General features: G+C 41.4%; 2 protein-coding genes and 1 long non-coding RNA gene across 3 annotated transcripts; 2 read left to right on the top strand and 1 right to left on the bottom strand.

Annotated features, from left to right (window-relative positions):
- Positions 1-1,052: 1,052 nt before the first annotated feature.
- Positions 1,053-7,893, top strand: LOC129698805 (ermin-like). The gene is made up of 2 exons (XM_055638088.1): positions 1,053-3,986; positions 6,635-7,893. The coding sequence occupies exons 1-2, from the start codon at positions 3,230-3,232 to the stop codon at positions 6,988-6,990; spliced, it is 1,113 nt and encodes a 370-aa protein (XP_055494063.1). The 5' UTR covers positions 1,053-3,229; the 3' UTR covers positions 6,991-7,893.
- Positions 7,894-17,442: 9,549 nt separating this feature from the next.
- On the bottom strand, positions 17,443-42,171 carry LOC129698803 (uncharacterized). The gene is made up of 11 exons (XM_055638087.1): positions 41,693-42,171; positions 39,481-41,649; positions 37,522-37,688; positions 35,158-35,277; positions 32,060-32,195; positions 26,048-26,167; positions 25,439-25,556; positions 23,655-23,990; positions 21,840-21,920; positions 21,035-21,193; positions 17,443-20,047 (listed from the first exon to the last, which is right to left on the bottom strand). Exons 1-11 carry the CDS (start codon positions 41,905-41,907, stop codon positions 19,907-19,909), a joined length of 3,762 nt encoding a protein of 1,253 aa, XP_055494062.1. The 5' UTR covers positions 41,908-42,171; the 3' UTR covers positions 17,443-19,906.
- LOC129698804 (uncharacterized) lies at positions 42,164-60,365 on the top strand. The gene is made up of 3 exons (XR_008723729.1): positions 42,164-42,599; positions 55,293-55,393; positions 55,669-60,365. It is a non-coding gene; the product is annotated as an uncharacterized LOC129698804 (long non-coding RNA).
- Positions 60,366-121,896: the final 61,531 nt, after the last annotated feature.

Below are 121,896 nucleotides of genomic sequence, written 5' to 3'. Positions count from 1 at the left end.
TGTGTGCAGGGAGTGGGAAAGTGGGTTAACATAGAACAAGTGAGAACGGGTGATCGATCATCGTCATGGACTCGGTGGGCTGAAAGGCCTGTTTCCATTCTGTAGTTCTAAACAAAACTAAACTGAAACTTAAAAAGTAAAAGAAAAACAATTATTAAAAGGCAGTTTTAGCCGTTCATGAAACTAGATCCTAACTGATCTCTAAGGATAGAGACAAATTGCTGGAGTAACTCAGCGGGACAGGCAGCATCTCTGGACAGAGGAATGGATGATATTTTAGGTCAAAAGCCTTCATCAGGCTGAGCCTAATGATATCTAATTAGATTCCAAACCTTCTTACTTATTGCTGACTACGAGGAAACTTTATCTAAACTTTGGCCCTTATTGCAGTTGCAATCTCATCTCGTGGAAATAACTTACAAACAATTGCACACAGTGCTTTTTATTGTGACAGTTATTTTGTATTACATCTACATGACATGCAGGTTTATTCATCATGCATACCGGCACCTCATTATCGACAATTCAATGATTCAATGATACTTTATTCTCACATGAACCGAGATAGAGAGAAATGTTTAGTTTTGCATACAATCCGGCAAAATCATACAGCAGACCTCGCCTAGGCAGTACACAAAGAGTCGCCACGCTTCCGGCACCGAGAAAGTTACAAAGGTTCACCACAGTTTTATCTTCTGCCTACCGCCGTGCACATGGCAACAGGCGGCCCCTTGTCGGGTCCCCCCCATCGTTCTCGCCCCCCCCCCCCCCCCCCCCCCCCCCCCACCACTGCCGAGTCTCCCCTTCATTCTCAGCAGCCCCTGCCAGGACCCCCTTCATTCTCATTCTCCCCGTAAATAAGTATTAATTGCACCTGTCGTGGTAGCAAGATCGCAAGTAAGTATTCAGCTTGAAATTTTTCAATTGTAAATAGTGAATTGGATCGAACTGAAAGCACAAAACCAGATAGTCTATCGGTCATGGTCCACTGCCTTTTCTGCTCTTCCTTCTCCAGTCCATTGAATTCAACTCTCCTTCCACACGCTCTTCTATTTAAAAGACATTTAATTTAAATGGTATTTGGACAGGTACATGGATAGGAAAGGTTTAGAGGGATAGAATCATAGAGAATCGTAGAGTCATTCAGTGTGGAACCAGGCACTTCGGTCCAACTTGCCCACGCCGGCCAACATGCTCCATCTACACTAGTTCCACCAGCCTGCATTTGGTCCATATCCCTCTAAACCTGTCCTATCCATGTACCTGTCCAAATGTTTCTTAAATGTTGCAATAGTACCTGCCTCAATTACCTCCTCTGGCAGTTCTTCCATACACCGACTCACTCTGTGTAAAAATGTTACCCCAATTTCCCATTAAATCGTTCCCTCCTCACCTTAAACCTACGTCCTCTGGTTCTCTATTCCTCTACTCTGGGTAAATGCACCAGTTTTTTGCCCAATCTATTCCCCTTATGATTTTGTACATCTCTATAAGCCCTGGTCCTTCTGCGCTCCAAGAAAAAAAGCCCTAGCCTGCTCAACTTCTCTCAATAGCTCAGTCCTTTAAGAAAACCCATGCAGTCACAGGGAGAATATACAGACAACACCCACAGTCAGAATCGAACCCACGTCACTGGTACTGTAAAGCAGCAACTCTACCGCTATGCCACCATTCTTTATGTGTAAACCAGCATCTGCAGTTCCTCGTTTCCTAAATTTTTAATGTTCGTGAAAGTTGTTCGTAGCTGATTTGATTTTGACGTTAACTCAGATGAACACTAAAAATTTAAATCTGTAGACATAAGAACAGCAGATGCTAGAATCTGGAGCAAATCACAAAAGTGCTGCAGGCACTCAGAAGGTGAGGCAGTATCTGTGGAGGGAATGGACAGGCGACATTTAAGGTTGGATCCTTTCTTCAGCCTGACCCAAAACATTGCAGAAGATCCACACAAAGTGCTGGAATAACTCAGCGGGTTAGGCAGCATCTTAGTTTAGTTTAGAGATACAGCGCAGAAACTGGCCCCTTGGCCCACCGAGTCTGTACCAACCAGCGATCAATTAACACTATCCTACACACATCAGGGACAATTTACATTTATACCAAGCCAATTAACCTACAAATCTGCACGTCTTTGGAGTGTTGGAGGAAACCGAAGATCTTGGAGCAAACCCACGCGGTCACGGGGAGAACGTACAAACTCCGTACAGACAGAACCCTTAGTCAGGATTGAACCCAGGTCTCTGGTGCTGCAAGCGCTGTAAGGCAGTAATTCAACTGCTGCGCCACCGTGCCTCCAGCTATGGAGAAAAAGGTTGGGTGACGTTTCGGGTCAGGACCCTTCTACAGCGTCACCCATCCTTCTTCTCCAGAGATTCTGCCTGATCCGCTGAGTTACTCCAGCACTTTGTGTCTTTCGTCGGTATACACCAGCATCTGCAGTTCCTTTCCAACCAAAATGGTGCCTGTCCATTCCCTCCACAGATGCTGCCTGACCTTCACATCATGAAGTGAACAGTCCAGCTTTAGACGTCCTCCAGCACTCTTGGGTTTGGCTCGCATTTAAAATTGATTGTATCAAACCTACTTCTACTTTACAGTTCATGTTTATTTATTTGTAGACTAACCCCTAATGCTTCTAAAAAAAAATCACTGGAATTGCATCTCTGTCGTTGTTGCTAACAAGATGACCGGTGTTTCTCTGATGCATGAATGACTGGGAATTTTAATCTCCCGACATAAAACCGTTTTTGCCCGACAACTGAGATACAAGGTGGCTACTCATGAGGAATTAAAGATTTAGAACAATCACTGCATTTTTTCAGGGGTCAAGACACAAAGAGCCATTGTGGTTTCAGTGAAGGCTGGTGTTTACCAATTGGTGCAGCAAGGAATATGAGGCATCAACAGGCATGTGTTCAACTCCTAACACTGCGTATTAATTAAACTGCAAAATGGATCTTTCGCCTCATTGTGCAATCTGATGAATATAATTAAGCATGTGATTGATGATCGGCTGCTGGTTTCCCAGTAAGACGAGAGTTATTCTCTGGGTGGCCTCCCATCTGTCAGTCTCTGATGAGTTCTAACATAACGGACAACATTTAAACAGCTCCTCGTATGTTTGAAACACCTTCCTTTTCTGAATTTGACTGGGATAACAAAGGTGAAGTATATTTTCGAAAGATCTGAAGCCCAGTGGAACAGTTTTATTGGCAGCGAGCAGAGAATGGCTGAAGAAGACTCAAATGTACCTGATTTAGTTGAAACTGATAACACAGTGACCAGTGAAAACCAACCAGATGTGGTCGATGATGTGGAAGGGGCAGGAGGTGCCGTTCAGTCAACAGAAGAAAAAGCCTCATCGGGTGTGGTAAGCGAATGTGTTTTGACTGACAATGTAACACCCAGCAAAGGGTCAAACTCAACTGCAGAAGAATACAGTTCACCTTCAGGTGAGAATGTTACAAGCACCGAGACCATTGCAAGCAATGAGGAAACTACTCCCAACACTGAGGAAGCCACTTCACATCATGAAGTGAACACTCCAGCTTTAGAAGTCATCCCATGTATTGAGGAAGCCAGTTCAGATGTCAAACAGGTTATTACAACTGCTGAAGAAATCACTTATCCCGCTGCTGTGGTTTCTCCAGGTGCTGAAGAAGCCTGTTCGTCTTCGGAGTTAGCCGAGCAATCTGCCGAGATGAATCATTCCACTGCTGATGAGACCACGTCTTCGCCTGCTGAACAGACTGTCACGCCAGTTGCAACTCCGGAGGAAGCACATCAGCCTGCAGTGGAAACGGTCTTAACGACAGAGAATGCTAAATCATTCACAGCAGGAACCTTTACTCCTGAAGTACCATCTATTCAGAGCTCCAGACCAGAATCTGACACAATGCTTTCAAGTCCTTCAACAGAAGAAGAAATAACACCGCAGAATAACACACCAGAAAACTCTGCTGATGATGCAAGGAGTGAAGCAGGTAAAATAGATTAGTTATCTTTTGGTACGGTTTATGGGGTGAAGGCAGGAGAATGGGGTTGAGAGCTAAAGATAAATCAGCCATGCTTGAATGGCGGAGTAGACTTGATGGGCCGAATGGCATAATTCTTGCTCCTATGACTTATACATTTCTGAACTTTTGTTGTGAAGATTGAGTTAAATTTTCATGTCTCTTTCTCACTATATATTTCTGGATGAAAATATTTCCAATAGTAGAATATTAAATGGCATCAGTAATTGTTGTATTAGTGATATTGTAATTGTAATTAGACAATAGGTCAATATTATTACTTGCTATCCAAAACTACAAAAAAATTGCTAGCTAGTGTTTAGAACAAATCCACATGTTCTATGCAACTGAATCTACTTGTCCCAATTGTAGATTAAATAACATGCATTATAGGACACACAGTGATCTGCATCATTTTTGAACAGGGGTATCTTTCATTTATTTTAAAGGGTAAAAATAATATGTGGAGCCAAGAGATTGCTGAAGCTGAAATCCTGAGCAGTGAACAAAGTAGTCATAGATTCATAGAGTGTGGTAACAGGCCATCCGGCCCATCCCAACCAGCATGTCCCATCTATACTAGTCCCACCTGCCTGCGTTTGGCCCATATCCCTCTAAGCTTGCCCTATCCATGTACCTGTTCAAATGTTTCTTAAATGTAACGATACTACCTGCTTCAACTACCTCCAGCTTGCTCGATACATCCACCACCATCTGTGTGAAAAAGTAACCCCTCAGGTTCCAATTAAATCTTTCCCCACTCACCGCAAACCTATGTCCTCTGGTTCTAGATTCCCTTACTTTGGGAAAGAGACTGCGTCTACACAATCTATTCCTCATGGTTTTATGAGGAATAGTTTGCTCATCCTCCTGAGCATTTACTGGAGGATTGTTATGTGGCAACGCTAGACAGGTAACATTGCCAGACCTCCATAAATGTTTTTCTTTGAACACTATGAATACAACAAACAGCAGGAAAGGAATTAATCGTGCTTTGTGTTACAGATTGTGTGCGATTACAACATCTATATGTTGTATTTCGTCAATTATTTTCTTCCATTAATCAGTACAAATAATGGGGCATAGCTTCCCCTTTTATGATCCTGCACAAGGTTAATTTCTATTTAATTTCTATTTACTTGCAAAATCATAAATGAAAAAATATTTTAAAAACATTATTTTCTTTGATCAATTGGCTAATGCTTATATATCTTACAGGCAGAAATGTACTTCAAATTAGATAATTTGATGAGGCGAATAACTACCATTTAGAGTAGCATAACTTTTTCAATAAATCTGGAAATTTTGAAGAAGTATCCTTGTCCCTTTCTGGATCTATTAAATCCAAAGATGTTAAAGCTATTAGATTAGCGATAAAGAATGCTAAAATCTTGTGCCGAACAACAAGAATCCATGAAGCACATAGGATCAGAAGGATGTAATATTTTGGAGCCTTTAGTTTGAAATAAAAGATGAAATAAGTCTGAAGAAACCCAAACCCAAAACGTCACCCCCCACAGATGGTGCCCAACCAACTGAGTTCCTGCAGCACTTTGTGTTTTGCTCAAGATTTCAGCATCTGTAAAGTCAGAGTCATTCTGTGCGAAAACAGGCCCTTCGGCCCAACTTGCCCACACTGACCAACATGTCCCATCTCCACTAGTCGCACCAGCCTGCATTTGGGTCAGATCCCTCTAAACCTATCGTATCTGTAGTCCCTTGTGTCTTCATGAAAATACCGTGTTCAATAACAGGTCTTTCCAAGAATGAGGAAATGGCTGAAGGGCCATTTAAATAGCGACTTCGCTTCACTAAGGGTGTACCAGAAAATAACCTCTTCTTGATAATTAACGTATAATGGGGTTGGGGAGGTGTGGGGCCACGTATCATTTCCTCCAATTATTTAGTTCCCCAGATTTCAACAGAGCTAAATAATGAACTGGACTTAGAGCAGACGGCCTGTATAATGGAGGACACAAAGTGCCAAAGTAAACTCAGGGCTCAGGCAGCATCTCTGGAGAACATGAATGGGTGACATTTCTGGTCGGGACCCTTCTTCAGAATGTCTGAAGAAGGGTCCAGCTTTTTGTGTCTATCTTCTGTCTGAAGAAAAATCCCGACCCGAAACATCATCTATCCATGAGTCTGAAGAAGGGTCTCGACCCAAAACCTCACCCATGCCTTCTCTCCAGAGATGCTGCCTGTCTCGCTGAGTTGCTCCAGCATTTTATGTCTACCTTCGATTTAAACCAGCATCTGCAGTTTTTTCCTACACATCAATCCATGTTCTTCAGGAATGATGCCTGACCTGTTGAGTTACTCTGGCATTTTGTGTCCTTTTTTGTAAACCAGCATCTGCCATTCCTTGGTTCTACAGCTTGTGCAATACCACGTGTTTTGTGCTATTGCCCAGGGTAAACTTCTATCCAATATGTTTGGTATACTTTTACAGCTTAGAACAACTGGGTCATAATATGCCAAGATAATTAAGTGTCATGATTAACAACCATTCAACATTAATGAGGAACTCTTACAATATATTTAAATGAAAATTGCAGACACAAAGAGGGTCATCTAAAAAAACCACACATTAATATTTTAAACATTGGTTCCTACAGTGGAGAATATGATCCTATTACCACCAGAGGAAGATTATAGCGAGAAGGGAGAGCACAGCAATGTAGCGAATCACAATGCCGGTGAGATTGGTGATGTTATGGAGTCTGATGAAGAAGAAATTTACTCAGAAGAATTCCAGCAAGGAAATGACTTGGAGTCGCCTTCATCCAGTCCCATCCAACCAGAGTCACCAACTAATACTGATTGTGTTGAGGAGCAATCAGGATCTTCAAGAAGACCTGACATTGCCAAGCACAGCTACTCCAGGTACAATACTGTCTCTTATCGCAAGATCAAAAAAGGAATCACCAAGCAGCGTATTGATGAATTTGAGTCGATGTTACAAATAACTTAAGCGTGGCAACAAAGCTGCAAGGATAACCACTGTCTCCTGTTATTAAATTGAACTGAATTAATTGACCTAGAAATTGAACAGTGCCTGCAAAGTCTCAGTAATGGGCTGGTGCGCAGTAGGACAACAAACCTTTGTTTGAAGGAACATCATTGTACATTGTGGGGAGTGAATCCTGCTCCTCTGCTGTACTGTTCTCTGCAAGTGTAAGGATGCATCTGTACAGCACAGGTACAGTCCCTACTTCCCACAATGTCCATGTCAAACATGATGCCAAGACCAACTCTTATCTACCTGCACATAATCCACATCCCTCCATTCCCTGCATATCCTGTGCCTATCCAAAAGTCTCTTAATTGCCAATATCGGCCTCTACCACCACCCCTGGCCGTGTGTTCCAGACACTCACCACCCTCTGTAAAAACAAAACTTGTCCCACACATCTCCTTTAAACTTTCCATCCAAGGAAAATGCTTCAGACTGTCTACTGTACATCTGCCTCTCACAATTTTATATATTTCTCTCAGGTCCCCCCTCAGCCTCCAGTGTTCCAAACAAAACAATGAAAGTTTGTCCAACTTCCTCTTGCAGCTAATACACTCTAATCCAGGCAGCATTCTGGTAAACCTCTTTAGCATCCTCTATAGGGAATGGGTGGGGCCGCTCAGTGGTAGAGTTAAGGGCCTGTCCCACGAGCATGCGACTCCATGCGGCAAGCGCGACCTAACGTGGTCGCTTGAGCCGTACGGCCTCGGGAGGCCGGTCCCACTTCGATCGCCGGAGCAGTATGGAGTTGTGCGGAGCTGGTCCCGACATCGCGCGGGGCTCCAAAAAACTGACCGTGTTCAAAAATTCCGCGCGGCAACGGCCTGCCGGCCCGCAACCGCCTCGAAGGCGTACGCACCACCTCGACGCCGTACGTATTCTTGATGCCGTACGTCACGCACGAACTTCCCTTGGACTTCGCTCGAACTTCACGTCACTCACTCGACCTCCGCGCGGACCCCGCTTCCGGTTTGGTCGCGTTTGCCACAAGCAGGTCGCATGCTCGTGGGACAGGCCCTTTACTGCTTTACAGCGCCAGAGATGCGGTTTTGATCCTGACTCCGGTGCTGTCTGTATGGAGTTTGTCCGTTCTCTCTGTGACCGCATGGTTTTTGTCCTGGTTTACTTTAGTTTTGTTTAGAGATACAGCGCGGAAACAGGCCTTTCGGCCCACTGTCCGCGCTGACCAGCAATCCGCGCACATTAACACTATCCTACACTCACCACGGACAATTTATAGCAAGCCGATTAACCTATAAACCTGTGTGTCTTTGGAGTGTGGGAGGAAACCGAAGATCTTCTCCGGTTTTCCCCCACACTCCAGAGGCATACAGGTTTGTAGGTTAATTATCTTTGATAAAATTGTAAATTGTCCCTAGTGTGTAGGTTAGTGCTAGTGTATGGGGTGATCGATGATCAGCACAGACTTGGTGGGCCAAAGGGCCTGTTTCCACGCTGTAAAGTTCTTAAGGACACAACTGTAGAGGGGTGAAAGTTTTGGTAGAGCAAAAAAATTGCACAGGTCCACGAGGGGATTGGTGAGTTGAGCCCCAGTGTTGGTGGGGCTAGGCAGCAGGATGAGGAAAGACACAAACGTTTGATGGGAGATGAGGTATGTTCTGGGCAGTGAACATCATGGGTTGGGACCTGTCAAAACAAAACACAGGCCTCACAGGTAATTGAGTCTTCCAATGTGGAAACCATAAACCTATGTCCTCTGGTTCTCGATTCCTACTCTGGGCAAGAGACTATGCGCATCTAACCAATCTATTTCCCTCACAAATTTGTACACCTCTATAAGATCACCACTCATCCTCCTGTGCTCCAAGGAATAGGGTCCCAGACTGTTCAACCTCTCCCTATAGCTCAGGCCCTCGAGACAAGGCAGCATCCTTGTAAATCTTCTCTGCACCTTTTCCAGTATTGTGATCTTCTGCTTCTGCATAAGTGGACTTCACTATCTGCAGGTCTTTTATGTGTTAACTAGAATCAGTGAAGCAGCATCTGGAGTGCGGTGTTACAGATGCATAAAAGATCTGGAAGGAAAATTGGAAATTACAGCAAATCCTTCTTGAATTTTTACAATAAATTTGATAATGTAAAGCAGAAAAAAACAGGCAATGTACAATTACATTTTAAGGCCATTGTTTTCACTTTTGATTCTATATATTCTAACATGCAATAATTTAATGCAAATATATATATCGCTTATTGAACCTCAAACCAGCAAAGTACATAAAATACATTTATTTTAACAGTAATCCAATGAGAATTGTAACTTGCTTGGTCTACATTTTAACTTTGTTGATTATTATTACTGTGTTAATGTACATCGCAACAATTTCCATCAGGAATTGCTTGATCTATCTTTTAACTTTGTAGATTATTATTACTTTGTTAATATGCACCACAACTCTTTCCATCAGGCAGCTCACAAACAACAAAGCAAAAAACAAAAATGCTTACTCCATCCTATGGACTAAATAAATGATTTATTGAACAAAGTTAAGTAACACAAGGCACCTAAAGGATCAGTATGTTTCTGCAAAAACTTGGTAATGAAATGTAGAACAACTGTGCTTTATACTAGTGGATAATCTGAACTAAACCTTATTCTTTTCATGTGACCATTGTTAATTGGGTCAAATGGATATTATGGTAAATCACTCATGTTTTTGTTCAAGTTTCCTTTATATTTTGAGTAGTATTTATAATCCTGTACTATTTTGTGAACAAGACTATTACAATTAGAAATTCAGTAACTGTTATGAGTGTGACTTAAAACATATATTCATTCTATATTTATACCCAGTTGCTTTACTGCCTTAATTTGGTCCTGTCTCTGCTTATATAATAAATCAGTGCACCCAAGATCTTGAACTATTTTAATTGTTGTCTATTAATTGGTGGTGATTTTCTTTGGAGATATTCTGCATTCATTTGCATCATAAAGTGAAGACCGATTGATAATCTGTGCTGACACCGAAAACACGGTAGGTGTAGGTTTATTTACAGTGAAAAGCTTTGTATTGCATGATATCCAAACAAATCAGATATACCATTTATATCGAATCTGTATCTAAATACAATCAAGTTAAACTCAAGCATGATAAAGCAAAGGGGAAGATTAAACCTTACTTTAGACTTTAGAGATACAGTGTGGAAAGAGGTCCTTTGGCCCAATGAGTCAATGCCAACTAGCAATCACCACATACATGAGCACTATCCTACACACTAGCGACAATTTACAATTTAATGAAGCCAATTAACCTACAAACCTGTACATCTTTGGAGTGTGGGAGGAAACCAAAGCACCCGGAGAAAACTCATGTAGTCACATGGAGAACATACAAACTCCGTACAGACAGGACCCGTAGTCAGGATCGAATCAGGGTGTCTGGCGCTGTATGGCAGCAACTCTACTGCTACGCCACTGTGCCACCCTGCCCCTATCATTTTGGGATTATTTATCACAGCATTGGGCAGAGCTACTCTCAAACCAATCTGTGATGAAAGGTTCAGAGTGCAGAATATAATTCTCAGCATTGTAGTGCATCGGTGCATCATAGACAAAGTCCTATGTCCTCAATGGGGTAGAGGGGAATCGGACCTGTACCCTGGCTTAAGGAAGGACCATTCAGACGCCTATTAACAGAGGGGAAGAAGTTGTTCCTATCTGGTGGTGTACGCTTTCAAACTTCTGTATCTTCTGCCAGGCAGGAGCAGGGATTGGAATGAATGACTGATGTGGGAGATCTTTGATTATGTTGGCTGCTTTTCCGAGGCAGCGTGGAAGTGTAGATGGAGTTGATGATGGGAAGCCTGGTCTGTGTGATGGACTGGGCTACAACTACAACTGTGCAATTTCTCGTGGCCTTGGGCACTGCTGCTCCCAACCCAAGCTGTGATGCAACCCGACAGTATGCTTTCTATGGTGCATCCATGGTTGTTTGTGAGAGTCACTGGAGGTATGCCAAATGCTCTGTCTCCCTCGGGAAGTAGAGTCAACTTTGTTTGTTATTTGTTTGTTACTATATCGAAAATGTGGTTCTTCTCTTTCAAGATCTTGTTCTATCCAATGCCCATATTACATTTCAGTGATACCCAAAAAATACTGGAGTAACTCAGCAGGTTAGGCAGCATCTCTGGAGAAAAGGAGTAGATGATGTTTCACGTCGAGACCATTCTTCAGCTTGAGAATCAGGGGAAAGGGAAACTAGAGGTATGAAAAGATACAGAACAAATCAGAGTAGGCACAGATGACTCAGGAGAGGTGGAGCCCACAGTGGTCGATTGTTGGCTGTGGAAGAGGTTATAAGGTCATCAGGAATAGTAGAATTAGGCCATTCGGCCCATCAAGTCCACCATCATTCAATCATGGCTGATCTATCTCTCCCTCCTAACCCCATCCTCCTGCCTTCTCCACATAACCTCTGACACATGTATTAATCAAGAATCTATCTATCTATCTATCTATCTATCTATCTATCTATCTATCTATCTATCTATCTATCTATCTATCTATCTATCTATCTATCTATCTATCTATCTATCTATCTATCTATCTCTGCCTTAAAAGTATCCACTTACTTGGCCTCCACAGCCTTCTATGGTAAAAAATTCCACAGATTCACCTGTTGTGATAGTCAAGGAAAGAACGTTCACGTCACAGTCCTGTTTCCACCAATCTTCCCATCACCATGCACAAGAAGCGTTAATCAGACACTATTATATGCAGATGCCGAGAGCGTGCTCAGCTCTGGCTGAACAACTTCTAATCTTGTGTGTGGACTCGATAAGAAGAAGACCAACCTCTGACTAAAGAAATTTCTCCGCATCTCCTTTCTAACTGTTTCCATCTTAAATGTTGGAATAGTCCCTGCCTCAACTATTTCCTCTGGTAGCTTGTTCCATACACCCATCACCCTTTGTGTGGAAAAAGTTACCCCTTAAAAAGTTACCTCTTAAAAATACTTCAAACAGAAAACATTGAAATCATATTTCTACAATGCACTAAAACATGATTTTAATACATCAAATTTCAAAAAGTTCCTACCGTGGGAGGGGGGACACCCTCTCCCCACTCCCTCGCCGGTTACCCCCAAGACCAGTGATCGCTCAGCCCCTCCCACTTTCAAAAACGCTCAGTGGCCCCTGGTTCAGACAGAGAGCACTGCCAGATGTGAGCTGGGAACTGAGGCCAGTTGTCCATCATGTCTGGATCCCAATGCTCAACGCTTCGTATTTCAGAGTTGGCTAATGTTATTGATTTGTAATTAGCCTGATTTGTATTAGTTGACAAACCTTAATTTATTAATACGGAATATCCAGGGGGATGGGATAAGTGTAATATTAAAATGACATGCATGGTGTCAGGCTGTCTGTCACAATATACAGCCCTGATAACCCATTATTTCCTTCAGTTAAATATTGGGAATGTAGCACTATAGTCATTTGCCACTCAACTATTATGTTTGTTTACCTCACTGACTATTTCTAACCCCCCCCCCCCACCAAATTCCTTTGACAGGTTGAATAGAAATGTCCCCAATCTCGTTGTTTTATTAATTGAACACATAGATGAACATCCTCAAGGAGTGTAATCAGATGGAAACTGATTCAAATGCAATGTTTAAGAGCTTGTTCAAAGAAGGGGCATATTTTAAAGGAGTGACAGATATACTTGCAGGGGAATGTGTGAGGAGGTTATTATTTGTCTTTAGTTTTAGCTTGAACCAGGACATCTGAAGATTCAAAGTTTAGTATAGTAATTGTGCTGATACTGACTCCAACGAACCACGCATTGAATATCATCCGTTCCGGAGGTTTTATTTTTCTGATGCCATTTAAACTTCACTTGGAATTCAATTACTTCAGTGTAAAAGTAATTGGGAATGGGGAGCATTGGAACAAAAAATTGCCCTCTACATATTAACTGTAATATAATGATGTATGCAGGTTGGTAGGTGTAATCAAAACAAAGATATTTTTTATCATTGTTGTGTTATGAACACCACATAAAATATTATGTACTCTCAACATCACATTGAAAATAATAATATTGATTAAATATATAGTTATTGGACTTTGCATTTCAGAAAATAAGTCTCAGCTGAGAGGAAGAGCAAAATACTGAAAATATTGAGGGTGAAAATGACTTCAGGACAGTTTGTTAGGAAAATGAAGGAAATGATAATAGAATACTTATATAGCTGAGTGAGTATCATTTTATGGATAAGAAATTGTGTTCAACCAATTGATGACTTCTTTGACAAAGTAAATAACATGTTAGATAACAAGGAAGCCAATGGATGTAGCAAATTTTGTTATACAAAATTTGGTCCGTGAAGTACTCCATAAAAGATTACCGCATTAGATGAGCACCTGTGGACTTGAACGTAATAGGTTAAGTCCAGGGGGTCAGATATGGGGCTTTATGTGTGGGCCAGATATATTGTCAGTGCAGAAGGGCTAGGAGCAAGGCCAAGCGTGCATCCAGAGTCAAGGTCTGGAATAGTACTAGGTGTGCAGTCAAAGCTGGGACAATGGGAGTGTTCAGCACTGGGAACCTAAGCAGGAAGCAGCTATGATCAGGGTAGAATAGGGGGCCAGGTGTAAGACTGGATTCAGGGTCAGGAATGAGAGAAGGTATGCAATTTGAGTCAGGGTCAGGAGTAGTACCTGGTGTGCAGTGAGACCCAGGTTGGTCAACATGGGCCAAGTGTTTGATTTTAATCTGATTTCCACACATGAATATACTAAGATCATTCATGTGCTGCACCTGTTGATCAGAGCCTGGCTCTACTGTGGATTGTAATTAGGAATGATATTTAGCCTAACCTTATTCATTGCAAATCCAATTTCAAGCATTAATATTGCATTCAAGTGTAAGTTAAAAGACTCGCTACAGTATGCCCAGATTGCCCAATTTCAAGCTGAAAAATGCAAAAGCCCCGTACCAATGGACACCACCTTCCCACATCCTCCCCCCATCTCGGTCGCTACTCTCCCTCGTGCTTGGTCTCTCTCAATTTCTCACTCCCAACTCTCACCCAATGTTGGCAGCCCTGCCTCTTGTAAATTGGCCCTAGTGTGTAGAGAGTGGATGAAACAATGGGATAACATAGAAGTAATGTGAACGGATGATCGATGGTCGGCATTGTCTCAGTGGGCCGAAGAGCCTGTTTCCATGCTGTTCCTCTAAAATCTATTGTGCTGGTGAACTGTTGCAGTCCTCATGAAGAGGTATTTCCAGTGTTTTTGCAAAGTGATCTTCATGGAAGTAGATCTGATCAAAGTGTAGCAGTGGGCTTCCAAGTCAGGGTGGTGTATGTGATTCAGTGAGAATATTGCCAGGGCTCATGGCCCTGAGCCATAATGAAAGGTTGGGTGGTCTACGGATTTATTTCTTGGATTGCAGAAGGATGAGATGATCTTAGAGGTGTACAAGATCACGAGGGGAATAGATAGGGTAAATTCACAGTATTTTACCCTGAGTAGAGGAATCAAGAACCTGAGGTCATAGGATTAATGAGAGGGCGGCGGGGGGGGGGGGGTTCTGAGAGGCAGCTTTTAAAACGCAGAGGGTGGTGGGTGCATGGAACGAGCTGCAAGAGGAGGTAGTAGAGGCAGGTACTATCACAACATTTGGACAGGTACATGGATAGGATAGATATAGAGGGATATGGGCCAAATGCAGGCAGGTGGATCTGTTTCCACGCTGTATGACTATGAGAATTCTGTAGGTGGTAGAGCTGTAAAGATAGTTCTTGGGATTCTGACTATGGATGAGACTAGCAAGATGAATTAGAGCAAACAAAAAAGGTTATTGCCTGCATTTTGTAGAGAAATCCACATTTAATTTCCAGAATTTCCCTGCTAGTTGTCCGCATGTTTGGGATTCCTCTGCATTAGCATGGATTTCGTTACAGTTCTTCATAACTATTTGACACTGATCTATGGGATACAAAGTTGTGCTCATATCTGTCACCATATTTGCTTGAGCAATTTATGCCAAATTAGATCTTTCACAGAAACACTGCCTCTGTTCTGCACAGCACAAATGAAAAGATCAGATAATTTATAATTAATTTTTGCATTTTTTTAATTTCCAAATTCTTAATTGTTTTGTTTGTATGTGTATGCATTTTGTTTCTTAATTTTACATGAGGCTAAAAGATTGAATGTTTGGATGGTTTCCTAATGCTTTTGAATATTTCTGAAGGTGTAATTGATATCTTTGTCACAGGGCTAAATCAGGGGCTTGGCTTAACTGAATGCCAAAGTCTTTTTCAGCATTTTGGCAGGTAGTGCTTGTTCAATGTAACAATGTTACACTAAAGGGCCTGTCCCACTTAAGCAATTTTTTCGGCGACTTGCTGGCACCCGTCATAGTCGTAGCAGGTCGGTGAAAAATATCAAAATATTGAAAATCCAGTGGTGACCAGAATGGAAGGCTTTGTTGCTGCATGGGTCAGTGATGAGGATGGAGGCATTTCCGTTCAGTAGGTTTAACCCGTGGTCAGTATTGAGCAAGCGCAGACATGCTCTGTTGGATATCGCTGCATGACTTTTTGCGGCACTTTTTTTTATCACAGTTCAGGAGTATCGCAAAATGTTTATCATTATATTAAGGTGGCACAGTGGTAGAGCTGTTGCCTTACAGCCCAAAGACACAGGCTCGATCCTGACGACGGATGCTGCCCATGCAGAGTTCTCCCTGTGACCACGTGGGTTTTGTCCGGTTTCCTCCCACACTCCAAAGACGTGCAGGTTTGTAGGTTAATTGGCTTAAGCAAATTGTAAAAAATGGTCTCTAGCGTGTAGGGCAATGCTAGTGTGATCAATGGTCCCCGTGGACTCGGTGGGCTATAGGATCTGTTTCCATCCTGTATTTCTAAAGTTAACCAAAGTATATTGCACAGTCACTATTGTTATTGACCTATATGATTGACACTGTTTTGCAAAAAGCAAGCTTCCATAAACAACAAGATTATTAACCAGTTCCACCATCCCTCATTACTATTTATGGTTGATGGAGAAAATACTGATTACCACAACAGGATTGCTCTCTGGATAATGGAAATATTCCATAATAATCTTTCATGTAAAAATGTGCATGTCCACTTCGTACATCAAACTACAGTGTTTCGTGAACATCCAAGCAGAAAGAGGTAGATGAACGATCTACAAATTTTTGACTGTCATACTTTGCTACTAATTATTTCTTGTTGATATTTTAAAATAAATTTTGGCAACGGATACAAAGGACATTTATTATCACATACACCAAATTGACTTGCCAATGCAGCACACGAATAAAGATAAGACACATTAAAGAATTTAACAATAAACATAAAAAAACTTCAATGGTTCTTCGTTGTCACGTATGCACTGCACAGTGAAATTTCTTTTGCACACTCACATGCACGAGTCGCCATATTTTGGCACCATTTACAAAAGTCCAAGTCCAGTCCACTTGTACTGGAGTGGCTCCTGATTCAGGTAAGCCCCAGGCAGCTACAGGACCTCCTCCGTCACTCTTGACACACTCGGTCCGCCAACCAATGTCCCTCTCTTTGCCAGATCGTCTGTGTCCCAGGGGCGCCTCCTGCAGCCGACCTTGAATGAGCTGGTCCCTCTCCTACCGGCCCACTCATGTCTATTGTTGCCAGTGGATCCCTCTTCCTTGACTCTCTGGTCTTCGGGGCTGAGCTCAGCGGCTTCAGAGTTTCATTCCTGCAGGCAGTGGCCCACCGGGTCCCTTTTCACAGTGGCGAGCTATATAATCTGTTCTGTATTTTGGAATACCCAATTTCAACTAAAGCATGTCCCCACCAGATCATTCTATTGATCATCCATACTATGCTATGCTTACTAATTGACAGAATTTTAATTCAGTCCAGAAGAACTGGAATTTTCCTAAATCCATTCATTTCAATAATACAAAAGTAAATGTATTTTATTTAAAAATAAAAGTATGCAGTCAGCAAAAAAAGACTCAAAGTGCTGGAGTAACGCAGCATCTTTAGAGAACATAAATAGGTGATGTTTTGGGTCTGGACCCTTCTTCGTACTGAATTCCCAAACTTGCTCTCATTGAAGGTATATTCTCCACTGCCAGAATCTTCCTTGGTGGCAAATCTCAACCATTCGAAGTAACATAATGACATAGTGATGCTGTCTCAAGGCTAAAAATGGCAAAGGCCTGAAACTGTTTCCCTGCTCAACACTTGACAGAAAACGTGATGATCTATTTTGTTCCCCCAGAATTTAAAGACAAAATGAGTAACTTTGTAAAATCAGTAGGGGCTTGGAAAATGATCAGCAAATACTGTGACAATTTGATTTAGCTTTAAAGATCAAATAACAAAAAACATGAAACACTAAACAGCCATGCCAACGATGTGGAACTTTTCAATATTTAATAGTAATAAAAAGAGCATTTCCTGACAAATATCAAGTAGGGAATCACAATAGCAGACATTTACAGTAATGTCTCAAAATTATTGAACTGATTATAGGGCATTAAGTAGAGTTTTACATCTATGACGCCCACACAGAAAACCCTACATCCTCCAGAAAGAAAATATTGTTTATTATTGATGCTGAAGAAATGGCTCCCATTTAATTTTGGCCCTTTTCCATTGTCTGAGTGAAACAGTTCTTTAGACTTTAGAGATACAGTGCGGAAGCAGGGCCTTTGGCCCACCGAGTCTACATCGACCAGCGATCACCGTACACTGGCACTATCCTACACAGTAGGAACAATTTACAATTTTAGCAATCCCAATTAACCTACAAAACTGCATGTTTTTGGAGTGTCGGAGGAAACTGGAGCGCCCGGAGAAAACCAATGTGGTCACAGGGGAACTTACAAACTCCATACAAACAGCAACCAGAATCAGGATCCAACACAGCTTTCTGGCGCTGTAAGGCAGCAACCCTACCACTGCGCCACTGTGCTGCCCTTTCTTTCTTGAGAAATTAACATGCAAATCGTTCTATCAGCCAAGCAGTTGCTTACAATTTAAAGAAGCCAAATTTAAAAAAAGCATTTTATTTCACAGCACTGCAAACATATCTTAACATTAGACATTGCACTGTTTATGGTGTGACTGGGCAACTGTATTTGTAATTAAAAAGTGACCTCCTCTGGCATTCCAACAGTATAACCACGAATGCCACGTTGAAAGCAGGAATATTCCTTTGCTGTTTATTAAATCCACTTCCAAACCAGCAAGTCAACTGTGATTATCAATTGAAAATATTTTTATTATTGCAAAATGTTCCTGAAAGGTTGCAAAGAAAACATCTTGATTCCCACGGCCTCTATTGCTGATGTACTATTCGAATTCCATCACAAACAATATTCGGCCTATTCTTTTGTCACCTGGTATTCTGATCATTATATAGGCATGTTTGTGCTGAACAAGTCCTACAAAGGAGCAACAGGAAAGGCCATTTGACATCATCCTGGTATTCAATAAAATCATGGCCTATGACTTACTGCAGGGTCACCTTCCGATAGTAACCCCATATATCTTAATGTCCTTAATATCTAGACTTCTATCAGTTTCTCCCTCTTTTCAATATACTCAGCAACTGATCACACACACAAGCACTCTTATATGGTGAATCCTAAAGGTTCATCACTTTGGTTGAAGACATTTCTTCTCATCTCAGTTCTGAACAGTCCACCTATTATTTTGAGACATGATTCCTGGTTCCAGACACCCCAGCCAAGGGAAACATCGCCTCTGAATCTTTCCTGTCACACATAGGAATATTTTGTAAGGTTCGGTGATATCACATCTAAGGTACAGGCCTAGTCTGCTCAACATCTCCTCCTAAAAAAAAAGCACCATCATGGGGATCAAACTGAAAACCAACCTACAATATTAATTTTTCATTTTCCATCATTATTATCAATCCCTTTGCCAGTACAGACTTTTTCTGGTAGTTTCTTGGAACACAAGGAACTGCAAATGCTGGAATCTTGAGCAAAACACAAAGTATTGGACTAACTCAGCGGGTCCGACAGTATCTGTGAAGGGAATGGACTGATAACGTTTCGAGTCAGGATTCTTCTTCAGGTCCTGACCGAAATGTCGTATATCCATTTTTTCCACAGAGGCTGTCTGACTCGCAGATTTAATCCAGCACTTTGTATTTTCCTGGTAGTTATTTACTGGATTATTCATTTGAATTACAAATTGTGCAGTGCTTATAGAAGTGCCGCTAATTTCCAATCCTTTCTGATGAACAAATACCTGGCCACTTATGTCAAAAGAAAGCATTTTGCAGATAGATAAACTATTCCAACTCAGAGAATTACAAACAGAATGCTCTTTTTATTGCCAGTTGAACCAAAAAAAATCGTGAAAATCTGAAAGTAGGATTACAGTTTAATTATTTTCTCACCTCATCTTGTCACTTAAAAGCTTTCCTTTTAATACAGGTATTAAAGTATGATTTCAAAACCGCCGATCAAATGAAAAATGTCAAAATTACATTATTTCACAATCGATTTGTGTTTACTTATGTCATAATAAATTAATTTCCATTTTTCTACAAATAAAGAATTACATCACATTAGCTGAACCAAAGTAATGTTTAATTTTTCTGTAAGAACAGAAAAATATCATTGTTCATTCTTACAGCCAAGTATTGCATAATGCCCTGCATTGCAGTTCCTTTTGGCACCCACATGGAAACATTTATCTTGGAAACTTGTTTTCAGGCTATGCAGGGTGGGTTTGAATGTTTTTTGGTCAATGTCATTGGTTTTGGCACCATTCCAAACAAATAATATTTTAGTCAACCTCTTATAATGCTTGCATCACCACAAGCTGACGTTCGATCATTGCCTCCATCAATCCTTGTAATAGTTGGTGAATTTCCATTTCTGGTGTGGATTAGAATGATCACAAGAGTTCATCATTAAGACTTTTCCAAATAGATTACCTTCTAAACACAAAGGAAATTGAGAAATCTCCCAAAGGATATGATCCGTCTACAAAACAAAAAAATGTATTATTTAGCATGTAGACTTTTAGACTTCAGAGATACAACACAGAAACAGGCCCTTCGGTCCACCGTGTCCGTGCCAACCAGCGATCACCCTGTACATTAGCACTATTCCAGCTACTAGCACACGAGAGACAATTTACAATTTTTATCAAAGCCAAATAACCTACAAACCTGTACATTTTTGGAGTGTGCGAATAAACCCACACGGTCACAAGGAGAACATACAAATAGTTGTGCAATAATAATGTGAAACTTATTCCATGACATATAATCAAATAGATGCTGCAGTGAAAAGAAATATAGGCATGCATTACCTTAATTTTTATACATTTTTTCCAATCTGCCCTTACCTTTCTTAATGGTTTTAACCTACAGTATGCTATAGGGATTAAAATTAAAGGGCAAAAGTGTAAAAAATGTACTTATAGGAAGTCTTAAACTTCGTTGAAAGAAGAACCCAAGGAAGGCCAAATTAAGTTGGAGTGGCCCATCGTACATCTGCATTTAATTTCTGTAGAGTGGCTACTCTATTCATGCAAAGCTAAAAGAGTAATCAGCAGCTGGGCAAAGATTAATATCTGAGTTACATTATTTAAATCAGATGAGATAACAGTGCATGCAATAATGGAAAACTACATTATAAATTTCACCCATACTTTACATTTTGACCATTTTAATTCCTACTGAAGAAATCCAAAAACACTGAAACTATGACATTCATTTGAAAGATCGGGGTCCCTCTGCTGGTGGGATGTGGCCATGTTGGAATGAAGTAATGATGACCTGTATCCTTGGTGCTTTGTTAGAGTCCAACTACTTACTGTGTGCACTCTCCACGTTGAAGGAAGGCGCTGTTTACATTACAATTAATTATGATAAACTAATTTACTTTCATCCGGGATGAAGGGAAGAGATTCAGATTTAAATTTATTGCTTGAAAAATAAACTTCAAAGTATTTTAATTACTTACCAATGTTGATTCAGCTGTAAGCGACTCATGGAGCCACCTTAAGTTATTGTTTTTTTTATCACAAGATCTCATCCCAATTTCCCGTTTCATGTCCAACAAAGCTATGCACAAGTCCATGTGTTGAATTAGCCGTAACCACGAATGGCTAAAATGCTGATTCTGTCAAGAAAATAAATATTTTAAATGTTTCTAACAATAGGTGCTTTAAGCCTTTTACAAAGTCTCAGGCATTATAGCATTAACCCCTAATCCAGGCAGCATTTTGGTAAACCTCTTCTGCACCCTCTCCAAAAGCCTCCACATCTTTCCAGTAATGCAGCAATCAGAATCACATACAATATTCCAAATGTGGCCCACTGAAAAATGTACATGGTTTCTTTACTGTTATACTCAATGCGCAACCGATGAAGGCTGTCTTTTTTACCATCGACTTGCGTTGCCACTTTTAGGGAGTTATTGACATACCCCATCAAGCACCCAAGGATTCTGCATTTACTGTACACTTTCCAAAAATTGCTCCAAGCATCGTGCAGAATCCACATTTTCAAGAGTTTCCAAATACTGCTTTGACAATGTTCCACTGTGTGGTTGTGATTATAGTTTGCACAGTTTAGGCACTGTTTATTTATCCAAAATTATGTTGTGTTTCTATGTTACAGAAGTTCATGGACAATATTAATGAAGTCCTTATCTGATTATCAAGGCTTGGACCAAAATTGATGAAGGTACAAAGGAAGTGGTAATATAAAAACAGGATGGTATAAAGGAACAAAATCAGTCCTATATAATTTTGGGAATGTCTTACCTTTTTATTAATATCACATATTTCAAATGAAAACGTGCCATTTTCAACAGCAAGACATTTCCTTGTTCCAACATTAAATAGCTAAAAATTGACAACAAGTGTTAATCAGATACAGAAAATACAGCATATTGTTAAAATACCATTAACAGATGGTAACCATTTAATTATTAATTTTCACCTATCTATAACAATTTTGATTGCAGAGTTGAAATTCACTGACTAAATATCAGCCCAAGACTACAGGAGTGATCGTCAGAATGTTTTATTGATGGAAAGTGGAAACCAAGAAATGTTTGCACATTTTAGGATGGTAAGTAATCCGGGAATCATTGATTCCGCTCATTATCAAAGGCAAGTTAGTTATTTTAAAATTAAACTGTTTGATGAAATTTAGCTGTATGATAGTAAGATGGTGTAAAAACTTTTGTAAAACCATATCCCGTGAAATACTATTCAAAGATTGTAGTGTCTTTATGTCAATGTCGCACGGAATTTCATAAAAATAGTTTCAATTATTTTGAATATATAAAGTATAACAAGAAACATAGAAACAAGGTGTCAATTGGAAAATACAGATGTTGTACTTCTGGAGCAGATATTCATGATAAATATGTCGTACTAAACTGAATTAAATTTTATATCGAGCTATAAATTAATTGTGGAACAATTGAATACCTCTGAGGACATTTACAACCAATTTGTTACAGGTTTTGTTTGCGGCATTGGAAAATAAAGTTACTTTTGTAAAGAAATTGCACTCAGACCGTAAGAGTTACCCTGGTAGCCTACTACTGGAGTTCTAGTAGCCTACTAGTCTGAAGAAGGGTCTCAACCCGAAATGTCACCCATTTCTTCTCTCCAGAAATGCTGTCTGTCCCGCTGAGTTACACCAGCTTTTTGTGTCTATCTTCTAGTAGCCTACTACTTGAATTCATGATTTTGCTTTGACTACTGTCTGCTGCATTATTGCAAACAAGGCCCAATAAAAGCATAAGGAACAACACTAACTTCGGCCTGGGCACAGTAGCATTCAGGACTCAATACTGATAAATACTCAATACTCAAAAACATTATTTTGTTTCACTTTTCCATGCTCTTATAGTCTGGCCGGTTGAACATATCTCACAGCCTTACTATTAGCAAAACATTAGTCATAATCAGCTACTTAACTGTCACAATAAGTCATTTGGTCTCTCTATCATAGATACGTTCTGTGTTCTACCCATCCCTCTCCTATCCTCTTTGCTACTGCAAGCTAACTTTTTTTCTTTCTTTCCGAGTTCTGATAAAGGGTCCTGGACATGAAATGTTACTAATCTCTTTTCACAAGTTTAAGGTTGTTTAAGGGACAAGAATTAGAGTAGCTAAATATTGAAGGATTACAGAGAGGAACAACATTACAGAGACATTTTTAAAGTTGAGATATTTCTGAACCAAGGTGGGCAAGGACATACAAGTTTGATGAAAGTATGGAACTCGATGCAATTTGCATCAAAGGTTTTGATCTATCTTCAGTGTAAACCAACATCTGCAGTTCCTTCCTACACATGAACTCTTAACCATGCCTCTCCCTCATCCTCCAGTTTAATGTTACCATTGGAGGATCATTATCTTTGTTACAGTCATAAATTTCCTTTAAGATCATGATGAGTACTATTTTAGTTATGTGGCTAGCACAAAAATCTGATTGATGGGATTAAAACATGGAACTCCGTGTGCATGCATTTGAAGGCTACGAATAATATTAGCTTTCATGTTTTCTCAGAATACCTTCCGTAAATTTGTAAGAAGTATTGCTTTATCATAAGAACTTACCAAGCCATCAGATTTCACAAAAGATGTTTGTATATCAGGATAAATGTTTTCTAAATACCACTTGAAGCTCTTACATTGAAGCTTTTTCCGGAGTTCTTTTTGCTCACTTAGGTCTCCAATGTTAAATTCAATGTTATTTGTGTTAAGAAGATGGTGGTAACCATGACCATAGAAAACATCGACATATTCATCCAGCCAAACCTCTGCCACACGGGCCAGATTCCGCTCCACAGTCTTAATTCTATCCTTGGGGAATGTATATGGATTGCCATCTCGAAAGATATGGCCCACTCTTGAACAAGGGATAATCTCAATTTCTCCTCCACACATCCAAACCTGTGCCATAAACACAATGAAAAAAAAAGTCTGACAAGTCCAAGAGTGTTTAACTGTCACATGAACCATAACCGGAACAATGCAATTCTTACTTGCTGCAGCTTTAAAGACGCATTAAATTCAACAACAGATCAAATAAATGTACAATTAATGATCATGTATAGTAGGCATGTCAGACCATGATAGTACAAGCCAAATTACGGAGTGCAACCAGGTTCAAGAATAGTTTCTTCCCAACATCAATCACAGTTCCTGATGTTGGGGAAGCCCAGAACAAGGGGTCACAGTTTAAGGATAATGGGGAAATCTTTTAGGACCGAGATGAGAAAAATATTTTTCACACAGAGAGTGGTGAATCTCTGGAATTCTCTGCCACAGAAGGTAGTTGAGGCCAGTTCATTGGCTATATTTAAGAGGGAGTTAGATGTGGCCCTTGTGGCTAAAGGGATCAGGGGGTATGGAGAGAAGGCAGGTACAGGATACTGAGTTGGATGATCAGCCATGATCATATTGAATGGCGGTGCAGGCTCGAAGAGCCGAATGGTCACTCCTGCACCTATCTTCTATGTTTCTATGTCCGTGAACATACACAACACTAACCTCAACTATGAACTATGGACTATCTTTGGTTGCACTGGGGACCTCAGCGTTTTTTTGCATTAGCATTGGAGTGATTAATTTATGGATTTTTTATCTAGGAGTGTGGGTACATAGCTCCTTGAAAATGGTGTCACAGATAGATATTGGCCTTCACTAGACAGAGTATCGAATATAGAAGTTGTGAGGTTACGCTACAGTTGTACATTGGTTAGGCCAGATTTGGAGTATTGTATTCAGTTTTGGTCACCCTGTTATAGGAAAGGTGTTGTTAAGCTGGAAAGGGTGCAGAGAAGATTTATGAGGTTAATGCCATGACTTGAAAGCGGAGCTATTATGAGGTTATGAAAGGAATCAAAAATCAGAGGACGTATGTTTAATCTATGAGGGGGCAACCTTTGGGGGGGGGGGGGGGGGGGGGGGGGGGGGGGGGGGGGGGGGGGGCGGGGCATTTCTTTCTGTACACAAAGGGTGGTAGGTATGTAGAAGGAGCTGCCAGAGGTAGTTGATGCAGATACTGTCACAACTTTAAAAAGATATTTTGACAGGCACATGGATAGGACAGGTTTAGAAGGATGTGGGCCTAATGCAGGCAGATGGGACGAGTGTGGATGGGGGATGTTAGTCGACATGGGCAAGTTGGTTCAAAGGACCCGTTTCCATGCTGTATGACTCTATGATACTTTAAACTCCAAACTTAATTATGTATCAACCACATGTTCCTGTTGTCAAAATACTAAAAGTATAATTCTCTGGAAATTTTAGCTAACTATTTTTTAGTTCTTGACATTTTCTTTAAGTAAATAGAATATGCATATTTCCAACTCCAGACAAATGATCTGTGGAAATACCTTAAATGAGAGTTCCATGTTTTCTCCACCCCAGACTTCCAAGCCTCTATCATAAGTGCCCAGTTCATGAAAGTATTTCTTATCAATTGAAAATAATCCTCCTGCCATTATTGGACATCTAGGGGGAAAAAACGTTATGGACATGAAATAATGGTAGAAAATGTTGCATCAAAAATCATGGGTTCACTTGGAAAATGTGTAAATAGAACATTGAAAACAGTGTTCTAATCTAAAGTTTGGTTTCAATGTTACTCGGCATCTAGGACCTTTCCTAAACTTAAGATTCAAATTTAATCAGAAGAAAGTAATCTTGCATTGAAATAGGTGAGAAACTGATCACACAGATAGGGAACAGGTCTAATACCCTCGTAAAAAAATAATGCTAGACTGATAATGGAAGTTGAAACACACTGATGTTCTACAAAATTGCAACCTATTGTTTATCTATACAACATTGGGTGATAAATTCATATCAGACCATAAACAAGTAAAATGGACAATAATTGTTAGAGTTCTATCTATTTCTTAGCTCAGGTAACTCAGATTTGGAGCTCAGCCCATAAATTCTTCAAGAACTTGCAAAGGTCTGTTTATTGTAAGTCAACTCACTTTATTGGGTCCATTTCTGTTAGATTGTATTTTTTTATAATTCCATCGGGTATCGACTTCCACCCAAAATTCATGGGCCAGGTAAATACTCCTCGTAAAAAACCATTCACTCCTATATAGCTAAATTAGAAACAGACAATTTGGATATTAATAGCAAACACCAATGCATAGTGAAGAAATTCCTAGAAAAAATATTAAGTTAAATGTTCTGAAGTTCACAAATGAAAAGAGGTGAGATAATTTAGGAGGTTGGAGAAGGTCAAAGATTTTAATTCTAAATTTTGCCCTTCTCATCTTAAAGCAATACCCGCTAGTCTTTGACATTTCCACCCTGGGAAGAAGGTTCTGACTGGCTATCCTAACAATGCCTCCCAAAAGTTTTTAAGATTATGCGATAGGAGCAGAATTAGGCCATTCGGGCCATCCATTCAATCATGGCCTCTCAACCCCATTCTCCTACTTTCTTCCCATAACTTTTGATTTCTCCCCTTCTCATTATTTGATATATTTCTATCAGGTCTTGGTACTGTCTCACTGTAATTTACTATTCCTACACGCTTGTACATGATTGTGCCATTGTATAGCACATTTTTCCTGAACTGTATGTAAAAAATGAATTAAGGTTTAACAAGGTACATGTGACATTGAAACAAAGTATCAGGTTTAGCTTCTGCTGTGCCCAGCTCCAAAAACCCACCCGGATTGCTCAGCAGCAGTGTGTACATACTAGTCAGGTGGGGTTAGGTAAGCATAACCTCTAAAGGTAGTCGTGTATCAAGTGTGAACCACGATTAAATATAATGACTGCCTTACTCGGGTTACTGCATCCAGGGGATTCCTGACAATTGTTAAGAGTCTCCAGCATTCCGAAGGAGACGTACATTTTAGGGCAGTGCTATTATCAAGAATTTAGAGCTAGGAAATCAATAATCAGCTTTAGTGCCAGGAACCATGGAGGACCTACATGTTGATTATGGCCAAGAAATTGATAGTTCTAATAAAGGTTATATACCCTACAACTCAACGGTATTGAATTCTCTAATTTAACATTGAATTCTCCAATTTTAGATAACTACTCCCTCCGCCTCCCCCTTCACACACCCCACTTTCTCCCATGCCCCACATGGACTCACGCTCATTTATCTCCTCCTCTGCCCCTTCTACATACATTCCTTCCTCTAGTTTCACAATCTGCAACTCTTCAATCCTTTTGTCTCACACCTTCTGTCTCTGTATCTCTGGCCTTTGTCCAACCAACTGCCTGTCAAAACCCATCCTCACCTATATCCACCTATTACCTGCCACACTTTGTCCTGCATCACCTCTCATCCAGGTTTATTGTTCCCCCTCCCGCCCACCATAATCAATCTGAAGAAAGGTCCTGACCTGAAACATCACCTATCCATGATCTCCAGAGATGTTTCCTGATCCACTGAGTTACTACGGCCCTTTGAGTCTTATTTTTTTTATCCAGCAAGCCTGCCTCCCTCGATGCTAAATACTTTGCTTCTTCCTTCCTTCTGAAGAGAAAATCCCATATGAAGAAGAAATTTCATAATACAGGTGCACAACCTTTTATCCGAAATTCCAAATAACGAAAAGCTCCAAATAGCGGACATTTTTTCGGTCCTTGAAGACATTCACCGAGGGCGGCCCGCAGAGGTGACAGCGGAACCTCCGGTCGGCCCTCGAAGAAAGGGGAACTAAATCCCCATTCATAAAAGAGAAGGTGAGGGTATATTGCGCGGGAGGGTTACAATGTATCAGTGTATCGTGAGTCTTGCGTGGGAACTTTTTAACTCAGCAGGCAGGCAGCAGCAGATTGTCGCTCCCTTCAGTTTCACCCCACCTACACCCCTCTGCTTCCCGGCCATGTGTGTGACCCCTTCCCTCCTCTCTCCAGCTCCCCGCCCATTGCACCGGCGCGGGGGCTTTGCACTGTCTTCACGTCGGCGATGCCAGCAGGTCAGTGCCAGTCACCGGAGACGTCAGGACCAACTGGACACCGACCCCCAGGCCCACTGCAAGCACAGAGATCCCAGAGACCCACAGCCAGCAGCAGCCCAGCCCCGTTCCAACTCCAGAGGAAAACTGCAAACTAGCCGGAGACGTCAGGACCACCAGAAGCCGTTCCCCGATGGGCCGCTACGGCGACAAGTGGCAGTTCGCCCACAGCCCGAGCTGCGCCCCCTCATCGGGACACCGACCCCCAGGCCCACTGCAAGCACGGAGATCCCTGATCAGCAACTCCAGCCCAGCCCTGCTCCAACTCCAGAGGAACACGCTCCCCGTAGGGGCAGAAGCTGATGGTGTGCAAGGTACGTCTTGTTCTTGGGGTGGCGCAGCTCGGGCTGTGGGCGAACTGCCACTTGTCGCCGTAGCGGCCCATCAGAGAGCGGATTCCTCTGCAGTTGGAGGGGGAGGGGGGTATTGTGCTGTTTGATCGCCCCTGCTATCCCAGGGACAGGGAGACACAGCGGCTTTTGAGAATGGTGGGCAATCACTTCCAAAGTTCTGCCCACACAGTCAGTACACCTCTCCTACACTTGTCTCCCGCACTAAGATCATCTCGCAGAGAATGATCCCAGCCTAACCCTCCCTATTCTCTCCTATTCTGCAAGAAAAAACTACATTGAAGACTCAAACTCGCGATCGAGTAACTGCCGGGATCGAGGCGCAAACTCGCGACCTTGCGGATATGAGCCGAGCACTCTACCACTGAGCCAGCCGTTAAAATCTACGCTAAAAATCTTCCATTCCGAAAGCCGAAAAATTCCGAATTACGAAAAGTGTCTGGTCCCAAGGCTTTCGGATAAAAGGTTGTGCACCTGTACTCGCATAACTATAAACTAACGCAGTCAGTGCACGAGTTAGGGCTTGGTGATTGCATATTCTCCGGTTGCAGGAGCATGAAAGGAAGCCGCAGAACCTCACCAATAGTCATAGCAGCAGCCCGATGAAGAAGTCCATATATCTGATCCATGCTTACATTTTTCTAACTAATAAGATAAATTATCCTAGAAATAGGCCTCACATAAATGAGTTTTTCTATGGGTTTTTTAATTTTATCATCTGTTTGGAAGGTTGTGCTATTAACTATGTCATTTTCAACATGTTTACTAAGTGACCTGCCATTTATGCTTTAATCGATGTACAAATCTACATGATGTAATCTTTGCTATACAAATCACTTTAGATAACAAAGATTAGATAGAAAATTTGCACTTAACTAAACATCAGTTTATCTAAACATCTGCCCCATTGAGTTACTCCAGCATTTTGTGTCTAACAGATTTGAACCAGCATTTGCAGCTCTTTCTTACACATCATCCTCATAGACGTCCCTAGCATTCAGGTACTTGTTTAGAAACAACACAGTGGTGCAGCAGCAGAGTTGCTGCCTTATAGCATCAGAGATTCCAGTTTGATCCTGACTACAGGTGCTATCTGTACAGAGTTTGTACGTTCTCCCTGTGACCGCAAGGGTTTTTTCTGAGTGCTCTGGTTTCCTCCCACACTCCAAAGATGTATAGGTTTGTAGGTTAATCATCTTAAACAAATTTGTAAATTGTCCCTAATATGTAGAATAGTGCTGATGTACAGGGGTGATCTCTGGTCGGCGCGGACTCGGTGGGCCGAAGAGCCTGTTTGCATGCTGTATTCCTAACGTCTAAAGTCTAATTCATGAGAAGTTAAATGAGACTGCTTAACAAGGGAAAAAGTGTACCTTATTAATATAATGCTTTTAATGTGGACTACCCAAGATTATATCACAATTCATGACATATAATGGACTGTTCTCCTAGGATATTAACCTGTATACATATGTAAGTTGTAAATCAATGTTTGTGAATAATGAAAGGGATGTCTGTTAAGTCTAACAGAAAAACGCTAACCATTCGATCAATGCCATGCATTGAGGTCAGAAGTATGTTTTCATGACAACAAGTATGGACATATTACCCCGGATTGTAGGACAAAACAGACCATATAATATTACTTCATTTGTGGAATTTGGGTTGACGTGGAGGCTGTGGCTTGGATGCCTTTGCATTTTCGGCATTCTTTTGTCCCAAAGGATTAAGCTGCCCTGCCTGCTAAATAAGAACGTTTTATTTTTGTTTCCAAATAAATTAAAAATGTGTGAATATTTCGAGTTTTAAAAATGTCACGTGGGATTTGACAACTTATGTTTTATATAAAGAGGGGTAGAGAGAATGTAAGTGAACCAGGGAGGAAATGAAAAGGCTGTGAGATGTTTATTCGCCTGTTAGAAGGACACTTGAACGTATATTAATTTATTATGTGCCAGGAAACAGGATGTTACCTATGCAAATGCTACTATTGAATGCAAGATAAAGTTGCAGAACCTGATGTTTTAAGGGCATTGCCTCTTTTAGAGGCTGTCACTGTGAAACTACTGTAAAGCTCTATCATTGGCATGAGCATTAGTGTTTGGTTTCAGCATGGAAATTAATTATATTTACACTTCAAATATTTGCCAAAGTTTCTTTAAAAACCATAAAACAAACCTAGAATTTTTCTTTTCCCCTGTTTTAAGAGTGTGTTCTTTTGTTTTTTTTCTTTTCCCCCTTTGTTATCGGAACTAATACAATTTGCCATAATATGAGATTCCCTTATGTTAAAAATTGTCAATTCGTGCATAATTTGAAATGGCATCTGGGATACTCTTTAAGAACAATTTAGAATAATTTCAAATATTATCTTCCTAAATGAGTTAATAATGAATATTGAATTATTGGTTCAAATGTTCTATTTGATTTCAGATCCCCAAAATAAACCTGATTCGAGTGTTAAAAGTCAAAAATCAATGCAAACAATGGTGTATTGTAATCATACACTGACAATTCGTATTCTGAAATGCTACCAGTGTCAACATAGCGGCAAAAAGATAAATCCTGGCCATTGACAGCCGTTCTGCTCATGGTGTTTAATTTTAAATGATATTTTTCTGAAAACGATTAATTTAAACTCCTGGACACTTATGTCGAGTCGCAATGGACATGGTTATTTATTTTTAACAGGCGACGCTGGCTTTTGAATTACAGGAAGTACATTGAAAGATTCAGGAGCTTTACATTTTTAAGTATTGGTCTGCAAATATCCAATGTAGCAGAAGAACAATTTGGACATGATTTTGCCTGTTTGCACTTAAGATAATCAAGAATTATGATATTTTCTGGGATAAAGCACAAGAAATGTATCTGAAGTCTAAGCTAATAATCAAGACAGACAAAAGTGCTGGAATAACTCAGCGGGACAGACAGCATCTCTGGAGAGAAGGTGACGTTTTGGGTCGAGGCTTCTTCAGATCCGAAACAGCACCCATTCCTTCTCTCCAAACATGCTGCCTGTCCTGCTGAGTTACTCCAGCATCTTGTGTCTATTTTTGGTGTATAACCAGCATCTGCAGTTCGTTCCTACACAATAACGATCAAGTACTAATCTCAAAATTTTAAGACGTGCATTCTGTGATTTTGTTACATTTCAAAGACTAACCCGTTTAACATCAATAACAACATAACATTTAAAAGACAATTGGCCATGTACAGTACATGGATAGGAAAGGTTTAGAAGGATATGGGCCAAATGCGGCAGGTGGGACTAGTGTAGATGGAGCAACTTGGTTGGCACGGACAGTTTGGGCCTAGGGTCCTGGTTCTCTGCTGTATGACTCTATGACTATATGTTGATTTGGGAAACAAACTGAAGTTGCTTGAAACGAAGTGCAAGGACCACTTCTGCAAATACATCAGAACATAAACTGTATGTGATTTACAAGTGGACATACATGATGAACAGAAATACCTTGAGGTCCCATTTATACATCTATTCAAAGTTGCAGCTTATACCCTGTAAACGTTAGGACAGTTGATTGGGAGAATGCTTGAGGAAATTCCCAGAGTAATATTCTAACATTGATTCCACTAATGATAAGCCACTGAATCAAGCCAAATTAAGTGTAAAGATCTAGATATTGTCTAATTGTACCTCATATCTTCATCACTGATAACTTCTATCACAGGACAAGCTACTTTTGTTCGCTTTAAATGGATCCTTTCCAAAAGTGGCTCCAGCCAACCAACATTGCATTCAACATGAGAGTCCAAAAATGTTAGAACGTCTCCTAAAAATAAGAAGAGAAGAATTTGTTTACCATTCTACTGATGTGTTTATTTCAGATTATGGCCAGGCAATTGTACAGCTGTTGTTACATCACCTCGGGTACAGCAAATATACATAACTTGGTTTTACAAAGTGGTTCTGATGAATTATTGGTGGTGCAATGGCCTTTCTCAGCCGTTATCATTTCGCAAAGAAAAATAAACTGCAGATATTAGGTATACAAGTTCAAAAAATGATACAATCATGATACAGATGGTTTTAACCACAGTAACAGATGAACTCTCCATCTCTAGGATTGTCTTTAGACAATAGGTGCAGGAGTAGGCCATTTGGCTCTTCGAGCCAGCATTGTAATGAAAATAATTAGTACATGTTGTTACAAAGTTTGAAACAAATTCTGTTTTTGAACTTCCAAACAAAAAAATAGATATCTTTATTTTATATTCTATTAGTTCGAAGTCTGGTTGATAAGCTGGGAACGTAGATTAATTCTTGGATCGTCCTACTTCATAAGATTTACTAAGCAAATTAAGATGAATAAAGCAAGCTGTAAGTTTAGAGAGATGTACTGCTGATTTATTCATCTGTCAACATGAGACCATCTGTATGCTCCTTCCCTTTGAAAATGCCGACACCTATTTTATGCAATTTCCCTAGTTCCAACTTTTGCTCTCAGGGTAGTACAATCCAAAAACAGCCTTGCACAATAGCAATAACTTTGAAGGACCAGAAATGTGGTGACTCTTTGTGTACTGTCTCTGTAAAGTCTACTATTACACGACAATTGTTGCACTTTTGTACTTATCTAGGATTGTGCTTATCTACTGTATGATTTTACTGGATTGTATGCAAAACAAAGATTTTTCATTGTGCTTAGTCTCATAGGTACTTGTGACAATAAAGTATCAGCAGAATCGCTGAGAGTGTAAGGGATGTGGAGGGGGGGGGGGGGAAGATGGAGGGTCTAGAACAATAACTGCACATGATAAAGCTTTAAAAAAAATTGCCAGACCATTTGGCTTAGCCTGTGAAGTGCGTGCATGTGCGGGGCCTTGGGCCGGCAAGGCCTGCGGATCAGCGATATTTTCCAGGCGCTTTGAAGATGTGTATTACAGAAATGAGTTGCTTAAAGCTTAAATAAAGTTTAAGTAAATTAGAATTTTTCGTTTCCCTCACAACAATTTAAGCAACTCAATCTCAGAAGTTAAGCTGTGTGACATCGAGATGGAGAAACTATTGAAACCACAACGCTTGGATCTGGATCCCAACTCACCTACTGCTGCAAAGGAATGGAAGCACTGGCTTCGTACACTAAATAACTTATTTGATGAGTGTGGCGACAATGCACCAGACAAATTCAGGATATTAATAGAAACATAGAAATTAGGTGCAGCATTATTTGCAGTTAATGCAGAATTAATAAGCTTGGTCTCTTATGATGTATATGATTACGTAGAGGAATGCACAATTTATGATTCTGCTATTAATGTACTAAGCAGACTCTTCGTTAAGACACCCAATATTTGCTCGACACCTTCTTGCTACTCGTAAACAAAAACCTGGTGAGTCACTTGATGAATTTTTACTTCAAAGACTTAGTAAAGACTGTGCCTTCAAAGTAATTACAGCTGATCAATATCGACAGGAACTTATTCGAGACTCTTTTATCAATGGTTTGGCATCGCTTTTAATACGCAGAGACTGTTGGAAAACAAAACCTTGGATTTACAGTCAGCTTACAATCAAGCTTACTCATTAGACTTGGCTCAGAAAAATTCAGATGCTTATGGCTCATCTAATGTGTATTCTGTTGCAACTACTATAAAAGAATCTCACCCAAGTACTAATATGGAGCAAGTTGAAACAATTTCTACTGATAAATGTGTCCTTGCTGCAGCATATACTTATTCAAAAACAATGTGTTACTTTTGCGGGGGTAATATTCATGATAGAAAGACACGTCCTGCTCGAGAGGCAACTTGTAATGGTTGTGACAAGAAGTGACATTATTCTAGAACATGCAAGTCCAAAGCAACTACTAAAAGTATAAATGCTGCCATGTATATGCCCTCTTTATGTGCAATTACAGCTGCATTTCCTCAGAGCTTGTCTCATGTAGCTACAACGGTATCCATCAATGGCCATACACTTAATGTACCACTTGATTGTGGCAGTTCAGAAAGTTTTATAAGTGAACAAGTTGTGTCTCGACTAAATGTAACTATAATTCCTTAAAATAGAAAAATCTCAATGGCTCTGATAATGCTCAATACTCAAATTATTGGATCTTGTATTGTAGACTTTATTCTGAACAAAACTACTTATAAATCTGTATGTCTTGGTATTTTGAAAAATTTGGATGGCGATATAATTCTAGGTCAGGCTTTTCAGAAACAGCACAGATCACTTCAAATAATGTATGAAGGAACTATGCCTGATCTTGTATTGTCAGCCACCAATATTGTGTGTTTTTTCTGCGGCGTCTGTTGAATGTCCTTCATTATTCACTATTTTAATTGTTCTTGATTATTTTATAATCAAATCTATGGAATTAAGCATCAGAGCATTGTCTAAGTAATGACATTGAAGAACAATTGCTAAATTAAGTAACTTCTGCATTTGTGCATATTGGTGCAAAAATCCAAAATCTGCTGCCACTTTTATAGGCAATTTGTCAGTAGTCATGAGTAAAACTACTGGCATTTTCCAGAAAAGAATGTACAATTAATTGTACCCAACAAAGTTCATGCCAATGAGAGAAATTGGATTCAGATTAGATCAATTAAACCTCTCTCATTGGCATGAACTTTGCTGGACAAAACTTTGTTGCATGAATTTTTCATACATTCTTTGTTCCATACATTCTTGCGATCGTACAGTGGAATTAACCTCCATTTTCACAAAAAGCCAGATAAATCATAAAAATGAAACAAATTAAGAAGTGAAGAGCCATCACACTATACCTGTTGCCTTTGCTGTGCCCACAAGTCTGGCTCGAATTAAACCATGCCGCTCCTGTAGGTGAATAACATGAACTTTTGGGAACCGCGACATATATTTGTCTAAATTTTCTTTCAGGTATTCTATATAATAAGGAGAAAAGTAGAGTTTGTGCATTAAATTGATTTCTTCCAAGAAGTAACTGGCTCATCTTTGCATACAGATGCACATTAAACAATGAAGCTTGAGATTCCAATTAATACCCACACTCCCTAATTTACTCAGGAGGCGACTTATGTACACTCGCACCTACGTAAATAATTCTGGCAGTTTGTAATTTCTACAACACCGTACAATAATTCAAGTTTACATCAGAAACAAGCCAGCAATGGTGGCAGTGCTTACCCAGGCAGTGTGCAGCACAAAGTGTCCCCAAAGGCGAGACGTGACTCCAACCGACAATGGCGGCGGTGCTCACCCAGAAGGCCATGCGCCACAGAAAGTGCCCAATGGACACACACAACTCAAGGCAGCAATGCTTACCCAGAAGGTCGCTCGCCACAGAAAGTGCCCCTGAATTCTTTAATTGGAGTTAACTGGACGTGATCTTGCACTAAATGTTATTTCCTTTATAATGTATCTGTACACTATGGATGGCTCGATTGTAATCATGCCGTCTTTCCACTGACTGGTTGGCACACAACAAAAACTTTTCACTGTACCCCTGGTACATGTGACAATAAACTAAACAAAAAAAAAGTGGAAAGTATCAGAGTTTACTGATGATAGCAATGTTATGGAAACTGGATTGTGCGATGAGGGGATGGGTTGTTGATGGGCGTTGGTGGGGAAGTGAGCTATGAAGATGTTGCAGAGAGGTTGTGCAAACAAAAAAAGAAAATTGGTAAATGGAGCTGAATTGGTAAATGGAGCGAAATACACTGAAGACTATTTTTTTAAAAAAGGTGAGACCATAGTCAATGTTAGTGTACAGAGCGCTCTTAGCTCAGGAGTAGCAGATTGTAAATAGCACATGTAAGAAGCAATTAGGAAGGGAAATGGTGTTCAGTGTAAACTTTAGGAGCGAGTGTAGGGGGTGCAGAGAGATTTGAGAGAAAGGTACTGATGATGAACTATTTCCGGTCTACACAGGTATTGGTAAAGCTATTTTATTTAATATTCAAAAAGGTTAGTGAATTCAATAGATGTCGATAAAGCCACTTCCAGAGGCATAAAAGTTTAAGGTGACTGGCAAAAGAACCAGGGGTAAGATGTTAAAAAATGTTTAAACGGTGAATTTCTCTGATTTGCAAAGCATTATTCCGGTTTCCTCCCATACTCCAAAGATGTATAGATTTGTAGGTTAATTGGCTTTGGTAAAAAAATGTAAATTGTCCTTCGAGTGTAGGGTTGTGCCAGTGTATGAAGTAATTGCTAGTTGGGGCTGACTTGGTGGACCGAAGGGCCTGCTTCCGCATTGTATCTCTAAAGTCTAAATTAAACATAAAAGTCTTTCTGAGTAGATCTCTCTAATGAGTATATTAACAGATCACTCTAATGACAGCTCCTAGTGTTAAATGGTAGACAGCTTACAGAACTATAGTGAAGTGCAATGGTTTACAGGAAAGCACACATCCTCAAATGAAGTTCAACACTGAAAAAAAAAAATTTCTTTCCGTCCCTTGTATCTCGAAGTATGTATTCAGAAGTTCTCTGATCAGCCTCTGGCGCTGATCAGCCAGTGTTGTTTTTATAATCTTTTTTAGTCCTTTTATCTCTTGGGAATCAAACAAAATGTTATTTTCCCTGAAGATGACTTTACATTTTCTAAAGCTATTACTTTTGTTTGACCTTGGCTGAAGATCAGCAGCAATACCAACTAGCCACCTTGGTTTTGACCAAGGATATTGTTATAGTCAGAGTCATACAGCATGAAAACAACTTGCCCATGCCAACCAAGATGCCCCATCTGCACTAGACCCACCTGTCCACATTTGGCCCATAACCCACTAAGCCTTTCCCATCCATATGTACCCTATGTTGCTAAGCTGGAGAACCAGGTAAGGAAAATTAAGATCAAATCTGGAGATGAATGGAAGTTAAACATACCACGGGTACAGATAACTCAAGAACTCAGATAAAGTAACTCTAGACGCCTACATTGTAAACATTATTTTGGTGGCTTGGCGGGAATATAAATAATTAAATTCAGCACAGATAAAATAAGTATTTACAATTTAAAAGGTAGATCACGTAAGATTTAGAAATAGAATAGCATTTCACTCAATTTGCAGGCCTACATAGATCTTACTTCCATTTGCATAAACTATTATAGTAGATCTCAAAAATGTTTGGTTTAGTGAAACTAATAAAACCTCCTCTCTTACCTCTAGTGCTAAAGTCATCTACAAGAATAACTTCTTTAATGAGATGAGAAGGTGATCGGTTGAAGATGCTGTGAACAGACCTTAGGAGTGTAGACCACACTTCGTCCACGAAGCACAAGATAATACTGGTGGTTGGAAGGTTGTTGTGAATCATTTGATCAGAGCACCTGTAATAAAACACACAGCCAGAGATATGAAGATTACATGCTAAAGAATCATAGCATGTGCAATGTTGTTACAAAGGCAAATTCATCCGGCATGATCTTGGTCTATTTCTACATCCCTAATTTTGCATTGGAGATAGGGGGAGCAGAAAAAGAGGTAACCGGAGTTTAAAAAAAACAAACCAAGAAAATGCTCCAAAAGCAAAGAACAATGCTGGAATCGTTCAGTGGGTCAAAGAGCAGAAAAGAGAGTGCAGACCAAAGTTGATAAAGCACTAAAAGATAGACACAAAGTGTTGGAGTAACTCAACAGGTCACGCAGCATCTCTGGAGAAAGAAAGGTGGGTGATATTTGGGTCAGAACTCTTCTTCAGCCAATATCTCGATGAAGCAACAACAATTTAATGGAAAAAAAAACAAAACAATAAAATAGAATGGTGAAATTATCAAAGGAAAAAGAATAAAAAGGTGCAGCTTTACCCAACATTGTTACATTCAACATTGTCCTGAAAGCTAAAACATACAGTTAGAAGATGAGTAGCAGTTCCTCAAGCTTACATTGGATATTGTTGGAGTCATGTAGGAGACTGAAGACAGAGAAGGACTGGGACAGAAAATAAAAGTAACAGGACATTGATTGCTCTAGGAGCCTGAACAGTTGATCTGCAAAATGACTATCCAAGCTGCAATTTGTTTCTACATTGTAGAGGAAACCACACCATGAGTACTGCATAATATACTAGATAGAGTAGACAGTCACAATCTCTTCTCCGGGGTAGAAATGTCCAATACTATAGAGGGCATAGATTTAAGTTGAGAGGCGTTTATGGTTTATTCCTTGCACTTCCACGTGCCTATCTAAAAACCTCTATCATATCTGCCTCCAGAGGCATCCCTGGTAATTTAGGCCCCCACCACTCTCTGTGTAAATAAAATTTCCCCACACATCTTCATTGAACTTTCCCCCTCTCACCTCAAAATTCATATCTTATATTTCCATCAGCTTAATATCTAGGCTCATCCCTCCTGTAGAACACAGACAATATAACTTTTTTTTCCAAATATATCTATTCTGCAGAAGCTGGAATAAAAAGTCGTAATAAATGCTGGATTGCAAATTCATTAAAATGAAAATAAGCATTATTCGGGCAATATATAAAATCCCCTTTTAAGAAAGATTACCTTATTTCCAGCTTTTTTAGATAATTGTGCTCTCATTTATTTGACAATATTTTATGTATGTAGCTGGAATGCAGATTCACTGATGTTTTAGGAAATCAAAAGTGCAATCTTTCAAATAATCTTTTGTAATAATGATTACATTATAGCGGTGGATTGATTAAAAATATTAACATTCCTCCATACCACCTCCAAATAATTTGTTTTTAATGTGACATAATTTAATGTCAGAAAATTTAATGTAAAAAAAAAATTAATGTTTTAGTATTAATACACTAAAATCTTGTCTAACTGTGGCAGTATTCAAAGTTAATGATAAATTACAAAATATTTTGTATAAAGACCATAATGAGTAACACACCACCAGAAAGCGTTAGCAACATTATATGCAACCAATGAACTGCATATGCTGGTTTACCACAAAAGAGACACAGTGCTGGAGTAACTCAGCGGGCCAGGTATCATTTTGTGGAACATGGATAGATGACATTTTGGGTCAGGATCCTTCTTCAGGCTGAATATATCATTATATAAACAGCCACCTAACATTTGAAATTACATTTAAACAATATGTACAAAAAAAGGACATGCAGATTTTTTGTAATAGTAATCTCACCCTTTTGGTCTTGTATCTGGGACAGCTCTGTCCAGTGGGATCATGTTACTGAGATATACATTGAAGTGTCCCTCATTCCATTTTTCCTTTGCTCGTCCTTCTTGGTCCTTCGGGACAACTGCTGGTTGCCCAAACTGACCCATGGCTTCTGGGTCCCGTGACGATATAGTCCTGTCAATCGACAAAACTCTGTGTTCCCTTAGAGCAGATCGCAAGTTAACAACTGGTCGTTTTAAAACAGCGTCGTCAATCTGCTGATAATTCATTTCATTGTTTTTGACTGTTAATTTATTATCAATAATAACTGAAAAATCTTTTTTCTCAGTCAGGTTTTTACCTTCAAACAGATTTATTCCAGATTTGTTTGCTTTGAAATTAATTTCTGCGTTTGCCATATTTGTTAGAGGTGTAATTTTCATTATGTTTTGTTTTATTCCACCATTCTTTGAGACAGCAATATTGATAAGTTGACCAGGCATTCCCTTCCAAATCTTACTACCGACAGGAATCTTACTATCCGTAAGGTTGTCAGGTTCACCTTTGACTCCATTAAAATCTTTGCCACCGACAGGAATTTTATTATCCATAAGGATCGCTGGTTCCCTTTTGACTCCATTCCTATATTTGTTTCCAATGGAAATGTTATGATCCATGCTGTTGGCAACTTCACCTTTGACACCACTCAAATCTTTGAAAACAACAGGAATTTTATTATCCAGAAGATTTGCAGGTTCACCTTTAATTCTGTTAAAATCTTTGCCACCGCCAGTAATTTTATTATCCGTAATGTTGACAGATTCACCTTTGTTTCCGTTCCAATCTTTGTTACTGACAGGCATTTTATGATCCATAATATTGGCAGGTTCACCTTTGAATCTATTCCATGTGTCGCCACCGACAGGAATTTCATTATCTATCGGGTTGACAAGTTCAACTTTCACTTCATTCCAATTTTTGATGCCAACAGGAATCTTATTATCAGAAATATTGGCAGCTTCACCTTGGACTCCATTCCGATCTTTGATACCAACTGGATTCTTACTATCAGTACTGTTGGCAGGTTGATCTCCGATTCCATGCCACACTTTGATATCAGGAGGAATTTTATGATCTATAATGTGGGCAGCTTCATCTTTGGCTCCATCCATTTCTTTGCGGTCAATAGGATTTCTCTTATCTACAATGTAAACAAGTTCACGTTTGGCATGGTCCCATGCTTTGCCGCCAACAGGGATTTTAATATCCGAAATGTTAGCAGCATCGTCTTCGACTCCTATCCTACCTTTGAATCCGAAAGGGTTTTTATGAACCTCAATGTTGCCAGATTCACTTTTGACTCCATTCTGATCTTTGACAACAGGGATTGTATGATCCATTATATTGGCAGCTTTATCTTTGGCTCCATGCCCTGCTTTGCCATCCATGGGAGGTTTATGACCCATAATGTTGGCAGCTTCACCTTTGGCTCCATCCAGTGCTTTGCCAGCGACAGGAACGTTATTGTCTATGGGGTTGCCAACTTCTCCTTTGCCTCCAGGCTTCACTTCACCCTGGGTTTGGGTTTTGCTCTGGATCAGCACAGATTTCACCGGTGCCCCCTCCGCCCGGTCACTCGGCCCCTCTGCCCCGGCCTTTCCCCCGCCGCGCTGCGGGCTCTCCCTGCCCTCTGCCCCGGCGCCCACCTCCACCGGGACCCTGACCTCTGGCCCGGGGCGCCCTGTAGTTGCCGGGGCCACGGCGGCGCGAGGCGGCTTCCAGACGGTTCCAGGCGCCGCCAGAAGCGGCCGGTGGTCGTCGAGGGGGGCGGGGGCGGCCGCTCGGGCAGGGAGGTCCTGCTTGTCCGGTGGGTCGCCATGGAGAGGAGCCCGGCCACCCAGCGAGTCACCATGGAGAGGATCCCGCTCCGCCGGGTCGCCATGGAGAGGATCCCGCTCCGCCGGGTCGCCAAGGAGGGGAGCCCGCTCCGCCGGGTCGCCAAGGAGGGGAGCCCGCTCCGCCGGGTCGCCATGGAGAGGAGCCCGGACACCCAGCGAGTCACCATGGAGAGGATCCCGCTCCGCCGGGTCACCATGGAGAGGATCCCGCTCCGCCGGGTTACCCTGGAGAGGATCCCGGACACCCGGCGGGTCACCATGGAGAGGAGCCCCCTCCGCCCGCCGCCCGTCCGGCCTCACCATGGAGACGAGCCCCCTCCGCCCGCTGCCCGTCCGGCCTTCTCCGGAACATCTTGTGCAAGCCCTGGTCCTGCAGCACTTTGGTCCGCAGCCGCTCCAACCGCAGCAACTCCTCCTTGGAAAGTTTACTGTTGATCTCGGTGAAGGAAAACCTCAGCGCTGCCATGTCGAAGATGAGCCAGGCTACGGAAGCGGCGAAAATCAAGCCGAGGATCCTGCCGCTGCCGCGGAACAGCCTCCTGACTCTGTTCATGTTCCCGGTGGACGGGTCGCATGGATTTGCAGCCGCCTGTTGCAGCAACTCCTCACTCTGCCTCTCTTCCTTCCCCGCATCCAGGGAAGTTGGCCTGCCTGCGTGGCATTCCTGCAATGGCCCCGGGACAGTTTGCAAAGGGTCAATTATCAAGGCGCACCTAACACCTTCCAAACCCAATAAATCGCTGCTGACCTAAGTATGTAAATTATTGACTCTATTTTACAAATTGCTCTGCATCAGAAGACCGGGTGTTTCCCTTTTAAGGTGCGCCCCAGAAAGGTCCACGTGTCAATGCTAACGTTGCATCCTTCTTGCTCGGCGCCGGAATCTGTCCAAACTTTTGAGAGACCCAAGGAATTGCAGATGCTGGATTCTTGTGCAAAGCACAAATGCTGGAGGAACTCAACGGGTCAGGCAGCATCTGGATGGGAATGGATAGGTGACGTTTCGGGTCACTTTTGTTTGGTAAAAATTATTCATAGCAAACAAAATAAATACTTAAATGTTTATTTATCAGTGACTATTTCATAAATGCCTTTGCGAGCCACGGGAATTCAAAATGGTTTAATACATCTTAAAGTCCTAAGGAAATCTTGAAAAAACAAAGTTTTAGCAGCTGAAGAAGCCATTCACTGTTTTACATTCATAGTGAGTAAAAAGAGGAAAACAACAAGTAGTCGATATTCATGGTAAGTCCATAAATGTTTGCCGACAATAATGAGGCATAATGTAGAATCAGGTGTTCGATTATTGTCGCATTTGAACCATAATTTATGATTACACGGTATTAATGTAAAAGAGGGCATTCAAAGTGTGCAATTACTTTGCCATTCAAACTCAAACGTGCTGGTTGTTTGCAGCATCGGCATATCGACCTCCGCACCTGGTCGTTACATCTTGGCATTGAGTCACGCCTTGCAGCCAATGATCAGCTGGGATCAGTGGGCTGGGTGTGCACCGATCAAGTTAGTTGGAGAAGTTCCCCGATTCATTCTGACACTTCTATCCCAGGTGTCAATACAGACCTTTCCCATCTAACGAGGAGGGTAACTGTCACCTGTATCTGTCTACCATCTAGCAAAAACAAGGAATTGCAGATGCTGGTTTACAAAAAAACAACACAAAGTGCTGGAGTAACTCAGCGGGTCAGGCAGTGGAGGGAAATGGATGGACAATATTTCAGTTCAGGACCTTCAGCCATTTCTGCCTGACCTGCTTAATTGCTCTAGCACTTTAATTTAGATCAAGATTCCAGCATCTGCAGTCTCATATGTCTGCATTTGACTACTCCACTGCAAAATATCTTCAAAGTATGTCTACTTTGAAGGTTTTTTTAAATTTCAGAGGTACAGTGTGGAAATAGACCCTTCGGCCCACCGATACCGCACAGACCAGCGATCACCCTGTACACTAGCACTATCTTACACACTAGGGACAATTTACTATTTTACTGAAGCAATTACCCTACAAACCCATATGTGTTTGGAATGTGAGAGGAAACCAAAGCACCCTGAGAAAACCCTTGAGGTCACAGGGAGAACGTACACGGTCCGTACATGTGGCAGAAATTTAGAGGGAAATTAAAGGAAAAGCGGTGACTTCGAGGTTTGCTTCAAGAGACTTTATTGCATGATATCATGGAGAGATGGCCGTAGTTAACTGTTCACCAGTTCTCTGACTGCAGCAGATTTAGCCAATACGGTGCAGTAAAGAACTTTTTTTTGTTATTAACAATTATCCTGTTATTACTGTCTACTACATGGATACCAATTATTTTATTAGTCACAACACACTTTTTGTTTATGTCAATCTTAATACGTCAAACATAATAAGGGAGTTCGGTATTCCGACTCCGCATGCCCAGGTCATCGGTCACTCGCTATAAACATTCTCGGCTTCGTTCGCTTTTTCTTTATAGCGAGTGATCTTTGACAATTCCTTGCGCTTTTTGAAATACCAAACACACTTATACAAGGGCATCTTGACATTATTCTATCTCGTCTTTCATATAACCATATAACCATATAACAATTACAGCATGGAAACAGGCCATCTCGGCCCTTCAGGTCCATGCCGAACACTTATTTTCCCCTAGTCCCATTTACCTGCACTCAGACCATAACCCTCCATTCCTTTCCCGTCCATATACCTATCCAATTTATTTTTAAATGATAAAATTGAACCTGCCTCCACCACTTCCACTAGAAGCTCATTCCACACAGCTACCACTCTCTGAGTAAAGAAGTTCCCCCTCATGTTACCCCTAAACGTCTGTCCCTTAATTCTCAAGTCATGTCCTCTTGTTTGAATCTTTCCTACTCTCAATGGGAAAAGCTTATCCACATCAACTCTGTCTATCCCTCTCATCATTTTAAAGACCTCTATCAAGTCCCCCCTTAACCTTCTGCGCTCCAAAGAATAAAGACCTAACTTGTTCAACCTTTCTCTGTAACTTAGTTGCTGAAACCCAGGCAACATTCTAGAAAATCCCCTCTGTACTCTCTCTATTTTGTTGACATCCTTCCTATAATTTCAAGCAGACCCACTGCCTCATCTCCGAGCCAAGCATAAGCTCCCATTCCATCTACTATTGTAATCCAGCATTCTGTAACTTCACTGAGAAAACAGGCTTATCTCTGTCGCATTCCCAGACAAGAGAACAACAGGTATAATGTCAATTCTAGAAGGGATAATGCGTCTGAAACTTATTTTGCCAAATTCTCATGATATTTTGTATCTGGTCAACAAGAGATGCCAATTGCCACATCTCACACTCTTTCGTTTCCTTGTTCAATTCCGACCAAAATTAAGTAAGAAAAGATTTTAATTTTTTCTTCCACAGTAGACAGCACCCATAGTCAGAATCGAACCCAGGTTTCTGGTGCTGTACGGCTGCAGCTCTATCGCTTTGCCACTGTGCTGCCCCTATCTCCTCTGTCCACAGGAGTTCCATGAGACCCTCACTCACTGCTACCTCTCTGTGATTCCTGCCACTCGTCCATTTCCTCCACAGAGTTGGAGATCACAGGGTCTTCAGGGGCTGTGGGGGTCATCATTCTCCATATAAAAAGCAAAGATCCTATAGCAAAGCAAGATAGTGCACTTGACGAAAAAGACGTAGTACAGTCATGGGCAGATTCATGGGTAATATTCGGCCCCATTACCATAACCGGCTTCCGTCTCCGCCATCTTTGTCCGCCATAGCTGAGCAAAGATACTAGTGCGGAGACAGAAGTCGGTTACGGAAACATCCTCGTAAAAATCAAAGATCTTTGGTGAAAATCTTCTCCTCATTTTCTCTCTGCCTCTCTGCCCCTCTGTCCTTTTAAAGAGACTCACTGACGGGGGTAAAGAGGGCGGGCATGAGATCCGAAGCTGAGAACAGACGGCCCTTTGGTTTCTTCCCCCATCACGCTCGCTGCCCAGCTCCCAAACTCCGGACCAGTCTGCACTTCATTACTCCTCTGTGTCGCTGACTGTCGGACATTTATTCTTCTTTCTGCCAAAATGGGTGAGCGCTGGAACGGCTCTTTTGTTCGGCTCGCCCCAGTGCTGCAGCAGTTTGGTGGGGGTCGGGCTCATACTCCAGTGGATTGGAAAGGTCTCCTTTTTACACTCCCATGTGGGCACAGCCTCTTTGCCCTCAGTGCACCCTCCATCCTTGCACAGTCTGATCCCAATCTCGGGGCCTTGAATCCAAAACATTATAAAAGAAAATTAACAGAATTATAATTTATTCACATGTTAATCATTCACAAAAATGATCAGAATTATGAATCATGAATCTAACACTATCACACACACAGACTGTTTCCCCGTAACGCTGATTACACTGCGAGAAGGATATACCAAAGATCCTATAGCAAGCTATAGGATCTTTGGAATATACAAAGACGGGTCCGGTCGGTTCGGGTTTACTGAAATGGCCGACGAAAAGGCTGACGTTCTGCTCCGTTGCGTACTACACGTCAGCCTATTTGTTGTCGCAGGAGTGCACTATCTTGCTTTGCTATAGGATCTTTGATAAAAAAGTATTGAGCCCATCTGGAAGTTATGCATCATTGCCACTTATGCCACCTGGTTTAGACTTGTGTGAGGTAAGAGCATGCAAGCCCTGTCAAAAAGCTCAATGACTCAAATGCGAGCTTGAAATGTTCTTTAGAGTTTGGCAGATAATAATAATAATAATAATAATATCATTTATTGTCATTGCACATCAGTGCAACGAGATTTAGTATGCAGCTTCCAACCGATGTAAAAGAAAAGTAAAATAAATAAATAAGCTGTGTGACAGACCATCCGAGGGAGAGTCCAGGGGGGGTGGGGGGCACTCAGCAGGGCCAGTTCAGAGCTGCTATAGCTCTGGGAATAAAGCTGTTTCTGAGTCTGAAGGTTCAGGCGTAGAAGGCCTTATAACGTCTGCCGGAGGGAAGTAGTTCGAACAGTCCGTTACAAGGGTGTGAGGAGTCTTTATGGATGCTGACGGCCTTCCTGAGGCACCGTGTGTGGTAGATGCCCTCCAAGGCTGGTAGCTGTGTCCCAATAATCCTCTGCGCTCTGTGGACGACGAGCTGAAGAGCTCTCCTCTCCGCCTCCGTGCAGCTGAGATACCACACGGAGATGCCATACGTTAATATGCTCTCTGTGGTGCAACGGTAGAACGTTGTCAGCAGCTGTTGGGGCAGACCAGTCTTTTTTAATGTCCTCAGGAAGAACAGTCGTTGCTGTGCCTACTTGACCAGCGCAGCGGTGTTGGTGGACCATGTGAGGTCCTCTGAAATGCGAGTGCCCAGAAACTTAAAGCTGGACACTCTCTCCACACTTTTCCCATAAATGGAGATTGGGGCATATTCTCCATTATGGGACCTCCTGAAGTCAATAATCAGCTCCTTGGTCTTGGTGGTGTTTAGTGAAGTGTCAGATTTTAGTCAGAATGATGACTCAATCAAGTTTGTAAGATCCGACCTGTACCCCACAAAGCCATGCTCACAATCCCTATTAAGCTGATGCTTTACCAAATGCGAGTAAGCCCTATCAGTAAGAATCTTCTCCAGTAGCTTCCCTACTACTAATGTAAGATACATGAGCATATAATTTGCCGGCTTGCACTTCTTAAACAAATGCATTGGTGGTTCAGTGTTACAAATTCCGCCTGCCACATGGTAGGCCTGGCCGATGCAACAGTGTTTTTTTGGGGGCCCAGTAGCATTGGGTATCATAAAATGGAGGGCAGGTGGTTGAACTGGTCAGTGCTAGCAGTTTTGTTCCATTATCATAAAATTGTATCCTTCTCATTTCTTACTCTCTTTGTATAGCTCCATGTCAGTTTAGCTCCAGTGCTATGCTATTCCTTCCTCCCATCCTTCTTTTTTTCAAATTCTTCTGATCTTGTCCATACAAAACCGGTGAGGGGTACTATCCCCATCAGATTCAGATTCAATCTTTATTGTCATTGTGCTGTGTGCAGAACAGAGACAACAAAATGCAGTTAGCATCTCACCCAGAAGGTCCTGGCAATCTCTTCTCTTCCCTCTCTCAATTAAATAGGATAGATCCAGCAGGCCCGAGGAGCTATTTTTTTTCAAGAGACCCAACACTCCTCTCTGATAAGAACATACCCTAGAATATGATCAAACCCTGCACTGATCCCATGATCCTCCATGTCCTTTTCTTTCATGAATGCTGATGCAAAGTACTTGTTTAGTACCTCGTCACTTCCTCTGGTTCCACGCGTAAATTCCCTCCATGCCCACTAAAGACACTCTCCCCAGCCACCTTGTTGTTAATATATGCTTAAAATACTTCAAGAGTCAAGTGTCCTATCTCCCAAACAGAATAATGAAATTTTGACTTGCATCAGCACAACAGAATATGTACACATAGTACTCTAAACCATTTAATAAACAAAAAAAAGTTCAGTTTTATAGTTATACTAGACCAAGTGGGACCCGTTGGGTCCCTGTCACAATTGGGGGGGGGGGGCTGGTCCTCCAATGCAATCCGTTCCCTCAACGCAACATTCGACCACTCACCCATAGCCCCCACCAGAGGCCTGGTCCGCCAACGCAACCCATTCCCCAAAGTAATATTCCACCACTCACCCGTTCCCCAACCCTAACAATATTCCACCACTCACCTGTTCCCCCAACGCAACCTGTTACCCCAACGTAATATTCCACCACTCACCCATAGCCCCCAACTGCGCAGAATCTGCTCATTTCCCCTTTTTCACCCTCCCTCATTTTAAACTTTATAAAAAATGCAATTACACTTGCTTGGGCTGGCAGGACTCTGTCCTGGGATAGCAACGTTGTAGCGAGCAGGGCTACAATCCCATTGTGATGTCATAGCTGTAAGTGCCAGTGCAAAGGGAAGACAGTTTTGTCAAATTGGGGTTTTTGTAAATGTGAAAATGTGAATAATTTTAAAATATAACATCAATCTGAACGAAACTTGATTCACTACACCACAGGACAATGGCGAGTAAGGTGGTGCAAAACCTGTACCGTTTTGGCATAGTGCAGGTCATGAAAAACACGCTCACAAACAAACACGCAAACTCACACACAAGGTGAGAGTTTTAGTAATATAGAGATAAACCAACTCCGGTCCTGTTTTCTCCAGCAGGGCAGCAATGATGTTGTACTTGAGGCAGGGGCTGTCGGGGGGGGGGGGGGGGGGGGGAGCGTCCTGGAGCCAGGGGCAGGGGTGGGGTTAAGGTGGGGCTGGCGGGTGAGCATTCTGGAGCCGGGGGAGGGCTGTATTGCTTGAACCTGTTGGGGGGGGGGGGGGGGGAGAAGCCGTGGTTACCCAGCCTAGCCTCTCCCCGCCCCGGGTCCCTGCATCTGCTCCGACCCCAGCCCAGGGCCCGGGGGGGGGAGGGCAGAAATTAAAATAGAAGGAAACTTATCCGTGGAGATGGCGGGTCGCCGTTGTGACAGGAAAAAAAGATTGGGGTCTGAAATTGTGCTAGGTAAGGTGGGTCCTAAGTTAGGGACCCATGGGATGTCCTATGTGTCGCATGTCAAGTAAAGACGAGAAGTGAGGGCGGGGCAAGTGGGGGGGCGCTATTTTATTTTTTTCACATTTTAAACGTCAATAACTCGTAAAATATATCATCAATATGAACGAAACTTGTACATCACAGGACAATGGTGGGTAAGGTGGACCAAAAATTGTAGAGCTATCATGTACCGTTTTTGCGCAAGTACAAACCGGGCAAACAAATGGACAAACAAACAAGATGAGAGTTTTAGTAATATACTAGACCAACGCACCCGTTCCCTGCCCGTAGCCCTCATGGGAGGCGTGGTCCTCCAACTAAAGCCTTTACCGAATGTAAGATTCCAGCACTACCCTTGCCTTCCTCAGCAGTAATCTTTAAAAAAAATTCCAATTGCACTTGCCTTGCATGTTGCAATAGCAATTCACCCTCCCCTTGCTATTCGAGCCATTGTGACATTAAAAAAATCCAATTGCACTTGCCCTGCGTGTTGCTGCTAGTCGAGCCATTGTGACGTCATCAGTTGAAGCTGGTCGGTTTGAAATTAAAGGTATTTTGATTTTTTCAAACTTTAATCAGTAATGTCGAGAAATAAAGCATAAAATGTCCAGTGAAAGTGATCTCTGCCTAGAGGGGGAAAATGTGAATCAGAATATGTAAAAATCTTGTGAAAGTTGGCATTTTTAAAGCTTTAATCATGAAAAACATGTCAAATATAGGATCAAATCCTCACTGAGGCTGGTCTCTGCTAGCTGAGCCATTGTGACATCATCATTCGAAGCTGGTGGTTTTAATTTTAAAGTCTTTTGACTTTTTTAGACTTTTAATCAGTAACGAGTCGAGAATCAGGTTATTAAACCTGGCTCGGACAAAACGTTGATTATTAATAACCAATTATCTGTTATTTGCATTTTATCATTTTAGAAACATAGAAACATAGAAATTAGGTGCAGTAGTAGGCCATTCGGCCCTTCGAGCCTGCACCGCCATTCAATATGATCATGGCTGATCATCCAACTCAGTACCCCGTACCTGCCTTCTCTCCATACCCTCTGATCCCCTTAGCCACAAGGGCCACATCTAACTCCCTCTTAAATATAGCCAATGAACTGGCCTTGACTACCCTCTGTGGCAGAGAGTTCCAGAGATTCACCACTCTCTGTGTGAAAAAAGTTCTTCTCATCTCGGTTTTAAAGGATTTCCCCCTTATCCTTAAGCTGTGACCCCTTGTTATTTATTCATGTGTGTATATATTTATATTACGGTATATGGACACATTGATCTGTTTTGTAGTAAATGCCTACTATGCTCTGTGTGCTGAAGCAAAGCAAGAATTTCATTGTCCTACCAGGGACACATGACAATAAACTCACTTGAACTTGATAAGTCGAAAAATAGTAAGATTAAATGAGCTTACCAGTTTGAAGTTTGATCTTTATTTTATGCGGAGTTACGATGAGGGATTACATGAATAAGCCCGTTCAGCCGCACGTGCGTCAATCTTCAAAGCAGCGGTGTGAAATCACAGATACTAATAGTGACTGAAGTATGATAGTAAGATGAAAAAACACTAGAACTACCAGATGATCTTAATGAGGGCTGGGAGCGGAGAGCACGTAATCCCTCATCGTAACTCCTCATAAAATAAAGATCAAACTTCAAACTGGTAAGTTCTCGTTTAATCTTACTATTTTACTTCGGAGTCACGTGAGTGACTACGTGAAGATTTCAAAGCTCTGTGATTTCATGCCGGGAGAAAAAAGTCTACACAACCACAACTGCCTCATTGACAAATGAGGGAAAACATTCATAATGTATATAGTCAAGACATTGATTTAAACATGCTGATGCTGTTAAATAAGCAATAACAATAGCCACATCTCTCATCCGGATGGAACCTATAACAGAACATAAAATAAATTGAGAAATACCCCTGGTCTGGCAACGGGTTATTATAACATGTTTGAAATATTGTTCGTTTGACCACACTACAGCCGTTAGGATGTGGTCCAGCGGAACGTAATTAACTCTTGCTGCTGCTGTTATAGCAGCCCTGGTGGAGTGAGATCCGGATCAGTATCTACTCCTGCATACCTCAACTCCGTTTTAACACCTGGCAAGATCTGAGCAGATAGGTTCTTATAACGTCATTTGTAACTAACAATCATAGTTAGCTCAGAGTCTCAAAGGCTCTTGGTGACCTTGACGTATTGTTGTATATGTGTGTCTCCACATATAACGAAAGGTCCCTGGGTATGTCTTGAACTATTTTGAGACCTGACACCCCTACTGCTCTGCTTAAATTAATTGTAGCATAAAATACTATGCATATATTTGCAGATGTAATCATCCTCTCCTGTCACAATAATGTAGCGTGCGACCTTTGCGCTAACCAGCACCAGGAGGATAACTACCTAATGAGGTCCGATCAAAGCTAAGAATGTAGCTGGAACCCCCTGGTTAAATAGTGTTACACAATGTCAATCTCCCATACTGTATTGTACTAGTCCTGGGAACCCTGTGTAACAGATATCCTTTACTAACTTGATATCCGAGGTGAACCCAACAACTTGGACCTCATTAGGTGCAGTAAGTCTGATGGAAAACCCCTTGGCACAGTTAATGACCCTATAACTCAATATTGTCAAAGACCATTTAAATGAACTGCAATAACTCAGAATCTGTACCATTTTAAATGTAACATGAGCATTAAACAAACACTTCCCATCTCCTGAAGCAGCAAAGTACCGCTTTTTGGTGCCATTCCAGCACTGTGAATACATACAAAATAGGCGTGACAACCCAAGCCGTAAGCAGTCTATTGAGAATCTGTAGAACATATATTGATTTTAACATGCAACGGCTGATCTCTCAAGCCACAGGCTGAACCAGCAAGTTACGTTCAAAATAACCATATAAGGTTGCATTATTATTATTCCCGACAAATCGGGAATCAAACTGCATAGGCCAATTCCACAGCTGGACCTAAAGCGACTCTTGATGACTCTATTTCAAGACCCGACTCATAAAGCAAATTGGAGGAAGACATAAAAGACCATTCCTCATGCTTGTAGCGAGAATGTATCTTTCGCCACTGTTATGCCACACATTTTGCAACCTTTGAATTAGCATGGAAACAACATATCTATATTCGGTGTTGCATTGAATCAGAATTTCATAAATACTGTGTGGACCAACACCCATTCTGTGTTGTCATTGATCTGTACTTAATGATACTCCAGTGGCAAATGAGATTATGTACCTTTTACCGGATCTTTTACCTGATTGCACCCTTGTGCTTATCATATGCCACATCATAGTGTATCAACATGAAGTTGAGCATGCACCTATGCATATTCACTCAATCACTCTTTAACCCATAAAATGCACAGGGTCTATAGATAGTTGATACCAATACTGAAGAGTTAATAACTCATGCAAATCTCCTGCACCTCCAACTAGTGATGACATTCGCATTTTCCCACCTTAAGCCATAGCATAATTTTGCAATATAATGACATATTTATTGATCAACTACTGGAGCAATGCTGAATACTGTTTGTCCATCATAGTGACTTTAGTAGCTTCAGCAGGTAATAGCAATGTTGTATAATCAATGACCTTCATGGCCCTTATAGTCTGCCATTAAGCATGCTGTCAGTTCTCCCACTTGCACAGCTGCATCACATCTATTACATTGCTAGTTAGTCTAATGAATAGAACTGCTTTATAACAACAAGGCTGTTCTAGGTTTCTATTGACTCCAATCTGTTGCCCAGGGCGGAGTCATAGGCCAACTATCCATTTGATAACAACCTAATTTACCTGGATAGGAGAGAACAATTTGAGACTGAAATATTGGATTTTAGCCAAATACAGCATCAAAATATAATCCAAACAATACATCACAAGTGTTTTTGAACTCTGAGTAGTCCTTTGAATGATTTATTATCATACTGTTAAATGGCCTCATCATAGCAATGCCTTCAAATATCTCTGATGATCATTGTACATGGAAAACCCTATGAAATCTGTTTGATCACCCTTCTTTCATAATGAACAGGCCACGCCTGCCATAATTTCGCGTCTGCCCTGAACGGCAACTCTGGCCCGGTTTTGATAATTCTCACATGTCCCAAGACAACTCTTATCATAATTCTGACCTTGCCCTGAAAGACAATTCCCATATCTCCGAGCCTGTCTTGAAGACAAACCTGGCTAAAATACTGGACCTGGCTCAACACTCTTCTAGCCAAATTCCAACCTTCTTGGAATACTAGTAATGTCCAGTTTACCTGGTTAAAATGCCTCTGAGCAGATGACAATGTCTTAATTATTTGTGTATTGCACAACCAATTGTAAATCTTACCAACTTGTTCGTGGTCACTTAGTTGTAGAGCAACCTGGTCAGCTTTAATGCTGCTACCAGCGTCAGTGAACCGCTTCCTGCCGATTAAGCCATGGAGTGCGTTTTCCCCTAAACTATGAATCCTTACTCGTCGTTGGCCTAATTGGTCCAACAGTTTATGCTTCGTCCTCCAGGTTTTGCCTGTGGAATAGGTCTTACCTGAATAGAAGATTCGGCGGGTGGCTCTAACGTCCCCTGATAGTGGTGTTCACTGCATTGTGTTGAGATGACAACCTTGCTGCCAGGAATCGTACCTCTGACATGTGCCCTTCATCCCTTGAGGTATGCTCCACGCTATACCCTCAGCCTCGGCATCAGATTACACTGATCCGGCATGTTATCCTTGTCCATAAGGGATACATTAAGCAGCCCTACTACAAGGCGCTGCTGGCATGACCTCTCCAACAGGCCCACCCTTCAGGGTCAGAAAATGTTCCGGTAAGCTCACCTCCTCCATGAGGGAGACATCATGCAGTCCTTCTACAGGTGCTGCTGCCATACATTTAAGGAGCCCTATTACAAGACGCTGCTGACATGGCCTAGAGCAATAGGCCGGCACTGCCATAGACTCGGCACCCCCATTATGCAGCCCTGTTACAAGGCGCTGCTGGCAAGGGCTCTCATCTGCCCAACACTGCCATAGACTCGGCATCCCCATTATGCAGCCCTGTTACAAGGAAGCCTCTGGAACAAGAGGTTCCTGCAGGGAATAAAACAGGTAAGAAAACCAAGCTTACCTGAGTTTAACTATACCGCGCTGGAGAAGCTCCTGCTGCTCCAAGTGGCCGCCTGCACCAATGCGTCTGACGTAATGACGCACGTGCGGCTGAACGGGCTTCTTCACGTAGTCACTCACGTGACTGTGAAGTAAAATAAAGCATGAAATGTTCAAATAAGGTGAACCCGGCCTCAACGGGAAATATGTCAATCGGAATATGGAAAAATGTAATCGTTACCACGTGTTTTCGCGAAGATGTAAACCAATGCCCCCATGTAGTTTAGAGCTTCTTTGGAGGTTGTTGTGTTTAATAGCCTGTTGGCTGTAGGGAGGAAGCTGTTCCTGAACCTGACTGTTACAGTTTTCAGGCTCCCATATTTTCTTCCTGATGGCAGGAGTGAAATGAGTGTGTGGCCACGATGGTGTGGGTCATAGAAACATAGAAAAAATAGTTGCAGGAATAGGCCATTTGGCCTATTACAACCAATTCACCTGGTTAGTCAGTACCCGTGATGGACCGGGCAGTGTCCACCTCACTTTCTAATCTCCTTCATTAATGGACCTATAAAACTGCAGCAAGTGAGAATTTCAATGTTCCGTTGCCGGTAGATATGACAATTAAAAACTCTTGACATTTTAGTCTTAACCCGTGGAAGATACTGTAGAAGGATATATAATGAAGGGCAGTGGCCCTGTGGCAAGCAGCATGTTAAGTGATAGGAGTGACTTTAATGGGTAGAGGTATTGAATGCAGTCCCTCGTTTCTTCTAAATTCTGGAACAAGTGAATAGTTATCCAAATGTTACTGCGGAAATTTAGTTATTGTTTTGACATGTTGGTGATCATTATGAGTTTTCAATCAAAAAACTCTACAATTTATGTTTATCTTTGTTCTCAATGTCTCAAGATATTTAAAAATCTTTCGAACTATTGCCCTCTCCTCTGCTAGAAATGTTGCGTTATTGAACCTAATTTGAAACTCTATGGGGAAAATAGATATTTGTAATGGGGCCAAAATAGAATTGAATTGATAGATTAAATGTGATGATGTCAATTCACATTCTGGTTTAAATTTACAATATCGGATTGAAAACTATTTCAACTGATAATCAAAATCAACAGGAAGATTTGCTATCGATCTTTTTTTAATGTTGTGGAAATTTAGGGCTTTGGGAAATAACTGTTAATTGCCCATTAATGATCAGAGTGAAAACATTAAAGTTTTTCATGAGATTTCATTTATTTTTCAATAGTGATATGTATAAAGCTCATTGGAATGAACTGAACAATTGGTAAGAGAATAATATTGAACCCCACGGAATACATCATAATGAAGACTGTTTCGAGGCTGCAGGTACCTGTTATGATTATTACTATCTATATAATTTCAGGGCAATAATCTAACTTGATTCAAGAATTGATTATTTGATTTTACTTCTGAGTGATGTTATCAAGTCATTTATTTTGTCAAACATTTCCAAATGTGTTTGGATTTTATCAAAATAAATAAAATCTAAACACATTAATCTTTATCAGTGATATTATTGCTTTGGAATCTATTCTATTCCAAAAGTAATTAAAGTTCTATACATTTGTGATGAGGCCCACATTTTAATATTGTGCTTGCAGTGTCCAATAAGTGGAGAGGGTACAAGAGGGAGTGACCAGAGTCAGCCTCGTCCTTGATTATGCTGGTGGCCTTGCCGAAGAAGCGAAAAATTCAGATGGAGTCAATGGAAGGGAGATTGGTTTGTATGATGGTCTGGGTTTGTCCACAAATCTCTGTGATTTTTTGCATTTCCTCAAGCAAACTTTAAGCACATCCTTGAATCGTCTCCTTTGCCTGCCTCATAATCTTCGATCACAGAGGTCAGAATAGAGATCTCTTACGGGAGTGGCATTTTCCTCTGTAACTAACACTACAAAGCTGTAACACTATATGCTGCATTCTGGTATTTTTCTCTTTGCACTACCTGTTGTACTTGTCTATGGCTTAATTATACTCATTTATGGTATAGCTTGATTTTACGGGATAGTGCACAAACAAAGGCTTTTCACAATATCTCAGTACACATGACAATAATAAACCAATACCAATTTTTTCTGTTGCTTCCCACAACATCCTAGGATATAACCGCTCAGGCCTTAGTGATTTTTGTACCTTTAAACATTTCAAATGTTCAAAAACCTCCTCTTTCATGGAGAAATTACAGCAGTGTTTATACATCCACTAGTGGCGCCACACTGAAGGTAGCCTCTGCCGACAGCCTGTCCTTTTTCTTCTATCTTTTTTAAATTTTAGTTTGTCTTAAAAGTGTGTTTTGTGGATTCTTTACTTTTCTATGTGGGGAGGGGGTTAGGGCAAGGGAGAAATTGTCTTCCAGTTGCTTCCTGGCGAGGACGCGACTATTCTCCGGGTCGCGTCCTCGCCCCCCTCCTCTTGGCCTACCTACTGGATCGGAGCGGCCTTTCCTGCCGGGGGACAGGACCAAAGCTTCAGCAGTGGAGTCGCAGCACTGGATTCACCGTAGAGAGGAGCGGAGCGATGCCTACCTGGATCGCTGTTTGAAGCTCCGGAGTGCTGGGCGGTGCTGACCTCAACATCGCGGAGTCCCTGGAACCCTTTACCGAGGGCCGCCAGCGTGTGTCACACCTGATAGAGATCTCTATTCTGACCTCTGTGATCGAAGATTATGAGGCAGGCAAAGGAGACGATTCAAGGATGTGCTTAAAGTTTGCTTGAGTAAATGCAAAAAATCACAGAGATTTGTGGACAAACCCAGACCATCATACAAATTGCGCGGCCTGTGGACTCCGGGAGCCGCGGACTCTGGTAGGAAGTGGCTGACTTGGAGGTCTATGCCGCGGAGGTTGTTTTCCCGGTTCGACATCGGAGTTCCATCTCGGTGAGCAGGCCTCAATATCGGCCCTCCCATAGTGGCGACTGTGGAGGGCTCAGGAGGACCCGACCACGGGTGAACATTAAGACCAACAGAGGAAGAGGACTGACTTTGGTGCCTTCCCTCACAGTGGGAAACTTTGATTCTGCTGTGTGGGGATGTTTTTATGTTGGACTCTATCGTGTGTTGTGTACTTTATTTTAATTGTATGGCTGTATGGTGAACACACATTTCACTGTGCCAACTGGCACATGTGACAAATAAATGTACCTTGTACATAGTCCCCCCATTTCAGGGCACCATAATGTTTGGGACACAGCAATGTCATGTAAATGAAAGTAGCCTGTTTAGTATTTTGGTGCATATCCTTTGCATGCAATGACTGCTTGAAGTCTGCAATTCATGGACATCACCAGTTGCTGGGTGTCTTCTCTGGTGATGCTCTGCCACGCCTGTATTGCAGCCATCTTTAGCTTATGCTTGTTTTGGGGGCTAGTCCCCTTCAGTTTTCTCTTCAGCATATAAAAGGCATGCTCAATTGGGTTCAAATTGGGTTATTGACTTGGCTACTCAAGAATTGACCATTTTTTAGCTTTGAACAACTGCTTTGTTGCTTTACCAGTATGTTTGGGATCATTGTCTTGCTGTAGAATGAACCGCCGGCCAATGAGTTTTGAGGCATTTGTTTGAACTTGAGCAGATAGGGTGTGTCTATACACTTCAGAATTCATTATGCTACTCCACCAGCAGTTGTATCATCAATGAAGATAAGTGAGCCAGTACCTTCAGCAGCCATACATACCCAGGCCATAACACCCATGTTTCACAGATGAGGTGGTATGCTTTGGATGTTGGGCAGTTCCTTTTCTCCTCCATACTTTGCTCTTGCCGTCACTCTGATACAAGTTAATCTTCGTGTCATCTGTCCACAAGACCTTTTTCCAGAACTGTAGTTGCTCTTTTAAGCACTTCTTGGCAAATTGTAACCTGGCCATCCTATTTTTGCGGAAAACCAGTGGTTTGCATCTTGCAGTGTAGCCTCTGTATTTCTGTTCATGAAGTCTTCTGTGGACAGTGGTCATTGACAAATCCACACCTGACTCCTGAAGAGTGTTTCTAATCTGTCGGACAGGTGTTTGGGGATTTTTCTTTATTACAGATAATTCTTCCATCATCAGCTGTGGAGGTCTTCCTTGGCCTGCCAGTCCCTTTGCGATTAGTAAGCTCACCAATGCTCTCTTTCTTCTTAATGATGTTCCAAACAGTTGATTTTGGTAAGCCTATGCTTTGGCTGACGTCTCTAACAGTTTTATTTTTGTTTCTCAGTCTCATAATGGCTTCTTTGATTTTCATTGGCACAGCTTTGGTCCTCATGTTGATAAACAGCAATAAAAGTTTCCAAAGGTGATGGAAAGACTGGAGGAAAGACTGGGTGCTGAGAGATCTCTTATACCTGCATTAAGGAGGCATTTAAACACACCTGAGCAGTTACAAACACCTGTGAAGCCATGTGTCCAAAACATTATGGTGCCTGAAATGGGGAGACTATGCATAAGCACAGCTGCAATTTCTACATGGTGAAACCAAAATGTATAAAAATACCCTTTAATAAAATCTGACAATGTGCACTTTATCTACATGTGATTTTTTCTATTACAAATCTTAAATTGTACAGAGTACAGAGGCAAATAAATAAATTATGGGTCTTTATCCCAAACATTATGGAGGGCACTGCAAGTGGTAGCAGCTCCATTGCTTTTTTTTGTTTATCATTTCAATGGTTCATATAATAAAATCTAACGTTCACATACACACTCTATTTGTTGACAACCTTCTGATCCTAACTACCATCGTGCGGAAATTCTATAGTTTACAGCGTAGGATTATAATTCAATTTCCAAGCACAGTACCGTGAGTGCCTTGGAATTTCTTGGGCTTTGCTTAACTTTTACAGTAAACATAATAAAATCTTTGTTTACATGCTTGTACTCTGTTTCTGCCAGCACTTTTGGAGAATGTGTGGTATTGCAGAGACAGCTTCCGTGAAATATACAATCATACAGCACCGAAACAGGTCCTTTAGCCCAACTTGCCAATGTTGAACAAGATGCCCGATCTACACTAGTCCCACCTGCTTGCATGGCCCATATCCCTCTAACCTTTCTTATCCATGTACAGTAACTGCAGTGCTGTACGATTGATGTAATTAGAAATTGCTGTACTGTGTTGCAATGTTTAGTTTAGAGATACAGCATGGAAACGCCTTTGTCAACCATAGATCACCTGTTCACACGAGTTCTATGTTATCCCACTTTCTCATCCATTCCATACGCAATAGGGGCAATTTTACAGAGGCTAATTAACCTACAGACTCGCATGTCGTAGGAATGTGGGAGAAACCCAGTGAAAATCTACACGGTCACAGGAATAATGTGCAAACTCCATACCAACAGGATCTGAAGTCAGGATTGAACTCGGGTCACTGGCGCTGTGAGACAGCAGCTTTACCAGCTGCATCACTGCCCCTATTGTGTTGCAAATCCACACCAAATCCTGGCATCACATCACTCCAGTCCTCAAACAACTTCACTGGCTTCCAATCTCCCACCGGATCACTTACAAAATCCTGATCCTCACCTACAAAGCCCTCCACCATCTGGCCCCCCCATATCTCACTGACCTCCTCTCCCCCTACCAACCCTCACGGTCCCTCAGATCCATATCAGCCGGTCTCCTCTCCATCCACAAGTCCAACCTCCGCAGTTTTGGGGACAGAGCCTTCTCCAGGGCAGCTCCCAGGTTCTGGAACTCCCTCCCCCAACTGATCTGCAATTCCGTGTCCCTCACCATCTTCCAGTCCCGCCTCAAGACCCATCTCTTCACCTCTGCCTATCCTTAGCCCCACGTCCCCCTCCCTTTTCATCTGTGCATTAATTGCCTCATTTTTCCCTTTGAGAATAGGGAGGATTCAAACAAGAGGACATGACTTCAGAATTAAGGGACAGAAGTTTAGGGGTAATATGAGGTGGAACTTCTTTACTCAGAGAGTGGTAGCGGTGTGGAATGAGCTTCCAGTGGAAGTGGTGGAGGCAGGTTCATTGGTATCATTTAAAAATAAATTGGATAGGCATATGGATGAGAAGGGAATGGAGGGTTATGGTATGAGTGCAGGCAGGTGGGACTAAGGGGGAAAAAAAATTTGTTCGGCACGGACTTGTAGGGCCGAGCTGGCCTGTTTCCGTGCTGTAATTGTTATATGGTTATATGGTTATGGTTATTGTGTTTTGAATTGAATTCTGTCTTTACTTTGTGTACTAGTCATGTCTCTACTATTTATTTCATTCCCCTTACATGTTTTTCCTCTACCTGCTAAATTTTTGTAAGGTGTCCTTGAGACGCTTGAAAGGCGCCCATAAATAAAATTTATTATTATTATTATTGCGATAAATTCTTGATCTAATTTGAGGTTAAATGAATTGTTGCAATAAATGAAGAAGTTTCAAACTGAATAATTTGCAGACATTTAAAAGACTTGCAGCTATCATTAATATCACAATCAAAAAGCAGCCTTAGCAATCTTGTTAATCCTGAAGGACGTTGAATAATTTCTTCTAAGTACCATCTGAGTAAAGGTATCTGAGGGATACAAATTGCAGATGACACAAAGCTGGGTGGAGGATGCTATGAGAATGCAGGGTGACTTGGACAGGTTGGGTGAGTGGGTAGAAGCATGGCAGATGCAGTTTAATGTGGATAAATGTGAGGTTATCCACTTTGGTAGCAAAAACAGTAAATAAGATTATTATCTAAATGGTGTCAAATTGGGAATAGGGGAAGTACAACGGGATCAGGGGGACCTTGTTCATCAGTCAATGAAAGTAAGTATGCAGGTACAGTAGGCAGTGAAGAAAGCGAATGGCATGTTGCCCTTCATAACAAGAGGAGTTGACTATAGGAGCAAAGAGGTCCTTCTGCAGTTGTACATGGCCCTAGTGAGACCACACCCGGAGTATTGTGTGCAGTTTTGGTCTCCAAATTTTAAGGAAGGACATTCTTGCTATTGAGGGAGTGCAGCGTAGGTTCACTTGGTTAATTCCCGGGATGGCGGGACTGTAATATGTAGATAGAATGGAGCGGCTGGGCTTGTATACTCTGGAATTTAGAAGGGTGAGAGGGAATCCTATTGAAACATACAAGATGAATAGACTAGGTGGGAGTCGTTGGGTCCCATGTACACACGGGAGGGCTGGTCCCCCGATGTTATATTCCACCTCTCCACCAATTCCAATATTGCTGGCCAGTGGTGGGGGGGGTTTCTGGAGTGCAAGAATGGGTGTTGTGGGCTGAAGGGACTGGTTTCCAGAGGGCTAGTATGGACATTGTGGGCCAAATGGATTCTTGGGCTGGCAGCTCAATCACTCAGGCCTGGTGGGCCGGCAGCTCAATCACTCAGGCCTGGTGGGCTGGCAGCTCAGTCACTCAGGCCTGGTGGGCTGGCAGCTCAGAAACTGCCAGAAATTCTGCCCAAAACAGGCGAGTGATTCTGTGAGAGAGAGAGAGAGAGAGAGAGAGAGAGAGAGAGAGAGAGAGAAGGGGGAGAGGGAGGAGAATCAATTTTAGACATTTTTCATATTTTTCTGCAGATCACAGCATGAAGGAAAGTCTATCCTGGCCTGGATCTCACAAGGAGCAAATGAAGGGAGGGAGAAAAATACTGGGGTGAGGATTAATACTTGCATATGGAATACTTACTGATGGGCCCAAGGGACACCTGGGCTAGTACAGGCTTGATGGGTCGAAGGGACTTAAAAAAAATCTGAGTGAAATCTCAGTGAAAGGCACTTTTTGGGACTTTTGCTGGCCTGGCACGGGCCTGTTGGGCCAAAATGCTCCTCCTGGGCCAATACGGGCATTTTGGTCAAAGGGGACTGGTTTCTTGGCTAATAGGGGCTAACAGCTGATTGCATTTTCACTTCATTGCCATTGCACTTTTAAACATAGGGCAGGTCCAAGCCGAACAGCTGATTGCATTTTCACTTAATTTCCATTGCCATTGCACTTTCAAGCTCAGGGTAGGCTCAAGCCAAACAGCTGATTGCATTTTCACTTCATTTCCATTGCCATTGCACTTCCAAGCATAGGGCAGGCTCAAGCCAAACAGCTCATTGCATTTTCACTTGATTTCCATTGCCATTGCGGTTTCAAGCATAGGGCAGGCCAAACAATTCATTTCATTTTCATTAAGGGCTAACAAATCATTTATTCAAGTACATTGCATACTCACAGTGTTCTGTAGTTTCCCAGCTCAGATAGGAAGTCATGACCTCTCCCTCGCCATCTTGCAGACAGATTGAGGCACGCCCACACTTCCGGGTTTTATAGTCCCTCCCCACTCCCACCGGAAGGGGTGTGGCCTTCATGAGAGAGGAGAGAGAATCTCAAGATTTTTTAAACACTTATTAAAGTCTTTTATTGATGGGAAAAATCCTCGGGGCCTGCGCAGCGGAGGAGAATTCTGAGTAAAATGGCCAAAATAAATCCCAGCTATATGTGGTAGCGTTTTTTTTATAAAATCAAAGCACAGTTCAAACAGGAAGTGGTCAAGATGAGACTTTTTAATTATATAGATTAAGGGTTTGGATACACTAGAGGTAGGAAACATGTTCCCGATGTTGGGGGAGTCCAGAACCAGGGGCCACAGTTTAAGAATAAGGGGTAAGCCATTTAGAACGGAGATGAGGAAACACTTTTTCACACAGAGAGTTGTGAATCTGTGGAATTCTACACCTCAGAGGGCGGTGGAGGCCGGCTCTCTGGATACTTTCAAGAGAGCGTTAGATAGGGCTCTTGAAGATAGCGCAGGGGATATGGGGAGAAGGAAGGAACGGGGTACTTATTGTGGATGATCAGCCATGATCACATTGAATGGCGGCGCTGGCTTGAAGGGCCGAATGGCCTACTCTTGCAACTATTGTCTCTTGTCTATTGATATGATAGCTAGAGAAAAGTCACAATAACTAATTGTTTTTCATTTCTGCACATTACAGAAATGTGCATCTGTTTCTATGCCATGAAAAATACCAAAAGCCTGCATTACCCTTGCTTGCCAGATAGTGGCAGTATAGTTATGAGTTTTATTGACTGTAACAGTCAATTTTATTGACTATCAGGCTGTTTTTACTTATTTCTCTTGACTGTGGAACTAAAAATACGAAGAGCTTATTTATAGTTATTATTTAATGGCATAAATATTTCGCCCAGATAAATGATCTCAATTTAAACTATCTACAAAACAAATTAAAAAGTGCACAGAATTCTGAGATTAGGGATATAGGCAAGATGTCATAGGCATTTTTTTTGTCAGACTTACCCACATTTATTGACATGACTTTGGGTGTAAATTTCAAATTAAATTTGAAAATGTAAATTTATTTAGACTATTATTTACATTGGAAATCTAACAGATCAGGCATAAATTGTCAAATTTGTGAAATGGTTGTGACAAATACTTGGAATGATCAAGAAGTAAGGGATAAAATAATATTTGACTAAATTATTTTTGTGCTCATATTTTGTGCAGTCGTATCTAGATTCTGATGTTTCTTCTAAACAGCATTCCAACTGTAAATAAACTAAAGCAATATTTTTGTTAATGAATGTAAGTCAGGAACTTGCTTTTGATCATTTTAGTCTGAAGAGAAGGTACTTATGCATGTTCTATTAACCGTAAAAGAAAAGTCAAAATATATAGTGAAAAATATTCAAATTTACAATTAGCAACCTGTAGGATTATCTATCATATCTATATCTACCTTGGATGTGTATGTGTTATTACATCTTCGCTCTGGGGGCTCTGCGTAAGTGGATAGGGCGGGGGATGGGGGAAAAGGAGCAAATGAATAATATTAATATAATATCAAGGGGGGTGGTTAGTGTGTGTGACGCCGCAGGCCGCCCCCCCCCTCCGCAACCGCGCGTTGAGGGGACGGGACCCAACGGGTCCCACTTGGTCTAGTGTATTATAAAATCATGCAAATAATACCCAAGACAAAAATATTGATTGATTGAAATACAACATGGAAACAGGCCCGTTGGCCCATCATGTCCATGTCAAATATCGATCACCCATTCACACTAGTTATGTTATCCCACTTTCACATCTGCTCCCTACACACTAGGGGCAATTTACAGAGAATAATTAACTTACATCTTGCATGTTTTTGGGTTGTGAGAGGAAACCCACTCAGTCACAGGGAGAACATGCAAACAGCATCCAGCCAACACCAGACGTCAGGATCAAACCCAGGCATCTGGCGCTGTGAGGCAGCAGCCCCCCCTAACCAGCTCTGTACAATCCTCACCACCCAACTGTGCTCTTAAGTCGCCATTTATAAGCAGGAAGAAGGAGCACAGACAGGTGGTCCGATTTTCCAAAGTGTGGATGAGGAATGAAGCGATAGGCTTTACTGACGGCAGAGTAGAAGTTTCTGACGATACTGAGCTTCAGTTTCCTTGATGTAGGATGACCAGTCTTGGCCCAGCACACATATGTATTCACTAAAAAGGTGCACCTACAAATGCACTAACAAACTGCTACAGATGTTCTGTGAAGAGTATCCTGATTATTTGCATCATGGCCTGGTACAGCAATTTCAATGCACACAAATGAAAGTGGCTGTAGAGAGTACACAAAAAAGCTGGAGAAACTCAGAGGGTGCAGCAGCATCTATGGAGCGAAGGAAATAGGCAACGTTTCGGGCCGAAACCCTTCTTCAGACTGATGGGGGGTGGGGGAGCGGGGAGATGAAAGGAAAAAAGGAGGAGGAGCCCGAAGGCTGGGGGATGTGAGGAGACAGCAGGAGGGTTGAGGAAGGGGAGGAGACAGCAAGGACTAACAAAATTGGGAGAATTCAATGTTCATGCCCCCAGGATGCAGACTCCCCAAGCGGAATATGAGGTGCTGTTCCTCCAATTTACGGTGTTGCTCGCTCTGGCCATGGAGGAGACCCAGGACAGAGAGGTCGGATACGGAGTGGGAGGGGGAGTTGAAGTGCTGAGCCACCGGGAGGTCAGGTGAGTTATTGCAGACCGAGCGGAGGTGTTCGGCGAAACGATCGCCCAACCTCCGCTTGGTCTCACCGATATAGATCTGCTGACATCTATGGCAGCGGATGCAATAGATGAGGTTCGAGGAGGTGCAGGTAAACCTCTGTCGCACCTTAAACGACTGCTTGGGTCCTTGAATGGAGTCGAGGGGGGAGGTAAAGGGACAAGTGTTGCATCTCCAACGGAAAGTGCCCGGGGAGGGGGTCGCACGGGAGGGAAGGGAAGAATTGACAAGGGAGTTATGGAGGGAGCGGTCTTTGCGGAAGGCAGATATGGGGGGAGATGGGAAGATGTGGCGAGTGGTGGGGTCACGTTGGAGGTGGCAAAACTGATGGAGGATTACTTGTTGTATGTGACGGCTGGTGGGGTGAAAAGTGAGGACTAGGGGGACTCTGCCCTTGTTGTGATTGGGGGGATGGGGAGAGAGAGCTGTGCTGCGGGGTATGGAAGAGACCTTGCTGCAAGCCTCATCTATGGTGGAGGAGGGGAACCCCCGTTCCCTGAAGAATGAGAACATTTCAGATGCCCTGGTGTGGAACGCCTCATCCTGGGAGCAGATGCGGCGTAGACGGAGGAATTGGGAGTAGGGGATGGAGTCCTTACAGGAAGCAGGGTGGGAAGCAGTGTAGTCCAGATAGCCATGGGAGTCAGTAGGGTTATAGTGGATGTCGGTCAGAAGTCTATCACCTGCAATGGAGATAGTGAGGTCAAGGAATGGTAGGGAAGTGTCGGAAATGGTCCAGGTGTATTTGAGTGCCGGATGGAAGTTAGTGGTGAAGTGGATGAAGTCAGTCAGTTGTGTGTGGGTGCAGGAGGTGGCACCAAAGCAGTCGTCGATGTAGCGGAGGTAGAGGTCGGGGTTGGGGCCCTGGTACGTATTGAACAAGGATTGCTCGACGTAACCGACAAAGAGGCAGGCGTAGCTGGGGCCCATGCATGTGCCCATAGCTACGCCTTGTATTTGGAGGAAATGGGAGGAGTCAAACGTGAAGTTATTGAGGGTAAGGACCAGCTCCACTAGGTGGAGGAGAGTGTCAGTGGCCGGGTATAGGTTGCTTCTCTGGTTGAGGAAGAACCGGAGGGCTTTGAGACCATCCTGGTGCGGGATGGAGGTGTAGATTGACTGGACGGCCATGGTGAAGATGAGGGGGTGAGGGCCTAGAGAATGGAATGCGCGGAGACGACAGAGAGTGTCTGAGGTGTCTTGAACATAGGTAGGGAGGGATTTAACCAAGGGGGATAGGATGGAGTCAAGGTATTTGGAAATGAGTTCGGTGGGGCACGAACAGACAGATCTATATCGGTGAGACCAAGCGGAGGTTGGGCGATCGTTTCGCCGAACACCTCCGCTCGGTCCGCAATAACCAACCTGACCTCCCGGTGGCTCAGCACTTCAACTTCCCCTCCCACTCCGTATCCGACCTCTCTGTCCTGGGTCTCCTCCATGGCCAGAGCGAGCAACATCGGAAATTGGAGGAACAGCACCTCATATTCCGCTTGGGGAGTCTGCATCCTGGAGGCATGAACATTGAATTCTCCCAATTTTGTTAATCCTTGCTGTCTCCTCCCATCCCCCAGCCTTCAGGCTGCTCCTACTTTTTCCTTTCTTCTCCCCGCCCCTCCCCACCCCCCATCAGTATGAAGAAGGGTTTCGGCCCGAAACGTTGTCTATTTCCTTTGCTCTATAGATGCTGCTGCACCCGCTGAGCTTCTCCAGCTTTTTTGTGTACCTTCGATTTTCCAGCATCCGCAGTTCCTTCTTGAACAGGCTGCCGAAAGTGATGGGCACAACCCCTGCCTCGTCAAAAACATCTACATGGGGTGCTGTCTCAAGATGATGGCATCTATCATCAAGAAAGCACCATCCTCTAGGCCATGCCCTCTTCTTGCTGCTACTGTCGGGCAGAAGGTATAGAGGCCTGAAGTCCCACTGAAGGAACAGCAATTTCTTACAGCCATCACGTTCTGGAACCGATCTGCACAACCCTAATTGTACTTCAATAATGAAACACTCTGACCATCTCTTGCACTTTCAATGAATTTGTTTTCTAATTGTATTTTTTGCAGTAATGTCTTATTTTTTGCAGTCCTTACCTTTTTACAGTCTTGTAGAATTTCTGTATAATGAATGTATAATTGTACATCACACGTGCACATGACAATAAATTACTTGCATTTTTTTTTTAAGTCAAGAATACTGTTAACAAGTTTTTTCACCTCAGGTTCATATTTTGAACCTTATTTTATGTTGGAATGACTGCATAATCCAATTGAGTAGAATTAAATAAAACCAACATTACTTGAAAAAAAGACATTGTTATAGTTATTTACTAAAACACAGGTAGAAAATCTGGAATTCACTCATTCCCTCAGGACATCCCCATTCCCCAACCTTCCTGCAGTTTTACAGGCATTTTTGTATCTAACAAAATGTCAAGTAGTCATAGATTCGTACAGCATGTAAGCCAGCCCTTCGGCCCAACTCGTTCGTGCCAACCATAATGTCCCATCTAAGGCTGCCATATTTGCCCACATATGGCCCATATACCTAAACCTTTCATATCCATGTATCTGTCCAGTGTCTTTTAAGTGCTGTTATAGTACATGCCTCAACTACCTTCTCTTGCAGCTAATTCCATATACCCATCAACCTCTGAATGAAAAATTTGCCTTTCAGGGTCCTATTAAATCTATACCCTCTCACCTTAAACCTATATCCTCTTGTTGTTGATATCCCTATGCTGGGTAAAAGGCTGTGTGCATTCTGTGACACCAACTTGACTGTTACTCTTCCCACAGATCAGGTCTAACCTGCTGAGAAAACCCATTATTTTCCGTTATTTTTTAGATTTTTAAAAATTTCAATAACATAGTGTTTCACAAGAATAAGGGAGTGAGGTCATCTCTTAATATTCATGTATTGCAGGGTAAAGAAAAGATAATTCCAAAGAAACCCGCTGCCTGAAATTACTACCTTTCCCTTGGAACAGAGATATTCCTCAGGACCCACTGGGGAATATTTATTTTCATCAAGTATATAGCAAGCTCTGTGAATCTAAGACATAAGATATAATTCATAGGAGTAGAATTAGACCATTTGGCCCATCAACTCTACTCTGCCATTCAATCATGGCTCATCTATTTTTCGGTCTCAACCCCAATCTCCTACCTCTACCCTTTGGTGCCCTTATCAATCAAGAACCTATCAATCTCCGCTTTAAAAATATCCAGTGAATGACTGCAAATAGTATATATTCATATAGCCTATGGACAAGATTGAACCAAGGCTGATGTTGAATAAAAAAATGGGAGAGTGCGATTTTGCTTGTACGACAGTTTGCAATAAGTCAATTAACTTCCCTTCAGGAAGATGGGTTCTGACCTGAAACATCACCTATCCATGTTCTCCACAGGTGCTGCCTGACCTGCTGAGTTACTCCAGCATTTTATTTCCATCTTTGGTATAAATTGGCATCTGCAGTTCATATTTACTACATTTTATCTCGTTCTTCTGCCTTCTACCCGTATCCTTTGACGCCCTTGCTAATCAAGAACTTATCTATCTCCGCTTTAAAAATACCCCACAGCAGTCTGTGGCAATGAATTCCACAGATTCACCACCCAACGGCTAAAATAATTCCACCTCTTCATTCAAAAGGTGGGTCTTGGGGAAATGCCTGTAAAAATGAGTTTCTCCTCAAGGTGGCAGTGTAATGGGAGGAGTCACCTCAAATGAAACACAACCCAAAGAGGCTGGGGTGCTCTGACCTGCTTGCATGAGAATGATGCATGCAAGGGAATACAGTTAATAATCTGCAAAGTAAATGCACAATTTTTTTTTTAGACCACTTAAAATATTCATGTTAAATCATTTAAAGTTTATCAACCATATTAACATTGAAAATCACATAACAGTTCAATGACCTTCATATAAATTTAGTTCATAGCCTTTTCTTGGCTTGTTTGAAAACGATTGCCTCAGGACTAATTATAGCTGAGTATGTATTCACTTCTGCATCATTTAATAAAACGTGGCATTCTACAGTACAGAATAAATACAAGAATCTTGAAGAACTAAAAAAACCCCAAAGAACTGTGGATTGAAGTTGCATCCTTTGATCAGAGATCTTTGTACCTTTACGCGATGGCATAGAGTTCGCAGAAGGGAATCTTTGAAATATATGGGCTTATGATGTTGCCAGCTTGGGCAATATCATCTCAGGAGTATTTCAAACAAGCGTTTGAAGCACGATACACTCAGATTTACATGAAAGGAGCAGTAAATAAAGAAGCTGTGATTTTGGACCTGCCTCGTTAATTACACTTTTGCTCCTATTTACAATGATCCAAGAAAATGATTTGCTATCTTAGTTCTAGCTTATAGATGATTTGATTTTCTGTTACATAATATTTTCTTCAACATATGGAAAGTGGGGTGGAGACTTTTCTTTATAATATATATACCGGCAGACAGTGGGTGGGTGCTTTGATCATCCTTCATGGTTGGGTGTCATTTGAAGATGAGAGTAGAATGGGCACAAGGTATGGTCAATGTTGGTGGTGTGCTAATTGTGAAAGCTCATCACAAAGGAAACTCCAGCTGTCAAAGGTGAGGGATACATTCCAAGCATAATCGGCGAAAGGAAATTATTGAGGCCTTCCGATTCTCTCATGCAACCATGAGATCATGAAGCAGTTAATAATTAGTAGAATTTGTCCGCACAGTGGTGAAGCTGGTAGAGTTGCTGCCTCACAGCGCAAGAGACCTGGGTTTGATCCTGATCTCGGTTGCTGTCTATGCGGAATTTGCACGTTCTCCCTGTGACTGCGTGGTTTAGTGGGCCGAAGTTTCCTTGCTGTATCTCTAAGCTAAACTAAACAAGTGTTTCATAAAATAGAGGGCAGGTTGTTGAGCTGGTCAGTGCTAGCAGTTTTGTTACAATGCCAGAAAATCGTATCCTCTCATCTCTTATTCTCTTTGTATATCTCCATGCCAGATTAGCTCCATTGCTATTCCTCCCTCCATACAAAACTTTGAGGTCTACTATCCCCACAACAGCACAGTGGCGCAGCGTTAGAATTGCTGCCTCACAGCATCAGAGACCCAGGTTCATTCCTGACTACGGATGGTGCCTGTACAGAGTCTGTAGATTGTTGATATGGGTGCTCCGGTTTTCTCCCACATTTCGAAGATGTGCAGGTTTGTAGGTTAATTGGCTTCTGTAAATTGTCCCTAGAGTGAAGGATAGAACTGGGGTACAGGTGATCGCTGGTTGGCGTGGACTCGGTAGACTGAAGGGCCTGACTCCACGCTGTATCTTTAATAATGGAATCCAGAGGCAAGCGCCAGTAATGACAGCAGTATTCAGGGACTGACAGGTTGCAGGGGAAGCAACTAATTAGTCAATAGGATCAAATTAACGTTGCATCAAAAAGAATCACTGACTTTCTTCAGGCCAAACAGAAGCACATTATTTTGATTGATCTGACACAGCAACGCATGGTCGTGCATTCGCTCTTGTTAAACAGGTATGGGGGAAAAGATTTAATGGGAACCTGAGGGACAACTTTTTTTACACAAAGGCTGGTAAGTATATGAAACGAGCTGCCAGAGGAGGTAGTTGAGGCAAATACTATCACAACGATTTAAGAAACATTTAGGCAGGTACATGGATAGGATAAATTTAGAGGGATATGGGACAAATGCAGGCAGAGACTAGTGTAGATGAGGCAAGTTTGTCGGCGAGGCCAAGTTGGAGCTGTTTATGACCAATGTGACCAATTCTCAATTCTTTGTTTCTTTTCTACTTTGTGAAATATATTTTAACAGTATCCTGTCAATCGCTATGCCTCATCCCTGTGCTTTGTCTTTGTAACACATACTCCATTAAATGAGAGACAGGAACCACATGACCTGCAGCTATTTTCACGGTACCATAAAAAAGGGACTCGACCTGAAACATCGCCTATCCATTTCCCTCCACAGATTGTGCCTGACCTGCTGTGTTCCTCCAGCACTCTGTGTTTTACTCAAGATTCCAGCATCTGCAGCTCCTAGTCTCACTATGTAATTATCAAAAAGCTGATAAACCTATAGTCATACAGCAAGGAAACAAACCCTTCATCCCATTCAGTCCAAACTGTCCATCAAGCACCCAATTAATCTGACACCAATGTCATTTTATTCTCTCCATCGTACCACAAACTTTGCATGATTCTACCATGTACCTACATGTACCGTGGGTGATTCATTGTGGCCAATTAAACTACTGACTCAAGAATACACAAAGTGCTGGAGTAACTCAGTGGGTCAGGCAGCATCGCTTGAGAACATGGATAGGTGACGTTTCGGGTTGGGAACCTTCTTCAAACCTAAGAGTCCTGACCTGAAGCATTGCCTGTTTCCATGCTGTATCTCTGAACTCTAAACTATACTAAGCTATTCTCAATTGCATTTTATGCAGTAATAAGCTTTAATTGACTCACGCATGTTTCTTTTTTTTTCTCTTACCCTCTATTCAAACAGTTATTGAAGGTGAGTCTGAAGAATTGAGTCTGAAGAAGGGTCCTGACCTGAAACAGTCTCTGGAGAGACTGCATGATCTGCTGAGTTATTCCAGCGCTTTGTGTCTTCTTTTCTAAACCGGCAACTGCAGTTCCTTGTTTCTACATTTCTAAAGTACCAACTCACATAACTTTAGGAGGAAAGTGGAGCACCCTGAGGACAAGACTGCAGATCAGTGGTGAACCAGGGTCACTGGATCTGTGAGACAGCAGCTGTACTAACTGTCCCGCTGTGCTGCACAAGTAACATGTTCCTTTTAATTGGGATGTTCTTGTCTGAGCAAGTTGCCAAAACTAGAGTCCACCTTCAATAATTAGTTGGGTAGAGAATAAGACAAAAAAAGGAAGCTCATGTGCGACATTTAAAGATTATTACTGCGTAAAATGCAGTAGGGAATAGATAAGAGATACAGCATGGAAACAGGCCCTTCTGCCCACCGAGTCCATGCCAGCCATTGATCACCCATTCACGGTCATTCTATGTTATCCCACTTTCTCACCCACTCCCTGCACACAAGGGGCAGTTTGCAGGGGCCAATTAATGTACAAACCTGCACTGGCACTGCCAGGATGCAGCTTTACCAGCTGCTCCACTGCCGTCCTTGAAATTCAGAAGAAAACTCGGAAAGCAAATATACAAAATACAGCAAGTAAATGGGCAGCACAGTGGTACAATGGTAGAGTTGCTACCTTATAACGTCAGAGACCCAGGTTCAATCCTGACTATGGGTGCTGTCTTTACAAAGTTCGTACGTTCTGCTTGTGACCTGTGTGGTTTTTCTCCAGGTGCTACAGATTCCACCCACACTCCAAAGACACACAGGTTTGTAGGATAGTGTTCAAAAAGGAACTGCATATGCTGGAAGATCGAAGGTACACAAAAATGCTGGAGAAACTCAGCGGGTGCAGCAGCATCTATGGAGCGAAGGAGTGAGTCTGAAGAAGGGTTTCGGCCCGAAACGCCTCCTATTTCCTTCGCTCCATAGATGCTGCTGCACCCGCTGAGTTTCTCCAGCATTTTTGTGTACCTTCAGGTTTGTAGGATAATTGAGTTTGGTAAAATTGTAAATTGCCCCTCGTGTATAGGATAATGTTAATGTGCGGGGATCGCTGGTCATCGCGGACTCTGTGGGCTGAAGGGTCTGTTTTCGTGATGTATCTCTAAACTAAACTAAACTAAAATCAAAGAGTTTTTAAAAGGATATAAAGAGAAAGAATCAAAAGAAATACATGATAAAGGCCTGAAAGATGACCAAGCAGCTTGCTTCATGTACTATGCACTGACAGCACAAGCTACTACTCATTCAGGAGGGTATGTATTTCTATTTGTGGTGTTTGGGACAGTGCTGACGACTTTTGTAAAAGGATTCTCATAACTCATTTAGGTCGGGTTTGTAGGATTAACAGCATGGGTGTGGGTGGTTTCAATATGGGTGTGGTAGGTATTAACAGGAGAAATGAATATCACTGTTATTTGCAAACATGTCTTTCTGGGTCACAATTTCCTTGATAAAATACGTGCAAGTTGTCTAAACAAAGTAAGCTTCCTTTATTCCCTTCTGCTGTCAGTAGAGTTTAGAGATACAGCCAGTCCGTGCCGACCAACGATCATCTAAACACTACAGTACTTTTGTTATCCCAGTTTTGCATCCTACACACCAGGGGCAATTTTACAGTCCCAATTAACCCTACAAACTTGCACGTCTTTGGAATGTGGGAGGAAACCCACGCACGCAGGGAGAAGGTACAAACTGTGTACGGATAGCGCCCATTGGCAGGATCAAACCAGTCATACATGTGATTCTTGTCATAACATTAGTACTAACCCTTTTTGCCTATGTTAATATGAATCTTCTTAAAATCCCTCTTCGAGCAACAGCCAAACAGGGTTCTCTTGAGATTTCATGCTCGAGCCACTAACATTTCTCCAGAGCATTGTTTGAAATTAGAAATTAATGTTAATTCATACATTGCATTTATCTCTGCAAACTCCCTTTTCCATTGGGCGCTATAAATTCTGAAAATAAAATGTAGAATCGTCCTCCTTAAGTTTTTATGCAAAATTTTAATGTATAATCTACTTAATAAAAATCTTGCAAAATCAATTTGAGTATTGAATGTCACCGATGTGCAGATATCCTGTTTACAAGTTTGAAAATACCAATACATTAATAGTTTGTTGGCAATCCATCTTTCTTCTATGTCCTTCACTTTTTACATTTATTTTTTGCATTAACATTTAAACTGTGTTTTATGCATTTGTTTCATATTTATATGTAGTTAAACTACAAAATTGTCAACAAAGCTCTGAAAACCAACATAAAGAGAATCATATGCCTCTAATTTAGCATACATATTGAAATCTGGTATGTGAATAAGTTTAGGATCGTTTTCGGTAAATGTTGCAATAATTTTTACAGAAGGTTTATTGGGCATGAATTCTTGAAATATTACTTTTGTATTGAATGTTTATGTGTGAAATGTGGAAGAGCGAGAATTACATTTTTAACTTTCTAGATAATGAACTTCAAGGTGATAACATTCCCAACAAAAAGAAGCAGAATGTTGAAGCCTCACATATATCCTGCTTCTCTACAGATGAACCCTTTGTCTTCTCACGACCTTCAGAAGGTATGGCATGCTTTTAGCATCGTATTTTATAATTATACTGAGCCAGAATATTCAAAAGGATATTGAGTAAATCACAATGAAAATAAATGGGAGGTTTGATTGAATCTAGATGTCCAATTAACAAAAACCTTTTACCGTATTTTCAGAAACACAAATATAATCGGACTCAAGATATGAAGTAGTTGTGCTTGCTACAAGGAGAACTACAAATTGAGTTCTGTACATTTTTTAAAGTGTGTCGAAATGTTATTTAAAAGGTTATGTTTCTTAAATGGAATCATGACATGGATATTTGCACTTTTTATTAGTCGGTGATGCAAAGTTGAAAAACTTGTTCATTTTGTTGCGAAAGAATGAATAAAATTTATGAAACTTGAATATATTATTCACTTTGATTGGTTTTTCCATGTAATAGGACTTTTTTTGTTTGTGGGGCTTTAGTATTTATGGTGATTCCATCTTATCACATGGTGCAGAGGAATGATATGGTAATTTAAAATTGGATTTAAGTTGTAGCTCAGTGTGAATTATGGAATTATTGTCCTTGCTATCTCAATGAAGAAAAGGCAGTAATTTAAAAACAGAAAGTCAGCCTTAGCTCTAAATTAGCACTTGTAAAATGGTTGTCTTAGGATCAAACAAGAAGCTGCTTTACAATAGGAACCATGACATAACGGTTTGTAAGAAACTGACAGCATCAACTTAAATAATAAAGAGTTAACTAATTCCCATCAGCTTCTTTGTAAAGATGGACTATGAATAATTCTTAATTCATTCACATTGACAGAATAAAGACACAGGATTTAAAGGTTTGTATGATTCAATTCTGTCAGATAAATGTCAAAGTATCCAGTTACCATCCACAAAAGTCGAAGAATACCATTAATGACCTGTAAGTGCTTGCAGTTACCATTCGTTTGGTTTCCGTATGATTTGCATGGAACCATTCTTTATAGAGTTTCTGGCTTTTATCCTTTAACCCTTGCTTAATGTCACTGGCATTTTTTAAAATGTAGTTTTGTTCCATGTTCTTTAATGTCCCAATGAATGGATGTAATAAAGTAAAACATTGAAGTTATAATGATAAAAGTATAAAAATGGTCACATATATATAATATGCAGAAACAGAAGTGGTGCAAAAATATTACCTGTACCATCCAAGTTAGAATCCCTAAATTGATGTTACATTTTATGAGAATACGCAAAAATCTAATTTTTGGCACACCAAGAGTTAACACTAGTTGCTGTTGGAGACTGATTCTGAAAAAAAACCTCTGTCATTTGTGGAATATCAATCATAAATATGTAACCAACAGACTCATTATACAAATATTCAATTGTATTTCACAGTTCTTATTAGATTTAATACAAGTCTGGCTTATAGTTTGATTTGAAGTGAGCAACATCATGTATATCAAGAATTCACTGCTGCAAATGTATTTTACCCTGTGAATTATACGTTGTTAATAAATGAGAAGTAATTCTCCGTATCTGGGTATATGCAAAATGATTTATTTTTCATATTTTTTAATAATGTGTATTGTAAAGACCAGTTTTAATGCAGCTTTCTTAATATGTTATAAGATCACACAAGGATGTTCAATAGTTGTGTGATTAATTCCATCACAGAGAGCTTAGGAACATGCTAATCAGTGTCTAGAATTAAAATAACAACAGTGGATCGGTGTAATTTGCATAGAGGTCATGTTTTTTCTAATATGTGTCTTGTAGTAACAGTTAGCATGTAAAAGAGGATGGTAAAATCTGACCCACTGACATTTTTAAATTTCAAATTATGCATAAAGTGTGCATTAAATTAATTAGGGAATTCATTAAGAAATAAAGGTACAAGAAACAGACTAGTGGCTTGTAATATCTTAGTAATGTAAAGTCATTTAGTATAATTGTTGAAGTCAAATTGTTACATAAAAAAATTCTCATTGTTAAATTATTATATCAGTCTACAATTTCTGAAGCTGATTAACATTACTATTAATTACTATTTAAGGAAGACAGTAGATCTTTTAGTGATAATAAAGAAAAGTGTGCAGGCAGATGGTCGAAATTAGGAGAACATATTCATTGTAAATGTGCCTACATTGTAATGTACTGATACACTGTGATGTAGGAAATTCATGATAATAGTTACCTTCATAAATATTGACCATCTAAAGTTTGGTATAACATCAGAAAGATTAATGACAGCAAACCTGGGGCAAATGTATTTTGAGGAAAACAATGGAATAATTAGCATTCAGTGAACTGTGATTATCAATAGGTCGAGGGATGGGATTAAAATGATTATTGTATGATCAGAGATCAGACTGTGACATCCATAATGATCAGTTTAATTCAACAACGTTTGTTCAGATGTCAAATTCAAGAATAAAACATTAACCAGGACATAAACAACAGTTTTCCCTGTTGTCATTCATTTCAGTATTGATATTATTGAAAAACTATTAACTGAATTAGCCAAAGTACTTTAAAAACACTGTGATAAATGGGACTTATAACAGTCAATGAAGATTACTTTCAATTCCAAGCAATTTCTTTATCTGAGACAATAGTGCAATGTTTAATTTTAGGTTTATTATTGTCATATGTACCAAGGTACAGTGAACACTCTATTTTGCATGCTATCCAAACAGATATACCATACATAAATATACTCGTCAAACGCAAGTACAATAGATGGAGCAAAGGGGAAGATACTGAGTGCAGAATATAGTTCTCAGCATTGTACACATAAGTCCCATAGATGTTAAGTCTTGTACATTCAGTGAGGAAGTTGGTGACTGACATAATACAAAGTTGCTCTGCCTAACCAGAGTATTTGAGCCCTGCCTCTCCATAATTCTAGTTCCAGACACACTTTATGTTCATTAAGATTCCATACTTTTTCCTAATTATGAGCTATAAAATAGGGGATTTTAAGGTAATACCCTTAAAAATGCCTGGTACAATGAGTTGGTTTCTCACTTAAAGGCTGTTAACATGGTAGAATTTTATGGTAGTGATATAATAGTCACTTGCTCAAGGAAGGTACAATGGATTGTCATTATGCAGAAAAAAGAACGTGGAGATTTTGAAAATTATTAGTACTTTTCTAAATAGGTACCAAGGGGATGAAATCTTCCCAATGAATTGAGAGATGCATTGTTATTTTGAAGCTCTTAAGTGTAATTGAAAATCCAAAGCAACCATAAAATTTCTTGTTTAATGTTGTTGGCAGAATTTTAATGATGCATTGTTGCTGTGTTTAATTTTTTAATCAATTTGCTAGTTCAGCCAGTTTGATTTTTGCATCACAGCAATTTCTGATTGTTTTTCATTTTGCTTGTGTTAAACTACAAAATTTCAAATATTCCTTTCCTATGGGATTGATATTACCTTTTGCAGCATGTGGGGAATAGAAAGGAGTGTTCACATAGAAATTATTTTTTATTTTATGAATAATATTGCAATAGTTCATCACAAGACAGGTTGATCTTGAAAATTATTTGTGATGATAATATATTGATTTTTCTCTCAGAAAACAATTTGAATGTTTTTCATTTTTAACATTATTGTTTTCAATATTTCTTGGTAAATGTCTGAAAAATGAACTTTGAACATAGAAAAGTACAGCTTCAGCCCACTTGTTCCAATCATTGTTATCTTTGTTAACAGCGTAATTAATTAATAATCTAATGGCCATAAAGACAATCTTAATTTTCTGGAAGGAAATCAATCTTTAGCTCTTTGGGTGAGTAAATTTATAAAACTACAGGGAAACTACATATGGTAACATTTCTTCCTCATTTATGTGATTTTGAAACTAATAGTTTAAGTGTTTGCAAACTAAATAATCTCTTTAACTTTTCAAAAATGTTTATTCTATAAAGGTCACTGATGTCTAGATGTGCATCACTTTTTCATTACCAAGGTAATTCTTCAAGGGTTAAGTGTCCTTTTAGGAAATGATTGTAAACATTTTTAAGGTGTAAGGTAAGTAACCATTTTTTGAGTAATTAGCTTGATGACCATATTCGTGGCAACCCGCAACTGTTACTCATGAAATCTTGCAGTTGATTATTCAAGATAGACACACCATGTTGGAGTATCTCAGCGGGTCAAGCAGCATCTTTGGAGAAATAGGTGATGATTTGGGTCGAGACCCTTCTTGAAGGTTCTCTTTCCTTTCTATATCAATGATTTGGATGAGAACATACAGGGCAAGATTAGCAAGTTTGCTGATGATACAAAAGTGAGTGGTTTTGCAGATAGTAAAGATGGTTGTGAAAGATTGCAGCAGGATCTGGATCGATTGGCCAGGTGGGCTGAGGAATGGTTGATGGAATTTAATACAGTAAAGTATGAGGTGTTGCATTTTGGGACATCTAACAAGGGCAGGACCTACACATTAAATGGCAAAGATCCTATAGCAAGCATGATAGTGTACTCGACAAAAAAGACGTAGTAGGGTCATGGGCAGATTCATGGGTAATCTTCGCCCCATTTCCGTAACCGGCTTCCGTTTCCGCACTCCTATTTTTGCTTTGGCCATGGCGTCCACATCTTGTGAACAGTGTGATCAAATGAATTACAGAGTGCAAGTGTAATACAAACATCAACTCAAACACAGCACATGAGCCATTTAAAAAGAGATTTTTTTTTAAACTTAAAAAAAAGAAAATTTAAAAAAAAACATTAAAAAAAGAAAATGAACAGAATTATAATTTATTGACATATTAATAATTAACAAAAAATAGAAAAATTATGAATAATGGGTCTAACACTATATCACACACACAAACTGTCCCCCTGCAACGTTGATTACACTGCGAGAGGGATATACAAAGTCGGGTCGGGTCGGGTTTACTGAAATGGCCGACAAAAAGGCTGACGTTCTGCTCCGTAGCATACTACCCGTCAGCCCATTGGTTTTAGCAGGAGTGCACTATCTTGCTTGCTATAGGATCTTTGGTAAATGGTAGGCCTCTAGGGAGTGTTGTAGAGCAGAGGGATCTAGGAGTGCAGGTTCATGGTTCATTGAAGATCGAGTTGCAGGTAGATAAGGTGGTGAAAGAGGTTTTTGGCACATTGGCCTCCATCAGTCAGAGTATTGAGTATAGAAGTAGGGAGATCATGTTGCAGTTGTATGAGACCTTGGTGAGACAACATTTAGAGTATTGTGTTCAGTTCTGGGCACCATGCTATAAGAAAGATATTGTCAAGCTTGAAAGGGTTCATAAAAGATGTTTGAGGATGTTGCCAGGACTAAAGGGTGTGAGCTATAGGGAGAGGTTGAGTAGGCTGGGTCTCTATTCCTTGGAGCGCAGGAGAATGAGGGGTGATCTTTAGAGGTGTACAAAATCATGAAAGGAATAGATCGGGTAGATGCACAGAGTATTTTGCCCAGAGTAGGGGAATCGAGGACCAGAGGACATAAGTTCAAGGTGAAGGGTAAAAGATTTATTAGGAATCCGAGGGGTAATTTTTTCACACAGAGGGCGGTCGGTGTATGGAACAAGCTACCAGAGGAGGTAGTTGAGGCTGGGACTATCCTATCATTTAAGAAGTAGTTGGACAAGCACATGGATAGGACAGGTTTGGAGTGATATGGACCAAGCGCAGGCAGGTTGGATTAGTGTAGTTGGGACATGTAGGCTGGTGTAGGCAAGTTGGGCCGAAGGGCCTGTTTCCACACCATATCACTATTAATCTATGACACAGTTGACTATTCAATGTAGACATTGAATAGAATTGCCATTTACAAAACAGGGAGTGATTTAAAACAGTTTGGCTTACGATTACACTTTTAAATTTCAATCTACTCCACGATTAATTAAGAAAATGAATGCAAATATGTCACTACCTGGCTTAAATGCTCATTGATTGGTGCTATATTTGATACTTCTACACTGTGGCGGATTTAACATTACCAGTATTTTAGCTGCTGTGAAATCGATTGATGTGTGACATCTACTGCTAAAGAATTTAGAAGTTTGCAACCAAACAATGAATTATAATTTGAAAATGTTTATTGCTTTTTTTGTTCATGTGTCACTTCAAAATGTTACCTGTCTTATGAATAAATCAGGGAGAAGGACTTGAGTTTTTTTGAAAGTTGAATGCTTTTGTTAAATTTGTATGAAGGAAATTCACAAACAAATGATTTATATTATCTCATTATTACAAAAGGGAGCTGAGACGATACTATTCAGATTAACTTTTTCACAAATGAAATCATTCTTTTCTTTATGTTACTTTCATCTGGCTTTGGTCTTGTTGCAGAATCTTTTTTCTATTTCTCTTGCAGTCATCTATTGTGCCCTTTCCTTGATCTGATAGCATTAAACATATAATTAAGTCATAAAGGAGGGAACTGATGAGTATAGCAGATGGTAATTGCCTCCTACATTTGAATTAAATGATATGCATTGCTACAATTTACAGCCCTTGCCTCATATTTTATTCAGCAACCTTTTATCTCTTTTCCTGCAGAATTATTCTGCAATAAATTTAGACATCTTATCAATAACTCTACTGATATCAGCAGCAGAAATTCAGCACAACAGAAGAAAATGGAACCTGTACATTTTAATGCTGTTTTAAATAATTTTCCATAATAATTGAATTATCAACAGATAAAAATCTCAGAGTATCTCAGCTCTTTTACCTTTGAGTAGGTTAGGTGGAATAAGGAAAGTAAGAGAATTTTTTGCTGCAATTAAAATTGAGGAAACATTAAAATTAGTTTGATATTTGTTTGTATGCTCAGGGTGAATGCTTGTAATTCAAATGGTGTTTTTTCTCTTTAAAGTATACTCGTGGAAACATTACGCCCTTACACGATCAGCAGTTAGACCCCTGATAAATAATGAAAACAACTTGAAGAGGGTAGATAATTAAAAGTAATACGAGTACAAATCAGAACATTGACAATAAAATCTTTTTTTTAATTCTATCGAGTTCCGAAAAAGTATGAGACTCGGGGCAAGATTTGTAAATTTACAGAAATAAGGCAGGGAAAGTGGGAAACAAACCGAATGTAATGCATTATCAGAAAGACGGCAAATAAACAGACGGAGGAGGCAGGTGGAAGAAGAAAAAGTGAGAGGGGCCACATAAAAGTGTAATTAGCACAAAGATCAGTGTGTAAAATGAAGTATATAATAGCATAAAACACAAGGTGCTGGAGTAACTTAGCAGATCAGGCCACATCTGTGGAAGGAATGGACACACGATGCTTCAGGTTGGGACTCTTCTTCAGAATATATTCAAAATAATAGCATTCTCATCATGTTAAGTTTATTGCATATACAATTTCAATTGTCTTTAATATTCACAACGATGCTTGCTATCATTGTCCAGCCAAATTAAGTCTCAGTAATGATGAGCTGTGCAGGCCATTAAATCATTGGTCGGGCTCAGCCTATTGTCTCGTATGTCTCCAGTATTAGAGCATGCAGATGCCTGTGCCTGTAATTTGCCTAAAGAGCTGGTATTAACGAAATAGACTTAGAATCCAATCAATACCCAGAACTATGCAGAAATTTCTGCCCTGATATCTTCATCTGTTTATGAAAAGATAAAAAATCTATACTCTTGACAGTGTTAATAACAGGTAGCTTGGATAGGTTAGAATCCACTAACATTAGCAATAGCGTTTAAATAACACTGTAAATCACACAACTAATGTTTGCGTAAATTAAAATTATCCTCTAAACCTAAAGGCTCTACAATATTACTCTGGAGTTGTGGATCTTTAATAAACATTGTTAATAATTTCAATAGCCGAGGTGTTATGCTATTGATTTGTAATAATGCTCACATTAAAGTGTTAAAGTTGGGGAAGTCATTGCAGCATGTTTATACAAAACAAACATTGAATTCAATGCCAGCGTATATTACATACCCACTATTATTTCCCCTGTTCAACTTGTTTACATTACTTACATATATTTTGATGTACTCCCAATGAAACAACTAATAGTTTCCCAAACATGTTTTGTTCTCCATTGCTACTGAAAGTTTTTTATTGTCCTTCTCTATTTTGTTTCACAATTTTAATGAGCTCATTGACCTTGAGTTTCAAGAGTGCCAATGTAGTAGACTGGAAATTATGTTAAATACTCTGACATTGTTAAAATTTTGTGGCTTTGAGGGATGGTGCAGGCAGAACGTAGAATATAGAACAGTACAACACAAGAACAGCACAGTGGCATAGTAGAGTTGCTGCTTACAGCGCCAGAGGCCTGTGTTTGATCCCCACTACGGCTGCTGTCTGTACGGAGTTTGTACAACCTCCCTGTGACCGTATGGTTTTTATCTGGGTTCTCAGTTTCCGCCAACATTTCAAAGACATACAGGTTTATAGGTTAACTGGTTTCTGTAAAATTCCCCCTAGTGTATGGGATGCAAAACTGGGATAACGTAGAACTAGTGTACTGGTGTGGACTCAGTGGGCCTTCAGGGCCTGTTTCAACGCTGTATCACTAAACTAAACTAATTAAACTAAACAGTCCTTTTGACCACCAATGTCTGGGCCGAACATGATGCATAACCCATATCCTTCCATTCCCTGTATATCTACACGGCTGTCCAAAAATCTTTAAATGACTCTAATGTACCTGGTTCAACCAACACCCTCGGCAGCATGTTCCAGGCATTCATCACCCACTGTGTGTAAAAAAAAAAAAACTTGCCTCACACTTCTTTAAACTTTGCCCCTCTCACCTTAAAGCAATGCTCTCTAGTATTTCAATTTTCCATCCTGGGAAAAAGATTCTGAGTGTTTCAGATATCTGATGAAAGGTTGGCAGAGGTGAACTAAATTTCTGTTGCGTTTTCTTTTCGAGGCAAGCTGTTTCTACTGAGGAACTGGGAGCATTATCATGAGGAATTCAACTGGGGAATTATCACATATCTAGGAGGCAGATTGCTTTCTTATGGACTGGAACCTGTAATTATGCAGGCATGATACGTACACACAAGAAAATCCTATTAGCACATCACATGGCTATAGGTTTCACCTATTTTTAAAAAAGCAGGAGATTTGACCTTTAGTCTTGAAGATACTTTTAAATTACATCTTATGTTACAGCTCAAATGACTAACAGAAACATTAATTCTAAAAGGCTTCCACTGTGCATTGTGAATTTTATCATCAAAGTAACTTTCGTCAGTGCATAATAGAAAATGCTCACTTGACAACAAATAGTAGCCTAGTGATGCCTTTTATGTGGTTCATGGCTGATTTATAGTGTAAAATTGATTATGAACTTTCAATTGCATGTACCTTTGCAAGTTGCATACCCATACAGGAGTCCAAGAAAGCATGCACTGGATGACATCAATCCATTTTGCAGGAATCAGTTTTCATGCAAAAAGTGATTTTTGCAAACGCAATTCAGAACCAACATAGATCAGTGACAGAAAACGGGTCTGAGTAGTAAACCTGTTGTCTTTAAAAGGAATAGTATCAAAGGCATACCACCCACTCTTGCTTTTGAAAAAGGAACGGTTCAGTTTTCGTTCGCCTCTATCAAAGTGAACATAGAAATTAGGTGCCACTCTAGTCCATTCGGACCTCGAGGCTTCTTCAATATGATCATGGCTATCATCCAACTCAGTAAGGTTCTCTCCATACCCCCTGATTTAGCCACAGGGCGCACATCTCTACCCCTCTTAAATTGCAAATATAGGACATTGGACTTTATCTAAGGAACTGATTCTCTACAATGTTGAGAACTATATTGTGCACCCTGCATCTTCCCCATTGCTCTCTCTTGTATGTGTTTGAACCGATTGCATCTATGCATGGCACATCTGATATGTTGAAACAAGGAACTGCATATGCTGGTTTATGGCTGCCTCGCCAACAGTCTGTCTGACCCTTCCTTCTTTGTTATTTGTTCGTATGTGTTAAATGTATGTTTTTAGTGTTCTTTAACTTGTTTTATGTGTGAGGGGGTTTGGGGGAAACTTTTTCTAATCTCTTACCTCGACGGATATGCAATTTCTTTCCATATCGTATTTCCATCCGCACTGCGGCCTAACATCGAGGAGTTGGCGGCCTTTGCTGGAGACCTTTTCGGGAGCTTCACTGCTGAAGCATGTGGACGTACCAGCATGGAGCTCCCGATCCCTTTACCAGGGATCGACCTCTGGGCTCCAACTGGGCTGTGGGGCCTGTGGACTAACATCGCAGAGCTCGCGGTCTCTGGTTAGAGACCGACTTCGGGAATTCCACGCCGCAGGAGCTTCGATCGCCCCGATGCGGTAGCTTTAATCGCCCTGTCGAGGGGGCTTCGACTGCCAGCTGCGAGAGCTTCGAGGGCCCCTACTGTGGATGGTTTGACTGCCCCGACCGCGGGAGAAGAAAATTGGTCTTTATTGCCTTCCACCACAGTGAGGAATGTGGGGAATCCGCTGTGGTGGATGTTTATGTTAACTTTTATGTAGTTGTGTGTTTGTTGCTTTTTTTTTGAGTATGGCTGTATGGTAATTCGATTTTCACTGTACCTTAATTGGTACATTGACAATAAAATGAACCTTGACCTTGACACCGTGATAGACACAAAGTGCTGGAGTAACTCAGTGGGTCAGGCAGCATCTCTGGAGAACAAAGATGGGTGACTTTTCGGTTGGCACCCTTCTTCGGTCAAGATCCTGAGTTTGATATATAAATGGTGAAAAGACTATAGAAGCCAAGAAATCACTCCCTCAACTGATTGCCAGCCTCTGGCCTGTTACAACCACAATGGTAAGTGATTAATGCAGTTATGTTTGTAGTCTATAGTGGAGTCATAAAGTCAGAGAGTTGCAGCATGGAAACAGGTCCTTTAGCCCAACTATTCCATGCAACCATTGTTTAAACGAGCTAATCTGATGTCTGTGCCTGGTCCATAGCCCTCCGACCCTTACCAATCCATGCACCTGTCCAAGTGTCTTTTAAATGTCATAATTATAGCCTCCTCAATCACTCCCTCTGGCAGTTCGTTCCATAGATGCATCACCCTCTGTGTGGACAAATTTGCACCTCGGGTCCCTTTTAAGTCTTTCTCCTCAGGTTTTTTACACCACTACACTGGGAAAAGGATGTGGCTATTCATCTTATCTTTAACCCTTATGATTTTGCATAACTCTACAAGATCACTCATCAGCCTCCTTTGCTCCACAGAAAACAGACCCAGACTATCCAGCCACTTATAGCTCAAATTCTCCAGTCCCACTAACATCCTCATAAATCTTTTTTGCACCCGTTCCAGTTTAATGACATATAGCAAGGTGATCAGAACTGTACACAGTACTTCAAATACGGCCTTACCAATGTCGAGTACAGCTGTAACAAAATGTGTAGGGAAGAACCGTAGGTGCTGGTTTAAACCGCAGACAGACACAAATAACTGGATTAACTCAATGGTTCAGGCAGCATCTCTGGCGAAAAGGAATAGGTGACGTTTTGGATCGAGACCCTTCTTCACATTGAGCTTCAGGGTAAATGGGAGCAAGAGATATACAAGTACTTAAGACAAATGAATGGAAGATTTGAAGCTACCCCTTCCCCAGATACCTTCCCCTGCAACCCCAGGAGATACGACACCTGTCCCTTTACCTCCTCCCTCGATTCTATCCAGGGACCCCAACAGTCCTTTCAGGTGAGACAGAGGTGCACTAGCACCTCCTCCAACCTCATCTACTGTATCCGCTGTTCTAGGTGTGGACACCTATATATTGCCGAGACCAAGCGCAGATGATTGCTTCGCTGAACATCTTCGCTCAGACTGCCTCGGCCTATGTGATCTCCTGGTTACCAAACACTTTGACTCCCCTTCTCATTCCCATACTGACCACCCTGTCCTGGGCCTCCTCTATTGTCAGAGTGAGGCCAAATGGCAATTGGGGAAACAGCACCTCATAGTTTCCTTGAGCATCTTACAACCCAGCGGTATGATTTTGATTTCTCTAACTTCAGGTAACCCTTGCATTCCCTCTCTCTCCGTCCCTCCCCCACCCTAGACGTCGTACTAGTTTTAATAATAATAATAATAATCTTATTTATATAGCACATTTTCAGTCAACTTGCATTGACCCCAAAGTGCTTCACATAATTACATTACATTTACACACAGGCAAAGGTGGGTGAAGTGTCTTGCCCCAAGGACACAACGACAGTATGCACTCCAAGCGGGATTCGAACCGGCTACCTTCCGGTCGCCAGCCGAACAATTAGCCCATTGCGCCATCTGCCGTCCCACTTGAGTTGTCGTCCCGTTGAGTTCCACTGTCTGTATTAACGGGGATCACCTATCCAAGCCAACAATAAATCATTGTGGGCACAACATTTCCTTGATTATTGTTGCTTTCTGCATATCTTCCATTCATTTGTCCTGAGTACCATCTCTTGTTCCCCTTTTCTCCAACCCACTGAGACCACGCCCTTCACACTAGGGGCAATTTACAGAGGCCAATTAACCTACAAACCCGCACATCTTCGAGATGTGGAAGGAAATTGGAGCAGCCGGAGGAATCCCACCCGGTCACCGGGAAAACGTGTTAACTCCACATACACAACCCCTGAGGGCAGGATTGAACCCGGTTCTCTGGGGTTGATGAGACAGTGGCTCTACCAGCTGAGCCACTGTGCCGCCTGTGTTATTTGTCTGAATATTTTTGGGTTTGTTACATGCAGTAATACACTGCTTCATTACCTGAAGAACAGAGAAGGTAAGTAAACATCGACAAACATCGCTGCTTCTGGCATCACGGTGAGAAGCCCAGCAGTAGAACAGTTGATGGTAGTTAGGCCTGCGGCATTGCACTGGGAACTTCAGCAGCAATGTTCTACGGCTGAAAAGACTGACCTCCAATAGTGCTGATAATCTTTCTTTATTCTTGGTACAATTCCAGCTAGTGGAGAGTTTCCTCCTGAGGTCTAATGTCCTCAATTTTACTTGGGCTCCTTGATGCCATCCTTGTTCAAATGCTGCTTAGATGTCAAAGGTGGTTATTCTCAATTCACTTCTGCGCTTTTGTTCGTGTTTGAACCAAGTCTATAGCGAGGTTTAGTTTATTATTGTCATGTGTACCGAGATACAATGAAAATCTTTTTGTTGCGTTCTATCCAGTCAACAAAAACATTACAATCAAGCCTTCCACGGTGTACAGATACAAGATAAAGGGTCTTTATTTATTTATTTATTTATTTATTTTATTTATTCCGAACAAGTAAAGACATTAAATACATTAATAGTAACAAAATCGAAATTATCAAACAATTGGACATTACAATCAATATTTACAAGCAATGAAAAGAACAAAAAGCAAATTTCCAATGTCCAACTTTGTGTCTGTACAAGCTCGAAAAGGAGTGAGAAGAAGAATAACTTATTAAATCTCACCCCTTTTCCCCAACACTTCTACCATATTTAAAAATCAATTAATTAATAATAATAATAATAATACTACTAGTAATACTACTACTATTCAATTCAATGCAAGATAAAATCCAATAAAGCCCAATTAAATCAAAGTTCAAAGGTCTCCAATGAGGTAGATGGGAGGTCAGGATCACACTCTAGCTGGTGAGAGGACGGTTCAGTTGCCTAATAACAGCTGGGACGAAAATATCCCTGAATCTGGAGGTATGCATTTTCTAACTTCTGTACCATTTACCGAATGGTAGGGAGATGAAGAGGGAGTGACCGAGATGATCCTGGTCCTTGATTATGCTGGTGGCCTTGCCAAGGTGTTGTGAAGTGTAGATGGAGTCAATGGGAGTGAGGTTGGTTTGCGTAATGGTCTGGGCTACGTCCGCACTCTCTGCAATTTCTTGCGTTCTTGGATGGAACTGTTCCCAGACCAGACCCAGACCATCGCAATAACATGCTTTCTACGGTGCATCTGTATGGTGAAAGTTGGTGGGGACATGCCAAACATCCTAAGGCTTCTAATAGAATAGAAGCGTTGGTGTGCTTTCTTGGTCATTGCTCTGGAGCAAAATGGTCCTTGTGAAATCTTAAAGGAGTATCAGTGCCAGGTTATTGTTGAATTAGTGCTAGTTATTAACACTCGTAACAAATACATCAGTTTTGCTGCTATTTGGGACAGTAACCAATTTTGTTAGGTTTGACCTGATTTTTCAGTCCCGGACAGGATATATAATATTCCCAGATAGATGGCACTGTTGTAGTTATACTGAAACTGCTGTGATTTCCCTCTGCATATTTTACAACAAGATATATTTCCCAGCTAAATTTTTCAGATGAATAAAACCACAGAAAAGCAGGAAATATTATTACTGGAAATTCAATTGCTTAACATTTTTCTCAATGTTTTAAGAATGTGAAAGTGGTGAGCCTGAGCTCTAGGGGGGTTTTGGGCAGGCTAGGACTTTATCCCTTGAAGCACTGATGGATGAGGGTTGATCATACAGAGAATTATCAAATCATGAGGGGAATATATACAGGGTGAATGCACAGAGGCTTTCACCTAGGGTGGATGAATCAAGAACCAGAGGACATAGGTTTAAGGTGAGAGAGGAAAGCTTTAATACGAATGGACAGAGGAGATTTAGAAACATAGAAAATAGGTGCAGGAGTAGGCCATTCGGCCCTTCGAGCCGCACCGCCATTCAATATGATCATGGCTGATAATCCAACTCAGTATCCTGTACCTGCCTTCTCTCCATATCCCCTGATCCCTTTAGCCACAAGGGCCACATCTAACTCCCTCTTTAGAGGGATATGGGCCAAACACGGGCAGGTGAGACTAGAGTTGATGGTGTGCATGAGCAAATTGGCCCAATGGGCCTGTTTCCTTGCTGTATGAATCTAGGATTATAGGAACCAGAGGAGCAACTTTTTTTCACTCAGTGTGGTGGGTATTTGGATGGAGCTGCCAGAGGAGGTAGTTGAGCAGGTATATAATGACATTTAAAAAGAAACTTGGACAAATACATAGATTAGTTTAAAAGTTTAAAGAATTATGGGCCAAACATGGGAAGCTGGGACTTTCTTAGATGGGGCATCTTTGTCGGCATGGTTGAGTTGGGCTGAAGGGCCTGTTTCCATGCCTTAGTACATAGTACACTGTAAACAATATAATAAACTAGACTAAGTTGGACCCGTTGGGTGTTGTGGGCTGAAGGGACTGGTTTCCAGAGGGCTAGTTTGGACATTGTGGGCCGAATGGATTCTTGGGCTTGCGGCTCAGTCACTCAAGCCTGTTGTGCTGGCAGCTCACTCACGGCTGGTGGGCTGGCAGTTGACTCACGGCTATTCCTTGAAACTCCACTCTTCCTCCTTCGTCTTGCAGAGACTGAGCCAAGCCCACACTTCTGGGTTTTATAGTCCCTCCCCCCCTCCCACCAGAAGGGGCGTGGCCTTCGTGGCATGATTGACAGGAGAGAGTATCTCAACATTTTTTAAACACTAATAACTCTTTTATTTTTCATCGATGGGAAACATCCTCGGCACCTGATGAGCAGAGGGGGACTCTGAGTAAGGTGGCCAAAGATCACAGCCGTACGTGGTAGCGTTTTTTCTAAAATCAATTTAAAGTGCAAACAGGAAGTGGTCAAGATTAGACTTTTAATTAAATAGAAGGCAAGGCAACTTTAATTGGGCAAGGTAACTTTAATTAGGCAAGGCAACTTTAATTAGGCAACACAGCTTTAGCATTTCCAAACCAAAGGCAACACAGCTTTAGCAGTTCCAAACCAAAGGCAACACAGCTTTAGCATTTCCAAACTTTAGCATTTCCAAACTATATTTTCAAACCACATCAAGGGCACTGACAGGTCAGTAAAACCACTCACAGTTTAGTAGACATGTGTTCAGTGTTATTCACAGCTCAGACTGAGAGACGTGACCTTCTTGCTCCCCCCATCTTGCAGAGACTGACTGAGGCACTCAACACTTCCGGGTTTTATAGTCCCTTCGGAAGGGGTGTGGCCTTCAGGAGAGAGAATCTCAACATTTTTTAAACACTAATAACTCTTTTATTTTTCATCGATGGGAAAAATCCTCTTGTCCTGCGCAGCGGAGGGGGACTCTGAGTAAGATGGCCAAAAATCACAGCCGTATGTGGCAGCGTTTTTTCTAAAATCAATACACAGAACAATGTAGCTCCCCCCCCCCCCCACACACTTTTTTGGCTAGACATGTTTCAATGTCTCTGGCTTTGGACGAGGCGCTGCTGTGCTCTGAGCAACCTGGTTGTGGGTGTTGGAGAGCCAGGGCGAAGGGAGGGATGGAAGCAGAAGCAGCGGCGGGGACAGATGCGGATAGGGAGCCGGGGCTGGCGAGTGTTTGCCGGGCTGGCGAGCCACTTGTTGCAGCTCCGGCCATGGAGCAGCCTCAGTGTAAAAGTCCCGGGCCGTCTGAGGCGTCGGAAGCATTGCGCCGCTGCCGTGAGCGGCTCTGCGCCGAATTCGGCATGGTGACTGGCATGAACCAGGCTGCGGCTTGGTGCATCCTGGAGGAGAACCAATGGCTGCTGGAAGTAGGTACCAAGCACTGGGTAGAAGTGGTGGAAGATAGTGGCCTTCACGTGGGGGTGGTTGGAGAAAGCATCCTGCTTGCCTGCTAGATTTTTACTTACTGTAACTGCAGGAAAAATGTTCCCGATGTTGGGGTAGTCCAGAACCAGGGGTCACAGTTTAAGAATAAGGGTTAGGCCATTTAGGACAGAGATGAGGATAAACTTTCTTCACCCAGAGAGTTATGAATCTGTGGAATTCTCTGCCTCAGAAGGGAGTGGAGGCCAATTCACTGTATGTTTTCAAGAGAGAGTTACATGGGGCTAGCAAAATCAAGGGATATGGGGAAACAACAGGAAAGGGGTACTGATTTTAGATGAACAGTCATGATCATATTGAATGGCAATGATGGCTCAAAGGGCCGAATGGCCTATTCCTGCACCTATTTTCTATGTTTCTATGCTTAAGTGGCAATAAAACTCAACCACTTGATTTTGAAGCATTCATGCATGGTGGAGGTATAATGTAGTCATAGAGTGATACAGTGTGAAAACAGGCCCTTCGGCCCAACTTTCCCACACACGCCAACATGTCCCTGATACACTACCTGCTTTTGGTCCATATCCCTCCAAACCTGTCATATCCATGTATCAGTCTAACTGTTCCTTAAATGTTGGGATAGTCCCTGCCTCTAGCAGCTTGTTCCATACACCCATTGTGTGGAAAATGTTACCCCTCAGATTCCTATGAAATCTTTTCCCCTTCACCTTAAATCTGTCCTCTGGTCCTCGATTCACCCACTCTGGGCAAGGCACTCAATGCATTGAAATGTATATTTCTAATGCATTTTAGATTCATCTAAAGTCTTACTTTAAAAAAAGTAATATTTCCACAAACATATAACCCCTTTATTAATGCCATGGTTCTAAATTCAAATCAAAATGAAATATATATGTCAAAAGGAGAAGACATACTTTCAAAATACTCAGATTTTTCCCCCGAGCAAAACACAATTTGTATGACTTTGCAAAATCAGGAAATGTCATGATTATTTCTTGTCCCTTTTCCCAACTACAAAAAAAAATAGCACTTATAAGTTATAACACATTTAAAAGTTTTTTTGTCAGATTTTCTGTCGAAAAATGAAAGGTGGAGGGGGGGGGGGGGGGGGGGGGGGGAGCGGGAATGGGGGATATAGCCCCCATTTTTTGATGTGGGGGATGGCCTGTTTTTGGAGGTCCTACCACCTCCCACAACCCCCCCCCCCACTCGGTCGCTCCACCCCCTTGGCGGGTACCCCCAAGGCCAGTGATCAGTGATTGCTCAGCCCCCCCCCCCCCCCGCACATTCAAAAATGCTCCGCGGCCCCTGATATATCTATATAACTAAAAGTGTCATCTTGACCACTTCTTGTCTGTGCTGTATATTGATTTTAGAAAAAATGCTACCTTATATCGCTATGATTTTTTGCCATCTTACTCACAGTCCTCCTCCGCTGAGGCAGCCCCGGGGATTTTTCCAATCGATGAAAAATATAAAAGTTATGAGCGTTTAAAAAATCTTGAGATCAGCTGATTGGTTTTCTTGCTTGTCAATAACCATGATGAAGGTAACACCCCTTTCGGAGGGAGGGCAGGACTATAAAACCCCGGATGCCTGGACGTGAGTCAGTCACTCTGAAAGATCGCGAGGGAGAGGCCACAACTCTGATTCTGCTGTGAGTCTACTGGACTGTGAGTCTACTGGACTGTGAGTCTACTGGACTGTGAGTCTACTGGACTGTGTGTCTACTGGACTGTGTGTCTACTGGACTGTGTGTCTACTGGACTGTGTGTCTACTGGACTGTGTGTCTACTGGACTGTGTGTCTACTGGACTGTGTGTCTACTGGACTGTGTGTCTTCCCTTTATGTGGTTTATGTGGTTATGTGTTTTATGTGGTTATGTGCTTTATGTGGTTAACCCTTTATGAGCTTGCAATAAATGATTTGTTAGCCAGCAATGTGCTTGCAATGAATGATGATTTGTTAATCCTTAATGTGCTTGCAGTAAATGATTTGTTAGCTAAAAATGTGCTTGCAATGAATGTACACAAAAATGCTGGAGAAACTCAGCGGGTGCAGCAGCATCTATGGAGCGAAGGAAATAGGCAACGTTTCGGGCCGAAACCCGAAACGTTGCTTATTTCCTTCGCTCCATAGATGCTGCTGCACCCGCCGAGTTTCTCCAGCACTTTTGTGTACCTTCGATTTTCCAGCATCTGCAGTTCCTTCTTAAACTGCTTGCAATGAATGATGATTTGTTAACCCTTAATGTGCTTGCAATAAATGATTTGTTCGGCAGCAATGTGCTTGCAATAAATGATGATTTGTTAACCCTTAATGTGCTTGCAATAAATGATTTGTTAGCCTTGATGAAATGAAATAAGTTATTTGGCCTGCCCAGTGCTTGAAATTGAAATGCAAATGTAAATGAACTGAAATGAGTTGTTTGGCCTGCCCTGTGCTTTTGCTTTTGCTTTGAAATGAAAGCAAATGGATTGTATTGTTGGCTGGCCCCGCCTGCTTTTGCTTTGCCCTTGCTTTGCTTGAGCTCACCTGAAATGAAAGTAAATGGATTGTATTGTTGGCTGGCCCCGCCTGCCCTGTGCTTTTGCTTTTGCTTTGCCTTTGCTTTGCTTGACCTCACCTGAAATGAAAGCAGATGGATTGTATTTTTGGCTGGCCCCGCCTGCCCTGTGCTTGACTTGACTTGAAATGGATTGACTTGACATGTAATGGATTGAACGGATTGTTGGCCTTGCACTCATTGTGCTTGACTTGACTTGAGCCACAACACCCATGCTCGTGCTCCAGAACCCCCCCCCCCCCCCCCCCCCCTCGCAATAATAACAATAATAGTCTATGTAGTCCAGAACTTATTTGAGGTCGTCATGTTTAATAGCTGAATGGTTGTAGGGAAGAAGCTGTTCCTAAACCTGAACGTTACAGTTTTCAGGCTCCTGTACCTTCTTCCCGAAGACAGGGATGAAATGAGTGTGTGGCCAGGGTGGTATGGGTCTCTGATTATGCTGGCTGCCTTTTTGAGGAAGCGACTCCAGTAAACTCCTTCGATGGTGGTGAGGTTAGAGCCGGTGATGAACTGAACAGTGTTCATAACTTTTTGCTGTTGGATGACAGGTTAACACAAAGGAATGTAACACAAGGAATAGCAGATACTGGTTCACCAAAAAAGATACATGGTGCTGGAATAACTCGGCATGTAAAGCAGCATCTCTGAAGAACATGGATATGCAATGTTTCAGCTTGGAAGAAAGGTCCCAACCCGAAACGTCGCCTATCCATGTTCTCCAGAAATGTTGCCTGACCCACTGAGTTACTCCAGCACTGTCTTTTTTAATGTCAAGAGATATTCAGTTTGTTAATAGATTAGACCCCTTGAGTTTGAATTTGACAAAGCCAGCAGTGCTAGAAGTAGCATCAGGCAAGGGCAGCTGGAATGGAATGCTAATTATTGTCATTCAAACCCAGGTTTGAACGAAATTACATTTACTAAAAAAAAACTAACAATGCTTCATCAGCCTGTTATTTGCTGACTTCCTGGTGGCTTTGCTGTGGGACAAGGAAGGTGGTAGACTGTAAGTATTGAAGAAAGAAGGGTACTGATGAGATGGTTGAGAAAAAGTGACACAGTGTATATGGGTAAAGGGAAGGATGTCAGTCGATTTAGAGCATTGGAAGAACAGTAAAGTAATAACCCAACAAATATGTTCCATAAAACCAGACATTGTACATTACCCTGCACACACGGACACACGCGCAGAGACACAAACATAAACACAGACATGCGTACACACACACACAGACATGCGTACACAGACACACACACACAGACATGCATTCACAGACACACACACACACACAGACACGCACACACAGACACGCACACACACACACTCTATGCCCCTTCTACCTTAAGAAACTGAATGATTGAAGTAATCACCTATGCATGTGTACAAGTGTAGGATATCTAAGTTTTTTAAATGATCTATCAAGCAGTTGGAGTGGTGCGGGCAGAGTCTAAAATCATGGGAGTGTGGTGGAGGGGGGAAGGTCTCTTCTCCACATCCTGAAGCATTCTCATGGGTATTAGACCCTTCTCTCTCCTCCTGCCTGAAAAGCCCAGCATTCAATCTGACTCCTATATTTCAGAGCTTTAATGAATATTGGATAGATAGATAGATAGCCTTTTATTGTCATTCAGACCGAAGTCTGAACGAAATTGCAGCAGTCATACATATAATACCATACAATAAAACAACAATAAACACACATTAACATCCACCACAGTGAGTCCACCCAGCATCTCCTCACTGTGATGGAGGCAAAAGTCTTAGGTCGCAGTCTCTTCCCTCCTCTTCTCCCTCTGCGCTGGGGCGATATCCCCCCCCCCCCGGGCGATGTTAAGAACAGTCCCGCGGCTCAAACACCACGGCCCGGGGTGGTTGAAGCTGCCGCCCACCAGGATGTACTCCAGAAGAGGGGGGAATGACCAATGTGATAGCCATTTAAAAAAAGAACGTCAGAGGTAATTCAGGAAACTATTGGGCAAGGTTTCAGAGATTATAGGAGAGATTAAAGGAGATATGCTGGGTTTTTTTCACAGAGAGTGGTGAGTGATGGAGCACTCTGCCAGGGATGATGGTGGAGGCAGATACGATAGCTGCGTTTTAGAGACTTTTGAATAGGCACATGGATATGCAAGGAATGGAGGGATTTGGGCTTTTCTCCTTTGTACAAAATATCTAATCAAACTGATAATAAAACATTGGTACATTAGCTTTCTGACTTACTTATTTCATGTGAATCGTTTTCTTTTAAAAGTACATTGCCTTTTATTTGGGTTAACCCTTTTAATCAAGATCATCTTCACCGATCATTTTGCACAAAATGACATCTTCAAATTGATTGAGGCTTTTGATATTTCCCAGTTACCTTGTTACTTTAGACATACTATAAAATGCAAAACGCATGCCACCTTTATTTAAGCAGGTTGGATCTTTGAAATAATGTTGCTGAAGATACGGAAAGGGAGGGGAAGTAGGTGTGTTTGTCTTATACGGTTTCATTTTATTGAGAGACCTAATATATTCCCCCTGATTTTACTTCAAGCTACGTTGCTGTATTTAAAACCTCATTACGGTACCATTAAAAAAAAATTATATGCTGAAATCCCTATACCCGGAATCTCTTGACTTCAAATGTCAACGTATAATATATAGAAATGACCTAAAAATGAGAATGAGATCAGAAAAAAAGGGATACAGCATTTTTGCACACAATGTGTAGGTATAACTTCATTTAACACTTCTTAAAATACGTATCATCTGGCCATGAGCACATTCAAACTGACACAATGACAGTATCGATAATGGAAATGGTGGAGTGGGCCACTTTAGTGGTAATTACAACAATGCCTTCAGATTAATCCATTAGATTTCAATGAAGCAAAGTTATTACATGAGAATTTAATTGCATTAATTGCACCATAATCACTGCCTGCACGGGCACTGTGGCCACGGGAAAAAAACAAGCTTTTAGGATGATCAATCTGATATTTGCTGCGCTTAAATAGTTTTAAAGTGAATGTGAATCGGCAGCTTACATATTAAAATAAAACTGGACCACTATTCACATGATCATTTGTCAACCAGGGTGTTCTGGAAGAATTTCTTCAGGTGGAGAATCAGAATTAAGTAGATGTGGAGAGCATGTTTTCATTAGTGGGAGAGTCTAGGACCAGAGGGCACAGCCTCAGAATAAAAGGATGTACCTTTAGAATGGAGGAATTTCTTTAACCAGAGGGTGGTAAATCTGGCATTCATTGCCACAGATGATTGTGGAAGCCAAGACATTGGGCGGAGGTGGACAGATCCTTGATTAGCAAGGTCATGTCATAAGGAATAGGAGTGGAATTTGGCCATTCAGCCCATCAAGTCTACTCCGCCATTCAATCATGGCTGATCTATATATATCTCCCTCCTAACCCCATTCTTCTGCCTTCTCCCCTTAACCTCTGACACATTTACTAACCAAGAATCTATCTATCTCTGCCTAAAAAATATCCACTGACTTTGCCTCTACAGCCTTCTGTGGCAAAGAATTCCACAGATTCACCACCCTCTGACTAAAGAAATGTCTCCTCATCTCCTTCCTAAAAGAACGTCCTTCAATTCTGAGTCTATGACCTCCAGTTCTAGACTCTCCCACTAATGGAAATATCCTCTCCACATGCAAGCCTTTCACTGTTCTGTATGTTTCAATGAGGTCCTCTCTCATTCTTCTAAACTCCAGCGAGTACAAGCCCAGTGCCAACAAATGCTCATCATAGGTTAACCTACTCATTCCAGGGATTGTTCTTGTAAACCTCCTCTGGACCCTCTCCAGAGCTAGCATATCCTTCCTCATATATGGTGCCCAAAATTGCTCACAATATTCCAAACGCAGCTATACCAGCGCTTTATAGAGCCTCAATATCACATCCCTGTTTTTATATACAAGCCCTCTTGAAATCAATGCTAGCATTGAGTTTGCTTTCTTTACTACCGATTCGACAAGGCAGATTAACTTTTTGGGAATCCTGCACCAGCACTCCCAAGTCCCTTTGTACCTCCGATTTCTGGATTCTCACCCCATTTAGAAAATAGTATACGCCTTTATTCGTACTACCAAAATGCATGACTCCACACTTTGCTGCACTATATTCCATCTGCCACTTCTCTACCAACTCTCCCAACCTATCCAAGTCCTTCTTCAAAATCCCTGCTTTCTCTACACTGCATGCCTCTTCACCTATTTTTGTATCATCCGCAAACTTGGCCACAAAACCTTCAATCCCCTTGTCCAAATCATTCGTATACCACGTGAAGAGTAGCTGCCCCAGCACCGTCACTTGCGGAATTCCACTAGTCACTGGCAGCCAGACAGAAAAAGCCCACCTTGTCTTCTGCCATCCAGCCAACCTGCTATCCATGCTAGTATGTCAAAGGATATGGGAAAAGGCAGAAGAATGGGGTTGAGAGAAACATAAATCAGCCATGATCAAATGGCTGAGTAGACTCGATGGTCCGAATGGCCTATTTCAGCTCCTATGTCTTATGATTCTATGTCTTCTTAAATTCTGATGCATAAAACTTTAGAAATTTGGTTGCAGGCACATCCTGTAACGGCTATCAAAATGATTTAAGTAAATTATCAGTTGCGATCACAGTCATCTAATATCTTGCATAAGATTAAGGCGATGTACTGTTTTTAGAGATTGCATATTTTTTTCTGGATAGGTCCATGGCATAGACCCCAATCAGTAACCTCAGAGTAAAATATGTACCCACTACTACATAGAACCTTTTGCCCAGCTAACTACGGATACATTCATAGGCAATAATTTTGTCCGCCACACAAAACACAAATGGGTGTTTGATTAGTGTAAACAAGGAACTGCAGATGTTGGTTTGCAAGGGAAAACACAAATGCTGGAGTAACTCATCGGGTCAGGCAGCAAATCTGGAGAACAGAAACGGCTGTAGAGGCCAAGTCAATGGTTATTTTTAAAGTGGAGTTTGACAGATTCTTGATTAGTTAAGAGCTTGTCCCACTTGCATGCAATTGCGTGCGTTTGGCGCGACCAACCAGAAGCGGAGGTCGCACGTGATGTGATTTATGCATATAAACGTGTTGTTATAAACCACAGATATGCACTTCTAAGCACCAAGCCTTCACTTCATTCACACAAAGGCAACGGCATTTTGGACTGGTAATTGTATTGGTGATTTGGTTTAGGCCAAAATGAGCTGTTATTGTGGACTGTGGGATGGCTTTCAAAAGTGGTGGACTGAGGTTGAAAATTCTAATCAACTGGGTGCAACATGAGAGACATTGAGAAATTCACAAATTCGGGTCATGACACTTAATTAACAATAAAGAGAGAGGATGGATTTGGCTGCCTGAAACAGTCAGTCAAGAGTACTGTGGCCATATTCAGGCTCGAGCTTTGCCTGTGTGATTAGAATGAGAATAATGGATTGGCTTCAAAAGTGCTGACTGATTTTGTCAAGACGCTGTCAAGACGCTGCGTATGACGTCAAGATGCTGCGTACGCCCGCAATGCACCTGTGTGCGTACGCGGGCCGATAGGCCGCTGGCGCGCAAAGATTTCGGTCACTGCAGGAATTTCGGAGCCCCACTTGATGTCAGGACCAGCCCCGCACAACTCCATACCCCTCCGCGCTTCTAAGTGGGACCGGCCCCGTGCGGCCATACGGTGCCCGTATGCCTCAAGCGACCACGAGGTCGCGTAATTTGCGATCCAAGGTCGTTTAAGTGGGACAGGCCTTCAAGTGTGACAAGGGTTATGGGGCGAAGGCAGGAGAATGGGGTTGAGAGGGAAAGAGATTACCCATGATTGAATGGCGGAGTAGACTTGATGGGCCAAATGGTCTAATTCTGCTCCAAGAACTTATGAACTTATGAACATGGATAGGTGTTGTTTCGGATCGGGACCCTTATTCAGACAGATTGTGGGGTGGAGGGAAGAAAGCCTAATGAGAGGAGTGTCAGGACGCTCTGGGAGTGTCAGAAGGCTCTGCAGAGAGTAGTGCGTTCGGCTGAACGCACTATTGGAACTTCACTCACCCCCCTGCAGGAACTATACAACAGGAGGTGCAACTCCAGAGGAAATAAAATCATGGGAGACCCCTTCCACCCCTGCAGGGACTGTTCCAGCTGCTACGGTCAGGCAAACGCCTCCGTTGCCATGCAGTGAGAACGGAGAGGTTGAGAAGGAGTTTCTTCCCAGAGGCAATTCGGACTGTAAACGCCTATCTCACCAGGGACTAACTCTACTGAACGTTTTTTCCTTCCATTATTTATTATGTAAAAAAATATGTGTGTTATGATTGTGTTTATAATTTGTTTGGTTGTTTGTCTTTTGCACAAAAGTCCGCGAGCATTGCCACTTTCATTTCACTGCACAAATAAACTTGACTTGACTTGACTTGACTTGATTGACAAGCAATTACCATTCCCTCCATTTATTTAGTGACGCTAAGTAGTCTATATGCCTGGGTCCAATCATTTTCAAACAACAGCCAAAGTTTTTGTAATTTTATGCTATGCCCTGACTTTTTCTCAAAAATTAGATAGTAAAGATCTTAAAGAAGCTTCCCATTTATTTGCCTGTGATTGCCTCCAAATGCCATATGCTGCCTTTTTCAAATAGTAGTTGGAAGCTATATTGGTGACCTCAATAAAATATGGACAACTAAAATGTTCAGTTAATAGGTTATGCCTATCGTGTATCATTTGAAAAAAAAAAAGATCCTCCCCACGAGGGATGACAGAGTACATGGAAGAAAGGTCTTTGTAGCAGGTTTAATTCTGTATCTTCCACATGGATACAACAGAGAGCACAGAGACTGGTTCAGCACTCGAGCGCCCAAGAGTGATAGAAATTACAGAGAGAGGTAGACATCACCCTATCCATCATGGGTACTGACCTCCCCATCATAGAGGGTATTTATAGGAAGAGAAAAAGGCACAAAGTGCTGGAGTAACTCAGCGCGTGAATCAGCATCTATGGAGAACATGGATAGGTGATGTCTTTGGTCGGGATCTTCGCCTCAAGGTATTTATAGGAGGTGCTGCCTCAAAAATACCACCAGAATCATCGAAGACCTACATCACCCCAGCCACACTCTCATCTTACTACTACCATCGGAAAGATGGTACAGGAACTTACAGAAACTGTGACCTCCATGTTCAAGAACAGCATCTGCCCAGCAACCATTGAGCTGTTGAACTACACAACACTAACCTCAGCAACTATGAACTTCTATGCACTGTGTCTTTGGTTACACTGCAGACTTTGTTTTTTTGCGCTTGTATTATAGTTATTAATTTATTAAATTTGTTGTTTGTATTATTTATTTTGTGGATTGCTTTCACAGGCCTGTTAAGCTGCAGCGTAAGAATTGCATTACTCCATTGACAATATATATGACTATTAGATACTCTTAGCTCCTGAACTCTTGATGCAATGGGCCTTGTGTGTTTTATTTGTATTTTAGGTTTAGCGATACAGCGAGAAGCAGGCCCTTCAGCCCACCATGTCAGCGTTGACCAGCAAACGCCCATACATCAGTTCTATCCTACACGCTACACACTAGGGACAATATACAGAAGCCAATTAGCCTGCACCTGATGTGGGAAGAAACCGGAGTACCCGGAGAAGAGGGACGAGAGGGTATGAGCTATGGAGAGAGGGGTCTCAGGAGGATGAGGGGAGATCTTATAAATGTGTACAAAATCATGAGAGAAATAGATCGGGTTGATGCACTTGCCCAGAGTCTCTTGCCCAGATTAGGGGAATCGAGGACCAGAGGACATAGGTTCAAGGTGAAGGGGAAAAGATTTAATAGGAATCCGAGGGGTAACTTTTTCACACAAATGGGTGTATGGAACAAGCTGCCAGAGGAGGAAGTTGAGGCTAAGACTAAGGCTAATCCCCACATTTAAGAATGTTAGACAGGTACATGGATAGGACAGGTTTGGATGGATATAGACCAAGTGCAGGCAAGTGGGACTAGGGTAGCTGGGACATTGTTGGCCGCTGTGGGCGAGTTGGGCTGATGGGCCTGTTTCCACACTGTATCACTCTATGACTCTATGATTAAAACCCATGCGGTCACGGGGAGAACGTGCAAACTCCGTACAGACAGCACCCATAGTCAGGATGGATCCCAAGTCTCTGCCGCTGGAAGACGGCAACTCTACCACTGTGCCACAGTGCCGCTGTGTTCTACAGAATAGTGCGCTGGATATCCTCTCTGCTCCATTGATTTTGTAGATGCCAAAGATGCCAAAGATTTTCTGAGCCACAGAGTTTGATTGTGAACGATAAAGGAAATTAAATTAAAGCATTGAATTTTCATTTGGAATGATTGCGGAGGTGGGGATATAAGTGTAAGAACAGGAAATGAAATAATTGATAGGAACCATATAAATAAAATTTGGTTTTAAAAGAATTAGCAGTATTCAATGAGGAAAATTCTGGAACTTGATGGTGTGTCTTAGTGTTAAAAGAATGAAGAAACGAGATAACAGAAGCTCTAGTCACCATTTTTCAGTGCTTCTAAATTATGCAAATTGTTCCATTGAATTGGAGAGAAGCCAACTAACACCTTTGTTCAAGAGGAAGAGTAGTATAAAATGGGTAATTACAAACCTGTTAGCCCAATGTCAGTTGTGGGAAATCCAGTGGAAAGTGTAATGTAAGAAAGGTTAGCAAGCATTCAAAACGCAGGAGTTAATCAAAGAGACCAGACCGTAAGACATTGGTAAGGGCAAGTATAGTTTGGCAAAGATGAAAAATTGAATAGACAATTAGGGGGGAAGGCGCACAGTGGCACAGATGTAGAGTTTCTGCCTTACAGCGCCAGAAACCCTGCTTTGATCCTGACTACGAGTGTTGGCTGCCTGGTGTTTGTACATTCTCCCCCTGTGACCACGTGTGTTTTTCTCCGTGTGCTCCGGTTTCCTCGCACCTTCCCACATGGAGGGTTGTAGGTTATTTGACTTCTATAAATTGACTTCAGTGTGTAGGTTGCGAAACTAGGATACCATAAAACTAGTGTACGGGTGATCGATCGTTGGCACGGACTTTGTGGGCCTTACAGCCTGTTTCCACACTGTATCTGTAAATGCGAGGAAGGATACAGTAGATGGATTTTAAAAGAAGAAACATAAGATCATATATAGGATCAGATTTGGGACATTCGGCACATCGAGTCTGCTCCGCCATTCCATCTTGGTTCATCTCTATTTCCCTCTCAACCTCTCACATCCTGCCCCCTTCCTATAACCTTTGACACCCTAATCAAGAACCTATCAATGTCGGGGAGATGACAGCCCTGCCGGCAGTCTGTTCGTCTTTTCACTCTTTTTGTTATTTATTAGTTTGTTAAAAGTTTTGTTTTAATGTTCTTCGGTTTGTTTTATGTTGGGGGAGGGGGGAGGGGATCGGGAGAAACTTTTTTTCAGGTTTTTACCTTCCCGGAGATGCGATCAATTTTCGGATCACATTCTCCGGGCTCTGCGGCCTACCATCGATGGAGCTGGAAGCCTCCTCGGACTGTCGTTAGCCCCACCGGGGGGCGTGGACTTGACGTTGGAGCTGATCCCGTACTTGGGATCGCTCCCACCGCGACCACCGCGGAATCAACATCAAGGGCTTGTAGTCTCGGGTGAGGCCGAGTCGGGAGCTCCGACGTTGCAGAAGGTACACCAGCCCCGACGCGAGGTTTGATCGACCAGCGCGGGGGAGCTGACATCCCCCCGATGCAGGAGCAGATCGCCTCGACACGGAGGGCCCCAACGCCGCCGGCTACAGGAGTTAAGATCATCCCGTCAACGGTGGCTCGAGGCTCACAACTGAGGAAGAACTAAGGGATGAACTTGAACTTTATTTCGCCTTCCATCACAGTGAGGAATGTGTAGGAGTCACTGTGGTGGATGTTCATGTTTAAATGTGTTTTTGAAATGATCTGTTACTTTTAATTGTATGACTGACCTGGCCAATGAAATTCCTCATATGTTGCAAAACATACTTGGCGAATAAAGTGTCATTCTGATTCTGATATCACAGTTCAATTGCTCCCAGGCTGCTCAGATGCACCTTAAAATGCACTTTGTATAAGAAAGAACTGCAGATGCTAGTTTACACCGCAGATAGACACAAAATGTTGGAGTAACTCAGCGGGACAGGCAGTATCTCTGGAGAGAAGGAAAACGTCACCCATTCCTTCTCTCCAAAGATGCTGCCTGTCTCGCTGAGTTACTCTCGCATTTTGTGTCTATCTTAAAATGTTGGTATTGATTAGGTACAGAAAGAGTCAGAGTCAAACAGCATGGATATAGGCCTTTTGGCTCAACTTGTCCATACCGACCAAGACACTAGTTCCACCTGTCCATGCTTGTCCCATATCTCTCCAAATCATTCTTATTCATGTACCTATCCAAATGATAACATTGTTACTTTTTTGCATATCTTTCATTCATTGTTCTTTAACTCTCCACGTCACCGTCTATATCTCTCGTTTCCCTTATTCCTAACCAGTCTGGAGAAGGGTCTCGACTCGAAACACCACCCATTCCTTCTCTCCAGAGATGCTGCTTGTCCCGCTGAGTTACACCAGCTTTTTGTGTCTATCTTCGGTTTAAACCAGCTTCTTATTTAAATTCTGTCATAGTACCTGCCGGGACTACCTCTTCTGGCAGCTTGTTTCATATACCCACCATGTGTGAAAACGTTTAACCCTCATTGCCCTCAGGTTTGATCTTTCCCTCCTCACTTTAAACTTATTTCCTCTGGTTCTTGATTACCCTACTCCGGGGAAAGGATTCTGTGCACCTAGGCTATATATTCCCCTCATTTTGTACACCTCCATAAGATCACCAAGCAACCTCCTGCGTTCCAAGGAATTAAGTCATAGCTTGCCCAGCCTCTCCATATACCTCAGGCCCTCAACGCCTGGCAATATTCTTGTAAAGTGGACCATATACATGATTAAAATATAATTTTACGGCTGGCATAACGAGCCGCTACGATTTATCCACGGACAGGCCCTTTAACCATCACCTCTGGTGACGCATTCCAGGCACTCATCACCCTCTGTGTAAAAAAAAACTTGGCCCTCACTTCTCTTTTCAACTTTGCACCTCTCCCCTTAAGCTAGGCCCTCTAATATTAGATGTTTCCACCCTGGGGAAAAAGATTCTGACTGTCTATCCTTCCTATGCCTCGCAAAAATGTTGATATATCTATCAGGTCTCCCCGCAACCTCCAGTGTTCCAGAGAAAACATTCCAAGTCTGTCCAACTATAGCTAATGCCCCTGAATCCAGGCATTGTTTTGATAAACCACCTCTTCACCCTTTCCAAAGCCTCCATAACATTCCTACAATGGTGGGCCTGTACCTTCTTCTCAATGGTAGGAGCATTCACATAACTATCTCAATATCAGAATCAATTGGAATTTTTGCAGGAAAAATGTATTGAAACAACAATGACTCAATATGTTCATCTAAACGATTGTACATTACTGAAGCACTATTGTTTACAATGTTGTTATTCATGAATATCGTTTACTTTTTTTCCATAGAGCAAATCTTTTAACTTTGGTTTTGTAGTAAAGTCTCATCAGTTTTTTTTTTTTAACACTTTCTCAGACAAAATGTAGTCCTTGCATAGTGTTTGCTTTATGAGAAAGACGGATAAAGGGAACATTTTTCTTATTACAAAAAGTCTTCTTTAAAAGGATTTTACCAGGAAAATTCCAAATTAAGGGTATGAAATAAAGTAGAGTGGAATCGGAAAGCACTGAGAACTGACATCTCATTAGCATTGATACAGAAAGTTAAAGAGTTTTTTCTTATACATCACACTAGATTTCGTTTTCCCATAATTATTGAAATAGCACATTAGCTATTTGACAAGATGGAGAATTTTCTTTATTCATTATGGTCTTTAATGAGCTAATCTCTGAAATTTTTAACCTACAAATAAGTCTTTCAGTATGTCTACTATTTGAATTTCATACTAATTAATTACAAAATAAGGATAATATCAACCATTCCCTTGTAAGCTTAGTTAGAAAAACATGCACGGTGTAAACAGAAGTCAACATTTATATAGAGTCTTTCACATCCTTAACAATAACATTATTTTACCAGCACAATTACTGCAGTAAAGTAAGAAGTAAAATTGCATGATATATAGTTATACAGACAGCAATGTAGAGCTGGCAAAATAAACTGTGGGATAAATACTGCTGGAACACTGGGAAGAATTGGGAAGCTGGGGCAGGATGGAGAGGATGGAGGTGGCTGCACAATGGTGCAGCAGGTGGAGTTGCTGCCACCAGAAAGTTGAAACACAAGTCAATAGAAGCACAAAGAACTGCAGATGCTGGTTTAGAAGGGGTTGGTTCCATTGCCTCCATTATGCTTGCCTTCATCGGTTGGGATGTTGAGTATAAGAGTCAGGATGTTGCTGGGTCTATAACATTTGGGTTAGGCCACATCTGGTGTATTGGGTGCAGTTCTGGTTGCCCCATTGCAGGAAGATTATGGAGGCTTTGGAGAGGGTATAGAAGAGATTTAGCAGAATGCTGCCCAGATTAGGGTGTGTCCCCTATAAGGAAAGGTTGGACAAACATGTATTGTTTTTACTGGAGTGTTGGAGGCTGAGGGGAGACTTGATAAAAGTATAGACATTTATCAGCGGCACAAATAGGGTATTCAGTTAAAATCTCTTTCCCAGGGTGGAACCATTGAGACCAAGAGGGCATAGCCTTAAGGTGAGAGGGGCCTTAAGGTGAGAGCGCAAAGTTTAATGTAGATATGCGGGGAATGTTATTTTTACACACGTTGGGTGCCTGGAATTCCCCAAATCCTCTCTGTAAAATAAACTTGCCCTGCACAGCTCCTTTAAACATTGCCCCTCTTAGCTTGAATCTATGCCCTCTCGTCTTTAATGTTTCCACCCTGAGAAAAAGGTTCTGAATGTCCACCCTAACTATACATCTCATAATTTTATATTCTTCTGTTAAGTCTCCCCTCAATCTCTGGCGTTCCTGAGAAAAAAATCCAAGTCTGTCCATTCTCTCCAGAGGTGCTGCCTGACCCACTGAGTTACTCCAGCATTTTGTTCTATCTTTGGTATAAACCAGCATCTGCTGTTACTTGTTATTACACAATGCTTCTTTAAGGTTGTGCTTTGATGTTGACACCCATATTGTGCAATGGTTCTGCTGGAAGCAATTGACCAGAGACCAAAGAAGTGAAAAGTCTGTCCAAACTCTCTTTGTAGCTGATACCCCCTAATCCAGGCAGCATTCTGGTAAACCTCTTCTGCACCTTCTCCAAAGACTCCACATCCTTCCTGTAATGGGGCAACCAGGAATGCACTCAATAAACCATTGATAGCACGCCTCTCTCTGCTTCTGAATTTTTTACTTACTGGAAATCAATTTGTGGCCTCTGACCAATCTCTGATCAATTGGTTCCAAATGATACAGTGCATGATATTATACGAGCAAATGGAAAGGAGTTGGTGTTCAAAGTAACTGGTGATTTATTAAAACTGGTGCGCACCAGGAGACCAGTCAAAACTGACCGTCATCGGTACAGTTTTTACATTCTCAGCTGACAAGATTCAACTTGATTAACAGTAAAACTAGGTCTTGATTACAAAACGGAGGTTTTAGAAAAACGTAATAACTCAAGGGATATGAGGAGAAAGCAGGAACGGGGAACTGATTTAGGATGATCAGCCATGATCATATTGAATGGCGGTGCTGGCTCGAAGGGCTGAATGGTCTACTCCTGCACTTATCTTCTATGTTTCTATGTTTAATTAGATAACAAACTAGATCTTGATTAGAGAATAAAATAGCTGTCCACAAGTCTAACTTTGTTGACAGTGGATCCAATTTCCTGTTACAACAATGGGCGCATGCTATAAGATAATTAATGAAGTTCCTGAAACTTGGGTGTCATCACTGCTGCACTCCATGTCCCTACTTTTAGGCTTTGTCTGTAGTTCCCTGTCACCACATTAGCACAATCCACATCCTTATTTACTAGTTATTAGCCCTCGTTGTTCTTTCCCCATCAACAGTATAGCGTCGTAGAGTAATACAGTGTGGAAACAGGCCCTTCAGCCCAACTTGCCCACACTGACCAACATGTCCCATCTACACTGGTCCCAGCTGCCTGAGTTTGGCCCACATCCCTCTAAACCTACCCTAAATGTACCTGTCTAAATGTTTCTTAAACATTGCGATAGTACCTGCCTCAACTACTCCCTATGGCAGCTCGTTCAATACACCCACCACCTTTTGTGTGGAAATAGTTACTGTCCTTGTATGTGAATACTTGGCCAATAAATGGACTTACTTACTTACCCCTTGTGATTTTAAATCAATGTCCTCTGGTCCTCGATTCCCCTATTCTAGCCTCTCGTGATTTTGTACACCTCTATAAGATCACCCCTCATCTTCCTAGGCTCCAAGGAATAGAGTCCTAGCCCGTTGAACCTCTATAGATCAGGCCCTCGAGTCCTGGCAACATCCTTGTATAGTATATAAGCAAACAGTAAAGCACAACCTTAGACAAGCATTATGTAATAACAAAATAAATGGAGATGCTGGTTTACACCAAGGATAGACACAAAATGCTGAAGTAACTCAGTGTGTCAGGCAGCATATCTGGAGATCTTAGATAGATGACATTTCGGGCTGGGGGAGAGGCATTAACATTTTGTGGAGAAGGAAGCTGTCAGTTTAATCAACCAGTCAATATAAGCCAGCAGAAGGAAGTAAGCCCAACCAGTTACAGGCAATCTTAATGGGAGACATCATGGCAAAGACTAAGCTGGACCCATCTGCATTCCCAATGGGAATTGGCAGTCTGACATGTCCAATTGTGCAAGTCAACATTGTCAGCAATCACCCTGGTCAAATCATTGCTCCCAATTGCAGTATTTAAAAAAAAACAAGAAGCCATACTAAGATTAATTGCCATTTTATTTCTTGTCATTATTACAACAACACCTAGAAGTGGGCCTGGGCTATTATTTACCTCACTGGAGACCCTCAGATTATCTTAAATTGAACTTTACTGGGATTTATCTTGCATTAAATGTTATTCCCTTTGTCAGGTATCTGTACACTGTGAACGGCTTCATTGTAATCATGTATAACCTTTCCACTGACTGGTTAGCACTCAACAAAAGCTTTCCACTGTACCTCGATACACGTAACAATAAACTTAACTAAACTAAAACATTGGTGCAAGCAAGGAACCACAAACATGAAAAAGTGGTAGATCTAAATTAATATATTGCATAAAATACCCGTGTTGTATCTCACGATGTTCTGGTAAAATGTGATCTGTTTCTGTAGGATGCCTTTCAGTTGTCAAAATGTAATTAAGTGATTCTAAAGGAGATACTGTTTTATCTGAATAGTCTCTTTTACTTTTAGCGATACAGCATGGAAACAGGCCCTTCGGCCTATCGAATCCATGCCGACCAAAGATCTCCCCGTACACTAATTTTATCCTACATACTAGAGACAATTTAGAAGCTAATTAACCTACATACCTGCACATCTTTGCAGTGCGGGAGGAAACCAGAGCACCCGAAGAAAACCCACGCAGTCACAAAGATAATGTACAAACTCCACACAGACAGCTGCCGCCGTAAAATAGAGTGGAATTTTGCCCAATATTTTGGACACAAATACTGGATTCTGCTGCCACTGATGTAGGGACGTAGGCATAGGGAGCGGATAAATCGAGAGTGGGGTGATTGGAGAACAGGGAAACAATACATAATATAATATTCTTTCTTCAGGCAATTGCACCCTGACATTGTTAAGATTTCAGTGGACTGAAAAAGAGCCAAATAATCCTGAGTAAAATCAGACCAGGGACAGGATTTAACAAGTACCTGCAGAATTCTCATTGTTATTGATGTTTGACAGCATTTCTTTTTTTTTTACCGGTAATAGATTGAAAAATGATAATGTGACTTATTGATCAGCGTAAACAAATTTCATTTATAAGATCAATAACAGTTTACAGCTGACAGACCATAAGGACAAAATTTATTTTTTACCTTTGAGTTAATAAATGATTTTAGTGCTGTGGAAAATGTAAAGTAGTCCTAACAGTTTTTTGTTACTTAAGGCATAGATCACATAGCAGTGTTATTGCAAACAATCGGTACTTAAAGTTAATATATAGTGCAGAGAATACCCAGAGGCAACACCTGCCAAATGGAACCAACGTACAGCTTATTAAAAAGTAGCATATTGGCTAGTCTTTGCTTTGTTTCCGTGTGGATAACAAAATTTTCAGATACGGTTAAATGTGTTTACAATTTTACAATTTATCCATTAGCATTATCTAATAAAAAGCTCTTTAAATCTCTTTGACTGAATCACAGGAAATAGATCATTCTGCACAGTGGCTCTAAACATGTGTATTTTATTTAAGGATATTTAGTTTAAATACTCTGAAGAAGGGTCCCGATCCAAAACGTCACCCATCCTTTTCCTCCAGAGATGCTGCCTGACACTCTGAATTACTCCAGCACTTTGTATCTTTTTTTAGTTTAGTTTAGAGTTAGAGCGTGGAAACTGGCTGTCCACGCTGACTATCGATCTCCCGTTCACTCTATTTCTATGTCCTGCAGACTAGGGGAAATTTACAGGAGCCAATTAACCTATAAACTTGCATGTCATTGGGATGTGGGAGGAAACCGGAGAATCCCATGAAACCCCACGCGGTCACAGAGAGAACGTAGAAACTCCGCACAGACAGCATTTGAGATTAAGGTCGAGGTCGGGTCGCTGGTGCTGTGAGGCAGCAGCTCTATCACTGCAAAACTGTGCTGCCTATCAGTGCAACCATTTGCTGCTGATATATTTTATTGCCCTGCACACAAGAAGGTGCTCAGGACTGAAATATAGTGCCAAAGACAATGATAAAATTGGCAAATTACATAAAAGGAATAGTTTACGGAATTATATATTGTAGGCCTACATCAAGCAAACATGTTGTGCAATCCATTTCTTGGGATCAGTATCATAGCTGGATCTTAATAAACGAGCAATTTGTCTTTGAAAGATGTTTTGATTGGGTAGTGTAATATGAACCTCTGAATACTCTAGCCATAAAGGAGAGAGAGGTGAATCTATGGACTGTCTTGGTTGCACTAAGGATTTCAAGTTTTTATTTGCACTAGTATTACCGGCCTTAGGAGGTGCGGGGCCAATTGGGAACAATTTTGATGAGCCCCAGGTTCCCATCCAAGGTCTGTAGAATCATAAAAATATCAATAAAGTCTATTATAGACTTTATATCTCTATGGTAGAATGGAAAGTAATCAAAATGTGCGTTTAAAAAGTGCTTGCGAGTTAATGGACCAAACAGATCTAAGCTACATTATAATATAAAATTGCATACATGTAAGCCTACAAGTAGCAAACAAAATGTGTAGATCACCTCTGACAAGTACATAGAGAGTAGATTACTCTAGCGCGAGGTCCCCTTAGGCCCGGAGCCCAATTGGGAGCAATTGGTCCAATTGGCTTAAGGCCGGCCCTGAGTAGACAATTAGACACTCTTCATTCTAGCGAACATAGGTGACGCTCTCCACAGATGCTGCCTGACCCGCAGGGTTTAGCAATGTTACAAAATTTTGAGATTTTAAAAATCAAGTCTGTAATTTATCCCATCCAATAAAGCATAAAAAGAAGTTTAATTTGACACCTATTTCACTTTCATATCTTCAGTATTAAAAAAGTTGTGGCCATTTTCATACTTGGAAATAAGCAACTTGTGTTCCCCAATTGCTTTTCCATTGACTGACAGAGAGGTCACAAAAAGTGTCGTGCGGATCGAGGACAGTCAAACCTCCGCTTGGTCTCAGCCTATAACTTTATTAAAAGATTAAGAGAACGACTAGAAAGATAAAAAGAAGTTTCACCTATTATTTAGATTGAAGCCATTTTGAAACAAATGCTTTTCCATGAAACAAAAGCTCTTACTTAGATGGCTTTTAAATTAAAAATTAAATAAACTGAAATAATTTTCAGTTATTATAATTGTAGCTAATTACAACTTAGATTTGAATTACTAATCTAAACATCTATCAATTGTAGCTAATTAAGAAATTACTAGATTAAACATTTTTCTTAAGATAGCCTAAGTGTCCAAATAACATTCACACAAGAATTCACAATAAAACATGTTTTTTAAATCTCATTGTCATGTATTTATAGGCCAAATGGAAGGAATTTAATGTTTAATACCTGTAAATTAATGGCCATTTAAATCAACTTGCGAGTGGGTTTTACTGGAACAGGGCCATTTGGAACGTTGAGGATATGGTGATTTATACCCCCACATCGGCAGCAAATACACTGCCGGTTCGTATGGGGACTAAATCGCCGTTTCGCAACTTAAAATGTGAACTAAAGGCATCTTAAGAAACACTTTTATACATAAAAATAAACGACTTTCTTTTACCTGTCACCTACATGAAATCTGTCCCAGTTGTCGGCGTTTACGGCTTCAGAAGCTGGTTTGAAATGACTCCAGCGTTGAAATTGTCGGGCGATTTAAAAATAAAAGACACAGAACGGCCGCCGGAACGATTCTTCAGCAAACGCTTGGACTACAACAAAATATAATCCAGGACAAGGTAAGAGAAAATCACGTTTTAATCCCGCACCCCCCCCCTCAAACGCGCCAAAATCGCGCACACGGCCAGTGGCAGAACTGCAGCGCTGCTGAATGTAAGTATTGTAATATACCTACAGAGTTAGTCCAGAACTGCCTCTTAAATTGTCTCTGAGCAGCAGTTTCAAGCCAACCCACGAAGGGGAAGACATTTTCTGTAACAACTAGTGCAATGGTGCACACTCACAGAAAGATGTAGCATCTTTCCAGCACTTGGCAGTCATGCCAGGCATATTGTGATAGAGATCAAGGTGCTTAAAAGACAACAAAAAGGCACCGACTTTTAAAGTACGCGTTTTACACACTTACACCCAAAGTGAATTTCAAGTTTTTTTAATTGTTATAAACAATTCTGGATGCATTGGCACCGTTGAAATGTATCCTCACCTACAGTAGGGCATGTAACATGTTTCATAATACCAAGCTCACTGGCGTTTGTGTAGCAGCCGCTGGCATTCATGCGCATTGTGCCATGCTAGTTGGATAGTTGGGGTGCTGTAGTGCTGTCATCAGTGTAATGCACAGAATAAGCATTTCAACTGAAAACATTTCCCCTGCACATTTTAACATGTCAATCCGTGTGCTTTGGAAAGTGTTTGAGCAAATTAACTTTAGTTCTGAAACTGCTTTGATGGGTATAAGCAGAATGTCTCTTTAATTATAAAACCAGCAAAGTAGAATAATATTCCAGTTGTTGTCTTCTGTCTGTTCAATGGTTGAATCTATAATCTACAATTTAGCTAAGGGAAAGAGTGCCTTAAGGGAATTGTGATTAAAAAAAGCTGCTGGAGCAACTCTGCAGATCAGTCTTGGTTGTGGAAGGTAGACAAAAATGTTGGAGAAACTCAGTGGGTGAGGCAGCATCTATGGAGAGAAGGAATAGGTGACATTTCGGGTCGAAACACTTCTTCAGGGGGGGGAACGGAAAAAAAATGAAGAGGCGGAGACAGTAGGCTGTGGGAGAGCTGGGAAGGGGGAGGGGAAGGAGGGAGAAAGCAAGGACTATCTAAAATTGGAGAAGTCAATGTTCATACTGCTGGGGTGTAAACTACGCAAGCGAAATATGAGATGCTGTTCCTCCAATTTACACTGGGCCTCACTCTGGCAATGGAGGAGGCCCAGGACAGAAAGGTCAGATTCGGAATGGGAGGTGGAGTTGAAGTGTTGAGCCACCGGGAGATCAGGTTGGTTAGTGCGAACTGAGCGGAGGTGTTGGGCGAAGCGATCGCCAAGCCTGCACTTGGTCTCGCTGATGTAGAGAAGTTGACACCAGGAACAGCGGATGCAGTAGATGAGGTTAGAGGAGGTGCAGGTGAACCTCTGCCTCACCTGGAAAGACTGCTTGGGTCATTGGATGGAGTCAAAGGGGGAGGTAAAGCGACAAGTGTAGCATTTCCTGCGGTTGCAAGGGAAAGTACCCGGGGAGTGGGTGGTTTGGGTGGGACGAATTGACCAAGGAGTTACGGAGGGAACGGTCTCTGCGGAAAGCAGAAAGGGGAGGAGATGGGAAGATGTGGCCAGTGGTGAGATGCCATTGGAGGTGGCGAAAATGTCGGAGGATCATATGTTGTATGCGACGGCTGATAGGGTGGAAGGTGAGGACAAGGGGGACACTGTCCTTGTTACGAGTAGGGGGATGGGGAAAGAGAGCGGAGCTGTGGGATATAGAGGAGACCCTGGTGAGAGCCTCATCTAACTCCTTGATGCAGAGACCGTTCCCTCCCTAACTCCTTGGTTCACATCTTATGGGGAGGAGGCATGAGAATGGGGTTGAGAGGGAAAAATTGATCACGCCATGATTAAATGGCAGAGTAGACTTGAAGGGCCTAATGGCATAATTTTGCTCCTATAACTTATGAACTTGAATTTTAAAAGTCATAATTGTATTTGGTCCCCTCTATCTTTTTAAACTGCCTGTCAATCCTTTGACTTTAATGCCACTTAAAGAAAATTCACTCAAAATATCTCAAATAGATGCCTGCCCAGCAAACCCATTCACTATTTCTATTTTTTCTTTGCATCTCTCTCACCCATTTTTATGAGGATTGTTTTTTATTTCTTCTCACATTGCTGGACATACCTTTTTTTAAATGACTGGTGCCCGCCAATGTGAACATGAGAGCAATCTACAAAATCAAGGCTGTGGCTTTCTCTGCTCACCAGCTAGCATAACACATGTTTCTCTGTCAGTCTTTCTCTTGCTGCTCCATCTTAACTAGGTACTCTGGAGAATTTCTCTTCTTATCTCAATCCGGCATCTTCAGTGGTGTCTGTTTCCCCGATATCACCATTCCCTAGGCCTCTGCACAGCTATAAATCCAGTCGGCATTGATGTACTCTGGTTATATTTGTGGCCCTTCTGAAACATTGTGCCAAAATCTCATCAAGATACACATCACGATATTACAACTTGCAATTTGATTTCCTTTTCTCTTCTTCTTTTTTCCTTTTCATTTTTATACCAATTTTGCAATTTATTTGCATCCGTATACACCTTTCACTATTTTTAAACTACAATTTACTTTTGCATCTCTTACTTCTAATTTTTGGTATTTTTCTCCCATTACGTGCCTTCTTCTGCTTTTCCCCTGTTCCCTCTGACTCGTTTTAAACTGAATAAGGGTTCCAACCCAAAATGTCACCTATCCACGCTCTCCAGGGATGCTACCTGACCTGTTGAGTTACTCCAGCATTTTGTGTCTTTCTTTGATATGCCAGATCTGCAGTCCTTGTTATTAGATTCCCTTTCCTTTGCTCATTCATTTGCTTATTTCCCCTTATTCACAAACGACTTTCTCTATGTACTTATCCTGTTGGAGTAGCATTTTTAACTCTAAAAAGATGGAAAGCTGGAGTGCAGAGAAGATTGACACAAAATGCTGGAGTAACTCAGCGGGACAGGCAGCATCTCTGGAGAGAAGGAATGGGCGATGTTTCGAGTCGAGAGCCTTCATCAGACTGAGAATATTTACTCGATCTATAACAGCATTTAAAAGATACATGGACAGGTACATGGATAGGAAAGGTTGAATGGGATACAGGCCAAATGTGGGCGTGGGCTAGCTTTGATGGGCCATCTTGGTCGGCATGGATGAGTTAGGCTGAAGAGCTTTTTTCTGTGCTGTATGACTCTATGGCTCCAAGATAACTCTGGACACTCTCTGGCAGTTTGCAGTTAAAAGGAATTTTATCGGGAGAGGGGAAAGTACTGTGAATTGATAGAAGCATTGACTGAGATTGTACTTATCCATTTGTGCATTTTGTTTCTTGGTAATTGGACTCTTCCATCGGATTTGAGAACCAGAGGACATAGATTTAAGATGAGGGCGGAAACATTTAATAGGAACCTGAGGGGTAACTTTTTTAAACAAAGGATGGTGAGTGTATGGATCGAGCTACCAGAGGAGATAGTTGAGGTAGGTGTTATCACAAATTTAAGATACATTTAGACAGGTGCATGGACAGGATAGGGTTAGAAGGATATGGGCCAAACGCAAGCAGGTGGGACTACTGTAGATGGGGCATGTTGGTTGGTGTGGACAAATTGGGCCTGTTTCCACGCTGTATGACTCTATGACTCTATTTAGGACAATGGAGAGCGAGTGAGCCAGACTATGATCATAGAATATGGGATTTGAAAGGTTAGCCCATGCATAACTGGAGTTCAGTTTGATCACAGGCCCAGCGGGTTGTATTATAGTTGATATAGTTGATATACTTTTAACTTGAGATGTCTGTTTAATATCATGTGCACAAAAAACAGAAGGAAACAACGACGGCTATACAAACGCTTGACGCCGAAAAAGCATGTGACCAGATGGCCATACTTATTCGAGCTCCTCAAGAGATTTAACTTTGGATACAACTTTTTGGAATGGATTAAGCTTCTGTATAAAAATCCGACAGCACGAATTCTCACAAACCAAACGTTCTGATCTCCCTTTAATTTGTTCAGGGGAACAAGACAGGGATGCCCCCTATCAACATTCATATTTGCTCTTGCTATAGAACCTCTTGCTCAGAGTAATCAATTAGATCCCCGTATTCATGGTTGCGACACAAAAGAGAGTACAAATAAAATAACTTTGTACGCGGATGATATCCTCCTGTACCTAACAGAACCACAAACCACTATTCCAGCGATACTGGAAAAAAATAACCTGTTTGGTACATTTTCAGGCTACAGTATTAATTGGAATAAAAGTATACTGTTGCCAGTTCATACCATCCCCTCAGATACATTGGATAATTTTCCTTTCAGAGTAACAACAGATAACTTTACCTATCTAGGGACTGAGGTTACAAAGCGTTTAGCCCCTGTCCCACTTAGGAGACCTAAACAGCAACCTCTGGTGACCTTGCCCGCAACCCAAGGTTTCCATGAGGCACAGGAGGTTTTGGTCACTCTCCCTAATGGTGGAAAGTGGTTTCCGCGTGGTCGGGGCTTCATCTAGGTTGCTGCTATTTTTTCATCATGATTAAAACCGGCCTCAACTAAAAATAGGTTGCTGTTTTTAAAATCGATAATTTTTTAGTCGCTGGTCTAGTCAAAGCCGTTTTTTTTCAAAGTCAAGTTATTAACATATGCGTGGGAGGTGGTAGGAGGTTGCAGGTCACCTCAACCTTGATTTTTTTTTGGGTGGCAGGCAAGGTCACCAGAGGTTGCTGTTTAGGTCTCCTAAGTGGGACAGGGGCATTACTCTTCCCTTTCGCAGGCCAATTTCCCTCCCTTATTAGAAAACCTAAAAAGCAAAATCCAATTCTGGAAAACTCTTCCAATTTCCTTCGAAGAGTAAATACCATTAACATGAACTTCTTACCCCAGCTACTATATCTAATTCAGAACATTCCCATTTCTCTTACAAAAACATTTTTTAAGAGATTAGATTTGATAATAATACCTTTCTTGTGGAATTACAAAACTCGTAGGATAAACAAATCAAAAACTAAGGGCGGGCTTGCTCTTCCAAATTTCAGATTATATTACTGGGCGTCTGCCATCAAGTCCTTTGCATTCTGGCTTGACACCTCAAACATCCCTCTGAATTGGATAAAAATAGAACAAGAAGATTGTCATCCATACTCAATAGGTACCATCCTATTAGCTCCTACTTCAATTGATAAATCATATTATGGATTTAATCTTGTTATACACTATTTGATATATATGGAAGCAAGTCAGAACGCATTTTGAATTTAAACCTATATCTCTCGCTTTGCCCATAGCAAATAACCCCACATTCAAGCCATTTATTTTAGATAAGACTTTCTCTACATGGAGTGAATTAGGAATCCACAGTGTCAGAGACCTATATATCGATGGTACGTTTGCCACCTTTACACAGCTACGAAAGAAATTTGAACTCCCAAATAGTAACTTCTTCAGATACTTGCAAATCAGGGATTATATACGAAAGCATCTGTCGGGATTTGAAGTTGAGAGGCAGTCTCAAATAGATGACTGACTTAAAACATCACCATATAAAGACAAATTCATCTCCTAAATGTATGATGTCCTTCTATCAATAACCTCTCCATCCTCTAGCAAGTATAAGATCAATTGGGAAAAATACATAAATGTCCAAATACCAGATGAAATATGGGAGGAAAGCCTCAAACGTATACATAGGTGCTCAAACAATGCTAGACACTGCCTCACACAGTTCAAAATTATACAAGGCAAAAATACACAGTATATATCCAAATGTTTCTCCTATTGTGATAAATGTCACTCCTCAGATGCTACTCTTTTTCATAAGTTTGTATCGTGCCCTAAACTCACCTCTTTCTGGTTTGATATATTTAAGAATATCTCAGACATTCTTAACATCCCATTAAACCCAGAGCCCTTATTAATCATCTTTGGGGTACCTGAAACATCAAGGCAACTCACAACTGTTCAACAACAATTCCTCTCCTACTGTCTCATTACAGCAAAGAAACTACTGCTCATGTCATGGAAAAATACAACAGCTCCCAATTCAAGAATGTGGCTTCATGACTTGACCAGTACATTACATTTAGAAAGAATAAGATATGTTCTAAAGGATGGAGGCAACCAATTTAATAAAATCTGGCAACCATTTATGTCATTTCTTGTACAGAAGAATATTGACACATGACACAAATCTATCTACACTCTAAACTATCCATTTTAATGAAATTATGAGTAAGGGATAGAAGACAAGAGAGTTAGAAACAAGAGTCTTCACAAAGAATTCTTACACTGAACTGCTCCCTATGTACTGTAGTCGCCTTCTGCACTTTACTTATGTATTTAGTTATTTTTATTTGTCACTTTTTCCCCACCCATTATTTATTTATTTATTTATTTAAAGTTGTTTTTATAAACATGCCCGTCCATATTGTTTGTATAATACTCAAATGTTCTGTTTTGATATGTACATTTGGAAAAAAATGAGCTTGGATATGGCAACATAATCTGTACCCATTGTTTGATGGCTCAATAAAATGTGTTTAATTAGTAAATTAAAAAATACCATACCTCAACCACCCATATTCTACCTCAAACCTACCTCAACCTTGCCTCGACCACCTCAACACTACCTGAACCATTCATACCATACATCAACCACCCATACTCTGCCTCAAACCTACCTTAACCACTTTAACACTACCATAACCATCTTAACACTATCTTAACCACATCAACACTACCTTAACCATCTCAACACTACCTCAGCCAGCCATAACATACCTCAATCACCCATACCCTACCTCAACGCCTACCTTAAAACTACCTTAGCCATCTTAACCCTACCTCAACCACTACAAATGTTGCACAACTATGGTTGCTCTACATGATTTGGCTTTAGCCCATGCTCTATTTTACTTACAAGATCTGATGATTTATTGTTGCTGTTGTTGCATCTAATGTACTTATAAAGGGCAACAAGTAAGAATTTCATTGTTATGGTTCATGTTTGGTGCATAGAACAGTACAGCGCAGAAAAAGGCCCTTCAGCCCAGCGAATTCGCGCCGACCAGTGATCCCCATACACTAGCACTATACTACATACTAGGAACAATTTAAATTTTTTACCAATGAACCTACAAAACGTTTCTACTTTGGTGTGTGGGAGGAAACTGAATCACCTGGAGAAAACCCACGCAGTCACAGGCAGAACGTACAAATTCCGTACAGACTGCACCCATAGTCAGGATCGAATTGGGGTCTCTGGCATAAATCTACTGTTGAACCATTGTGCCTCCACCTCTCATAATTCCATATCAGGTCTGTGACAAATAAACCCTTATCTTGACACAGATGTCAAACTTAACATATACATTGTAAACAAGGCATTCAATTACAAACATATACCGGTATATATTATATATATAGATATATACATCTTAGACTTTTGGTAATAAAAGGGAGATTTAGCAGCAACAAATCAAATGTAACCTAATGTCTGAAAACCACAGGGATCATAATAAAAGTTTTGCCATTGCCATAGTCCATCAGTTATACGCAGGTCATTTTCGCTATGTACTCTGAGGTCACTTCAGAACTGTGCAGCCAAAGTCACCTGAACCTTATGTGTTTGGACAGTATTTTTACAGCAAATAATAAAAAGCAAATCAGATTGCCAGAGGCCAGGTTGTTGAAAATGGTGTATCACATTATTAATTAAAATACAAGTCAGCTTTCTGCAGCAGTTCTAGCCCGTGGGTTTCCAATGTACTGCAGTTGATTGAATCAGGTCCTGGCAGCAAAGCCATTTTCTGTTTTGTGCTTCAAGGGAAAAGAAATTTGGAGCTCAGTGCTGCTACTTCATTTGTAAAGGGAATGATTTTTTTTAAATGTGAAGTTGAAACATCCAAAGTAGGAAACAAGTGTAATCTAGAATTTACAACAAATAAATCCTGCATGAATCTTAATTATTAAAAAGGTCAATATAGTTCACTTCACTTAAGGGTTCACATCTCATAAATCAATACAATCTGGGGAGGTCAGTGAAGAACCTTTTCTATCAATGTACTCAATTGCTGCTAATAGTTTCTGTGCATCAGTAATGTCTCTCAGATACCAATGTGGTTAAGATTTCTGAAGATAAATTAGGGATGCACAGTGGCACAGCGCTAGAGATCCAGGTTTGATCCTGACCTTGGATGCTCTGTGCAGAGTTTGCACGTTCTCCCTGCGACCTCATGGGTTTTCTATGGATGCTCCTGTTATCTTCCACACCCCAAACACGTGCTGAGGTTAATTGGCCCTCTAAATTCCCCCTCGTCTGCAGGGAGTGCATGCAAAAGTGGGAAACATAGAATTAGTGTGGATGGGTGATCACTGGGCAATTTGGGCTGAATGGGCCTAGCTTAAATGGGGCTTCTTGGTTAGCATGGACGTTGGGCCGAAGGGCCTGTTTCCGTACTGTATATGTACAACTTTCCATGATTTACTGCATGTTATCTGGGCTGTCGGCTGATTAATAGTGAAATATGTTCATGTTACAATTTTTGTGTAGAGACAGCCACTTTGCTTGGGCTGACTGCAGCCCAAATCTGCAGTCCGTTTCGATCCAACACCACTCCATCAGGGAGGGACACGCTAACTGCCTATGTAGTCAACACCAATCTTCTTGGAGATGATGTAGAAATAAAGAACTGCAGATGGTTTATAACAAAGTGCTGGAGTAACTCAGTGGGTCTGGCAGCATCTTAGGGCCTATTCCTGTGCTGTACTGTCTGTGTTCTAATTTCTGTGTTGGATTCCATGATTGCACACTGGTTGATTGAATTGAAAAATACAGCATGAAAACAGGCCCTTCGGCCCATCGCTGAATATCCACCAATGGCCAATAATGGACCCACTAGGCCATTTGTGGCTGGCCCTGATCGGTCCTGATCATTTCTTACCTCCAGCTCTTCTCCTCTCACCTCCCACCACCTAGTTTCTGTCTGAAGAAGGGTCCCGGCTCGATATGTCACCCATCCTTTTTCTTCAGAGATGCTGCCTGACCCACTGAGTTACACCAGCACCAGGGATTTGTGCCAGTCTCAAGCAAATGGGGTTATCTTAGATAGGGCTTGTTGGTCAGCACAGGTCAGTTGGGCCGAAGGGCCCGTTTCCATGCTGTATAATTCTATAACCTCTCAATAACCTCCAAATGCAATAAATTGAGTAGCCAGTAAACAAAGTATTTCCCATTGAACAAAAATCTGAGTGATTGCGAGAATCAGCAGTTCTCTCCTGCCCTCTGTACTCTTTCTACAGCTTAAGGGTGGCACAGTAGCTCAGCAGTAGAGTTTCCGACTCACAGCGCCAGAGACACAGGTTCGATCCTGACTGTACTGAGTTTGTACGTTCCCCCTGTGACCACGTGGGTGTTCTCCGGTTGGTCTGGTTTCCTCCCATACTCCAAAGATGTGCAGGTTTGTAGGTTAATTGGCTTTGGTGAAATTATAAATTGTCTCTAATGCGTAGGACAGTGCAGTGTACGGGGTGATCACTGGTCGGTGCAAACTCGGTGGGCCGAAGGGCCTATTTCTGCATTGTGTCTCTAAGGTATAAAGTCCTGAAATCAAGGGCGGCCTATTCTACTAAGCTAATTACTCTTATTATGCTCAGATGTGGCATAACTAATATCAGTACTAAACAGACATAGAAGAACAGTTTCACTCTCCGTATCAGATTAGTGGATTAGCACCTACTGCTCAGAATGCCACAGAAGCTGAACTCTCAACAATTTACATTATAACCAGTGAGAGCCCATGGCAGGCGAGTACTTTACAGGCACTTGGTAAATCTATGTTTTATTTCAAAAGCCACCAAGCATTTCAATTTCTGCTTTTCTCAGA

Source organism: Leucoraja erinacea, chromosome 7 (genome assembly GCF_028641065.1).
Source record: "Leucoraja erinacea ecotype New England chromosome 7, Leri_hhj_1, whole genome shotgun sequence".
NCBI classification, from domain to species: domain Eukaryota; kingdom Metazoa; phylum Chordata; class Chondrichthyes; order Rajiformes; family Rajidae; genus Leucoraja; species Leucoraja erinaceus.
Note: the sequence above shows the minus strand (reverse complement) of the source record. Positions and strands in the feature narration are given on the sequence as shown.

Excerpts from the sequence above, each read along its gene's own strand:
- LOC129698805 (XM_055638088.1), top strand. The coding sequence starts at position 3,230 with ATGGCTGAAGAAGACTCAAATGTACCTGATTTAGTTGAAACTGATAAC. Across the intron at positions 3,987-6,634 it reads TGATGCAAGGAGTGAAGCAG|TGGAGAATATGATCCTATTA; the intron begins GTAAAATAGATT and ends TGGTTCCTACAG.
- LOC129698803 (XM_055638087.1), bottom strand. The coding sequence starts at position 41,907 with ATGAACAGAGTCAGGAGGCTGTTCCGCGGCAGCGGCAGGATCCTCGGC. Across the intron at positions 35,278-37,521 it reads AGATGACTTTAGCACTAGAG|AATACCTGAAAGAAAATTTA; the intron begins GTAAGAGAGGAG and ends CTTATTATATAG. Across the intron at positions 25,557-26,047 it reads ACAGAAATGGACCCAATAAA|ATGTCCAATAATGGCAGGAG; the intron begins GTGAGTTGACTT and ends TTTTCCCCCTAG.